We start from the raw sequence: 144179 nt of genomic DNA on the forward strand, positions 1-144179 counted from the left end.
ACTTGAATTCATTCATTATAAAACGAAAAAAAGAATCGTATCCTTCCGTATTCGAGTTTTAATTATTAGTTTGATAAATTTCATTCTTCTGTTTCAGGTTTTCAGACAAACGTATATAGTGGCATAAATAGGCTGGTTTCGATCACTGATGCCCTCATCAGCTGATCAACGTAAATAAACTAGTGGAGCGAGAAATTTGAGCGGCAACAAATCATTTGCAATAATTACTTGGTAGAGCAAGTGTGTGTGGTCACTGTCTGTTTTAAAAGAACAAGCTGCGTAACATGTGTACATATTACGGGACATATCTTGAATACCGTTCGAGATATTTACAAAATTCCTTCAACATATTAACGAGAAAAGTTTATTCTATAAAGAAAAAATAAATTGAAAAATGATATTTTTTGACAAGTAAAGGTGTACCTCGCACATTAATGTAATCACTTCAGATATTGTCACGAAAATAATACCTAGGAACTTCCCAGTAGTACTATACATGTATGCTGATGACATGGTCTTAGGATCCAGTGAAATAACTCGTGTCCTCATCCCGAGGTGGTGCAGCTCTTTTCAGGCACACCCCCATTGGAGGTGAGCTGCATGTACAATTTTAACCACTTACCATCCCATCTGCCATTCTTATATTTCTGGCAGTACCGGGAATCGAACCCGGGCCCCCGAAGACGGCAGCTAATAACACTAACGGACTTAGGATCCAGTAAAAAAGAAGAATTACAGATAGTAATAGACAACCTGGAGGAATGGCCAAAGGAAAATGACTTTACTATGACTTTACGGTACAGATGGTCTTTAGAAAGGGTGGAAGATTAGCCAAATCAGATAACATACTTCTCAGAAATCAAAAATTGTAAATTGTAAATCATTTCAAATATTTAGAAATACATCTGCAAACAACCAGAACGTCATTTAGAATACATATAAAGGAAAGAGCAATAGCAGCTATTCGTAGTACCGTATTCAAGGCATCGCCAATCCAGAGTTACTGGACATTAAAACAGCGTTATTCTCATTTCAAGCAAAGATAGCACCAATCGTAACATACGACATACATTTAATTTGTGCACACCTTACACCCAGAGACCTCGAAACATTAGATCGTATAAAAGCAAGTTTCTTGAAAAGCACACTAGCCGTTTCAAAGTTTACTCCTACAAGACTAGTTTATGAACTTACAAAGGAAACTATCTTCATCAAGGATCTTAAATTAAGATTGCATCTACCAACAACCAAAGCTTCAGAAAAACACCTAAATGATAGGAAGGAGAAAAGGGTGAATATCTGGGAGGAATTTTATTGCACCGACGCAATGATAAATAAGGAATGGACTCAAACCAACTACGCTCTTAGGCACACAGTGACTCGGTTTGCTGTGCATGGATTTCATCATCGTATATGTAAAATAAAGTCCTTTCATTCACCAGATGAACACTGCTTTTATAACAAGTAAAGATATACTCCCGATTTGTGACTGGGTAACATTAAGAGAGCCCAACCCCCCCCCCTCATCAAAAAGAAGAAGAAGAACACTTACGTTTGAAGTGGGTTGTAACTCCGCGTGGTGGTACTCACGTGGTCAGTGTTGGTGTGAGAGCCTCTTGAAAAGGGAAGTGCTGGATTGTATATTGGATAATTTAAAAGCAATTGAAGAATCTAGTTGTTTAAGATGGCTGATATAAACGGGGGCGACAAGATTGTGCTGGAAAAGAGCCCTAAAAATGAAGGTACGTAGTGTCCTTTCATGTGAATGAGCTGTTTATTCGAAACTCTAAATTATAGAGAATAGTCATGGGTATCAATTACTTTAAACTTATATAAGTGACCTTTAGAATTCCGTTAAACTTAGTGATGAATTATGAGATTGAGTTACTCTGTATGTACACTGGCCATATAAAGTATTCATACACCAACATTTTAACGAATACCTTGTATATTAAGTACCGGGAAGTAATATAAACACATCCGATAAGACATGTGTAGAAAGAAAAGACAACACCTTGCTGTACAGTTGCTATGAGATTTACCGAGCTGGATAGCTGCAGTCGCTTAAGTGCGGCCAGTATCCAGTAATCGGGAGATAGTGGGTTCGAGCCCCACTGTCGGCAGCCCTGAAGATGGTTCTCCGTGGTTTCCCATTTTCACACCAGGCAAATGGCGGGGCTGTACCTTAATTAAGGCCACGGCCGCTTCCTTCCATTTCCTAGGCCTTTCCTCTCCCATCGTCGCCATAAGACCTATCTGTGTCGGTGCGACGTAAACGACGTAAAGCAAAAAAAAAAAAAAAAAAAAGGCTATGTGATTTACAGCGCTCAGTATAATAACACAAAACAGTATTCGTACACTATTAGATAATTCAAAACTTGCCGAAGTCTTTATTCAAACACAATCTTAATATTCTTAATATTTGATACAGAATAGTTATTTTTATCATAGGCTACATGATAAAATAAAAAAAAACCAGACACGTTCTTCACCACTCACATTTTACAGCACAAACTTTGTATGCTGACTGCTTATTCAAAGTTTTCAGTGCAAACTTTGCAAACCTTGTTACTACACTGAAGGCATATTGGGTTTGAGCACTTCTTGCATACATATTGTTTTCCTGTGGAGCTGAGGTGGACATATGTAACAGTACTTCTTCTTTGAGAGCTCTAATTCTTAGTTTCCTGCATCCATCTTCACACAGAGGATTCTTCCAACATGCTGATATTCATAGATATTCTGGGATTTGCCAGTCTTCTTTCCATGTGAGGAAATGTTAGTTGCCTTGCGAGTTCTTTTATGAATGCATTGTGTTTCACCATTTTGTTTGATTTGTGTGAAATATACATAACCTATGCAATCACCGAACTTATGTCTAGAAGCCGGTAAAAGGTAGCCGTGAGCCAGTGCTGAGTTCGTCTGCTAGTTCCGTACTTAGTGCATTTTTCATCTGAACTATCAACTCCACCTTTCATAGTAGAATTGTAAAAATTAATTTCTTCCATTGCTTTTGTGTGGTGCGTTGATGATATAATCAGCAGAGCTCATAGTTTCCTTGGAACATGGGACGGAAGTGTGATGTCATTTGTGAAGCCAAATCTGCTGGAACCAACTTCCCTTGTTGTATTTGTTAGACGTTATTTAGGAATGAAAGTTTTCTTCAATGTTCCTAACAAGGTGAGTTTTCTATCTTTCAGCACTTCAACTAGTTGGAGGGATCTGCTGTGGCATTCCTGTTGCTTCCTTCTATTGTTTTGATTACTTGTACTACAGCTTGTGTTGGGATGTTCAGCTTTTTCTGTTCTGCAGAAAGACCAATTGAATTGCTGCCCTTCCCAGTGTAGACGTACAGTAACTGTTCAGTGCAAAACATGTTGATGCATCTGCAAGAATAATACATTTCAGGACAGATTTTCTGGGTTTGCTGGGCATGTACATTTTAAATCTACAGTGGTCTCTAAACCCCATTAGCATTTCATCTATTCATACATTTGTGCCAACAGAATAGTTGTTCTGTGAATTTTGGAAGAATCTGCTAAATATCTGATCAAGTGCAGCAAGCACATGGATCAGTTTTCAGACACTCTTTTCTGTCTTCTCTGTTGTCGAAGCCAAGGGCTGATAAGAGTAAAAAAAAGAGAGTTCCATTCATAACTGCTCAAAACACCTCCCTCTCAGTTCCGTCTGTCGCAAAAATATTATGTGTATCTTCCTCATTGGGTTTGTAGACTACTGTGTAGACCAGGACCTCTCAAACGCCCAAAATCTCGCAAGTGCAAATCGAGGCGGAGAGACTCTGTGCACTGTACATTGGTCCGACTCGGCTCAACTCTGCTTGACACGGATGGTGTAGTGTGCTGAGGGGGATGAAGCGTTCGGTGATAGACGGCTTGTTTATCAGTGAAATAGATAAGCGCAAGACAACAACATAATAATGGAGCAACCTGTTTCGAAGAAAGCAAAGACTTCCGAAAATCCATTTCAATCGAACTGGGAACTTTCGTATTTTTTTTGTCAGTCATGACGATGAAGCCGAATGCTTAATCTGTGGACAATAATTATGTGATAAGTTGATCAAAAAGATCTATTTTCCAATACAAAGGCTTTGCTCAAATGCTGCGAGAATTTGTCGAAGGAAGATTTTCCAAAGCTGCACCGAGAAGCACCTAAGATTATTTCTATGTTTGGTTCCACATGCATATGTGAAAGGTATTTTTTTGCTGTTTTGACTTGTACCAAAACCAGTTTGCGTGCGAGTAGGCCTATTTCTGATTGTAATTTATAGAAGGCTCTCAGAATTGCTGTCAGCTGGTCCCTTGTTCCAGACATATCTGGTATCACTGCAAAGATAAAGGAAAAGAAGAGCTAGAGAAGATAAGTTGTCTGCTCAAACCAAATTAAAGAAGCGTTTTAATACTGGTAACATTGTCCCATACAACAGTGTCACCACTCACCGCACATGAACATTTTGCAGTGAGGGGAGAATCAGCGGGGAAGGTGCAGAAGACGAAGACATGCCGAACAGGTGAGACAGGTGTAGGGGAAGTGGAGTGGGGGTTTGCACTCTAGTCAGCCTAGTGAAGTCGTGTCCTGCACCTTGCGTCGTGCAGTGCACGGGCGCATGCACCCTGAGAGGCCCTGGTGTAGACCATGAGCCTTGGGTTCCATTATGTCTATGGGTAATAATTCAGGCCTCTTACAATCTCGATAGGATGCCGATATCTAGGATTGCCAAGTTTTCAAACAAAAAATACGGTAGATTCAGGAAATGATGGCCAAAATAGTCTCATCATGGCATTATCGACATGTTTTACCTTTAGGAGGCCATTATATACAACTGTACACAAGTCTTTGTGTGATCCTCATTGTTACTTTCCCTACCAATAGTTAAATAGATGTACTAAAACTGCACACTGAACTGAGATCGAGCTGCATGTCTACATGCTACCGAAGCACAAGACGAAAGTTTTATCACGGAAGCTTCAAGCTTGCCAACATGAAAAGGAGAAAATTCAAAGATAAACTGGAAATATTGATTGCTGATTTGGGAACGATAATCTTTGAAAGATACGGAAATGTTATCATAAAAAAATAAAAGTTTATGAAACAGAGGGAAAATGTTATAAAATGCGTCAAATATGTGAGATGGGTAAATTATGGGAGACAGGAGAAAATGTGGGTAAAATACAGATCTTCGATAGCGCTAGTTTGTAATTCACGTACACTAGCAGACTGATCACATTCAGACTGGTGGTCACTAAATTTCATAATCTGCACACCATTCATCACTATCATAGTCCTCAACCCATCATCAAATATTCTCCTCAAATTCAGAATCGGCAACATTTACTGTCTCTCTTGATGGTCCAGGTTTAGAGTCCATTTCGCTTTTAATCACAAAACACAGAGCTCAGTAGCTGCAGTCGCTTAAGTGCGGCCAGTATCCAGTTTTCAAGAGATAGTGGGTTCGAACCCCACTATCGGCAGCCTTGAAATGGTTTTCCCATTTTCACACCAGGCAAATGCTGGGGCTGTACCTTATAGCCACGGCTGATTTCTTTCCACTCCTAGCCCTTTTCAGTCCCATCGTCGCCATAACACCTGTGTCAGTGTGGCGTAAAGCAAATTGTTAAAATAATATTCACAAAACACACACAAGCATTACGTGTACGCTCAGATTACTTAACTAGCAGAAAGTAATGCTGCTGCTGATGTGGAGTCTTTGAGACCAATCAAGTACTTGAGTCATTGTCATTTCAGTTACACATTATTGTTAAATAGTGAACAGCTGCATGAATGTTTGAAAGAAAATGAAAGAGGAAGGTACCAAGGAGAACAGGAATGTAAAGTGAGAAGTTTGAAACGTAGCGATTGATTCATCATAGACACTGGAGTCTCGGAGACTCCACGTCAGTAGGAGAGGGTTAAAAACAGACTAACCATCGTTGCCTTGTTCTCCCTCTACTTCTCTTACTCTCGGTGAAGTCCATTAGAATCTTAGGCAACATATCCTCTATTCACCTCACTGGTGGTGCTTTGGTACTCATCCTACATGTTTGGAATAACAGAAAAATGATTTTTGATGATACTTGAAGTAACAGAGAAGAGTTCATTCCCCAATGCTTGCCAGGGACCCACCAACCTGTCCCCCAAAGTATTTTTTCTTATATCTAGGTGAATTAAAAACGAGACAGCCTAAGACTGTGACCACTTTCTTTGTTGCTATTTGCCAGCAACTAATGTACGTATCGTCTCCAATAGTATGTGGCCACAGGGTTACCACATTCGGTGAAAATAAGAAAAGCATGGAATTAGAAACAGTCGTGGCATGTGGTGGTGCAAGCACACTGTTTGATGTGAGTGTATTGGTGAATGGAAATGCACCTACTTTCTAATCAGCCTCACTTTAATTAGAGAATTAATTTTTTGTAGTGTATATTATATTGAATAGGTGGTCAGTAAAACTTCTATTAAGAAAATAAGCTGAGGACTTCGGTTCAGAGGGTCCCACATTTGATTCCTGGTCAGATCTGAGATTAATCTAAGTTAATTCTTCTGGCTTGGGGACTTAGTGTTTGTCCCAACACTCTTCACATTCAGACAACACACCACACGGCCAACCAACTGAGAAACACGCGGTAGTGATTACATCCCTCCACATGTGGTTGGCGTCAGGAAGGCCATCCTTCCGTAAATTTGGGGCAAATCAACATATGCTACACAGTTCGCACCTGCGACGAAGATTCTTTGTAGAGCTTGTCGTCGAGATTTAAACATCTGAAGATTTTGGGAACGTGCCTATGGTTTCAGACTGTCAGCTAAGATAGGAACATGTTTGGAGGCTTGCCTTTCACCCTTCACTAGACATTGTTCTTTAATTAACATTTTGTCTGGTGGCCAGTCCAATCTCTCTCATGGTAATAGTGGCCTCTGTGAGACCCCACTCCCTTCAAAAGATTTTATATAGCTGTGGCACATACTGTACGCACTGCAAAGAAAGAGTCATTCAGTAACTCTAACCTCTAACCAGTACCTGATGTACTGATCAAGGAAATGCCTCGATAATTGTCACAATCTTTTCTGTTCCCGTGCTTATAGATGGATGAAATTTGCTTTCGACCAGTCAATAGTTCCTTACATTATATGCTAATCTATACTACTCTATGAAGCCATACTAGACATTCTGAGTCCATCCACCTATCACTCCTGTACACCAATCAGTCTGAAAACAGTTCGGTGTAAAGATTTACATTTAAAGGTGTGCATACGTACAGTACGGTATTGTTTATGTTTCAAAAACTTTTTGATGATTATGAATGGGTGATATAATGAGCAGGCACAGAGCGAGTTGGCCATGAGGTTAGGGTCGCGTAGCTGTGAGCTTGAATTTGAGAGTGGTGGGTTAGAATCCCACCGTCGGCAGCCCTGAAAATTGTTTTCCATGGTTCACAATTTTCACACCAGACAAGTGCTGGGGCTGTTCCTTAATTAAGGCCACAACTGCAGACTTCCCAATCCTAGCCCTTCTCCATCCTTGCATCACCAAAAACCTTTGTGTTCGTACAACATTTTACCTTCCTGTGGAAGATTCTTGATTACAATCCTGAAAAAGGTTTCCCTGCTGCCTGACCTGGCCATTCCATTTTGTTACCAACATCTTTCCATGATTTCTTCTTGAACTCTACAGTGGTTTTTATTTTATGTACAATTCCCTATCTACATCAGTTCTTGTTTAGAACCATGTATGATACACCGTCTTCTTACGTTCACAAGCTGCACTGACTACTTCATCCCCCAGGATGTTCACTTTTCCCCCATCCTTACACACAGTAATTCCTATGCATTCCTTGCCATTTTTACTACTGCATCCATGTATGCCACCCATTTTCTTTCTTACTGTCTGTCTATTCTTTGGAACTTTTCACTATCCATGTACTTCAAATTTCTTTGTCCTAGAGATTTTTTACTGTTATCTGTCTGGAGACAGACTGCAGTTTCTATGTTGTAGGCCTAGTGATACTTAGTTCACTGCAGATCAGACAGGGGTCTGTATCATCTTAAAATATCCCTGGAATACCCATGCATTCCTAACAGATTTCTTGATTTGAATGTAGGTTATGCTATAGTCTCTTATGGATCTGGTACCCCTACCCTGTTTAAAATATCATAAGTTTTAGAGCTTAGTAATTAACAATCATTAACAGGGGAGAAGCAGCTCTCAATTTGCAAGACTTCCAAGTCTTAAATATACCTTTGGTATAGTAAAAAGGCTTAAGCCTCCCAAAAAAAAAATATCACCCTCCTGAAGGAAATTGACTTTAACTTAGGTTTACAATGGCCACATGGGACTAGCATTCACAGCCAGGAGGGCCTATTAGCTTTTACTCACTTAGACACTCGCTGCCCTTACTTCAACAGGAAGCAAGAACAAAGATGGAGATCTGAAAGATACAGAAATACTGGAGCAGAAGCTCGTACAACATGACCGAAAAATGACAATAACAAAATGTTAAACAGGAAGGCCGAAAAAAAAAAAAATAAAAAAAAAAATGCTGTAATGCTGAACTCACTCAAGCAATCCTGTGACATGACTTGCCATAAAACCTAATGGGGCAGAAGGCCCGGTGTTGCAAAGGATAAGCCTTACTACGTTGGTGAATAAGACATAAAATTGCAGCCTGTGACTTCCAATAGCATTATTAGGAAGTGGAATTTATGCAAATCTTACTTGGAAATCCTTTACAAGAGAGATGAATTCATTGCGATGTCCTGGAACCCTCCATCCCACCCCACCCCCGGAAGTACATTTCCTTTCATAACCGAATAAAGAGCAACACTCGCCATTGTCCATTGCTAAAGTAGCTACATGGATTCCTATTAGCCAGCGTAAAGTCACATGATGCCATTCCCATCAGTCATAATAACTAAATTCTATTACCAGCCTGGGCAGAATAAAAGCACAAACAAATGGAACTGATATAGGCAGGGATGTATTGAAACTAACACATAGAATGCACTGCTGTTGTTGTAACCCTACCCGAACCAGTCCAAACAATGGTGTTTGCAAAGGGGAAACTAGAGGCCTAAGGTTGCTTTGCAGCTCTAATCTGGGGGCTTAAGCACCCAGACCCCCTCTGCTTGTCAACCCCCTGCCTGTTGTAGAATGTGACTTAAAGGGTCATGTGGCTATCGGTCCCTTCTTTACTTTTTATTTTAGGGCTAGTTGTAGACCGATTAAATATTCTTGATGTGCACGCTGCTTGGAGATGGGCTTCTTGCGTGTGCGATTACGCTCGAAAACCCGACAGTATTCCTAAAATTCACATCGGGTTGCAGAGCCGTGTACCCACGCAGTAGTATCTGCTTGACAGCACAGGTTCCCGCACAGTCCAATGCCAGAAGGACATATTGTTATTGTGTTGTATTTTTTTATCTAGGCTATATTTATTACTCTGTACACACTATGGGGTACATGCTGTTGCGGATGATTGGAGGGAGTCCTAGCGCTCATTGCCCCAGTCATTCCATATTAGGCATAGTCTAACATCGGCCCCGGGCAATACATGCTACGACCAGGTGGGTATTGCCTTGGCTGCTTGGTTCGACTATAGAGGCCCTTGATCGGAGTGGGTGGCATTCAGGGAGGATGATTTCGGGCATAGCTTTGAAACGTCTTCGGCCTGCCCAAGGTGGTCCACCACCAAAGTCTTAAACTTTTGATTCCCTGAGGGGTTCAACCTTCTGGGAACATGCGCAGCGTGATGGTATGGGATCCAGCTTCCCTCAGTTCCTGGTTGCTACCAGAACTGATAGGAATGACTTCAAGCTGGTCAAGTATATTTTATTTAATAGACCAATAGAAGGTGTCTATGGCGAATTGGAAGACCTGAAGAAAAAAAGAAAAAAAAACGGCGCAATGGTAGTTTATTACTAAGGACGCACACCGCACTGTCATGCAAGCTGATTTGTTGTTCAGGTGCAACGACTTTGGCGGTATCCCTGTCAAAGTGGAAGAGCACAAAACCTTGAATCTGTTTCATGGAATTATCTTCCACTGCAATCGCATCTTGAACACTGACGATGAGTTGATGTAAGCCATGAAGCACAATGGCGTGACACATGCCTGGTGCATTACGCACAAAGTCAACAGCGAAGATGTTGCCACAGATGTGTTCATTGTCTCCTTCAAATTGTCAGTGTTACCGGAAAACCTGTCGCTGCAATGTGAGGCCGTACATCCAGACTCCCCATGCGCTGCTATTAATGCCAGAGGTTTGGTCATATGGTATCTCACTACTTGAATCAATCTATATGTGCGACATGTTGAAGAGGAGCTGATGCCGCCGAAGAGTGCACAACTCCTTACAGGTTCACTAACTGCCCTGGTCTTCATTCTCCTCGATGTTGGAACTGTCCGTTATGTCTGAGTGAGAAGATGATCTAGGAGATAAAGACCCTGGGTGGTCTTTCTTACCAGGAAGCACACCATAAGTTCAATTCTATGAATGCACCTGCCAAGACCTTAGGCTACAGCACGATAGCTTGGAATCTGCCAGGTTCGTCATTTACATCCTCTGTACCTCTCCAGATCGCTGCGCCTAAGGCAGCTGTTGCTTCTGACAGCAATGTTGCAAAGAGTAAGAGCTCGAAAGGTGGGACCACCCAAGAAATCTGTGCCGGCTTAAGAGGAGAAGGCCGACTCTCCCTCGCTGAAGAGGTCGGCGAAAGCCGTGCCCAAGCTGGCGGGGGCAGCATCGTCAACCAGGGCTGGGAAAATATCCCCCAGTCCGTATAAACAAAAAAATAAGGCAGAGAAGAGGAACACTCTCATTAGGCGCTCCCGCACTTCTCGTATGATAGGGAAATCGTGCCTTCTGCCTGGAGGGTATGAATCAGCACCAGCATGTAAGTCTGCTTCTGAATCTGAGCGCTCCCCTCATTGAAGTAAATCTCACCCCCAAAATACGTCGAAGTTCTGGGCATCAGTCCCCTCGTCCGTTGATGACATGCTTTCATCTACGTCTACAGATGTTGATGTTAGCATTTAGTTTTTAAATCATCTTGTCGCTTATAACCTAACACTCTCTCTCTTTAGTCCACACTATGACACTGTTACAGTGCAATTGTAATGGTTATGACAGGCATCTTGTTGAGCTGCTCCAGCAAATTAGTGAGTTTCCAGCGAGGATAGTCTGAATTCAGGAAACTAATCTCAGACCAGGTCATCATACGGTCTTGAGAAATTTGAGGCTATACTCAACAGAACAATAATCGGGCGTCCTGTGGCATTGGTATTTTTGTTCATTCTGATATCTACAGTGAAGAGGTTCCTCTAAGAACCCCGCTGGAAACAGTACATATGCACGAAAACAATCATCATTTCACTAATGTTGAACTGGACATGGTTTTATTACACCCGTTACGGTACGGACACCGCTGCCTGTCATAGCAACAATGTGTAATGTTTATTTTCCACCAGGCCAGCCTCTTAATATAAAGGGTGTAACTGATCTTACAGATCAGCTTCCACCTCCATTCCTCTTATTGGGAAATTTTAATGCCCATCACCCTATATGGAGCTCTGAAATGACTTGCCATTGGGTAAGGGAATTGGAACAGTTAGTAAGAGAGCTGGATTTATGTATTTTGAACACAGGCGAACCCACGCATTTCAGCATGCATTATGGCACATACTCTCGCAGAGACCTTAGTCTGTGCAGCCAAGCGCTGGTTCCCCTGCTTTGGTGGAATGTACATGCTGATCTCTGTGACAGTGACCATTTCCCTCATTTTCTTACTTTGTTGAGACAGAAATTAACCAAGGCTCCTCCTTGATGGGTTCTTAAACTTGCTGATTGGCCGAAGTTTTCTAGCTGTCTTGAGCAACGCAACCGGCCGGAGTGTAGACGGCGATATAACTTGCATAACATAAGTTATTCTGTCTGTTGCTGAGGAGTCCATTCCATCCTTTTTTGAGGACTCCTCACCGAAAACTCTTTGTTTGGTGGAACGACGAAATTGTAGCAGCTATAAAAGAACGATGTCACTCTCATAAACACTATGCAGCTTACTGTGGCCAACTTAGTAACATTAAAAAAACTCCATGTTAAGGCGCGAGTTATTCGACAGAGTAAGAAAGCTTCGTGGGAGAGATGTATCGTCCATGACTTCACATACATCGTCATCTCAAGTGTGGACTAAACTTAGACGTATTTTGGGTATACAAGGATTATCATCAGTACTGGCAATTCCCATTGCAGGCAATATCGTCACTAAAAGAATGGCGTATGGCTTTTAGTGCTGGGAGTGTCCGAGGACAAATTCGGCTCGCCAGATGCAAGTCTTTTGATTTGACGCCCGTAGGCGATCTGTGCGTCGTGATGAGGATGAAATGATGATGAAGACGACACATACACCCAGTCCCCACGCCAGCGGAATTAACTAATTATGGTTAAAATTCCCGACCCTGCCGGGAATCGAACCTGTGGCCAAAGGCCAGCACGCTAACCATTTAGGCATGGAGCCAGACAGTATTGTCACTGATTCACCCTCTGTTGCTAATCATGTAGGCAGTCATTTCGTGGATGTGTCTGGTTCCAGAAATCATGGTTTCCTAGCTATGATGTGGGAGGCAGAATGTCATCACTTGAGTTTTTCCACTGAAGCTTCAGAGGACTATAACGTGCCATCTACGGAATGGGATCTCCGCAGTGCCTTGGCGCTTTGCAAGGACAGGCTCCCGGACCAGATAATGTCCATAACCGTATGTTGAAACCTTAGTGAGGATAGTCTATTATATCTCCTTTGTTTGTTCAACCGAATCTGGGTAGAGGGTGATTTTCCGTCACAGTGATGAGAGGTAGTAGTAATTCCGCTCCTCAAGCCTGACAAAAATCCTAAGTATGCAGGAAGTTATACTTGTTTGTCTTACTGTTTGTGTAAGCTATTTGAGAGGATGGTAAATCACCCAGTTGTGTGGTATTTGGAAAAAAGAGGACTTTTATCAGAGTACCAGAGTGGTTTTCGAGCCGCTCACTCAACCACTGATCTTTGGAAGAGAGAAAGGATTTCTTAAGTCCCAGAACAGAGTTTTGTGCTAATGGAATCAAAGTAGTAAGAGTGTGTTCTAGGAACAAGTCTAGAACTTGAGAATCAAGTATAGTGTTTTACTATTGGGCGCACAGCTTGTAGTCGTTCACTCCAACAGGTCTCAGAAAAACTTTGCAGAGATGATGGGACATGTTATTTCAACAATTCTTAGTGATCAGGGCTGCTAGAAAACAGAGAACAAACATTCAGTGTTTCCAAAAAGAAATGTCATATGATGATTCACTTTAGCAGCGTTGATCTCAATTCTGTTCAAGGAGTGTGCTCTGCATGGGAGAAATAGCATTTAAAATAAAAAATTAAAAAGTATTCTTGATTGTACTTCAGTAATGTGTGTCTGCATGTTTAAGCCCTTGGCCCTTGTCGTAACCCTGTGCATGACAGTCTGCAAGTGGCACTTGAAGAGTTTCCTGGGTGAACACTATTTCATCAGCTCTTGCCTCACATCTTTTTCTTTGTTTGGAAAAATGTAACACAATAAGAACATTGTGTTCTTGGTGGCAGACATCAGGTAACATATGTCAGTTTCCTTTCCATAGGAATGTCTAAGGCACCATATGTTGTTAATCTCTTACCAAGAAAACTGAATACACACATTCACACTGATCCAGATAATATTAATCAGAATAACATAGAACAATTTCCAAATCGTCTTTCATTCATGAGTACATAAATTTTGTTGCCGTGGCATACAGCATGACATTCAATAACAGACAAAATATTATTCTCACTTCCACTGCACATTCTGTCTCTTTTGTGCGTAGCGATCGTCACTTACCTCCCGGTCCAGCTGAGATTTATTACTACTCCTCAAGACTGTTTCGTCCCGGATCCATTCTCAACCAGTCTTCGATTACCCGTTAGTCAAGGAGTTTGCTCCTTCGTAAGGTGCTAACCGATTGAAATGCACCACCTTCGGCTTTCTTCAGGGAAGTCTTAGAGTACAGTATATGAAGTCGTTGATCCTCTTTAACACCTTGTACCGTCCATCCCATTAACGTTGGAGTTTAGGGGACAAACCTTGCCGCCTCTGTGGATTAAAGAGCCACACAAAATCCTTGGCTACAAATCCATCTTCTTCAGCCCGTGCATCGTAAGTATGTTTAATTCGGCCACTAGCAGCTTCTATATTTCTTCAAAAGAGGGCATGAATCTGATCCATTCTTTCTCTTAAACGGCTCATATAGTATTCCCCAGCCATCTGGTGCTCACCGAATCTATTGCCGAGCTTCAGATCGCAGGGAAAATGCAGCTCCCTCCCGAAAATAATACAAGCCGGAGTCTGTCCTGTTGTTTCATGGACCAAAGACCGATATGCCATTAAAAATAACTGCAAGTGTTCATCCCAATCACGTTGGTTGTCAGCTGCAACTTTAGAAATGTGTTTTTAGAGTTGTTTTCCATCCAACTGAGGATGTAATGGTGTGGTTCTGGTTTTTCATGTTCCCATGAGTTGACAAACTTGCTGAAAGACAGCGCATTCAAATTTCCTTACTTGATCGGAGTGTATTTCCAAGGGAGCACCAAACCGCGAGAACAACTCCTTCACTAGGACACTGGCAACTGTAACAGCTTCCTGGTTTAGAACCGCATAGGCTTCCACCCATTTAGAGAAATAGCCCATGGCTACCAAGATGTATTTGTTTCCGGTTTCTGATTTTGGAAGGGGTCCCAGTACATTGATCGTTATTCTGTCAAAGGGACTCCCCACATTGTACTGGCGCATGGGTGCTTTCTTGCTTCCTCTTGGTCCATTCCTGGCAACACATACCTCACACTTCCTGCACAATGTTCTGACATCTCCTTTGCAATTTACCCAGTAGAACCTCTCTCTAATCTTAGCCAGTGTTCTCCAGAGCTCTTATTATGCAGGTATTGTAAGACTTCAAGGATCTTTATTTGAGGGACAATGATCTGTATTCTTGCAGATATTACATCTGAACCCTCAATGAGGTGCTTTAACACACCATCTTGTAGCTGCAAAGAATTCCACTGAGCCCAGTAGGACTTGAGTGTTGGGCTGACTGGAGCAAATTTTTCCCAAGAGAGTCAAAGTCCTGTTTCCTTAAAGCGAATTACCTTGCCTAGGTTTGGATCTTCATATCTGTGAATTCCTATAGGTTGCCACATGTCATCCACTATCATCATCCTTCTTGTGTGACTACCTTCCATTTCCTGATTACAGTCCATTGGACATGGCCTTCTCAACAGAGTATTGGCATCCTTGTGGCTTGTTCCTGCTCGATGTTCAATCTCAAGATTGTATTCTTGCAGACATTGTATCCACCTGGCTATCTGTTCTTCTGGATTTCTAAACTGCATTAGGCACTTCAAAGCACCATGATCTGTTCGTAGCAGAAACCTTTGACCATACAAGTACTTATGGAAGTGCTCCACTGACTTCACCAGAGCTAACAATTCCCGCCTGGTCACACAGTAGTTTCTCTCAGGCTTGGACAGAGACTTGCTGAAGTATTCTGTCACCCTTTTTTGACTGTTCTGGTTCTGGGATAACACTCACCCTATTCCTATATTGCAGGCATCCGTGTCCAGTATAAACAGACCTGTAGTACATGGTTAGCTCATAACGGGGGTGGTGGTCAGCAGTGACTTACGTAGTTTGAAAGCTGGGTGACTGCAATCGTCCCAAGCGCAAACCTGCCCTTCTACAATAAGCCTTGTCGAGGGTTTAGCTATGTTGGCAAATCCGGGCACGAAACGTCGGTAGTAGGATCATAGTTCATGTACATCTTTGGGGACAGGCCATTATTTTACTGCGCGTATCTTCTCTGGGTCTACGGCTACACAGTATTTGGAAATGACATGTCCCAAATACCTGACCTTTTCCTGGAAGAGCTGGAATTTTATTGGATTCAGCTTCAGGTTGGCTCCCTGCAGTCACTTAAAGACTTCCTCCAGGTTCGATAGATGTTCATTGAAAGTCGATGTCATCCAAGTAAGTGAAGCAAGTTTCCCACGACATACCTCGCAGTATTGTTTCCATGAGTTTTTCAAGTGTAGCTGGTGCATTGCACAGTCCAAAAGGCATAACCGTGAAGTGCCAAAGTCCCATACCAATTGAGAACGCTGTCTTCTCTCTATCTGTGGCCTCCATTTCTACTTGCCAATATCCACTTTTCAAATCCAGATTGGAAAACACTTGAGATCCAGACAGTGTCTCTTAGTGTCATCTATCCTGAGTAACGGATAACTGTCTTTGTTCATCTGTCGGTAGTCCACACAGTCTGGTCGACCTGTCTTTTTTCTTCACTAAAACCACCGGTGACGTCCAGGGACTACCACTGACACCCTGCTTATACATGTTGCAAACAATTCTCTCAGCCTCCTCTCTTCTTGATAGTGGCAAGAGTCTTGGCCGCTGTCTGATCGGTTGTGTATTTCCGGTGTTTATTTTATGTTTCAAGACACTCGTCCTGCCGTGCAGACAGTTCTCGATTGCGAAGACATCTTAGTATTTGAACATTTCATCGACTTTGGCCTTTTGATCCTGTATGTTATAGCTGCAAGGTCTCCGTTAATATTAAATGTGATAGACATCCTGGGTAGCCTTCGTGGTCTCCCCACAAACAATGGATGATAGTGGATTACTGCAGGCCACCTGAGTGCCTCTCATCAATGATACTGGGAAATCATTTAGGTTTATCATTCTGATTGGAGTAGGCCCCTTAGCATTTACAACACCTCTTCCCCCCAATACTCCTGGGCAGACCCGGCCCTTCAGTTCACGTTACTTCTCTGTCTGTGTTATCCATTTGAGCCACAATCACATTATAGTTGGGTTCGAACCCTACTGTCAACAGCCCTGAAGATGGTTTTCCATAGTTTCCCATTTTCACACGAGGCAAATGCTGGGGCTGTACCTTAATTAAGGCCACGGCTGCTTCCTTTCCAATCCTAGCCCTTTCCTATCCCATAGTCGCCATAAGACCTATCTGTGTCGGTGCGACGTCAAACAAATAACAAAAAAAAATCATTACTAGAAAAATATGATACATTAGAGATGGTGTGTTGTGAAAATTAAAACTTCATTAAAATATAGCACAACGATTTTAAAAAGTCCACGTGTTGAGTCATAATGCTAAATACACACTGTGTTGTTTTATATATATATATATATATATATATATATATATAATAAAGTCTTCTTGTTCCATTCTTGTTATGTTTAAAAGGAATTATTGTTCTGTTCGTGAAGTGGACCAATATGCGAGTTTATTATGAGAACTCCTCTTGTTTCAGTTGTGGTGGACTCTTCCCTTATCTTAAAAAAAAATACAATTTGATTTATGTCACACTGACACAGATGGATCTTGTGGAGATGATAGAGGAGGAAATAGCTAGGAGTGGGAAGGAAGCGACCATGGCCTTAATTAACACATTGCTGACCGGATGCTTGAGCTTGTCACATACCCCGTGGACCGGACATTTTTCTACTAAGCATACTAGGCTGCACTTGATTATAAAAATGTAAATAAATATTAAACCAGTCAATATTTTATCTTTAAAGTTGGTATGGGTACTCTCCAATGCCCCTAGTAGTAGTGGATCTGCCTTTACAAAACCATCTTCAGCGTCAATTTCTAACACATCATTAATGTTTACATCGTTGTTGTCGTCAGAATCACTTGAATAAATAAGTACACTAGGTAAATTAAGGCCTGTAGAGGCTTGAATATCACTTGCACTATCACTCTCACATTTAGTTTCCACTAATTCATTAGACTATTTCCATTTGAACGATCATTGGCATATAATTCTTCTAAAATATCGTCGTCAGCTAACGCCTGATTCCGCGGGCGCTCCATTGTCATTGACTGAACCGGCAGAAAGAAAGTCGACGTTTCGAAACTAAATCAAAGAATAAAAGAGGCCGTGAATAAAAGAAAAGTGGCAGATATACATCTACGATTTATTCTACTCAATGTGCACGTCCGAAATAGTTCAAGATATGGTCAAGAGATGTCACTGGAAGACCGAAAACAATGTCGTGAATAAAACAGAGATTTCTCGGGGCCCGTCACCCATGTGTTAAGGTACAGGTCCAGCATTTGGATGGTGTGAAAATGGGGAAACCTCTCCCTGTGTGTGGGGGGGGGTCACAGACAAAGAATACACCCATGGTATCCCCTGCCTGTTGTAAGAGGCAACTAAAAGGGCCCCATGGGGGCTCAACTTGGGAGCATGGGTTGGCGACCATGGGGTCCTTAGCTGAGTCCTGGCATTGCTTCCACTTGTGCCAGGATGCTCACTTTCATCTACCCTGTCCAACCTCCCTGAGTGAACTTTTGTTCTTTTCCGACCCCGACTGTATTAGAGCATTCGAAGCCTAAGGAGTCTTTCATTTTCACGCACTTTGTGGCCCTTGTCTTTCTTTGTCCGGTACTTCATTTTTTGAAGTGTCAGATCATTCTTTTTCTCTCTCTCCCCTCTGTGGGTGGGGGACGCAACCGAAGACTACACCCATGGTATCCCCTGCCTGTCAAAAGGGGCGATGAAGGGATAGTGACATTAGAATCATGAGATTACTTGTGATTGGTATCACTACGTGCGGAACACCATGGGTTGATGTTACTTGCGACTAGTACACCTTGCGATGAAAACCAGGGGCTACGTTACGTAGGAACAGTACCATTATGTCTGGTCTAGGCGTTACGTTTGATAATTGCTTTCTTGTATATTTCGCCGATTGGTTCCACTGTGTTCAGGGGGTCTGCGTTACCTATGAGTAGTTCCACTTTATGAGAAATACCCTGGGTCTTTGTTGCCTGTGTGAGAAAAACCATGGGTTTGGCTGGTGCCCCTGATTAATACCACTATGTGATGAAAACGATGGGTCTGTGTTGCCTGACAGTAATACCATTATGTGAGGAACACCATGGGTTTGTGTTATCTGTGGGCATTACCATAATAGGTGATACACCATGGGTCAACATTGCAAATGATTAGTACCACTATGTGAGCAACACCGTGAGTATACGTGGCCTGTGATTAGTTCCACTAAGTGAGAAACACCACGGGAATACTGGTGCCCGTGATTAGTCCCACTCTGTGGGGAACACCATCGATCTGCGTGGCTTGTGAGTAATACCCTTATGTGTGAAATATAATAGGTTTGTGTTACCTGTGAGTGATGCCATTGTGTGTGACCATGGGTCTACATTACCTGTGCTTAGTACCACCATGAGTCTACATTACCCATGATTAGTACCACTATAGGAGGAACACCATGGTTCTGCTTTACAAGTGATTAGTACAGTTATGAGGGCTCGTGACCTGGATTTAGGACCTTTTTAGATAAGTATCATCCCAGTAATTAAGGCTTTGTGAATTGGATATACTGATAGTTTTTGTTTCGCAATCATGTTTTCGTCGTCATTTGTTTTAGATTCTAGTCATAGGATACATTTTGAAGTTTAAATTTTCATTTCGTTCACCTCGTACATTAGGGGCCAATGACCTATCTGTTAGGTCACTTTAAACAACAATCATAAGAAATGGGAAACCATGGTAAACCTTCTTCAGGGCTGCCTTCAGAGAACCCACCACCTCCCGATTGTAAACTGATAGCTACATGACCCAGACCACGTGGCCACTTGCTCACAGGAGTCATATTTAATACAGGACAGAACTTATATGGTAGATTGTCTAATACAGGGAATGAGTAAACTAAATTTAGATATTTTCTGATAGTTTACTCCCTTTTTTCCTCACTAATTTAGGAAGTTTTCTTTCTTTTTTGACTCCTACGGACAATAAAAACAAATCAATCTGAATGGGTGATTTTTTTTTTCTTTATTAGACACTCTACCTTAGCTCTGTCCTGTGTTAAATAAGAGTCCACCGGGAGAGTTGGCCGTGCAGTTAGGGGCGCACAGCTGTGAGCTTGCATCCGGGAGATAGTCGGATCAAATTCTACTGTCAGCAGTCCTGAAGATGGTTTTCCGTGGTTTCCCATTTTCACACCAAGCATATGCTGGGGCTGTACCTTAATTAAGGCCATGGCCGCTTCCTTCAAACTCCTAGGCCTTTCCTATCCCATCGTCGCCATAAGACCTATCTGTGTCGGTGCGACTTAAAGCAACTAGCAAAAAAAAAAAAAAAATGAGTCCACCACAGATGAATCAAGAGGAGTTCTCACAATTAACTCTCATATTGGTCTGTTTCACCAACAGAACTTTAACAGTTCCATTTAACATAACAAGGTGTTAACATTGATGCTTTCACTTTCCGTACTTGTAGACAGTCGAGACTTTCTTCTGAAGATGTGGAGCAAAATTCTCTGTGAAACGTAAAGAGTTTCACCTTGTTTTCTTGACACGGCATAAGCCCAAAAGCCCATATCATATCTATGTAACAAGATGACTTCATCTTCATGTATCTAACTACAGTGTATTTTTAGCATTAAACATCACAAGAAGGGGACTTTTTTAAATCGTCGTGCTATATTTTAATTAAATTTTAATTTTCACAACAAACTGTCTCTTTTATGCATCATATTTTTCTAGTAATATTTTAGAATATTTCTTGTTAATTTATTTGTTAGGCAGCTGATGTTGGTCCAGTGGGGACCAAAACATGTTCTGGTGTTACACAAAATGTATTTTCATTATTTGTTGATAGTGTAAAGTCTTTCTTAATAGTGGATTGGGAGGTGGAAAAATATAATTTTCTTTTAGGAGTCTATTTTTCATGAGTCTCTCATTGCAGACATCACAAAATACAAGCAACTTGATCGTAGGCTAATGAAATATAAAAGTTCTTCGCTCTCCTTATAATTTTTTACAAATTAAGTGAATGGCTGTCAAGTGAGTTTCCATGCTCCGAATGAGTATTGAAATTACAAGTTCGACTTTCCCTACATTGCAGTTAGCTATCTAAAAATTTCTAAATTCAAACAGCGTTGGTCCTAGAAATACACAAAGCATCATAATCACATTTGAAGTCAAAATGATGAAGTCACAGTGACTCCACAGACCATCATAGATTCAGCCTATTCACTACTGAAAATCACTGTTGTATATCTAAATCAGCAATGTCAACACTGTTAAAAATCAGAGTTCAGTGTCTACCTTATTTACGTATGTACAGATAGATTATTCACTAAGTGTTTCAATAATGTTGCGTGTGCAGCTTGTATCACTGAGTATAGTGAAATTATTTAAAAAATGCAGTGTAACCGCCGTTACAACAGTGCATGTTTCGGAGTGTTGTATTTTTAAAATTTAGATGCCGAATTGGATTGATTGATTGATTGATTGATTGATTGATTGATTGATAGATGCAGCTTATATGAAATCTATACCATTGTAAACCCTCCACTCTTTTAATTCCTTTAATTTAATTCATGAATTGAGCAATACAAGCAACATTGATTTCACAATGTCTAGGCCTACTCATCATTAATGAAAAATCATTGTTGTTACATTGTTACTGTTAGAATTGTTAATTTATTGTTGTTACTTAATATTGTTGTTTATACCTTTATCTTTTATACGTATTTAAACTTATTATTATCAGTGTAAAATGGCCCTCCATAGGCTGTATCTAATAATTAAATAAATAAATAAAAAACTTTCTGCTTTGTCATTATTTTTTTTGGAAGCGATTCTCCATATGAGTTCTTAATATTTATGCACCTAGTTTTCTTTTCTCCAAATATTATTTGCTTTTGCTGTAAGCAGCATCTACCTTTCCTACTACCTTACACTCTTCAACATCCACACTCTTTTCTTTCAGCCATTTTTCCTTAGCTGCCCTGCATTTTTTATCTACTTTATTCTTTAATTGCCTGTATTCTCTTCTGCCCTCCTCATCTTTTGTATTGTTGTACTTTTGCTGTTTGTCAATCAAGTCTGTTATCTCCTGAGTTATCTGTTGTTTCTTGCTTGATTTTACCTCTCTTCCTAACCTTGCTTAACCAGCCCTACTGATCTCATTCTTTAAGACTGTCCATTCTTCATCTATTGCAGGGTCTCTCAGGGTGTATGCACCAGTGCATTGCACGGTGCAAAAGACGACTCTGCTTGGTTGACCAGAGTGCAGACCCCCACTCTTCGATTTGGAGCAGTAGCGCTCTCTCTCTCTTTACCCGCCCCTGTCTCGCTCGCTCTGCCTGCCTCCCTCTTCCATGCTTGCTCCGTAACGCTCCAAATCCGAGATGACACGCTGGTCCGAGCCAAGTGGGGCCGTTGCACTGTGCACATGACCTCTGCGCTTCAGTTTGCACGCGTGTGATTTTGGGCATTTGAGAGGCCCTGATCTATTGTTTCCTTCAGCCTTTTCATTTAGTCCGTGTGCAACATGTTCCTTCAAACAATCCCTGCCACTCTTTTCTTTCAACGTGTCTAGATCCCAACAGCACTGTTGTCAGAAATCGCTAATCATGTGGATACATCGGCATAGAATTTCACTAATTGTCCTGATTCTGTCGAGTTTTTCCATAGATGAGTAAGATAACATATCCACAAGTCCTTCACTGGAATACATCTCAAGGCAGTGAATAAGCTTCGTCTTGTATTGTGACTTGCCTTGAAGGAGAGGTTTGCACAGCTATATACATAGTCTTACCATAAATACTGTCCCAAACGTTTAAGTAAGTTGACACAAAATGGATAGAGATATTTTGATATCCTAATAACAAGTGTTACATAGATGCATTATGAACCATAACCACAAATAATTATTCAAAGTGGCCACCATTTGCACGCACAACGGCCTTAAGTCTTTGTGGCCACTCATCAATGGCATTACGCAACACATCAACTGGAAAACTGGAAATTCTTCAACTGCCTTCCGAAGAGACTGCTTTAAGCTTTCAATATTGGAATGTCTTTTCTTGAAAGCCATCTCTTGAAGCTTGGACCACAATTTGTAGTTCAAAGGGTTTAAATCTGGACTTGCAGATGGCCAATCTGAAGTGGAAATGAAATCAGGAACATTTGCCTCCAACCACTGCTGGGTTGCCCGTGCCTTGTGCGCTGGGGCTGAATCCTGCTGGAAGCTCCAGTTCCATCCATGGAAGAGGGTGGTGTTGAGATTCTTGACCAGTCCCTCAAGCACTGTCTCCTGGTACACTTTAGCCAAAGTTTTGACTCCCTTTTCACAGAAATGGAGCTCCGTTGTGCCCTCGAAGCTCACACCCCACCACACCATAACTGATGAGGGATGATGACCCCTCTGGATCCTTGGAGCCTTTTCATCAGCTTCTCTAGAGGAATGGGCATATATCCTGTCGTTTTTGGCGTAGAAAGTCTCCTCAACACTGACAACAGGATTCGACGATGGCCATTAGCCGTGTAACGCTTAAGTAAGCGCTTTGGTTTTAGGAGCCTCTGGTGCTTCAGTTCATTTATCAGGAGATGTCCTTTGCATCGTTTGTAAGCATGGAGTCCCAGGTCAATGATTAACGTGCGAGACATAGACATTTTTGATATCTGTAACTCACGAGCCATCACTGATTGTCTCTTTATCGGATTTTGTCGCACACGAGCCACCACTGCTTTGATGAGTTCTGGCGTTCGTACTGTGCATGGTCTTCCTTGCCGTGGGCGATCTCTCACAGTTCAAATCCCAACAAATCGATTTATAGTACGGTAAACAAATTTCTTACTAATTTTCAGCTTCTGGAGGGTTTTGAAAATGTCCCCCTACATTGTGTAACGCTATCAGGCCACACGATTCTCATACTCCCCCCATTCCGTCTTGAAAACTTCAAACTGACAACTGTACATTTCTGCGGCTCAACCAACAATGACTCACACCTCACTATACCAGTTTTGTAGTCGCTCCCTCGTTCAGGCGGAAGTACAGCCACCCTCAAAAGTTGGGACAGTATTTATGGTAAGACTGGGTACCTACTTGTCATCGCATGATCAGAGCCATGTCTGCTCCTGGCAAATATAAATAAATAAAATCTATTGGTGGTAACAATTAATCTTCCAGCGGAAGCAATACAGCCATTGGGGCCCTTTTTCCCTCCTGAGCAATTTTGGGCATTTTACAAACATAATCAATTCCACCGACACCAGGCGAATTGATCAGATATAAGGCTTTTCAGGCGTTTGCTCTATTAACCAACGTTTCATCTTAGGTCTGACACTAGACTCATCAGAGTGGGATGTGTCAGACCTTACCCACTGACACTTCGGTGTATGCAGGTGAACTTAGGGAGCTCGCAGCTGTGAGCTTGCATCTCTGAGATAGTGGGTTCGAACCCTACTGTCGGCAGTCTTCAAGATGGTTTTCTGTGGTTTCCCATTTTCACACCTTAATTAAGGCCAAAGCCACTTCCCACTCTTAGCCCTTTCCCGGCCCATCGTCACCATAAGACCTATCTGTGTCGGTGCAATGTAAAGCAAGTTGCAAGAAGAAGAAATTCCACCTACAGTCTACTATTCTCCTTCCACCGGGTGGTTCACCTGCCTCTTGTGGTTTATTTTTGTGCATCCCACTGCTTTTACTAAAATTCTGAAATACATCAGTCCCTCTCCCTAAACCATGTTAATATAACTAGATGTGTGGTTATATGCTGAAAACCTGCAGGAATATTGAGCACTGCTATTAATTCATTGTGAGTACCCTGAATGAACCCGTAAAACTAGCACAGATACGAAGAATATGTACTGTACAACGGGAGGTGCACACAGAGATCAGGAACATTGTTTGTACAGGCTGGAAACTGCGCACTGCGTATCAAGCCTCGCAATTGCTCTCTTGGCAGGGGTGCTGTGGGCTTTATGAGAGTGAATGGTGGTCGAAGGTTTGAATCCCATTCAAGGTGGGTTTTTTTTCAGTTGGGATGTGGCATGGTTGCATACTTTATAGCTTCCAGAGACTGATTTGTTTATTTCTCTCTGAAAAGTGCCATTGCTATAATGGTATATGTTATGGAGCTGGGGTGGAAGAGGCTAGGAAACATGAGAGGATTTCAGTTACCTATATTTTTTAACACAATTTCTGCTCCAACTGACGACCTTTGTAGTCGATACAGAGATGCGTGTGATGCTATAAGGACCATCTGGCACATTGCAACATCTCCGGCATAACGGTTCGGCATGCCTTGGTGATGAACTGTCCAAGGTGACCAGGATTCCTTGGGTCCTGTCCATACACCAGTTGTTGTACATGGTCTCACAGAAAAAAAATATCCAGGGGTGTAAGATCGAGCGATCTGACGGGCCAGGGGACAACTCCTCTGCTTCCTATCCATTCATCAGGATACATCCATGGAGATGATTCCAGGTGACCACTGTCACGTGCAGACCTCCATGATATTCAAACCACATTCTGCAGCAGTCAAGGAGTGGTACATGTTCCCAAGAACATAGTAGTGTAAAATAGTAACAGTGCCAGGCTGAGTGGCTCAGACAGTTGATGCGCTGGTCTTCTGACCCCAACTTGAGAAACCGCAAACACCGTTCTCCCGTCAGAGGTCCCTCAAAGAAATGGGGACCAATGAGGTGATCACGCATGATGCCACACTATATGTCCATGCCCCACTGTACCTGAAAAGTTGCCTGTCATACCCAGTCAGGATTATCCACATCCCAGTAATGCATATTATGTCGATTAATGGTTCCATGGTTATGGAACCGCGCTTTGTCCGTAAATAAGATGGTCACTAAAAAGGCAGTATCAGTGTCCACATGCTGTAGGGTCCATGGACAGAATGCCAACTGTGCTTCAAAATCATGACCATGGAGCTCCTGATGTAAGTGCAGATGGTATGGACAAAACCGCTGGGTATGCAATATTTGCATAACAGATGCCCAGCTGATGTTCATCTCCTCTGCAGTGGCCATTGTGCTAGTGTGAGGATTATGACGGACGGCATCAAACGCAACTTTCATTGTGAGCAGACGTCACCGGATGATGTCAAACAGGCTGTGTCCCTTCCATCCCCTACCCCCTGCGGGTGGGGGACGCACATGTAGAATACACCTGCGGTATCCCCTGCCTGTTGTAAGAGGTGACTAAAAGGGGCGACCTAGGCGCGGACATGGATTGCGGTTTGGTACATTGTGTTGGACCCCCTGTGGATGAGAGGGGCTGAATACATTCACAGGTAATCCCTTCCTGTCATAGATGGCGACTAAAAGGGTCATGTGGCCATGGTCCCCTCTTTATTTTTTATGGTTTTTTAAGGGTTAGTTGTAGACCATTTCAAAATTTATGATGTGCGTGCTGCTTGGAGATGGACCTCTTACGTATACGGTTACGCCCAAAAGCCCGCATTTGACCACCCAGGGATCTTGCGGGTGGGAGTGTCATGTACCCTTGCAGTAGTATCTGCCTGACAACACAGGTCCCCGCACAGCCGAATGCCAGGATATATTATTATTATTTTTTTTTTTTTTTTCCTCTATATTTAGTGCACTGTAACGCTATGGGGTACATGCTATTGCGGGTGACTGGAGGAAGGGAGTCCTAGTGCTCATTGCCTCAGTCATCCCGTATTAGGCTTTGTCCAACATCGGACCCCGGGCAGTACCGGCTATGACCAGGTGGGTATTGCCTTGGCAGCTTGGCTCGGCTACAGAGACCCCTGATCGGTGTGGGTGACATTTGGGGAGGATGGTTTCGGGCATGGCTTCGAAACGGTCGCCCATCCCAAGGTGGTCCCCCACCGAAGTCTTTAACTTTTGCTTCCCTGAGAGGTTCAACTCCCTGGGAACATGCGCAGCGTGAAGGAATGCGATTCAGCTTCTGTAGGTTTGTGGTTGCTACCAGATCCGATGGGCATGATTTTAAGCTGGTAAAATAGAACCTTTTTAGTAGAAACATTGAAGGCATCTGCGGCGAACTTGAGGATCTCAAAAAAATGCACAACGGTAGCTTACTTTTGTAGACTCGCACAGCTCTGCAAGCCGATCGGTTGCTTAAATGCGACCACTTTGGCGAAATCCCCTTCAAAGTGGAGGAGCACAAATCCTTGAATCTGGTTCGTGGAGTCGTCTTTCACCGGGACCTTATTTTGAACACTGACGAAGAGTTGATGGAAGACATGAAGACCCGTGGCGTGATACTCGTCTGGCGCATTACGCGCAAGGTCAACGGTGAAGACGTTGCCACTGGTGCGTTGCCTTTGGTGCCTTCATTGTCTCTCTCAAGTTGTCAGTGTTACCAGAGAAAGTCAAGGTAACAACTTATTGTTGCGATGTGAGGCTGTACATCCCACCTGCTATGTGATGCTATCAATGTCAGAGATTCGGACATATGGTATCTTGTTCGAATCAGTCTATGTGTGGTACATGTGGACGACTAGCTCACGGCACAGAGGAGTGCACAATTCCGTACAAGAGCACTAACTGTTCTGGTCTTTATTCTCCTCGGGATCAGAACTCTCAGACATATCTGAGTGAATTGAATAGGTGGACCTTGAAAGATTTTTAATCACTGTATATCTGAGTGAGACGAAGATCCAGGAGATCAAGACCCTGGATGGTCTTTCCTACCAGGAAGCGCGCCGTAAGTTTAATTCCACTAATACACCTGCCCGTATACTCGACTACAGCATGATAGAGTCTCCCAGGTTCGTCTTACCCGTGATGATCACTGCGCCCAAGGAGACTGTTGCTCCTCAGAGCAACGTCGCAAAGAGTGAAAGCTCGAAGGGGGGGACCACCCCTCCTTCGACCAACCAGAAGTCTGTGCCGGCACAGCAAGGGGGGAGGGCTTAATCCCCCCCACTAAGAGGTCGGCGAAAGCCGCGCCCCAGCCGGCGGAGGCGGCGGCGTCGACCAGGGCAGAAGGCCAGTTTGGGTGCTCCCGCACTTCCCCTGCGAAAGGAAATCATGCCCTCCATCTGGTAATCCTGCTCCAAAACTTATCGCCGTCGAAAAGCATCGAAGTTCTGGGCGTCATCGTCCGTCAATGATGGGATGGACGTTGCGCTGTCATCAATATCTACTGGATGTTGATGTTGATAGTGTTTTGGTTCACGAGCATCTTGTCACTCATAACCTAACACTCCTTTTATAGTCCGCACTATTGTACTGTTACTGTGGAATTGTAACGGTTATGACAGGCATCTTGCTAAGCTACATCAGCTCATTAGTGAGTACGCGGCGAGTATAGTCTTTATTCAGGAGACAAACTTCAGACCAGGTCGTCATACGGTCTTGAGAAATTTCTGACTATACTCGACAGGAAGATACTATGCTCACTGGGCGTCTGGTGGCATGGGTATTTTTGTTCGTTCTGATACGTGTAGCGAAGAGGTTCCTCTAAGGACCCCACTGGAAGCAGTTGTGGTGCGGGTGCCGCTGCCTATCATAGCAACAGTGGCTAATGTTTATTTTCCACCAGGCCAGCCTCTTAATGTAAATGATGTCACTGATCTTATAGATCAGCTTCCACCTCCCTCTTGTTGGGCGATTTTAATGCCCATCACCCCATATGGGGCTCTGAGACGCCTTGCCCCTGGGGAAGAGAGCTGGAAACATTAGTAACAGAGCTGGATTTATATATTTTGAATGCAGGGTATCCAACTCACTTTAGTGTACGTTACGGCACAAATTCTCGCATGGACATAAGTCTATGCAGCCGAACGTTGGTTCCGCTGTTTTGGTGGAATACACACGATCTCTGTGACAGTAACCACTTACTTTGTTGAACAAAAATCCATTGAGGCTCCTCCTCGATGGATTCTTAAACATGCTGATTGGCTAAAGTACACATCACTAGCTGTCTTTGACGATACAAGGCGGAGCGTCGGCTAGGAAATAACTTTCATCACCCAAGTTATTCTTTCTGCTGCTGAGGGGTCCATTCCTTCCTTCTCAGGGACTCCTCACCGAAAACTCATTCCTTGGTGAAGGAAGAAATTGCAGCAGCTATCAAAGAACGCTGTTGCGCTCACAAACGTCAGCCTACTGTCGCCAGCTTGGTAACATTTAAGCAACTCCGCACTAAGGTGCAAGTTCTTATTCGCCAAAGTAAGAAAGCTTCGTGGGAGAGATATGTGTAGCCCATGGCGTCACATACTCCATCTCAAGTGTGGACCAAACTTCGGCGTATTTTGGGTATCCAAAGTTCATCTTCTGTACTGGGAATTTCCAATGCAGGCAATATCGTCACTGAACCACTCTCGATTGCTAACCATCTAGCTAGCCATTTCGCGGATGTGTTTGGCACTGGGAATTATCATCGTGATTTCCTCGCTCTGAAGCGGGAGGCAGAACTCCATCATCTCAGTTTTGCTACTCAAGCCTCAGAGGACTATAACGTGCCCTTTACGGAGTGTAAACTCCGCAGCGCCTTAGCACTTTGCAAGGACACATCTTCTGGACCAGGCAATATCCATAACCAGATGTTGAAACACCTTAGTGAGGACAGTCTACTATACCTCCTTCGTGTGTTCAACTGAATCCGGATAGAGGGCGAGTTTCCATCTCAGTGGTGAGAGGGCAGAACAATATTATGCTCACCGGGTGTCTGGTGGCGTGGGTATTCGAGCTTTCACTCTGTGCGACTGTTGCTCCTCAGAGCAACAGTCGCCTTGAGCGCAGTGATCATTACGCGTAACGATGACGTGAAAGACGAACCTGGGAGACTCTGAGCTAAGTATGCAGGAAGTTACAGAACCATTTGTCTTACAAATTGCCCGTGTAAACTATTTGAGAGGATGGTAAATTGCAGACTTGTGTGGTGTCTGGAGAAACAAGGACTCTTGTCCGAGTACCATTGTGGTTTTCGAGCCGCTCGCTCGACCACTGACCACTTGGTACTCCTGGAGACCTCTATCCAGGATGCGTTTCTCTGCAAACAGCATTTGGTAGCTGTTTTCTTTGACTTATAAAAGGGTTATGACACCACATGGCGATATGGTATCCTTTCAGTCCTGCATCAGTTGAGATTCCGAGGTCACTTGCTGGTATTTATTGCGATTTTTTTGTCCCTCTTTCTATTCCGTGTCAGAGTAGGGAGGACATATTTGCAATACCATGTTCAAGAAAATGGAGTCCCACAGGGATCGGTTCTAAGTGTCACTCTGTTTGCGATTACCATAAATGGTATTGTCGCTGCTGCTGGTTCAGCAGTAATACCGTCGCTATATGTGGACGATGTTGCTCTGCACTATTGCTCGCGTAATATGGCAGTCGCAGAGCAACAATTACAGCAGGCTATTAGGAGAGTGGAGCAGTGGACCTTATAACATGGCTTTCAGTTTTCCACCACAAGGACCTCTGTTGTCCACTTTTGTCATCAGCGTACCTTTCACCCTCATCCTGAACTTTATTTAGGAAACGTTGTTCTTCCCGTAGTTGACACCGATTTCGTGAACTCCTTTTCGATAGTAAATTATCGTTGGAGCCACACGTGCTGCAGCTAAAATTGCTATACACCAAGAGGCTTAATCTCTTGAAGTTTCTTAGCAGCACTAATTGGGGGAGCAGATCGCACATTGCTCCTGCGATCCTATTGGGCACATATTTTATCCAGGTTAGACTACGGCAGTGCAGCATATGGCTCAGCAAGACCAAGTATCCGTGCAAAACTGAACGGCATCCACCACAGCAGGGTTATGTTGGCGACGGGAGCTTTCCGAACAAACCCCATACCTAGCCTGCTCGCTGAATCTGGTGTGCCACCTTTACGCCTGAGGCGCCAGCAGATCCTTCTGGCGTATGCTGTTAATTTGAGACAGATGCCACTTCACCCAAGCTATCCTTGCGTATTCAACAATGGAAACTGTTCCGAGGGTTTCTGTGGAACAGCAGAGGTGAAAGGAGGTGCGGGCTGGAATAGGTCTCAACTACAGAATTAAAGTTAATTTAAAACTTTAACAAATGTTATATTTTCTTTTGAAAATTAACAAATAACAGATAACAACATTCAACAATTTCCACTAGGTGAAATAACAATGAAAGGCAGGTACAAAATAATTTTTCCCGTACAGGGGTTTTTTTACCAGGTTTTGGGCTTCGAGCCCCACAATCACAATCCTTGAGCGATTAGCCCAACTTTACCAAGGTACAAAAATGAACAAAGGGGCAGAAATCCCCATCATGCCAAGGAGCACTTGCTTCTAATTACAATGTTAAGGAAAAGAGCAGACCCGCTCTCAATTTTACAAACCTATCAAAGGCTACAACAAACTTCACTTCTATCTGCCCTTAAGGCACACAAGGAAACAGGGGTAATTAATACCCAACCTACGGGGCCTTCACATGAAGAAAACAAAACATCAAGTTAAGTTACTGGCCCAAAGCAAAGGGGATGGAGGCGTAAATTTGCACTCCTAACTCTACATATTAAAACCTAGGTGGCTCTAGGCCGATATACAGGGGCTAGTCCCAAGCTAAGGAGGTGACTTGTCTGAAAGATTTAAACTCTTTAAGGAAGAGTAAAAACGGTTAGAAAAGCGTAGTCACCTCAATTTCAAAATGAAGGGGAGTTCGAGAGGGTGAAGCACACTCTATCCCCGAATTACAGTTCAAGAAATAGTAGTTTTTACATAGAGAGAAAAAGGGATTTACATTTTAAGGAGATGGATTACATATTAAAGGTTTCGAACCTTCTCCAAGTGTTAAACTGCTGAGCTAGCGAGAAATAAAGATGTTAACAGGCCATTACCTTGTTGGAGAGCTGCTGCTTGACAAAAAAGGCGCTTCCCGCCCCCTGCTACATATTCACACAGAGTAAGATGTTATACTAGTGGCCTGGAGACAAGAAAATCAGCAGTTTTTATACCCTCGTGGAAAATTCGAGACCTTTCAGGAATGAGTAGACACCCCCCCTCAATTGTATTGGATAGCTAAAAGTTACACATCAACATCGAAAAAGAAAGACACTATTGGTCAGAAATTAATTTAAGAAATTAGTGATTGGTTAAATTCAAAACAGGCGGAAAGAAAGGATAACTGTTGCCAACCCACAAACCACAGAACAAAATTTAGTAAAAACAAAACTTAGGAATACAATATTTCTTCAGGAGAGTTCATTCCTTTACACCAGAGTGCATTATCATAGTTTTTGGTAGAGATATCTGTTAGAGATTGTCCACACTCCTTAATCGTTGAAAAACAAAGGCAAATCAAAAACACTCGGTGACATCTTCTGAATAACCGTGGAATTAGTTCAGTAGTTAAAAGTTCCAAGTTTCTCCAGTAGAGAAGTTTCAATTGGTGCAAGATTTGAACTTGCGTCGTGGAGGTGTACCGCCCGGTACAGAAACCATTAGTTGTACGCTGCTTGTCCCCGAGCAATGCGGCCGGTTGGAATACGCTTGAATAGCAGTCACAGATTGTTTCATGTACCTTAGGTTCCTTGCCTTGCCTTGTCAACCAAGTGGGGTACCTCCGTGGGTAGTATGACGACCTGAAATAATCCTGGATGTGCACACTAGCTCGAAGGAAAACACGGACCCTTCGATTTATCGGAGGCTCTTCTTAACCATTGTTGGCCGGTATCCAGGTTCAGTCATCATTTACACGGCTGGTTAAAGGACAGAAACGAAGGTGAGCTGTGCGTTCGTTGTTGACAATGATAGGTTTCTTTTTGCTCTCCCAGAAACCTGTAGTGTGTACACAGCAGAGCTCTACGCTGTCTGTGAAGCTCTGCGGTACGCACTGTTCGATGAGCGCCGACACTTTCTTCTGTGCACTGACTCCTTGAGTTCGCTACAGTCTATTGATACCTGATTCCCTTGGCATCCTCTGGTGCAGGGGGTCCAGGACCTGCTGGCCGGGTGTTCGGATGCCGGCACCAGAATCGCGTTTATGTGGATTCCAAGCCACATGGGTGTAGAGGGAAATTAATTTGCAGATAAGGCTGCCAAGGAGGCAGTTACATTACCCCCGTTGCCTTACAAGGTTGCAACAAGTGATATTTTCATTCAGCTGAGACATCTGGTTATGTCCCATTGGGAGATGGAGTGGCAGGCCATTCCACTTCCAAATAAGCTGAGAGTGATAAAAGTAACAATGGAGGTATGGAGGACTTCCCTTCGGGCTTCTCGGAGTGAAGCAGTGGTATTATGTCGTCTTCGGATCGGCCACGGTATCCTGACGCACTCCCATCTATTGAAAGGAGAACCCCTCCGGTGTGTACGTGCGGCGATCATCTTACCGCGGTACACATCTTTACGGAGTGTGTGGACCTGGTCGATCTGCGCCATAGGCTTAACCTACGACATAGGTGATCATAAGCACCTTTGGATAAACACATTTTTACAAACTATCAACCTAATGATTTGTCCAACAGTTGGTGAAGTTCCAATTTGTTCTTTGGACAATTTTTTGTCAATGTATTATAGTTTTAATTGCTTCCTTGTCAAAAATTCTGGGTTTTAATTAATGAACACATTTTAAACCTATGTAAATATCATCTAAAGCACAACTTTTTGTATAAATTGTTTAAGTACAAGACCATTGTGTTTAGTTTTTAAGTTCAAATGTTTAAGTTGATTAAGAACTTGACCTTAAGATTATCATTATGCTGATGATGCCCAAAACTAGGGCGAAACATGTACCTAATTAGTATATGTAATTCATGTAGGATATAATCACTACAGAATATAATTGTATTGAATAGGTGGACACAGTTATTCTTGAAAGAAATTTACTCATAGACTTAACCTCCCGAGTACTATCTCCCTCATCCTGCGAGATGACGAGCAGTCAGCAGACCTCTTCATCCGTTTTATGAGGGATAGTGGTCTTTTTTATCATGTGTAATGATTTCCTTTGTCCTAGTGTATTTGTGTTAACTGCGCTTTTATCCCATCGACTTTATTTTAATTTGTGTTGCATATTTTAATGTGTTATTTTAACGTCTAACGTGAATTATATATATATATATATATATCACTGTACTTCCAGGCAATAACTTATTCCTTTGTTACCTGTATTTTTTATTACTTATTAGAAAATAAAGGCATTGCGAATTAGATCCACTGATTGTTTTAATCTCATAATTTTTCTTCATCGCCAATTTTTTAAAACTCTAGTCAGTGGATATATTTTAAAATTTTAATACTCATATATCATGTCATCCATCTCGTTCCATTAGGGGCCAATGACCTATGATGTTAGGCCCCTTTAAACAACAATCATCATCATCGTGTCCTTCTCAGAGACGCAGTAACACACAGATGTCTTTTCACACTAAGAAAGTCTTGCCTGTCGTTTTTATATCCGGATAGCATTCTCGATACGGGCATTGTGCTGTACAGATAGTTCGCTGCAGGAATAAACCAGATACACTCACGTTTCATGTCTCCTTGTAAAAGCTTTCTTGTGTGGATACATCGTCATAGAATTTCACAAATTTTCCTGATTCTGTCTAGTTTTTCCATAGATGAGTAAGATAACGTGCTCTTCACTGGAATACATCGCAAGACAGTGAATAAGCTTTGTGTTGTTTTGTAACTTACCTTGAAGGAGAGGAGTTTGCACAGCTACATACCTACTTGTCATCGCATGTAGTTATCATTCCAATGAGGCACACTTTGTCCTGCCTGTGGTCTTTTGAAGCTTGGGAAACGTTCGACGTAGCTTATTTGTTGGCTGTGTCCTAGCCGCAGACCACCACCTCCTCGTCCTCTTCAAACCCGGCTCAGCACCCTATGCCACTATACATATGGCCCATTACAGGGCTAAATAAACAAATGAGTCTGTGGAAGCTATCAAGTATGCAACCTTACCGCATCCCAGGCACTTGGCGGCAAAATGATTTAAAAAAAAAATACTTGTGTGGGATTTGAACCTTCAGACACCATCACAACTCCCAACGGGTCACTGCCAAGTGAGCTTTTGCGAGGCTTGACATGCAGCGCGCAGTTTCTAGCCTTTCCTTGGTCTGCGCGTGTGCACCTCCTGTTGTATGATATGTGCTCTTCATATCTTAGATCGTTTTACAGCATCATTCGAGGAAGCAATAATTGTGGCACTCAACATTCTTGCTGTCTTCTAGCCAGTAAACAGACATCTTGTTATATTATCCCGGTTTAAGGAGAGGGAACGATGTATTTTAGAATTGCAGTAAAAGTGGTGGAATGCAGAAAACTAAATCACAAGGGGATGGTGAACCACCCAATGTACATAATATTTATGACAGAGTTTCAAATTGTGTACCGGTTTAGAGTATTTATAGTATATTCTCTGCTTTAAATGAGTAGTTTCATTCAACGCTAGGTGTACATTTGCAGAGAAGAATGTATGATTTCACTTTCATTGACATTTACATGGAGCTGGGTCTTGCTTGTTCGAACGCTGTGTGTGAATGCAATAAACAGTAACACTCAGCGACGTGAAACCTCTTGGTGGATAGACCCTATGCGATGAACTCGAAGATTGGAGTGACTCGAGCAGGAAGGCATGTCTGCTGAGCCCACTCCTTCCTTTCCCAGTACGTCTAACTCGGCGAGATGATGCAAAAGTTATTCAGGAGATAGTTGATGGGAAATGAATTTTACTATGGCCTTGGTTCCAACATTTTGGGTGAGAATAATATTAATGCAGATCATTTATATACTACACATCATTCCATGCAAAACCTAGGCCACTTTTCTTCACTTAGCTTATCATAGATGCCCTGCTGTCATCTTCAGTCGGTTCTAATATCCCATGTTCAAATCCCAGTGACTTTGAGTGAGATTTTCATGAGTACCAGAGTGTGATGGCAGGAAGTGCATCTGGTTTTAAACCCTAGCCATGTCCTAAATTGAGCCTATGTGCTCTGCTGACTACTTGTGAACACGGGAAGATGGCAGTGAAAAAATCTTGTGGACTAATATATATTATGTACCATTTGGTGTCTGAAGCTTAGAGTAATGAGGTGTAATGTTTACTACCTGTGGCCCCTGAAGAGGAAAAAAAAAAAAAAAAAACTTGTGAGGTCAAGTCGTAAATTTTATCTTTCAAATTCCTGTTCATGATATCCATGTTGTTAGGATATGATTTGCTCCTCATCTCTTTATATTCTTCTGACTTAAGACTGTTGGTAATCTTATACTTGATTGCTTGTAGTTGTATTGCCTGTTTTTGCTTTACTGTTCTCTATTCTTGGTTTACTTATTTTTGTAGGGCGTGATCCTATGCGGTCTGATGCCTTTGACAAATTTACCGAGAAGATGATGGTAAGTTTTTACTGGATTAGTTCTATGTTATTACAAGAGATGAAATTCATCTTGTTGGTCCATGTTAACTGTAGTGTCATATTCAGTACTTTATAATTCAATCTGTAAGATTGATACAACTTACATTAACATTATAGACATGTTTCAACCCTTTTGTTCCATCATCAGTACATATATTAAGACATTAAAATAATTAACAACTTGATTAAGCTAAAAATCTCCTTTGGAGAATTAACGATGTTGGTGTTCGGTGTCTATATTTTGATATTAATGCATTGAATGATTAGCTACAGGATAAATTAATAACAATCTACTTTTTAAAAAAAAATTCAGTGTTGATATTAAAATTACACGTTAGTTAAAATAGAATCTTTTCTAGTGGTTTGAAAGCTGATATTTATGAGTTCATTATGTTGATTCTAGAAACTGCGGACCGACGCATTTTTTGCAATGGAAGAAAAAATGGACGAGATGATGCAGGAAGTAGGGAACCTGTTGGGGAAAACTAGTGTTCCACATTTTGAAAAGGATGAACTTCTCTACGACAAAATCAAGTATCAAAACAGAACGTATGTACAATGCTGAACATCATTCGTTATTTTATCATCATATAGAGGAATTTTCTCAGAATTTCTCTCTTTTTTAATCTTAAAAGTTGTGTTATTTGTGATAGATCTTCAAGAATGAGTCAGAATGGTTTCTCAGAAAATTACTCTGAATCTCTGAATAATTCCAATCATATAGTTTAATGTGACTGTTGATGTTGTGATCATAAGCCTAGGACCTCCTGTTTTACGTACAATCCAAACCACATAATTTCTTGTTTGAAAAATGAATTAACTGAAATTATAACCTTGGTCACTTGGGTGAGAAGGTAGTAAATAACGAGCAATAATATACTAAACATGCTAATCGACAGTTTTGTCAGTATTGATGTTCATTTACAGATGAAGTCAATCCTTAAGTTGGCTGTAAACTTAGCCACATCAGTATGTCAAACGCAAATGGTAGACAGCACTTGCAAGGACGATGATGTTGACGTTTGATAGTGTCCTCTTAATCACTTTTCCAAGGAAGAACATCAGCAAGGAAAGTTGCTGTTCATGTGTGAATGAATCAGAGTTATATGATGTAGACAAAAAATGGATTCGAAATAACAGGTAGTGAAGTATAACTAGGCAGCCATCCTATCTTAACACTATTTAATCAGGGGGAAAAAGAGGAATGAAGGCGTCGGCAAAAGAGGGGGAAGGGCTATCTAGGCCTCGCAGACCCAGTACCGCCACGTAAGCTGCCCATGTCCTACAGCGGCATGATGACTTCAGAACCGTATACAGCAAAACCTCAATAAATCGAAAACCTCTGTAATTTTCAGTTTAGTATGTTCCCTTTTGCTCCAGAACTAGAAATAAAAGATACATACATACATCTTCATTATAGACTGTTATCCCTTTCAGCACTTAATCTGAAAGCCTATGTGAACTAACCTAAACATCTCTGCGATCCTCTGTAACTAGCCCTGAGGCCTAATTGTAGATCCACTCCGCTTAACTTTAAATTCTTAAAAACTAAGTCTAGCCGTCATTGCCTTAGTCTTCCTCATTGACAGAGTCCATTATGCTCCTAGGCAACATATCCTCCTCCATTCTTCTTGCATGATCCCACGACGCCAGTTTATCCATCAAGCTCATTCCTAACTTTACATTTATCTCCTTGTTCCAAGTACCATCCTGCCATTGTTTCCACCTGTTTGTACCTGCAATGATTCTTGCTACTTTCATGTTTGTTATTTCTTAATAACCCCCTGTAGGTGGGATACACAGACGAAGAATTCACACATGGTATCCCCTGCCTGTCATAAGAGGTGACTAAAAGGGACGACCAAGGGATGATCAAATTACAACCATGAAACTACTTGTGATTTGTACTACCACGCGGGGAACACCATGGGTCGCTTTTACTTGCGCATAGTACCACTATGTTGCGTACGAAATAGGTTTGTGATTAGTAACAGCCGAGAGCACAACGGCTTTTACAGTACCTGTGATTCGTAGCACTATATGAGCGACGCCATGGGATGAGGGAACCTATGGTTCTGGCTTGCCTATGATTAGTACCCACTATATGAGGAACACCACAGGAGAGTAAGAGTCCCTGTGCTTAGTACCCTTATATGATGAACACCATAGGTTTGCGTTGCTTGTAAATGGTGCTGCAGTGTGCGAACCAACATAGGTCTGTAATACATGTGCAAATTTCATTACCTGTGAGTAGTACCATAATGTGTGGAATACTGCGAGTCTACGCTATACTTGATTAGTACCGCAGCAGGACACATACCACGGTTCTACTTTCCTAGCGATAAGTACCATTGTGAGGGGCCGCTGACTTGGATTTTGGACCCCTTTCAACAACAAGAATCATCGATGCAGTATTTTGCTCTTAGAAGTAGTGCCTTGGTCAGTAATACTATTGTTCTACGCCAGCTTCTGTGCATGTAAGGCACTGTGGGTCGGTTCCACTGATCGTTTTTGAATTCATATCCATCCGTTCATTCTTCATCCGCATGTTTTGGAGTGTGGGCAGTGGATGTTTTTGGGCTTTTAATTTGTCATTTCATTTCGTCTCATTTCGTACCATTAGGGGCCGATGACCTAGATTGTAAGGCCTCTTAAAACAACAAGCATCATCATCATCATCAGAAATATTTCTAAATCATCAATAAGATATCCCAAATTCACACAGCTTTCACTCCCGTACAGCAGAGTTGGTCCGAAAACAACCTGGTGTACAGATAGCTTCTTCCAGGAACTGACTTCTTTGTTACAGAATACCGTTCATCGTAACTGCAGGCTCACTCCATCCAATCTCACTTTCTGTACTACATTCCTGGGTGAACACACATCCTAAATACTACTAATGATGTACATGTTCAGTTTCACATTCCCTACCTGACATTCAATCCTCTTAGGTTTCTTCCCTAATGACATCACCTTAATGCTACATACATATATATATTGGTATTTAGTGCTTGTTGGTAGAAATTAAGAGTAGCAACATTTATTTAAATTTTATATCAAGTAGTTCAGTTGGTGTTCGGTAGATCACGTGTTCTAAGTAAAGTATGTTAGGTGTACTTTGTTTCGAATTTAATTTGGGGAAAAGTAGGAAATATATACATAGATTATCATTAAAGACTGTTACGCCTTTCAGTGTTCAGTCTGCAAGCCTCTGTGAATTTACTAAACGTCCCACAATCATCTTTTTGCAACTAGTTCTATACCTCTTATTTTTAAATCATTTGAAACTGAGTGTGACCATTGTCTTGGTCTCCCTCTTCTTCTCTTACCCTCCATATCGTAGTCCATTATTCTCCTAGGTAACCTATCCTCCTCCATTCATCTCACATGACCCCAACACCGAAGCCGGTTTATGCGTACAGCTTCTTCCATCGAGTTCATTCCTAAATTAGCCTTTATCTCTTCATTCTGAGTACCCTTCTGCCATTGTCCCCACCTGTTTGTACCAGCAATCATTCTCGCTACTTTCATATCTGTTACTTCTAACTTATGAATGAGATATGAGTCCACCCAGCTTTCGCTCCCGTAAAGCAAAGTTGGTCTGAAAACAGACCGATGTAAAGATAGTTTCGTCTGGAAGCTGACTTCCTTCTTACAGAATACTTTTGATCGCAACTGTGAGCTCACTGCATTAGGTTTACTACACCTTGATTCGATCTCAACCGAGCTCGATAGCTGCAGTCGCTTAAGTGCAGCCAGTATCCAGTATTCGGGAGATAGTGGGTTCGAACCCCACTGTCGGCAGCACTGAAGGTGGTTTTCCATGTTTTCCCATTTTCACACCAGACAAATGCTGGGGCTGTACCTTAATTAATGCCATGGTCGCTTCCTTCCTATTCCTAGGCCTTTCCTATCCCATCGTCACCATAAGACCTATCTGTGTTAGTGAGACGTAAAACAAATAGCAAAAAAAAAAAAGATTCAATCTCACTATATTACCATTGTGGGAGAAAACACAACCTAAATACTTGAAATTATCGACCTGTTCTAGCTTTGTATCACCAGTCTGACATGTTGAATTTCTTACCTACTGACATCAATCTAGTCTTTGAAAGGCTAATTTTCATACCATACTCATTGCTCCTATTTTCAAGTTCCAAGATATTAGACCGCAGGCTATCGGCACAATCTGCCATTAAGACTGAGTCGTCGGCATAGGCCAGACTACTTACTACATTTCCAGGTAACTGAATCCCTCCCTGCCATTTCATACCGTTCAGCAGATGATCCATGTAAACTACGAACAGCAAAGGTGAAAGATTACAGCCTTGTCTAATCCCTGTAAGTACCCTGAACCAAGAACTCATTCTACCATCAATTCTCACAGAAGCCCAATTGTCAACATAAATGCCTTTGATTGATTTCAATAATCTACCTTTAATTCCATAGTCCCCCAGTATGGCAAACATCTTTTCCCTCAATACCATGTCATATGCTTTCTGTAGATCTACGAAACATAAACACAACTGCCTATTCCTCTTGTAGTATTTTTCAGTTACCTGGCTCATACTGAAAATCTGATCCTGACAGCCCCTCTGTGGTCTGAAACCACACTGGTTTCATCCAACTTCCTCTCAACTACTGATTGCACCCTCCCTTCCAAGATGCCAGTGAATACATTGCCTAGTATACTAATCAATGAGCTACCTCGATAGTTGTTGCAATCCTTCCTGTTCCCTTGCTTGTAGATACGTGCAATTACTGCTTTTGTCCAATCTGAAAGTACCTTACCAACCCTCCATGCTAATCTTACTACTCTAAGAAGCCATTTCATCCCTGCCTTCCCACTACACTTTGCCATTTCAGATATAATTTCATCTATTCCTGCTGCTTTATGACAATGAAGTTTATTTACCATCCTTTCCACTTCCTCAAGCGTATTTTCACCAACATCATTTTCCTTCTCCCCATGAGCTTGGCTGTTCGCAACACCACCAGGAAAATTTCCTTTTACGTCGAGAATATGTTCGAAATATTCCCTCCACCTCTCCAGTGATTCCCTGGGATCTATTATGAGTTCACCTGAATTACTCAAAACACTGTTCATTTCATTTTTCCCTCCCTTCCTAAGATTCTTTATTACTGTCGAGAAAGGTTTCCCTGCTGCTTGACCTATCCTTTCCAAGTTATTACCAAAATCTTCCCACAACTTCTTTTTGGATTCAACAACTATTTGTTTCGCTCTGTTTCTTTCATCTACGTACAAATCCCTGTCTGCCTCGGCCCTTGTTTGGATCCTATTCTGATAAGCCTTCTTTTTACGTTTACAGGCTGCTCTCACTTCATCATTCCACCAAGATGTTCTCCTTTTCCCATCTTTACACACAGTTGTTCCTAAGCATTCCCTTGCTGTTTCTACTTCAGAATCTCTGTATGCCACCCATTCTCTTTCTATATCCTGAACCTGCTTACAGTCTACTGTTCGAAACTTCTCACTAATTATATCCATGTTCTTCTAATTTCTTCGTTCTGGAGATTTTCTACCCTTATTCGTTTGCAGACAGATTTCGCTTTCTCTACCCTAGTCCTAGAGATACTTAGTTCACTACAGATCAGATAGTTGTCTGTATCATCGAAAAATCCCCGGAAAACTCGTACATTCATAACAGATTTCCTGAATTTGAAGTCTGTTAAGATACAGTCTGTTATGGATATGGTACCCCTAGCCTCGCATGTGTAGCGGTGAATAGCCTTATGCTTGAAGAATGTATTCGTAACAGCTAAACCCATACTAGCACAGAAGTCCAGCAAACGCTTCCCATTCCCATTAGCTTCCATATCTTCCCCACATTTACCAATCACACTTTCGTATCCTTCAGTTCTATTTCCAACTCTCGCATTGAAATCGCCCATTAGCACTATTCTATCCTAGCTGTTGACCCTTACCATGATGTCACTCAGTGCTTCATAAAACTTGTCAACTTCATCCTCATCTGCACCCTCACATTGTGATTACACTGAGACAATTCTCATCCTAATTCCTCCAAGTGCCAAATCTACCCACATCATTCGCTCATTCACGTGCCTAACAGAAACTATGATGCGTGCAATGGAATTCCTGATAAACAGCCCTACCCCACACTCTGCCTTTCCCTTTCTAACACCCATCAAGTACACTTTATAATCTCCTATCTCTTCCTCGTTATCTCCCCTTACCCGAATATCACTTACTTCTTGCACATCCGGATGCATCCTCTTTGCTGACTCAGCCAGTTCTACTTTCTTTCTTCCATAAGCCCCATTAATATTGATAGCTCCCCATCGAATTCCATTTGTTTCCAAGGAGTCCCTCGCCTTCAAATGGGAGTGGAAGTCCGTTACTCCCATAGGTCCGAGGCTTGCTTAAAATGTTCTGAGCTCGGTAAATTCATGAAGCAGTATGCTACCCTACTTACGCATAATCCACGTGAGGATGTCTCCTCTAACGGGTTATGGACCACCAGTGGATTGTATAGTCCTAGCCCCCTGAGCACAAGGAGGGCCATGACTCAGAATGTCAGAGATGCCCACTCCCATTCCATAGCAACTGGTATCCCGACTCTCAGGATCACTTACTAGGCCACTCAGCCATTGCCCATGGTTCACGAACTAGGACATGACTACAATAACCCATGCCATGAATGGTGGTTTTTTTATTTTTTTTTTATTGAGGGTATTAAACTGAATTTCTTTTTCCTGTCCTTTTTCCCAATTATTTGAGATCAGCACTACATTTGGATTTGGCTGAGTTTTATAGCTGGATGCTCTTCCTGATGCAACTTTATGTGGAGGGACATATTAACTATTGCAGATTTATGTGGTAGCTGTTGGTGTGGTATGTTGTGTATGTAAACAAAGAATTGAAGGCTACATGGGAAAAAGGGGGGAATGTCATATTTTCTACAAACTGAGATGATTCAATTTGAAAGTTTCAACCTTACTGTCTACAATAATACATGTACATAAAGTACTATATTATGTAAGGTTAGCCTAATGTATTGGTATTGTACATAGGTAATAATGAAAATGTAGAGTTTACTTTTATAATTAAAAAAAAATGGAAAGTGAAGTAAATACACATTTGTCACGAAAATAAAGGGTAATGTCTGTCTCTTATGAACACATTATCATGGAAATAAGACCTAAAAAGAAAAAAAAGAAGAAAACCTAACAAATAATAATATTACCCTGTCAGTTAATAGTGAGGAAGTGTATGAAAGAAGGATCTTCCTTCTGGTCCACAAAATGATCTAAGGACATGCAGATCAGAGAATTTTGCTGCAGATATGGGATGTAAACCTGAAATAGAAATAAATTACAAATTTAAAATCTCAATATTCCCAGCATGTTTGCAAATGTAGAGAAACTTCATGTACACTAACTCTTGTACTTACATTCATAAGATGACTCTGGAAGAACGATCTCACTAACTGGTGTTTTTGGAAAGTGTGGAGTTGATCTTGGAGCATTTACAACAGGTCTTTCCAAATGGCCAGTGTAACTGTCTCTCTATTCCATGAATCATGGTTCTCAATGGAGATGACAAGTTCCCTTATAGGTCTAGTTTTAAAAGGGCAAACTTTTCTGTACAAAGGAGTCAAAAAAGTGGTCCATTGACGAATCATTGTTCAACATTGATTACATGGAAAGGAAAGGGCTTATTTATGGCACTCCTAAAATGATCCACCCAGTCTTCTGGCGTTTCAGCTGCAAATTAATGTTTATATTGCACTCAAAGTACATGTGCCCACGAATTGGAAATACTATTTTCACAGAATCGATGCGTTTGGCATGATGTACTACAAAGTGGAGAAATCTGAAAACAGTCGAGTTCTTGTTCTGTCCATATGCAGAATCACAGAAGATTGTGAAGTGGTTTATCTTGTCACCAAGTTCACAAAATATAAAATGGTGTAACATAGAACACACTTCATCTGATGCTTTATGTGCAACTGTCTCTGGGTATGTATAGAATACAGTGTGTTCACTAGACAAAACATGTATATTGAAGGAGAACAGTGAGAGCTGTCTACGGTAATACGCGTCGTTAGTGGATAAATTAGGTATGCATAAATTCTTTTGGAAATCTATTGCTACTGCTTTCCTATCACAATATTTCTTGAAAGTGAGCCTCGCAAGTCGTTTACGTGTATAAAACTGTTCAGCTTTTTTAAGATACAACTTGTTTTGAATGCCTAAGTGATATAATTGAGCTTCAATTTCCTTATGCTCTGCACAATCTTTGTTAAGTGATTCTATTTTTGACATTCTAATTTTAACCTCAGCTGCTCATAAGTCACATGTACTGCACGTATTCGTGTGAGGATATCCAAAACTTATGTTAAATTTGTTACAGAATATTTTCCGGTAGGTTTCATATGACACAGGACTATTGGGATTCTTCTCCATAATTCAACTTGGCGTCGTGTAAAACAGTGCTGCCACATACCAAGCTGACGTTCCTCTTTTGTTTCTTGTTCTGTGGTGACATTCCCCTTTCATCAATTGTACATGTATTCTGAAACTTGTTATATTTCTGTGACTGTTCCCTTTACTTGGTTGGAAATTGTCTTAAACTATTCTCCTGACCATAAAGTATATATGGGTAGTGTTAATTAATTTTTTTGTTTTACATTGACATTCCCCTTTTTTATCGTGTACCCTTCAATTGTTTATTAAGACACATTAAGATGTGCAATTCCTGAGAAGGAGAAATTAAGGTGACACGACCAAAATCCTTCACCTAGTTCAGAATCAAACCCAGGACCCTCAGAACTCAAGGTTGCTAAGAACCTGATATTGCCTAATATTACCATTACCTGAGACCAGTAATGTGATATTGTCCAGAAATTACAAAGCAGGAATTAGTTCTAATATATTATGCTTAAAATATATTATGCAACAAATAACGTCAGCCTTTGTGGGTGAGGTTAACTTCCAGTAAGTAACATGGGGAATCTGACCCCTACAGAGCGCGTCCCCAGGTGGCGGATAGGGGGTCCCTACAGTACGTAGGGCTGGTTGAAATACCCAATACAACCCGCGGACAAACAGGTAGCCCAATTCCTGGGGGCTTTAAAATACTGGGACACCCTCTCTCCAGGGGTCATAAATATGGAGGGCCCTTTTCGTGGGTTATGGGTGAAGACCTCAACGGCATCTACGGCAGAGAAGATGGACTTTGGTACGGTGGAGATGGCTGAAGGGGCAAACCCATAGCGTCTGTACTCCAGGGACCGAGCTCGATAGCTGCAGTCGCTTAAGTGCGGCCAGTATCCAGTATTCGGGAGATAGTAGGTTCGAACCCTACTGTCGGCAGCCCTGAAAATGGTTTTCCGTGGTTTCCCATTTTCACACCAGGCAAATGCTGGGGCTGTACCTTAATTAAGGCCACGGCCGCTTCCTTCCCACTCCTAGCCCTTTCCTGTCCCGTCGTCGCCGTAAGACCTATCTGTGTCGGTGCGACGTAAAACAACTAGCAAAAAAAAATGTACTCCAGGGGAGTGGCTACAAAAGGCGTCTGACTCCATGTTAGGGGCAGCCTGATTTGAACCTGTCAGAAGGTAATAAAATGCCTTTGGAAGTGGCAAACCCATCATACAAACAGCCTAGAAAATGAGTGCGAGTCAATCGAGGTCTCGTAAAATGCTAGGGCGTCACCTTGAAGTGACGCGTAGTTCCCAGTGCTCTGGGGGAACTGTGAGAAGTGGGCTGCCAGACATCACACTCGGTATCATCATTGTCATGACTTTGAATGGCAAGGTAGAAGAGCTGATAGAGTATGTGGAGAAGAAAGACATAGCAATGATGGGGAATAAGTGAGACAAAATGGAAGGAGAAAGGTCAAAAAGATTTGAAGAAAGGGTATTGATTATATTTTAGTGGAGGAAAGATGGCAACAAATGGTGTTGGTGTTATGTTGAGAGAAGACCTAGTGCAATATGTGGACAAAATTGACCAGATCAGTGACTGGACTTGAGAGTGGAATCGAGGATTTTATACAGGTTTATGCACCCTATTCGGGGAATGCAGATGAATGTCTAGAAGAACTGGAAAATTGTATTGAAGACAGAGGTTGTAATAATGGGAGACATGAATGCACATGTTGGGACAGACAGGGAAAAGAAGAGATAATTGGCCCTTATAGTTACAGAAACCAGGATGAAGATGATGATTTGGTAATCGATTTTTGTAGAAGGAATAGATTAATTGTTGGCAAAACTTGGTTTAAAGAACTCTCAAAAAATAACTAGATATGGTTGGGGAGATAGAAAGAAAGAAAGAAAGACAGAGACAATGATTGATCTTATTCTGGTAGAGGAGAAACGTAGACAACTGGAAGATGTGACAGCAATGCCAAGCGCATGTTTCGAAGGAGACCATGAAGTGGTGGTAGCCAAATTAAAACTTGGTAAAATAACGAAGTTAAAGGGAAAGAAAAATCAAGGGATGGAAGTTAAAAGAGAAAGAAATAAGGGAAAAGTTTCAAGAGGTTCTGAAGAAAGACATTCCCAAAGATGACGTGAACAGGGTGGAAGAGGAATGGACATGTTTCAGAAATGGATTTGTAAAGTGTGCAGTAAACACCTGTTGAAGACTACCAGGGAGGAAAAAGGGAAAGGAGACTCCTTGGTGGAACAGCAAGGTAAAGGAAGCAGTTAAATAGAAACAAATGGCTTGGAGGAAGTGGATTGGCAGCAATAGTACAGAGAATTGGCAGAAAAATAAAGAAGCCAAAAAGGTATGTAAGGAAATAGTACAAGAAGAGAAATGGAAAAGCTGGGAAAAGTTTCATAGAAACTTTACAGGAGGATATAAAGGGAAGTAAAAAGGTTTTGTATGGTTTGGTGAAGAATAGTTTACGAAATAGGGAAGATACAAAATTTGTAAAAACTGAAACGGCAGATGTTGATGCAAAGAGATGACATACTAAAAAGATGGGAAGAATACTTCTCAGAATTGCTAAATATTAAATACAGTGAACTGGTCGATGAGAAGGAGCAAAAAGAAACAATGGGGAAAGAAGAAGAACAAGAAAAGGAGATATTAATGTTTGAAAGAGAGGAAGCCAGAAGCCATACAAAAGATGAAGAGCGGTAAAGCAGCAGGAGTGGATGAGGTAACTACAGAAATTATAAAAGCAGCAAGACCAATAGGGCTACAGTGGCTGTATAGATTATTTAGAATAATCTGGAGGAAGAGAGAGATCCCAGAAGAGTGGGGAAAAGGTTTAATTATCGTGATATTTTAAAAAGGTGATAAAAAGGAATGTAATAACTAAAGAGGGATCACCCTTATTGCCCATGTAGTTAAGATATTTGAGAGAGTATTGAAAGGAAGACTGAGGAAGCTATGAGAAATGTAAGAAGAACAGTATGGTTTTAGGAAAGACAGATCAACGTTTGACCTGATTTTTACATTAAGACATATGATGGAGAAAAGATGGGAGTTTGGAAAAGACATAGTGATTACATTTATTAATATTGAGAAAGCTTATGACAGTGTGCCCAGAGAGTTGGTATGGGACACATTAAGGGGGAAAAGGTTAACAGACTGGAAGTTCTATGTAGAATTATTGTGTTAGTAGTGTGAAGATTAGTATAGGAAAAACAAAATGGTTTTAAGTTGAAACTGGTCTCCAACTGGGAAGTGTACTATCCCCCATATTATTCATCATAGTCATGAATGAAATTCATAAGAACATTCAGCAAAGATCGGGAAGATAGGCAACAAAAGCCATGTTGTTTGTATATGATATAGTGATATGGGGTGAGGATGTAACGGAAGTGAAAAAACAAGTAGATGTATGGAATCAAGAGATAGAAAAATTTGGGATGAAAGTAAGCACAACCGGGCCGAGTTGGCCGTGCGCGTAGAGGCGCGTGGCTGTGAGCTTGCATCCGGGAGATAGTAGGTTCGAATCCCACTATCGGCAGCCCTGAATATGGTTTTCCGTGGTTTCCCATTTTCACACCAGGCAAATGCTGGAGCTGTACCTTAATTAAGGCCACGGCCGCTTCCTTCCAACTCCTAGGCCTTTCCTATCCCATCGTCGCCATAAGACCTATCTGTGTCGGTGCGACGTAAAGCCCCTAGAAAAAAAAAAAGTAAGCACAGAGAAAAGTAAAACAATAGTGGTGACAAGGGGAAGGAAGAAGAAAGATAAAACTGAATGGTAAAATTCTGGAAGTGGTTAAAAGTTTCAAGTACTTGGGAAGTGTCATCACAGAAGATGGAAAGATAACCGAGGAAATTGGGAAAAGAATACAACAAGCAAACTGCTTCTACCAGAGTGTAAGGGGTATTTTGTGGAACCAAGATGTCCTAAAGAAATGTAAGAAAGTATTGTATTGTATTCAACCTATTATGAACACATACTAACGTACGTAGCTGGATTGTGGACTACAACAAAACGAGAGGGGAGTAGAATACAGGCAGCGGAGATGAAATTCCTAAGAGGTATCGAGGGCAAGACCAGAAAGGATAGAATTAGAAAAGAAGAGATAAGGAAAAGGACAGGACTCTTGAAACTTCAAGACAGGATAGAAACCAGTGTGCAAAATCGCATGTGGGGGGTGGGTCCCTCACTGATGATTTTATTTCAAAGGTTCCCCCCACCCCACTAAAATTGCTTAGGGGTGATTCTTTCATTACAAAATGAGGAAAATGAAACATATATTACTGAGTCAATGCTTTTACTGTGCATATTTTCATTAAAACCATCAATAATACACATAAGATATAAATAATAGGATGTCTGTTGGACCTTGAGCAATTAAACAACGCAGCGGTGGTAACTCCGCACATGCAGCCTATTTTTCATGTTTCACTCTGGCAAGTCCATCTGAAACCCGGTAATAACTTTCCATTGAACATCATTCTTGTTATAACAACAGAATTCAAACAAAAACAGTTTAAATTTACATTTTTCAGCAGGTGGGGTACTTAACTTACAAGGGAATTATATACCCCCTCCCTGGCTGGGTACTCCTTGAAATAAACATTAGTAGTTAAGCCCTATGATCCTTCTCTCCCCCCACCATTTTTTTTTCTTCAGATTTTGCACCCTGATAGAAACAACAAAGCTAAAGTCATATGGGCACATGATGAGAATGGGAGAAGAGAGTGTGAAAAAAATGCTTTTTCAGATAAGTTAACAGGAAAGAGACCACGAGGAAGACTCCGAAAGAGGTGGACAGATTCAGTGTGGGAGTGCATAGAGAAGAGGGGAGGAAAACCATAAGATGTACTTAAAAAAGGAGAAGAGTGGTGGAGACACAGGCAGCGATGGAGATCCTTGATTCACAACCCAACCCTAGAAGCTGGAAACAGGAAATTAAGATATTATGCTTAAAATTTTCATGAAATCTGCATTTCATTTTTGATGAGCATCTGAATCCATTCATTCAAGTAGTCTATAGATTACCTCCTTTTTAGCAGCCGACGATGGCTAGCATTGTGGACTGTCTGAGAACATCCTTAACATATGAACTCTTAGGTACAGATCAACAAGTTTTCCACAGGAATTAAAACCCTTCTTAAACCCAATTCCAACCAGTTCCCCATGTCAGTTCTACTGAAACCATCAATAGATGTGTGTAATCAGTCATCATGCTAGGAAATTACATGGTTTGTGTTATATAACATTGAGGTATGTACCAAATATCTGAAGAGTTGTTTTATCACCGAGCGAGTTGGCCGTGCAGTTAGGGGAGCTCAGCTGTGTGCTTGCATTCGGGAGATAGTGGGTTTGAATCCTACTGTCGGCAGCCGTGAAGATGGTTTACCATTGTTTCCAATTTTCACACCAGGCAAAGGCTGGGGCTGTATCGTAATAAAGGCCATGGCCACTTCCTTCCCACTCCTAGCCCTTTCTTATACCATCGTCATAAGACCTATCTGTGTTGGTGCGATGTAAAGCAATTTGTAAAACTCTGTTTTACACACAGGACTCAAATACTGGTTGTAAACCAGTGAAGTCCATAGCGGACATTGATCAGTTGTTCAGCATTTGTTGGGTACACTACAGTGCCGGTATTCACACCTCTGTGCAACTAAAGTCACCTGAACTCCACAACTGACTTCATGGTTCCCGTCTCTAGTCTTGGGCCAATAATCCTCTTTGTAGTAATGGTGTAGTAGCAGGCAGCGGCAATCACCCTTAGGTGGTGCTCACATTCATCAAAAAAAGATACGTTGTCAATCCATTAAACTGTCTCTCGGACAGTGAAAGCCAATTATAAATTTGCGCCCAGTCTACTGGATCTTGAAGTTCCAGTGCATGAAATTAAGTTCATTTCTAATGGTTTTGGGTGCAAAAGATTTTAGCGTGATATGCAGACCTAGGGAGACATTCAGAGTAATCTCATCCCTCTTCTTTTGTGTTAGTGCTATATAGCTTTTTATATTTTATCAACCATCACATCTTGGGTTCAAATTTCCTTGCAATTTTCTTGATTGCTTATATTAGAAGAAACTTAACTTTGGAAAATATTTTGTAAATTCTGAGATAGGTGAGCAGAATCATGTTTTTTTTTGACAGAAAAGAGTGCTGATCCAGTGTTAATTATAAAACTCTTTGAAGACAGATTGCAAACTGTGATAAAGATTGCACATAGTGTCATGGCGGCACGTTTGACATGGTTGTCCTGCTCATATCCAAAGTTAAGTGTGCATTTATACATTGAAATGAATTGCCGTGTTCTGATGGAAGTAACTTGGAAAATATTCCAAGCTCACATGGTCTTGGCTACAGGCACTGGGGAGTGAGTGATATTCGGACATTCAAACCGTGGTCAACAAAGAATTCTTGGAGCTTAAGGGAGAGTTGAAGGATCTTGAAGAATGGCCTAAGAAACAAGGTAACATACAGTGTTCCTGAAGAACCATCCTAAGACATGTAAGATAAACTACTAGTGACAATTGAAAAACACATTTTCAATTGAATTCTTGGTTCTGCTGCAGAAAATTACAAAATTATCTTAAACAGAATATATATTTTTTCCCCTCACCTATTCAATACTGTATATATTTCACTTTTAAAAGCTTTACAAGTTCATTTATCATTATTAAGAGTCAACTAAAAAACAGTACAAGTTTTAGCTCATTGAGTCATCTTCAGCTGCAAAAGAATTAAATAAGACATACATTCATAATTCATTGAAACAGTCTTGTTAAAACTTCTTGAAATCATTTGAAGCTGAATAAAATGTTCTGGATGTTAAAAACTCATGGTTACAAATTTGAATTTACAATGAAGAAAAAGAATGCTGATAACTTGACAAGAATATGTTCTTGATGTGAACATGTAGAAAAAAGATTGCTCATTTGGCAATAAAATGTTAGAAATGATTATATAAAAGTACAGCTATGTTATGCTGACGTCCTGCACTTGGGGATGCTCTTCACTCTGGAGATATAGGAAGTGCCTAATAGAATAACGGACTGGACGAGGAAGCTCAGACTGAAACAGAAACCCAAGGTAACACAGAAATAAATCACAGAAAACAACACATGGACAAAAGCTTCATACAGGAAGCATAACACAGTGACCTACGTTGGGAAAGCATTTCAGCACCAACCAGCCCCAGTGAAAGCTATGCAGAAAAAACCTACACCACCCAACAAGATTAAGAGGCTGGGAAAATAATAAAATTGACATACCTTCTTCCTAGAATGAATAAATGAAAAACAGGATAAGAGATAATAATTTAAGAAATTAAACTAATGGAAATGTCAACTGAACAAAGAGGAGGTCCTTGGAAAATTTTAAATGTGATTAATTCGATTGCGTAGCATAATTCCTCCAAGGTAATAAATAGTTAAATGATCCCTTTAATGGCTGAATTCCAATTTAGAATTTATCAAGGTTAATTAAATGGATAATGTAGTTGCATAGTATATCCTAGTGAAGCACTAATAAGTGTACAAGTTAACTACCCCCCGCCCCCCAAATTACTTAACACCATATGACGAAAATCACCAGCAAAATGAAAACTGTTTTCAAAGGTATTACAGTAGTCTCACAAATTCGAGTCTGGGAAATCCAATGCTCCGTTATATTAGTGTTATTTGAATTTTCATTTTTGCAAATTTAAAACAGTGTTTCTTGATTTTTTCATTCCCTGCTTACTCCCGCATGTCATCGTACCGTCACTCCCCTCTATTGAAATTGCAGGTATGTTTGTTGTGTCTGAAACGAAAATGTTTTTCAGAAAGAAGGGTCTGCCTATTAAAGCAGCTTTATTGCTGAACAATGCAGGGTCACATCCAGATGAACAGTATGTGATGGAATTCATGCTTTATTTTGCCAGGAAATGAAACAAGTTTGATACAAGCCAGGAATGTCTTTAAAACAAAGAGTACTGGCACCGCCCACTATGTTCATTCCTGGAAGCAACAGACCGTCAGGAAAACATCACAAACTTCCTCAGAGAGATAACCATAAGGAATGTAGTGTATTGGTTAGCAGAATCATGGTACGAAGTGAAGCCAGACACACAAGATAATGAAGGAAGATTTTAGGAAGTGCTGTGTCTGCTGACAGTTACTCTGATGACAGCAATGATATACCAGACTTGTCAGGTCTAATCTCACAGATACCTGGATGTAAAGATGCTAGTGAAATCAAAGTTATGGAATGGATGAAGAGTGATGAACTATATGAACTTTGACACATCAATCATTGTAATGTTGAATAAACCAACAGAAGATAACGAGGAAGAGGTTTTAGTAGAGACAGCTCCAAATATGTCTCATAGTGAGGGTCTCACTGCGTTGGCGTCACTACGCTATATAGGACAACGACCCAAGGCAACTCGCAGAAACATCCTCTTTAAGTGATCGTGTGACATTGTTGCACATAAATGATGCAAAAATTCAGAAACATAAGTCAGTTAAGGACTTTTTCAAAAAATAACCTTAATCCATAACTCTATAAGAAATGACAATGCAGGACTTGAGCTTAAATGTTTGCCGGATTTTTTCCTATTTCACAATTTTCCGTGTTGCTCCATATAATCAGAGTTATTCCAAATATGAGATACCTTCCCCCCCCCCAATTACCTTAGATTATCGTGTACAAATGAATCAGGAACAATACCATGACATAACCCACAAATAAGCTATAAATTAAGAACACCACCAAACATCAGTTGATATTCCACACAAATACAAAACTGAATCAATATTAACAAACCAATTCCGCCCCCCCCCCCCCAAAAAAAAGTTCCACCCATATAACGTTTAAAGAAAAGCCTACAAGAAAAATGGGAGGAGGTTAACTTAATGAACACAGACCCCAAAACCGAAGTTAAATGAAACGTGGCCAAGAAGAGTAAGGCATAAAACGCAAGAAAATAACATTTAAAGGAGCACTTGTTTGCTTTCATATGGACTTATGATGCCTGAAATGAATTGGTGTATGGCTATTAGTGCTGGGAGGTGTCCGAGGTCTTCGACTCGCCAGGTGCTGGTCTTTTGATTTGACGCCCGTAGGTGATCTGCGCGTCGTGATGAGGGTGACATTATGATTAAGACGACACACCCAGTCCCCGTGCCAGGGAAATTAACCAATTATGGTTAAAATTCCCAACCCTGCCAGGAATCGAACCCGAGGCCCCTGTGACCAAAGGCTAGCACGCTAACCATTTAGCCATGGAGCCAGACAAAAACTCGTGTCGTCATCCCGAGGTGGTGCAGCTCCTTTCAGGCACACCCCCAAAGGAGGTGAGCTGCATGTACCATTCCAACCACATATACCAGCCCTCCTGCCATTCTTAAATTTCCGGTAATACCAGGAATCTAAATCCCCCCCCCGATGAGGGCAGCTAATAACAATAACTGTTACACTATGGAGGCGGACATGCCTGAAATAGTAAAGCTATATTGATTTTTAGGTCATCAATATAAAGCTTAGACATGAATTGGGAAACACAGAATGACCAATGCTCAAAATTAAATACTTGATGTAAAAATAATACAGTAATGATAGTAATAATGGAAATCGAAGCATGCAATTATTACAGGCTATAAATTTCACACAGCTTGGAAATAAATAAAATGAGAAAAGAAAAACAAAATCTGCAGTCTGATCTGTAAGAGAATTATAACAAACTTAAAATAGAATAACAATTTAAAGTAAGAATAAGAGGAGATAAAATTTGAACCAAAAACACTATTTAAAATTAATGCATACCAATAATAACAACGTTACACATGCAGCATTAGGTAAAATAATTAAAATTTCAAATACCGGTAGAGGAACATTAGTTCTCTCAATAACGACCAATGCATGGCTGAAGCAAAAGATTGAAACGTCATTGAGACACGCGCCATATTGCCAATGTACATAATTTCGTCTGTTTTAAATAAAACAGTAGCAATTTTCATTGGGAAGGTTTCACTGATTTCACTTTTTTTGCACAAGATTCAGCTGTAGAAGTCATTCATATTAGTGTACTCGCATGAATTTCTTGCAAAATAGGTTGGCATACCTTACCACGTGCTTTTACCTCGTGTCTTGTAGGTATTCCATAAAATAAAATTAATCTTCTGGATGGCCAAAAATAAGAGTAGAGAAGGCTTTAACCTCATTAGCTCTGCCAGGTTCAGTTTTATTCGCCCACCACAAGGCGAACATGAAGATATTCCTGACCGTTGCACGGACCTTGTGAAGCGACATGCTCACGGCTCAATTTCACAGGAGCCACTGACAACGATACAAGGAGAAAGTTCCGCACGCAGTGGGAGAAAACAACTGCCTATTGCCAGCCGCATCAGTTTCTTTGAAGCGCTACTAGATGTCGCTACCATACACACTTCTACGTAATGCCTAACAGTTGGCAGAACATGTCAGAGATCAAATTCGCACTCGTAAGTGAACCGCGAAACTTAAAAAAAATTAAAATTCTCGTGCACCGTCTATAGACGGGCGTAGCACTGGTGGATCGGCTGCGTCAGCCCGTCTATAGGCGGGTGTAGCACTCGTCGGGTTAAATACCTCTCCCCTTCTGATAGAGCTCCCTCCAGGTCATCCACACATTCCCTCTTGTCCATTCCCATTCAGCACAGTAGCTCGTACGATGACTCATTCACACCTGCTACCGTACATTCCTGGAACTCAATCCCAGCTGAAATTAGAGGGATAGGCAATCCGAGGCTATTTAAAAGGAAATGTTTAGTGTGTTACTCAAATCGGTTAAAAGGTAGATCTCACTAGTGTAAAAAAGTAATATTTTGTTCTTAATTATCAATAAGGATACAAAATTATAGAGGTTAAGTAAATTAATTTTTGTGATTTTTAGAAATATGTGTAAAAAATGATTTTATGTACATTATTCTATAAATTGTATAAAGGTGTTGTATAATATGGTCTGGCATAATAGCAATCTTCATAGCCTGAGCCCTGCTATATAAGAAAGGCAATAAACTAAACTAAACTGTCAAAGTCAAATGACTGCTGAAAGGTGTTATGATGCTTTAAGGAGAATTCCAATCTTTACAAATTCAGTTTATTCCTTTCAGAACATTAAATCATGGTACATTTCATCCTCATTTGAAGACATCTTAAGCCATCAAAGTTCAAAAAAACAAAAAGAGAACAAGGATATATATTTAAACTTTTAATGACACTGGATAATTCGTGGTATCTGATCGTGTATATGTACTCAGAACAAACTTTGTAACTATTAAAATATCACATCGCGCACACATCTTGAATTAAAACATTCCTTTTTAGTTCTAATTTCCTATTTTGATATTCATGTTCTAGCTTTTTTAATTCCCCATCTTTCAATTGACTGCTGTCACTACTTCTGGCTCATTCAACATTGTTCACTTTATTGGCCTTATTTCATTTTTCTATTGCCTCGTTCACTCTGTCATTCCACCAGAACGTTATTTTATTCATTACTTTCCTGCTTATTCTTCCATACACATCTTCTGCACTACTGATGAAACTAGTTTTAAAATTACTCCATTCTGCATTATTACAGCTGGACTCTGATATTGGTAACTTGATTTTGATCATTTCTTGGAACTTCTGTTTACAGTCCTCTTCCTTTAGCTTCCAGTCTTTAATCCTTGGTATTCTCTTCTTTGTCTTTGTCTTCAGCGCTTTGATTCTGTCAGGTCAGCCACTATCGAGACATTCCGTAGGAATGCTTTCACATCTCGCACTCGTTCTCCACACCTAAGGTCAGCTATTATGTAATCTATTACAGACTTATAGCCACCATCCCAACTGTACCATATTTTATAACTTTCTTTCTTCTGTAAGCATGTGTTCTTTATCAGTCAGTTATTCCTCAAGCAGTGATCTAGTAGAAGTTTTCCTTCCATGTTCCTTGTACCATATCTGAAAGGCCTCATCATCCCTTCATATCAAGTTTGCTTTACTCCTATCTGGGCATTAGTACAGTCGCCTACTTGTAATACATTCTCCTCATTTATACTGTCCTCTAGTTGTTGGAGGAAGTTCAGCTTTTCTTCGTCACTACAACCCTGCTGAGGGTTAGATATTCTCCTTTCAAAAACACCTTCACTTTAATAATCCTCTCATTAATGAAAGTAACATCAGAAATGCAGTCAGTGTCTTTGACAAAAACAATGCCAACTCCATACCTTGCTTCTGTCTTGTTTCTGCACCAGTACAGTTTATATCCATCAGTCAGTAGTTTTGTGTTGCATCCCTTCCATTTAACTTACTTATACCCAAGATGTTAATGTGTCTGTGCTTCATATCTGTTATTTCATTACATTTTCCAGTCATTGTTAATATCTTCAAGGTACCAACTCAGGCTCGTTTTTCTCTTATTTCATCTACATTTGGTCTGATCTCTTATATATTTGGAGTCATAATTATTTCCAAAAGTACTTGAAGTTTCGTCTTTAGTTATTTTTCATTCTCAGGCTTGTTTTTTGGTTGAAAGCAATTTGCTCAGTACTCTCGTCTTGCTAGGCCTATCGCTGAAGAGGATTTTTCTTTCTGAATTTTTCTCCCTTAGCCTTAAGCAGTCCCCTGCCACATTTGCAAGGCAGTGGTTTGTTACAGATTTGTTAGTTCCTACACAAAGGCTTCATCAAACCACCTAAGGGGAACTCTTTTGCCCATAGCCATTGGTTCACCCTTTCAGGTTTGGTACTGGCTGCCCAACCCTCGGCCGGACAGTCGCAGGTCGTACTGTCTGTCATATACTGTAGCAGGAATTTTTCTGGCATAACAATAACCAGTATTGCTGTAAAATAAACAAAGGTAGCTAGTAGACCTACTTGAAGTGCATTGGCAGCTTGTAGTGAATGGAAGGGAAGGGGGAGGTGGTTGTGACAGACTTGCTTACAGGCAAGAAGTGTACTTTTTACTGACAGGGACATCCGGTAGGTAGGTAAATATCACACCAGCGTGTAGAGATAAGGAAATGACCAGATGTTCATCTCTTGTTACCTCACAATCTCAAAGATGAATTTGTTCTCTGGACTTTAATAACATGTGCACTGTTTGTGAAACACAGCACAAACTACAGCTGATTAAATAGTGGGATGCCCGACGTTTGGTTATCCTGGACACAGTACTGTTAAAAGAGAACCTATTCTCATGATGTATAGCAAATACAGTAGAGACAATACACGACACTTACTGATTTAGCCTTGTTAAAATGGGAGAGAATTCGACGGTGGCGCTCCTAGTGACTTGACCTGAAAAGTCGCGCTAAATTCAAATATTAATGGAAATGCATATATGAAAATGGATAAATAAATTACGTCTAGAAAGAAAGTGTTATTGAGATAATAACTTAGAAGTTGCTAGAGCAATTCTGGATAAATGAATGAAGAATTATTTAAAAGGTTATTATTTAAAGACTGAAATTAGACATACAAACAAGATGTGAAATTGACTGCTGTGAAATGGCTTGATCTTTCATTTATGTATTACTTTTTTTTTTTTTTTTTTTTTTTTTTGCTTTAGCATTCCTGCCTGAACTTTTATGGTTAGATTTGTCTTTTTTCTCATTTAAAAACATTTTATCATCACATTAAGACACTTGTCAATAAAAATATCGGCACATTCCTTACACACATGATGCAATGAATTAACATTTAAAAGCTGGCAAATTTTCCTCTTAACACGAAGCCTACTAACAGAAAGAAAATCTATAAAATTAGCCTATAAAACATACAATACTTCCCTATAAGCAGTACTTGCTATTACATTAGGGTAAAGTAAATTTGGATCATCATACTGCTTCAACAAAATGTGTACATTTCTTAAGTCACCTATATTTTGTTCAGTGCTTGACAACACATTACGATATTCCAAATGGGGTAACTTGGAACACAAGCCACACACATACGAATATGCATTTTCTTGTACACCTTATCCAAATCACTTCTGTGACATTTCAAAACCCACAGATCACTCCTACAACAGCACATCGGTATTGAAGGTTAACTGCTGCACTATACAATAAAATATGCATATTATATTTTAAGCCAGTTAAAATATGGTTCGAGCAGGTCAGAAGATTATCAAGTACTATAAAAATCTCTTGTCACTGGAAGAATATATATGCAAACACAAAATTACTTACATTTTCTTGTCACAAGGGAAGCGAAAGAAAGACCGCGCATTCTTCTCTACTTCATAGTTACTGCAGCCAAACACAGCACATACCTTTCCCCTCATGTTGAGAGGAGATATCAAGGAATGACACACGCTTCTATTTAATTATGTCACCTCACTGAAAACGCATAAATAACACCAAAAACTTCACACACAAATAAACGTGCTCTTATGACAGAATCAGTAGTTCTCAGGTCTACCCGCTAGAGAGAGCTCTAATAGCTGTCCCTCGCTATCTCGCTGAGTGTCATGTATTGTCTCTACTGTATTTGTGTATAGTTCATAGGAACATAAGTGTATTTTGAAGCAGAATATCTTCTATTCTGTTTGAAAAGTTCTGAACTAGCTGCAGTTCATAAATTCAATTTTCTAGTACATTTCTCATTTGAAGGTTTTCAGTAGAAATTGGGGGTGATGGGAAATGGAGAGACCTTCAAGCGTGGAAATCTGCTAAGCCTGGTAATTCTGTATTTAACCATTTTAAATACAGGGCAGTATTGTGTTTGGTTATATACAAGAACAGGTAACAGTGGATTGTGGTATGATTAGTCACTATAGGCTACATTGATACCGTCCACTTAGCAGGCACACTTAAATTCAGAGTGTGATGAGACTAGTTCTTCTGCTCATTCTGATAGACCAAGGTGGGATAGTGGCATGGAGACATTCTTGCAATACATAACGGAAGAGGCCTACAGAATTTCCAACTTCTCACAGAGGTGGCTTTCATTAAATTCTTTCTTAACTATGATCATAGTGTCAACAGTCATGTAGTATTAATTTTTTTTTGAAAACTTAAATCAATATGTGTATGCCTATTCGTTGAAATGGGAACATGATAGTAATATACACTGCACAAGATATTTTACATTAATTGAAACCTGTCAGTTTTGTTTCAGAGACTAAAGGAAGTTTAATACTGGTATTAGTTCTCATTTTTCTTTATTTTTACTTTTTTCAGGAAACCATCTGAAGATGGAAATCTCCCCGACAAGCAATTCTTACCTAGGGAGTCGGTCTTAACTTACCTGTTCGAAATTCGCCATTTCAGAACAATATATAACATCTTTATTGTAATTTTGATGATACTGTTCTTACACACGGCGATTTATGATGTGTTTGTCACTGGAGAGTTAGTATGAATTATTATTATTATTATTATTATTATTATTATTATTATTATTATTATTATTATTATTATTATTATTATTAAGAAGTTTAAATATGTGTTTAAATACAATTATAAAATATATTTACTGAAGATTTTAAATTTAGGATGTACATTACTTGGAATTATTTTCAATTATGTTCTGTAGATTTGTTTTTTTTTTTTTTTTTTTGTTTTTTTTAGGTTGAATTTGGGGTTGTCCCTTATTCAGTGGAATTTTGGAGGACTCAGTCATGTGGCAATGATATGGCTGGGAATGATGATTACGACATTAACTGTATACCCATGCTTCAGCTATTGGTGCTATCAGAGAATTAGTCTTACTCCAAAGTGTAAGTTCCTGCAGAAAACATCAGAGCTAAATGTCAAAAGATTTTTTTCAGCTTCTAAATTACTTTCAGGACTTGAAAAAAAAAATTTTAATAATGCAGCCACAGATTATTGTTGTTGTTGTTGTTGAAAATAGCACAGAGTAATTCTGTAATTATAGCTTACACTGTCAGCAATGGAAAACATCCAGAAGGAATGATGTGTTGTTGCTTGAGTCATCATTCCATAGGCTGGTTTGATGCTGCTCTCCATGCCACTCCATCCTGTGCTAACCTTTTCATTTAACTACATCCTACATCTGCTCTAATCTGCTTGTCATGTTCATACCTTGATCTACCCTTACTGTTCTTACTGTCTACACAGCCCTCAAAACCAACTGAACAAGTCCTTTTTATCTTAAGATGTGTCTTATTATTCTATTTCTTCTTCTGAACAAATTTAGCCAAATCAATCTCCTCTCACCAATTTTGATTCAGTATCTCTTCCTTCGTGATTCGATCTACCCATCTCTCCTTCAGCATTCTTCTGTAACACCACATTTCATAAGCTTCTATTCTCTTTCTTTCTGAGCTAGTTATAGTCTGTCACACTTCTATAAAATGCCAGATTTCCGTCACAATATGGCATGATTTGACTCCCCCCCAAGCTCACAAATACGCGACCTACAATAACCTGCTGAATCGTGCCTTCATTGTACCAATGTCTAAGTGCAACTTGGACAAAGAACTGAACATCATCCAGTCAATGGCCAAGGCTAACAGTTTTAAAGGGGACTTTATAGAACGTATAATTAGTAAATTTAAACATCGCCCTCACACCACTTTGATTTACGTTTAATAAAGAAGTTTATAAGATCACAAATATTTTTAAGAAACTGAATGTCAGGATCTCTTTCAAAACAGATAACAGAAGTGCAGAAGTTTTACATAGTACATCAGCAATTAATAGATTTAATCCATACTCTAAGTCTGGGGTGTATAGGTTCAAATGTAAAGACGGGGGCAGTGGATATTTAGGGCAAACTGGACGTAGTTTCAGTGTTAGGTATAATGAACACCTTAATGCTGTGAAATATAATAGATTCTCAGCTGTAGGCCAGCATGTCCACGATCGTAAGCACAAGTTCACGGACATAGAGCAAGACCTTGAGATTATGGAGACGCTAAGTAATGGGCCTATGCTCGACATTACAGAGGCGTGTTTCATACATTTAGACCAGTATTACAATGCTAATCTTAATTTAAATGAAATTTCAGAAACGCTAAGTCTTATTTGATTTCTTGATCACACTGCTTACCAAGTTAAGATTTCTAGGAAATTCTACCGTTTTTCGAGCTCCACGCAATAGTTTTTCGTATTATTATTTTTGTCCATAATGTCTGCCGGACCCCTGCTCCGCTATCACTCCATAAGCGTTTCCCCCGGCCACCCCTACTTCCCCTCCTTAACGTCTCTCCGCACAACACACATGACACGAACAGGCCACACTCCTTGTGCTGCAGGCGCTGCACTAAGTCTATGGCTGTTAAGGTGAGTTTACTAAAAACAAGTTTAATATGACAAGTTTTGCAACCAGTCTCCCTTCGTTAATATTGGGCTTTCGTCATTGCAGGGATCCTGTATTGAACTGAGAAGCTTAGTCTATTTAACATCTTCAGGGCATATATTGTCACAGTTCTACCTAATCTGAAAACAACACAAGTTTTACATTTTGCTACAACCACCAAGTTTCAGAAGACGGCGTATTTTACTATTTATAACATAACACGACTTTTATACGCATAAGATTTTTAAAGTATTATAACTGTGAATGAACATTTTAATACCATGAATTTGAATTTAGATCTGTACTGTTTAACTCTAATATTGTGTTTGACCTTGGAGTTCAATGCCAATGAACTGATGTACAGAGCGTAAAAAGTATTAAGTATTACTAAATAATGGAATCCAACTCATTATCTTGAGATGAGATTTTTCACTTATGTTTTTAATGTTTTGACCCCAAGTTGTTAACTTGTAGTAACCTGGGGTAATTTTTAACTTAACACAATTTAACACAAGAAATTAAGGAGTTACTTGTATGAATACCGTATGTTGTATATTTTATGTGTATTGCCAAGTTTCTTTTTACTGTCACGCAGCTGATGATGGCGCTGTAATTAGCGCCAAAACTAGTACTGCAATTAATGATATGTTGTAAAACACCTGACAACATTGTTTTCTTATTGAAAAAGGTGGAACCTGTAAGATTTTATAAGTATTTGTAAAAGTGAACATAGACGTATGGGCCTGTTTTGCGCAGAATGCAGAAGTTTGTCCGCCATTTTCTCTAGTTAATAAAGCAAATAACGTTATTATTGTTGTTGTTGTTAGGCTGGGATATGTTTTTATCTTCATTCTTTCTGGACAAGCCAGTATGCAGAAATATCCCATTCACAATAATGCAGTATGTGATCATAAACATAATGGGAGGTGGTCCTGTTTTGTGTTCTCACACCTTCACTGCAAATTTCAGCCTTACACCATTGAAAATACCATTCCCCTGGACTTCATCCAATAGAAAGTGAAGGACATAAGAATCCTGTACAAATTTTTGTTTGAAGACAGTGTTGCGTTTATTGAGGGGGATGATAAACCAAGACTGAACAGTAAATGAAGTAGGGCCTTGTGGTATTTTTCTCTGGCAGTGTTAACCCGTTCGGTGTGCGATGCGGCGAGGTCCGTGGCTACACGCCGCTTGCTCGGTGGGGAATGTGGCTATATCCGCCGATTCAAATTATATTTTTTTCTCAGTTGCCTGCCTGCTGAAGTTTATTTCTTTTTCAGCAGCATATTCTGGACGAGTCTGCCTGTGATGTTAATTTTTTCATGTGAGACTTGTTCTAATTGGCAAGAAGACTATTGTTTGTGTCTGGTGGGACCAGAGCGATATTGGTTTTATGAACTCTTGAAGCCCGGCGAAACCATTAATTCACAACGCTGTCGTCAACAAATGATTAATTTAAATCACGCATTGATCGAAAGACGGAATGGGCCAGAAGACAAATCAAAGTGATTTTGTTACATGGTAATGCGGCATCTCAAACGGCAAAACCAGTGAAAACCACCTTGAAATCGCCCGGTTGGGACATTTTTCCGCACTTGCGGTACCACCCTGACCTGGCGCCATCTATTACCTCTTCGCATGAATGGGGCATTACTTCACCAATTTCAAGAAAGTTGGAAAATGGCTCCACGAATGGTTTGCTGCAAAAGACGAGCAGTTTTTTGACACGGTATTCATAACTTACCTGAAAGATGGGCGAACTGTGTAGAAGCCAATGACCAGTGTTTTGAATAAACAAAAAATGAATTTCCCTTGACAATTGTTTTTTTTTTTTTTTTTTTTTTTCCACAAAAACTGGCAAAAAGTTATGCATACACCTGGTATGTAATACTTGCTGATGCAAAAAAAATTTGATTAAAAATAACACACTTTTTAAAGGAAATATTTGATGAATAGTAAAAAAAAGGAAAATAAATAAAAAAATCTACAGGTTTTCTTCAACATAGTAACAAGGTTGCGATATTTCTTCCGTCTGAAGAGGTGAAAGTCAAATGGTGCAAGATATGGTAGATGATAGGAGTTCCTCACAGCCAGGCATCATGATTTTTGCACGAATGGAAGCCGCAGTGTGGGGGCGAGCATTGTCACCTCTTCAGACCTCTCAATAAATTTCTATGAGGTCAGTGCTTCAGTTTAGATGAAATGGAATCAGTTGTGCCGTACTTCCCGGGAACAGAGTTCTGTGGAGGAGGCACATTGAATTTGGTGGCATAATGGGAGAAATGTCTGGAGAGATTATGTTGAAAGATTGGTAATACTAGTAAATTTTTGCTTTTCCTGCTCATTACTTCAGTGAGATCTATGTTTTGGGACGTGGGCTTTTATCCCAGCCTCATTCCTCTAATGGCATGTCAGCACTAGCACTTGCTATTTTCTTGGTGTCTTAGGTTCTCTTTTAATATTAATCTTTCCTTCTTGTGGTTGTGGTTATATTATGCTGTTGCATGTTTTCTGTTTCTTTGCAGCCATTTTATTAAGAGCTTGGGACTGGGGTTGGCTGTGTGCCTTGATGGCTTGTCAAGCCTTGCTTGGCATTGTGCCAGTAGTTTTACTCCTCAGTTACAAATTTCCTCCGGCCTCATCATTCATGCTGCTTATGGAACAGGTATTTACAGTGTAATACAAAATTTAAAATGTTGCTGTTATGACCTTTGAGTTAGTGTGCAGTTTCTTTCTGTGATACAAATAATTAACAAGCACCACAATTTATTTACTTATCATATATGGTAATATTTTAGGACCTTATCTCAGGAGAATAGCCTATAACACAGTATTGACGTATTGGGCTTACACCCTTCTCTGTCCTAATCTTTTACCATTTTGATTTTTGTCTTTTCCATTTCCCTGTCGTTATCCAGCTTTCTTTCTATCTTAACACTTCCCACATCAGGGCTGAAAATCAGTCGAGTTGGTCCCTCAGTAAATGTAGAAGTTCACTCTCCTGATGTAGCTGAGAAGCAGAAACAAGCGGAGAAGAAGAACTGGGATTGGTAAGAAGAGAGCCCTTCTATGCAAAGCAGTATTTTCCTTTTTCTCTTGTGTTTGTACGTTTGTCCTTGTCTCCTCTTTCCACACTGTGTTATCGTGTTAATCCTAATATCTTTCTATACATGATGTGATGGTATGAACAGAGGGTGGCCTAGTTATTAGACTCAAGGTGAAAAAAGTGAATAAGTACAGTTCCTCAATAAAATACTCTTCATTAAACATACTTAATGCTAATATTATTCACTTAACAATATCTTGGGTATTGGTTTGTTGTGGTAGCACTGCAGTCAGCTGGTGCTTCATTTGTGGATTACGAAAATCAGCCTCTTAAGCGTGAAGTATTTTATCGTAAATATTAAATGAATTAGTGTGTTTTTGGAAGTTAAATGCTTCTATTAATTTAGAGAATTATTATCTTGTGTGTTTTATATACAGGATACACTAAACAGATACTGTATTTTCAAATTTTAGTGTGAAGTTGTGTCACAAATCAAAAGTGAGGTTATGGGTAAGGCAGCGATCTATGTCCTCGGAAAATAGCAGTTACACGTGTTCTTTTACAATAAAAGACTTACTTGCAGGGGGCCATAGCACAAAAACTGAATATATCCCAAAAATCTGTTGGGAGAATCAAAAACAGTGCGGTAAAGGGCTAGAATTCCAACGGAATCATAGTGGGAAATGTGGACGTAAACAGAGGCATGAGAAAACTTTAAAATCTTCTCCTACAAAACAGGAAATCAACTAATAAGGAACTCTCACTCAAGATGCATGAGTATGGAGTGGATGTGTCGCCAAGGACAGTGCAAAGAACACTCGGTAGGGAAGGATTTCAAACTCGTCGGCGTAGATAAAGAGCCAAGATCACTCCTTCAATGGCTGTGAAGGGCCTTCAGTTGGCTAGAGGCCTCAAACACTGGACCCAATTAGATTGGCAAAAGGTAAATCATTTTATTTACTTATTTCTACAATAGACATCAAAATTTTATTTAGAAGGATTAATTACTTGAGGAGGCCTGCTAGAGTAAAATGTCACATATTGAGAATTTTTGGAAGTTCATTTTAATGTTAACCAGGCAAGTTGGCCGTGCGCGTAGAGGCGCGCGGCTGTGAGCTTGCATCCGGGAGATAGTAGGATTGAATCCCACTATCGGCAGCCCTGAAAATGGTTTTCCGTGGTTTCCCATTTTCACACCAGGCAAATGCTGGGGCTGTACCTTAATTAAGGCCACGGCCGCTTCCTTCCAACTCCTAGGCTTTCCTATCCCATTGTCGCCATAAGACCTATCTGTGTCGCTGCTACATAAAGCCCCTAGCAAAAAAAAAAAATGTTAATGTTATGTATGGAACTGTTTCCCCCTCTCCTTGAATGTCAGTCATAAGCTGAATGGTACAAAGGGGTCTGTTTTCCTTCCAGGTGTCTTTACAAATATATCCATTTTCTCTGTTTGCGATGAATCCTCCCAATACATCAGGAGGAGATTGAACAAGGAATCCAACATTGTTTGTTTTCAACAAAGTGTTAAACACCCAACCAGTATGATGGTTTGGGGAATGATGTCAGTGTGGAGCCCTGGAGATATTTATATTGTAGAGGGAACTATGAATCAGTATCAGTACCTTAGGATACTGACAGAAGTACTTCTGCCAAAAGCAAATGGCTTGTTTCCAAATGGGGAATTTGTCATGATGCAGGATGGAGCTCCCTGTCACACGGAAAAGTCATTGTTGAATTATTTGGCTGAGGAGGAGGTCAGTGTTCTCCCCTGGCTAGGGAACTCACCAGATCTTAACCCTATTGAAAATCTCTGGGCTATTATTAACACATTGGAGACGCCGCTCGTAGAAACTACGGGCGCGCTAATTCATTGCTGCTGACGGAGCTCAGAGAATCTAGGGGCACGATTGCACTGTAGATAAAAAATTGTAGCTGCCGTTTCAGCGAGCTGTGACTTCACTAGGATACTGTTGAATGCTTCTATAGGCATAAAATATACTAGTTATAGGCATAAGTTGAGAGCTCTTCCTTCAAGGCATTGATAGCACAGCCACGTTCCTACATAACCTAAGGCTGCGTCATCGTTGACTCTCAGCTGTAAAATGGGCGGGAAAGTACGTACGGTACATGTGGACAGGAAGAGTGTGTGTTCGAGAGGCAGGCTTGTTTGTGTAATTCTTGTGAATATATAGCATGTCTAATTCAAGTGTACGAAATTTCGACAACGAATCCTTAATGGATGTTCTTATGGAAGACAACTTCTGAAAATGAGGATGAGCACAACAATTACACACTAGGTAAACATGATGATTCTGGCGCTTCAGGCTAGTAAATGTAGAAAATGAGCTAATTTCAAATTGATGTGAAGTGTAACGTAGTTTTATATCGCTTCCTTGAAGTGGGTTATGTAATACTGTTTTACACCGCTTACTAAAAATGTGAGTGTTTCCCGTGTACCTGCAGCAACTCGATGCAACCCCGTCGTCAAACAAAGAACAGTGGGAATGTAAATTCCTGTTTGTAAAGAAGGATACCGGTACCAATTTACCAATTAGGTTAGAATCTGTATTAGTGTGTTTTAGTAGATGTGCCCACAAAGTCAAATTTCAAAATATTAACCTAACTGGCATCCATAGCTGCGTCAGATTTTTTTTTTTTGTTTGTAGAACTTATTATATTCATAAATTTGTCCGACTCGTTGGCTGAATGGTCAGCGTACTGACCTTCGGTTCAGAGGGTCCCGGGTTCGATTCCCGGCCGGGTCAGGGATTTTAATCGCTTCTGATTAATTCTTCTGGCTCGGGGACTGGGTGTATGTGTCCGTCCCAACACTCCCCTCTTCATATTCACACAACACACTACACTTCCAACCACCACAGAAACACGCAATAGTGATTACATCCCTCCATATAGGGTTGGCGTCAGGAAGGGCATCCGGCCGTAAAACAGGGCCAAATCCACATGTGCGACACAGATCGCACCCGCGACCCCACAGGTGTGGGAAAAGCGGCAGGAAAAGAAGAATTATATTCATAAATTTATATTTAAAAATTGCTGCACTTTTATAATAATTAAAACTCATTTTTCTGTACAAGAAAGTGTGATCTTTCTATACATTCTAAAAGTAGTTATAGTTGTGGATTACCCTAGCACTGAAAAATTTTCAAAAACCATTAAAAATCCTGCAATTTCTGGAGGGTAGCACATTCAAATATGGCTGTCTCCAATGTGTTAAACACACAGGAATGCATACCAAGTACTGATCATTGTGTAGGATTCATTAATTAATTAATTATGTAATTTTATGTAAATAAGGACTGGTGAGTTCCAAAATTGACCTTGAGTCTAATAATTTGGCCACCCTCTGTATGTGTACCGTAGATTTCGGTAAGAAAAGGAAATTTTTGTAATGTGAAGATTTCTTGCTCAATCTGAGAAATGTTAGTTTGTTTTGGCTGCTGTTCAATCATGGCATGCTTTTCCATTTAGATCTTTACTTGTTCAAATGATCTTGTCGTAGGAACATTTTCTTTGACATGTTGAGAAATGGTCCAGGTATGATTAATTCAAAATGGAAGTTATTTGACCCTCGTATTGTTATACTTGATTGAGCAGGCAACTTCATGTTGAAATTACGAGCATCACAGCTGTAGCTATCTCTTCATTGCTCACTTGACTCTCTTCCTCCTTAGCAGAAGATTCATGCAATATGCAAGTTTTAGAAATTGCCTTGTGGTAGCATGTGTGCACTTCTTAACTCATTCCAGTCTAACTGCGAGCATAGCTTAATTGGTCAGATGAATAACTTTGTCTTCCTGTTAATGACTCATGTGTCAAGAAAGGCAGACTTAAATTCATCCTGGACTGCAAAATGGGGTGTCATACTCAATTATCTGTGCTGTCTATTCAACATCCAGCAGTCGGAAGGGCGACAATCTTGGCTTTTACCAAATCGCTAGCTGCTTGTGCCTTGATATCATGAATATCTGAAACAGTATTCTTGAACATATTCATCACTTGCAGACTTGTACATCCCTCCCAACAGATTGCAGCTACGTGGAAGTTTGTGTCGCGGATTTTATTAATATATGAACTTTTTAAAATCTTTCTTATCTACAACAGGTGAGGGTTGAATGCTGGTCGTCACGAACTTGCCCACTTGAGACCCCTTCATATATACCATATTTCTCTGAATGCAAGATGACCCCCACTTTTTCGTCAAGAAAAATAAATCAGGCTTAAAAAGTGCATTGTGAAATCATATGAATTCCTTTCTTGTACAGTATGCATTTTAGACTATCTTTGTCTTCATGTCAGTGCCGAACCTTGGCTTTATTTATGCCGTATTTTCTTGCAGCTGGATAATTATTCATTATTTCTGTGAGTTTAATAACCATGATATTAAAATTAGCATCATAATATTTGCTGGCAATACCTGTTCCCAGTCTCCACAATACGACGATGCATCAGTAAAATATTCCTCCTGTCTACAAAACTGTTACTTTTAGTAAGCATCAGGTGCAACCGGCTGCCGCTAGACACACGTCTTGCTTCCCGGCTTCGGTCGACTTCAGCAGCTAGCAATGTATAATGAAGACGCAGACGTTGAAGGTTAAAGAGTTTGTTGCGCCGTGATATGGCCATTCTGCCCTTAAGTTTTTCACACACTTGCCTCACAATTTCTGACTTCCTTAAAGCGTTCTTGTTGTGGGCCACTGAATGCCGTTTTTTATACATTATGCATTTTTAAGCTGTCTTTGCCTTCACGCTAACTTGGAATATTGGCTTTAGTTATACCATATTTTTTTGTGGCTACACAATTATTCTTCATTTCTGCATGTTTAATTAACCATTGATTTAATTTGGCATCATAATATCAGTGAGAACCCGTTGAAAATTTGTCGGCAATTCCTGTTCCATGTATCTTTACAATACGACGATGCATCTCAAAAACATTCCTGCTGTCTGTAAAACTGTTAATTTTACTAAGTGTCAGGTACAACTCTGCCACTGAGTAACCATGGCCTTTCTAAGAATTTGAAAGCTTGCAGATTTTGATGCCATTCTGCAGATTTGAGAGTCTTTTGTAGAGGCTAATACAGAGATATTTTTAAAAATATATTTAGGGGATTGCCATTTGCCTGGTCATGCGTGCTGCAAGTCTGTCTCCTGCCAAGTAGAATGTCATTCATTATCTCTTCACTATTTCCCAAGAACTAGACACATTACACAGAGGCACTGTACAACCAGTTGCCACAGCTAGTGATGTAGCCTCTAGGCCTAATAAAGATGCGGATATTGAAGGTAGAGTTTTATGCACGTGCGGGGGGTGAAGGGAAGCAGTGTGGTTACCGTAGTAGCTGCCAGTGGTGTTTTTACTGTTAGTCATGAATGCAAGACGGCCCTTGATTTTTCCCACAAGATTCTGAGAAACAACGTTGTCTCGGATTGGAATAAATATGTTGTTACCCCTATGCACACATTTTATCTCCTGTAGCATAAATGCGTAAATCTTACTACTGAGTTTGCACTTTGTTGATTTCTGTTTTTCTGAGCACTGCTGTGAAGTGTTGGGCATCTAATGGTTTTCCTAGCATTGCATTAAAATTTATTATTAATTACGTATAAATACTGTAAAATCGATTAGGTACTGTAAATATGAACCAAATCAAATTACATTTTATCATTTCGTTAAATTATCCCTCCTGAAAGCCCATCAAACAAATAAGCATGTAGAATAATTGTTGCAATTTGATTTTATTCAGTAATGTCTAACTTCAAACCTACCTGGCTTTTCTGTACACAAGTCGGTTGTAGCTCATACACTGCTTCATCGAGGAATGACTAATAAACCAAGGCATGCTACCCTTGTGCAACTTTCAAATGAAATCACAAAATTTAAACTCCTTAAAGGGCAAGAAAAGCTTGTAGTGATAGCATTTTCTCTTGTGTTACAGGTGTGAACTTTTCTTGACTAGTGTCAGGTTGCTTTTGTATTGTCTGTTAGGAAATTTCCCATAAATATATGATTATGTTGCATTTTACAGGTCCGCCTTATGATGAAGATCCATGCATTTGTACGAAGTAACATTCCTCGTGCATTACAATACAAACCTCATACTGATGTTGATTCAGCACCCTGTCCAGAATTTGAAAAATTTTTGTATTTCCTCTTTGCACCTACCCTTGTCTACCAGGATTCTTATCCAAGGTTTGTTTACATAAAATTAGAACATTATCTTGAGATTCTTGGAAAAATGATGACAATTTGAATGAAATATTTAAAAAATATATGTGGTATCTTCAAAAATTGTTTGAATGTAGTTGTGTAAGATAAACCCCAGAATTGTAGAAGAAATTTAGTAAAAAAATAAACCTTTACCTGTATACACATATCAACATCATGCAAGTGTAATACATTTGTACCAATTCCTGCTAAAGGGAACAAAAAGCAAATTGTTTCTGTACAAGATCATGTGATTGGTTTTTCAGTTCAAGCTTTTCATATTGGTCTTAACATTGTTAGTGTTCTTGTTTGGATATGTGGATAGTTAAATGTTGAAATGGCAAACATCTCAAAAGTGTGCTCAGGGGCTATTCAACTTGCTGTGAAAGCCTTCATCAGTATATTCTGATATCTATCGCGTTAACTTCAATTTATCCGGCCTTCCATTCACCCTGTCGCGATTGCGGATTTGATGTGTTAACATATGAGGACTTGGTCCATTTTTATGTCCGGATGCCCCGTGGTGGTTGACAGTGAAGCGTGAAGTGTATAAATGAACAACTGTTTATTGAAACAAACACAGGCATCCGGTCTCCAAGCCAGAGGACTGAACTCTGGCCCTCTGAACTGATGGCTGCTACGCTTACCATTTACCCAAGAAGCCGGAATGATATCTACACAATCCTATCCTATTTCATTCTGGTTTCTTAAATGCAAAGAATGTTGTTTCTTGAGTACAAAAAGTCTGCTTTGTCCCTCATTTAGATTATATAAAGGCAAGACATTTTTGTGTATGGCATAACATATTTATCTGGTATTAGATGAAACCCTTAAGAATTTCAACGATTTGACGGACGTCCTCCACATGGATATTTCTAGAAAGAATATACAGCTAGTCAGAATTAGAGATAATACTTGTACAAGAACCTGGGTATATTTGATGGCTAATAGAAGTGTAATTGGAGTGATTTTTTTTAGAAATTTCCCGCAAGTGACCTTTCTCCTTTTAAGAAAGTGATGTACATTATCTGAGATATACTTGATCAGTTATCTTGTACCCAGTAAACTGAAATGAAGAACAAAGATTTCACACCAGGCAAATGCTGGGGTTCTACCTTAAGGCCTTGGTTTCCTTCCTATCCTATCCCATCATTGCCATAAGACCTTTCTGTGTCGGTGCATTGTAAAGCAAATTGTAAAGAAAGAACCACAAAGATAATACGAGTGAATTGGCCTTGACTTTGTGTCGTACTGTTGCTTGAAGTCTGATCCCCTGTATGTGGTGTCGTTTTGGAGACGGATCCTTTTGTCAGTTCTGCGGCTGGAATATCACTTGTTTAGCTGCATGGTAATAGTATTCCAGTAGTAGAATGACTTGGGAGATATCCTGCCAGATTTGTTTCCAATTTTAGAATGGGCTCTAATGGTATGTGGCAGTATTTACACGTAGCACCTAGCAAGGGCTATTTGAAACTGCCATCGCCATTCTTGGTCACACCTAAATACTCCCTTGTGAGAATGGATTGAAAAGTGCTTCAGGAGAATGCATGTGCATTGAATCTGGAGCATTGCTGTTGATTAAACTCCACCGCAGTACCATTCTTAATACATTCTTCGTCCAGATTATCCCATTCGTCCTCACTGACCTTGATGTTTGGACTCATAAATTATTGTCAGTCATGATGTACATAAATGGCTTGTTTCAGTTTATCACAGAGATGTTGAATGGAGTTCATATTGTGCCAGATACACCAAGGGAGGTGTTATCGCCCATTAAATTTTAGCCCTGTATCCTTCCTTCAGTGTCCGAGGCAGAAGTTGTAGAACAGGACAGCCTATGTCGGCTGAGTCATCAGCCTTAGTTGTGTGTCCATACCACACCACTTCAATTGTGTAGTAACTTCCCTGGATTATTTATTTCTTTTTAGTGCCAGGAGTGTCCGAGAATGTTCAGCTCGCATTGTGCAGATCTTTCTATTTGACGCCCGTGGGTGACCCCACACATCGGGATGTGTGATGATAATTTGTTAAGAAGGAAGCCATATTTTTTTCAGTGTTGACTCTGTTAATACAACTTTAAAGCTTTTTATTTTGTCGAAACATTAATGATATCACTATAACATACCTGTCAAAAAACCACACTAATGCATAAAGAATAACATGTTTTGTTCTACAAGAACATTCTCAGATTCTTTTACTAGTGTGTCTTTTTTTTTTTTTAACTGCCGGGCTGGGTGGCTCAGACGGTTGAGGCGCTGGCTTTCTGATCCTAACTTGGCAGGTTCGATCCTAGCTCAGTCTGGTGGTATTTGAAGGTGCTCAGATACGTCAGCCTCGTGTCGGTAGATTTACTGGCACGTAAAAGAACTCCTGCGGGACTCAATTCCGACACCTCCGCGTCTCCGAAAACGTTAAAAGTAGTTAGTGGGACGTAAAGCAAATAACATTATTATTATTATTATTATTATTATTATTATTTTAACTGTTCTATTAGTTTTGTGTATGTTACAATTTGTTTTGACAGACTGATGGCCAGTTTTTGGAATGACGGTTATCTGTAGAAGCATAGTTATCAGTGACTTAAAATGGTGACATTTTAAAAATAAGTTTCCTAAACAACAGTTATTAACTTCTTTACAGTTATATGTGCAAGGACTGGTAACTGAAGCCAGTGCTGTAGTTATCTCCATGTTAGAACCGATTCCAAGAAATACCGACATGCAGTGCCAGTTCATAACTGTTTCGTAAAAGTCTTTATATTAGTTTCATAAACATTGGTAAGTGATTATTGCAAACTTATCCATGATTAGTAGAGAGAAGGAAGTGTGCGGGGTGAATGGCTGGACAAAGCATGAATCAAATATAATAGGTAAATAGACAATACGGAAAGGGAGCAGGAAGCTCGGACAATAAGTTGAGCATTAAGTTGCAGATATTTTATATTGGCACAAGGAGAGCTCGTCAGCTCTAAATCGGTTTGTACCAAAGGAGCTCAAAAGCTAAAGATTATTTACAACAAAGGGCTCAGAAGTTCAGGATAATTAACAATTGATGAGCACAGAAACTTGGACACCTTAAAATTTATAATCAGCCTTTTATAACTCTTATAGTCTGGCTCCATGGCTAAATGGTTAGCTTGCTGGGCTTTGGTCACAGGGGTCCCAGGTTCGATTCCCGGCAAGGTCGGAAATTTTAACCTTAATTGGTTAATTTCGCTGGCACGGGAGCTGGGTGTATGCGTCTTCTTCATCATCATTTCATCCTCATCATGACGTGCAGGTCGCTTACGGGAGTCAAATCAAAAGACCTGCATCTGGGGAGCTGAACTTGTCCTCAGACACTCCCGGCACTAAAAGCCATGCGCGATTTCATTTTTTCCAGCTCTTATGAAATCAGGCTACCCTGTACATAAAAGAAGTTTGGCTTCTAATACAATTTACAAATCGGGTCTCAGACCCCAGAGTTCAATTTACAAAAGTAACAACGGTCTCCGAACTCGGGAATACAATTCCATTAATTTACAAGATGTACTCAAATGGGCCAGTAGATTACATTAACATGTGAAAAAGCAATAATATGTTGCTTGAAAAGCAGTTCGTACACTCATTATTTACACGGTAGAGGTGTACGCAAGGTAAAAAGGGATCTGCAGGTCCATCGTAAACAGGGACAGAAGACCCAGGCTGCATGGCTCCAAAAGTGAAGAAAGAACAACATTATTAGATTTACAAAGGCTGACAATCAAAATGGAGGCAAAACCCAGGCAGTCCAGAAAGAAATTTACATGACCTAGTTGGGCATATGGCCCGGTGAAGCAGGGGCCAATCCATACTACTCGGTGACTGAGTTAAGAAAGAAGAAAGAATTAAAGGCTGAAGGAATGAGATTAAATTTAACTGTTAGAAAAACTTAGTCACCAAATTTAAATATGAGAGGAAGATTAACAAGGATACATCACATGTGCTTTGTTATATTTTACAAAATCCGATTAGGGCAAAATTACAAGTCTTAAGATGGAAAATGTAGGTCTACTTTGAATTTAAGTTTGCAAGGAAAAAAACTCTTACATTTAAAAATTTAGAGAGACCTGAAACCGAAAATTACATTTGTAAAGGGGTCATAGAAATCCTCCGTAAGTAGACACATAGATGGTTCACATAATTGGTATTCTGCCTACCTCATAACTGCTTTCTTACTCCAGCCACTCTCCTACCTCCAGCATTTTCTGCCTTCAGATGAATTCTCCTTCCAGTAACACTATTAAGAAGCCACTGCTGCAATACAAGACCTTGGTTTCAGAAAAAAACACCCTTTAAATAGCAACATGGAAGAGTTTTCCAGAAGGAATAAGAAAGAGAAGACTTAACTGCAGGATATTAATTAGGAGAGAAGCAATGTGATTGGAGGATAACTTTAATAACGGGGATTGCAACAGACAAACAAACGAAGACAGTTTCATGATCAAACTTTAAAACAAGAAGTTTCTCACCGAGCTCGATAGCTGCAGTCGCTTAAGTGCGGCCAGTATCCAGTATTCGGGAGATAGTAGGTTCGAATCCCACTGTCGGCAGCCCTGAAAATGGTTTTCCGTGGTTTCCCATTTTCACACCAGGCAAATGCTGGGGCTGTACCTTAAGGCCACGGCCGCTTCCTTCCCACTCCTCCTGTCCCATCATCGCCATAAATCCTATCTGTGTCGGTGCGACGTAAAGCAACTAGCAAAAAAAAAAGGAAGTTTCTCGATATTAGTTAAAGTCCTTAAAGACTAGGCTTCGCTCGTAAATTGCCAATAGAGACGTCTGTTCCTTAGAGTTTAAACTATTTCAATCAGATAGTTTATTAGTTATGATGCAGATTACTTCACCATAGGTCTGACACAGTATTTGAATAGCCAGAGAGGCCTAACTCATGGTTCAGTGATAATGAAATAATTATAATGTATTTACAGTAATTCATTGTAGTTTTAATGGGCTTTATTTCAGTTTTTATGTTACAGTAAATATCCTGCGTTTATAGTACTGAAGGTGGTATTACGGTACTAGTTTATATTAGCAATAAGGAAATATCTTCATGTTCCTCATCATCTTCAAATTCTGTATCGTTTTGGGTGCTCTTCCAATGCCACGAGTGTCCAGGGCTCCGAAAAATCCATTTGATCACTTTAATGAAACCGAATTTCAGATTAGGTACAGGTTAAGAAAACCGTCAGTGATGAGGTTAGAACATCAAATTGGTCAAAATATTAAGACTTTAAACTCACCGAAACCAATGTGTAAGTTTATTAAGTCCTGATTACCCTAAGTTTTATGGCAACAGGAGCTTTCCAAATTTTACTAGGTGATGACATTGACCTACATAAATTGACATGTCACATGTTGGAGAAGGTACTCCCTCAAATTGCTGCTGTATGCGACAATTTTTTTTTTTTTTTTTTTTACATGACAAGGAACCCAATATAAATTACAGAAACGAAACTAACCTTCCGTGCCGTTTCTGAGTTAGGCGCCTTTAAACAACGAACATCATTTCTGTGTTTCCTTCTGTAATAGGATGCACTGATGGGACACACATGAAGATTCAGTCTCCAGGTGTTGATAATGCAGAACAGTACAGAAATAGAATATCCTACTTTTCCTGTAATGTTCAAATAGTCTGTGATAAAAATTTGCGCATCATGGATATTGTTGTGCGCTGGCCAGGTTCAACCCATGACAGCACAATCTTCAGTGCATGTGCACTGAATCTCAGATTTTCTAGAGGAAAATTTCCAGATTGTTCTTTGCTTGCTGACAGTGCATACCAGCAGAAGAAATTCATCCCTACTGTGATCCTAAACTTCAGAATAATGTGCAAGAATGATACAATTGAACATATATAGTCTTCTTTTCATTTTCCCATTTATGTGGGGTCTGCCTTCTTGCAATGTTTCCTCCACTTCAACCGATTCATAGCGTCCCGAGGGCTGAGTTTGGTGAGCCGCATGTCATCTCTCACCCTATCCAGCCAGCGTGTTTGAGGCGACCTTCCACATTCAGTTGAAGGGCGATGTAGCCACAGTAATAGACTAGACTGTGCAGCCAGCGTCTCTACACCGCGTGTTGGGCGGCGGGAAATAACCTAGCACCCTAAAAAAGCCAACGGCTTTGAGCAGAGGAGCTCCTTTGGGAGGGTGGTGGTTCCTCAGTTTGAGGAAATGCCAATGGAAACCACCGTGCAGCTTCTGTACTCCATGTTAGGAGCGGCTGCAAAAGGAGTCTGTTCCCCATGTTAGGAGCGACCTCAGGAAACCCTGGCAGTAGGTATAAAATGCCCTTGATGACAGGCGGAGTGACACGTCAGTTGAGGTATTTTTTGTCATATCAACATGCAGTTGAAAATTCAGCACATACACGAACAAGAAATTGCATTGAACGGTGCTTTGGTGTTTTTAACCCCTTCACGCTGACCTCCATACATTGTATAGACCCCCTGGATCTTCTCACGCTGCTGACCTCCATACGTGGTATAGACCTCTGTAGTCCTACATTCATTTCATTGTAGCACGTACAATTTTAACGGTGTCATGGTGAAAATTACGTATCTTTAAAGATGAAGAACTCTTCCTTCTCTCTATGTATGGGCCCAAATCAGTGTTATTTCTTTTTATAGTGTTTGAAATTGTCTTATCTTTCCACTTCAACGTGTACAGTCATAAATTTTGTCTGCATTCTAGCGGCTGTGTGTGGCTTCCTGCATGACATTTCATTACATAGACTGATGGTACAAATCATCACCTTTTAATTGATATGCATGTTGACCTGATCCGGTGAGTATTTGGTTTGTTTTTTATTAAAGTTCACAAAGTGTCTATCGCCACTGCAGCACGCAATGCTTTAGCTTTCTGATGTGTTCTGCTGGAGCTGTGAATAACTGAATTTTCAAATTTTCATAGATAATCGATACATACAGGGTGACCCAAAAGTTAACATTTGACGAGGCAATACTTCATGAAATATTGCAGGTAGAGATGTAATAATTGACACACTTGACTGGCATGACATGGGGTTTTATTGACACCAACATAAAGTACACAACATGACCAACAGATGGCACTGGACATCAATACGTCGGGTATAAATGGCCACACGTGCTTGACATGACATAGGATTTTATTGACAACTAGTGCACAAACAGTCCAACAGATGGCGCTGGACAGCAACACGTCACTGATGCTGCGTGTGACTTCTGCATGTATAAAAGGAGCTGCTGTGAGGGGACGTCAGATGCGCCTACAATGGCAGCATGTTGACGTTACCAGAAAAGGCACTTAGTGAAGCTTTACTGTATTTGATTTTGGTGTCAAAACCCCATGTGTGCGAGCCTCCGTGGCTCAGGTGGCAACGCACCAGCCTCTCACCTCTGGATACTGTGGTTCAAATCCCGGTCACTCCATGTGATATTTGTGCTGGACAAAGCGGAGCCGCGACAGGTTTTTACTCCGGGTACTCCAGCTTTCCCTGTCATCATTCATTCAAACAACACTCTCCATTAACATTTCATTTCATCTGTCAGCCATTTATCATTGCCCCAGAGGAGTGCGACAGGCTTCGGCAGCCGGCACATTTCCTATCCTCCTGCTAGGTGGGGACTTAATTCATTCCATTCTTGACCCGGTCGAATGACTGGAAACAGGCTGTGGATTTTCAAAACCCCATGTCATGCCAATCGTGTGTGTCAATTATTACCTCTCTACCTCCAATATTCCATGAAGTATTACCTCGTCAAATGTTAACGGACTTCTGGGTCACCCTGTACATCAACTTTATTCTGGGAATTCCCTATATATTTTCAACGCCTTTAATACTCTTACAAATCTTCAGTGCTTACTACTCGGCTCGCTCTCAGTTTGAGATGTGATATTGTGTGGCGTGGAAGTATGGCAGGTCACAGTTTGAATGAAGGTGAAGTACTTGAGGTTTTGAACTTATCAGACAGTATTTGGAGTGATATTGTCGGTAGTTTTAGTTCTAGTAGCAGCGAAAATGAAAATGCTGATCTGGCAATAGTAGATGCTATTATAAACAATGATAGTGGGGATGAAGAACTCATTCAACAGGAGTTTGAATGGAAGCCTATTGAAAATTCTGTAGGGCAGCAGGAAATATTTATTAGTAAGTTTGGACTCGGGAACAGTTCTGAAAATGTTGTTGGCATTCTTGAAAGTTTCGAGTTATTCTTTGTTAGAGAATTAGTTGAACTGATTAATGTACACCGAGCAGTACAAAAACTCTCATGGCAGTCTGTTTACATTCCTATCCCCAGTCAGGAGCTGGACACAGTTCACAGTAGATGAAATATACATCGTATTAGGGATATTTTTGCTGATGGATATTGTTCAGAAACCCTCAATAAGTTACTATTTTTCAAGAAGAGAATAATTTGGACACCAGGCTTTTCAGATGTAATATCAAGAGATCAGTTTGGGTTGATGTGTGAATTTCTACACTTTGTCAGTCATGGAAATGGATGCAGATTACATTGAATCAGTACCCAAGAAAACCTACTTGATAATGAGGGTAATGCTGTTCATTCTGCAATTGTGGGGAGCATCTTCAGATAATGGACAATTTGCTACATCCTCGCTTAGAAATAACTGATGCCAGAAAAGTGAGATAAGTACTGAGAGAAAGGGCATTCAGTGAATGGTGTAACTTGCAGCAGAAAGGAAGAGGTGTATGTTTATACAATGAATATACTCCTGCCAACTCCTGTATCAAGACCATCAAGGCTTATCATGTAGCGAATTAAGATGACAGCAAACATTTCAGCAGTCAGATTGGTACCAGGAAGATCTCAGAACGATTCCCTTTGTAAGCGCTGCCTCAAGTTCTTGGATCTTGTCCTCATGGTGAACTTTTAAGGAATACGCGTTGCCATAACATCCGCTCGTTAATTGCGACAACGCTGAAAGACCATGGTTTTCAGGTATTTGAAGAGGTTCATGGCTTAGTGGACAATGGAAGCCACAGAAGGATAGACATCATTGCCTTCAAAAATAAGAAGAGAGGTTAGATCATCAACCCCACTGTTCGCTTTGAAAGCCATAAGTCACAGCCCTCAGATATCAACCTCGAGAAGATAGATATTTACCTACCAACAATTCCTTACTAGAGGGAGAAATTACCAGCTAGAGGAAATCGACGTAGTGGGTCTGTTGTTTGGGCGAGGGGGACAATTCCCGTTTTTGCTGCCAAGTTTTGGAAGCAGATATCTCTGCCAATTACAATGTTAGTGGAGACTGCCATTATAGCCTTAAGGGGTTCATTGATAATTCTAAGAAACCATTGTTACAATTAGGTTACCATCAAAATTTCTCAAGAATATTTATCTTCTAAAAATGAATACCTATAGAAGTATAGTTTGTCGTAAGGCAGCCTCTGCATGAGAGGAGGTATTTCATAAAATAAAATAAATCCATTTTCCACATAGGCTAATTTTCAGATTAACGTGACATGCAGAAAAGGGAATAGTGATTTTTATTTTTTCATTTCAGATGGTTTTAATTTTATTTTTCAATAAAGTTCCTTAATTTTAAATTCATATTCTTGTTTTTCCAGCTCCTTACGTGCAATATTCTTTTGAATGTCTAATACTTCACATTTTTTATTACACATTACAGTAAAACCTCATTAATTCAAAGTCGCTGGGACGCAAAAATCGGACTTCTAATTACGTTATTTCAAATTAACCGCCAACGCGTATTTCAGAAATGCCAACCCTTGCGGCGTCACAATATATTCTAAGACCCGTTACTGTGTGCAATTAACCTTGATTCACAGTTTAAAGCTCTCAAATGCCATGGGTAAAAACTATTTCCAAAATGTATCCAACAAGGTGCATTTACAGTATTCAAATAATGCACTTGGATAACTTACTGGCAAACATAACCTCACGCAATGAAGTCAAAAGAAAGAAAACATGATTCAAAGACGAGGAGAAATCTGTACTGCCTTTCCTGTGCAAGTGCTTTATTCATTGGATTACTGTACTGTATGCTTTTTAGATGCCTTGTGCTTGCACGGAAAGTACCCAATGCCCTTAAAACATCGCGGCTTATCGAACTTTCCTATGACGAGGTGAAAAAGTCTCTCGCTTCTGTCCACATTGCAACCTATACTTGTGCTCCCCCATGGCACTTCTGAGACCCATTAATGAATGCAATCACCTTGATTCTCAATTTAAACTTATCAAATTACATGGAAAACACTATTTCAGAAATTTATCCAACAAGGTGCATTTACATTATTCATATAATGCACTTGGATAAAACCGCTGCTTACGCTATAATACAAGGCCTTGAAATGCACTAATGAATCCAAGTTCACCATTCATCCGCTAGGACGCGTTCTTGCCCCCTTGTGTTCACATGGCTGTATATGTCAATAAGTAAATACTATATCCTAAATAAAAAGTGCTGAATGTTTTTGTGAGTATTTACAGCACCTTATTTATAGAGCAGTGCTTGATTGGCTTGATGGTCCAGTAAAGTTTTAAAACTTTCCTATTGAGGGGCTTATTATAAAGTTTCAATGCTTTCTCTCTTCTACTTGATTGCTTCGAAGCAATGCTGTCTAATAGATGTCTCAGAATTTTTTGGAGTAGAAAAAGAGGTAGTTTGTAGTCTTTACACTTTCTATACTTAAGTTCACTGATGAACCTGTCTTTCAGAAAAAAAGTACAGCATTTTAGTGGCTGTCTTCAGGGTAAGTACTGTACAGCAGTGGTAACAAATTCCATCATTCACTGCACAAGTACCATAAACCATGATTTCGGGTATCTGAGGGTCCCTCCATCTTGAACACAATTAAAATAAAATGTTGGACTTTCACTAGCTAGAGAAGTGATATGTTCTAAACAGCTTTCACAGTCTGTCTGGGTTTTTTTTGCCACACACACTAAGTATCCTGCTACCATACCTCCAAAAATAGCAGGCATTGTACTTTACCACAAAATACCGGTATTGTTCAAACAGATCTGATGTAATTTACCTTGGTTTTGTAATGATAGACATTATGTGCTCAGGAAGCTGAGGAATTTGCACATCCTCGTGACTTTCCTACATTTTGAAATGGCTTGTTTGTGTTTGAGAAAATTTGAGAAGAAGTGTCTTTGACTTATACTAAAGTCTTCTTCTTTGAAGTGTTTACATCATACCGTAGATTTTTCACTGCTACATGATCTCTTTTCAGGACTAAAAAGATTCACTGGAAATTCGTGGCATGGCATTTCCTGGAGGTGGTGGGCGTCATCTTCTACTCTAGTTATCTTTTCGAAAGATTCTTGATTCCAATGTTCCGTGACTATGGTGTTAAGCATTTTTCTCTCGAGAAATTGGTAATATCAATTTTTGGAAGCATGATGCCTGCAACATTAGCTTTTCTCTGCACTTTCTATGGACTACTTCACTCGTGGATGAATGCCTTTGCAGAGCTGATGAGATTTGCAGATCGGATGTTTTACAAGGTATTATTAATTATATTAATTGTTATACAGTAGTAGAGTGAGACTTTCATTGAATCATAGACCCTCTTGTTGCTTTCCATGAGATGTAATTCTGATTGCAGGCCTAGCTTACATAATTATTTCTCTTATTGCAATTGTCCGAGCCAAAAGAGAATGTGATAGACAGGAAGTCTAATTTTATTTAAAAACTGACCGTGTTTGTCTCATTTAAAAAGAAACTGAATTCAGAATAGTTGATATTGCTGGCAGTAAATTGCCTGGATATTTACTTTGACTCTTTCTCATATATGTATCATAGAGGAATAGAAATTTTATTTAATTAAATAGTTTGGATGAGAAAGAAGACCTGTTGCATCTTTGAAAGAATACAAAATGCAATAAGTAAGCAACAGCAATGCTTTCTTTTCTGCTGGAATTGTTAGGGGTTTAATAAGTCAGTCAACCTTAATAATAGCCAAATGTCTGGAGATTGGTAATCTAGTTGCTACCCCCAGTTACATCAGAGGCCAGTTAGTTTCTGCTCAATCTGTAGCCATCCATGTGGAGACCATGCACAATATCAACATGACCACGTCAGCTTTATTGGTGCATACTGCTACTGGATTTTATGTTGCAATCATAATTTTATTTTGGAACTGTGATGAAGAAATCTCTTAATTAGAATTTTACCCTACATGCTGGACTGACACTAGAGTGCTGTTGGCGTGTTCAATCGTGACTTGGTCTGGTGGTATTTGAATGTGCTCAGATACTCCAACTTTGTGTCTGTAGGTGTACTGAAACATTAGAAAACTTTTGGGCAGTAAAATTCTGGCTCCTCAACATCTCAGAAAATGTTAAAAGTACTTACTGGGGCATAAAACTAACAATTATCACTCATTACTCATACCTGGCCAGACCTACTATATTGTTTACAGTTTTTCCTTTCCTTCTTGTGGCTCATTAAAGAACAACTAAGAACACTAGAGCAGGTTCAATGAACTGAAAAAATCTGCTTGTTCATTTTACAAAATGTGGTATAAACCAAATTTTCGAAAATATGTACTTAAATAATTTTGGTATTTACACCACGGATGCTTTTTACTTTATTTGTAGGATTTTAGTCTCTTATGGTAACCTAAATATCCATTGCGTAACAGTCATCCACAAGGAAGAGAGCATGAAAAGACCCATTGCATGGAATTTAATGTTCCTTTTCATATTAATGCTCTTGAATTTGCATTAGAAATTTAATATAAATACATTCTTGAGTGTTGTTGATATCCTATATTACTAGCGGCCTGTCAGAGCAAAATAATGATTGCAAAAGAGATAAGCAAATACCTGTTTTGTCGAAACTCTGCTGTCCTCATCATCATCATAATCATCATTTTCCAGCTCCATTTTCCTGGGTATGGTGTACAAGTGTTCACCACTTCTTCCTGTCAAAGTATAGGTTCTGTTCCTTTATGTCCTATCACTTGATATTCCTCTTGCTCACCTCCAATTTCACTGTGTCTGTCCATCGATTCCTTGGCCTCCCTACTGGCTTCTCCCTTTTCACTTCTCTATCAAAGTAATTCCTTTCTGTTCTTGTTCTTTCCATCATAAAATGTCCCAACCACTGTAGCCCGCATCTTCCTAAAAGCTCAGTAACAGGTATTTTAATGTCAGCCTCCTTCCTGTTGGCCTTATTTCTAATCTTGTCTTTCCTGGTGCATTGTTCTGATTCATTTCATTTCTGTTGACTGGATTTTACTGTTAATTTTGTTATGTAAGGTACATGTTCGGAGTCCATATGTGAAAATTGGAATGAGTTGGGTATGAAGCATGGTCAGTTTGCTTCCTGGGTTATTTTATCCTCCCAGAGTAGATTTCTCAATTGAAAATAACATTGAGAAGCTGTCTGAGTACTGTTTCTTGGTTCATTGTGTTATCTTTTGAAATGATACTGCCAAGGTATTTGATGTTAGAAACAGATTGTAACAAAGTTCCCTCCAGGAGAATGTGTGAATCTGTGCCTTTCCTGTTGATAGTCATTTCAACAGTTTTTGTTTTACTGATGTTTAGTCCATATTCTTTAAACTTGCCATTCCAAAGATTTAGTTTCTCCTGTACTTCTGCTTCATGTTCTCCCTAGATTAGAACATCATCTGCAAATATTAGTCTCTTTGCAATGTCCTTTAATGGATTTTATGATTCGATCCCTGACAATGATGAACAGGAATGGTGACAAGGCACTTCACTGCTGGACTCCTCTTTTGGCTTCAAACCAATTTGATCTTCCATCCCTTACTTAGACACAGATGAAGGATTTTTGATAGAGCATCTTTACTTCATCAATCAGGAAGATTGGTACACCTAAACCTTCTAGGCATTCCCTGATTATTTCCCTGGGCACACTGTCAGAAACCTTTTCAGATTCCATATAAACCATCACTAAGCTCTTACCATATTCCCAGTACTTCTCTTTTAGAATTCTGATAGTAGATATCAGGTATGTACTGCTTCAGCTCATTCTGAACCCGGCTCCTCAATAACTGGTTTACATCGGGAGTGCATGTCTTGAGAATGGAAGAACTTCTCAATGCTTTTCTCACAAAAGCATGCTCGTAAGTGTCTTGGGAACATAAGCACACGTTTTACGTCACAGTTGCACAGCACACTCACAACAACAGGCTTTGACATTTTGCCAAATGGGAAAACAGGCTAAGCCATGAACAGAAATTTGGCCTTCTATTCCCTGTGAATAATACATAAACAGCTAGAAGGTCTGCAACATCACACTCAACCCTCAAGGGAAAATCTGTCATTTTATTTAAGCTTAATCTTTTGACTGGTGTGAATGCAGTACAGTAAGTTTTTGCATATTGATGGCTACCAAGAGAAAGTTATGGGCCTATGAATATTTCATGGATGCCCTTGAAAATAAATTTCGTGTTTGTTACCAGTGTATTAGCTTAAAACTCTGAATTACAATGGGCATGATTCGCCGTCTGAAGAGCTATGAGATATTTAAATGTTGTCAGGCATTGGTTAGTGGCTGTTCTACGTTGTACCAGCAGGCTGCTAGTGCAGGTATGACTACTTACAACAATAGGATACACTATCTGGGAGTGAAAGATCTTTAAAAAAAAAAGTCAAGCATTGAGAAGTTTTCGCGATTCTTGAGACATGCGCTCACATTTTTCATCCCTACTGAGATTAGTATTGTGTTAATGCCCAGTGTCAGTCATGCTAGTTTATGTTTTGTGTGTAAATCAAGCAATTTCTTTCATATTTTCAAGACAGTGTTTAAAAATTGTAAATTTATGATACTTTCATTACATCCTGTATTTAACAATCTAACAAGATTTTGGAAGACAACGACTGACTCTCGTATTCACTTACATAATGCCTCAGAATTCAGTGACAGCAAGATCACATGGCCTCATTCTTCAAGCTAACATAATTGTATAATTCGATGTTAATTTTACCCATACCAGGTGAGATGGCCGTGTGGTTAGGGGCGCGCAGCTATGAGCTTGTATCCCGGAGATAGTCGGTTTGAACCCCGCTGTCAGAAGCCCTGAAGATGGTTTTCCATGGTTTCACATTTTCACACCAGACAAATTTTGGGGCTATACCTTAATTAAGGCCACGGCCACTTCCTTCCCACTCCTAGGCCTTTCCTATCCTATCGTCCCCCAAGTCCTATCTGTACCCCCTGTGGGTGGGGGACGCAGATGAAGAATACACCCACAGTATCCCCTGCCTGTCGTAAGAGGCGACTAAAAGGGATGATCAAATTAGAACCATGAGACTACTTGTAATTAGTATCATCATGCAGGGAACACCATGGGTCGATTTTACTTGCGCGTAGTACCACTATGTTAGGTACAAAATAGGTTTGTGATTATTAGCGACAGTGTGTGGCTCAGGATGCATTTTACAGTACCTGTGATTCGTACCCCTATATGAGCGACACCATGGTTCTGCCTTGCTTATGCTTAGTACCCACTATGTGAGGAACACCACGGGATAGTGTGAGTCCCTGTGGTTAGTCCACTTATGTGAGGAACGCTATAGGTTCGCATTGCCTGTAAATAGTGCCGCAAATTGCGAAACACCATAGATCTGTGTTACATGTGCGCATTACATTACCTGTGAATAGTACCATAATGTGTGGAATACAGCGAGTCTATGCTACTTTTGATTGGTACTGCAACATGACGAATATCATGGTTCTACTTTCCTAGAGATAAGTACCATTATGAGGGGCCAATGACCTGGATTTTGGACCCGTTTCGACTACAAGCATCATTGATTCCTTATTGTGCTTTAGAAGCAGTCCCGTGGTCAGTAATACTATTGTTTAACACTAGTTTCTGGGAATGCGGGGCATTGCGGGTCAGATCCACTGGTTGTTTTAACTTCATATTCATCCATTCATTCTTCATCCTCACGTTTTTGAATTCTGGTCAGTGGAGGATTATGGATTTTTAAATTGTCATAACATTTCGTCTCATTTCGTACCATTAGGGGCCGATGACCTAGAGGTTAGGCCCCTTTAAACAACAAGCATCATAATCATCATCATCAGACCTATCTGTGTTGGTGTGACGTAAAACAAATTCTAAAAATAAAAAATCTTACCCATTGGATAGATAATTATGTGTACAAATCTGTAAAACTTATTATTTTCATTAAACAGGTGATTTCAGTTCGTACCTCAAAAATCGTGTCAGTGTGTCAAAGTAAATAATAGCAGATCTGAGTGGCTTAACAAACCCCTCGGTGTTCCCCAAGGGTTTGTACTTGGACCATTGCTGTTTGCAATTTACTTACATGATGTTGCCAAATCGATTACACATTGCAAGTATCATCTTTATGCTGATGATCTGCAGATTTACTACCACTCAAGAACTGATAAAATTCAGAGTGCTGTAGAAAAAGTTAATGCTGATTTAAGTCTCATAAGTAATTTTGCTTTGAATAACAATCTCAAAATTAATCCTCTTAAAACGCAAGCAATAATCATTGGTACTTCGAAAAACTTACACGTCTTAAAACAATACGAAATTCCTCCTGTAGCACTAAACAATACCATTATTCCATTTTGTGAAACAGTTATGAATCTTGGTGTGGCTATAAGCGAAACATTGAACTGGTCGCAACATGTGACGAAAGTGTGCCAAAAGGTATATCAAAGCCTGCATCCTCTGAAGCGGTTTAAAAATATATTTCCTTGGTCCTTGAAAATAAAGCTCATTCAATCACTCTTGTTTCCAATTCTCGAATACTGTGATACAGTTTTTATTGATATCAATAACGAGCAAAGCATGAGACTGCAACGTGCCCAAAATGCATGCATCAGGTATGCATTCGACATACAACCATACGCCCATGTATCCCCATTCTATACACAATTATCTTGGTTACGACTGAATGGCAGACGTAGACTCCATGCAACTACTTTGGTGTATCAAGTGCTTTCTGAAAACACTCCTCCTTACCTATCCACCAGATTTCGCTACCTTAGTTCCCTACACCTGTTCAATACCCGGTCAGGCTGTACGCTAGAAATTTCTGTGTATCGAACCGCAACCTACAACAGATCGTTCACGATCACCGCCACGAGCTGGTGGAATGAACTCCCCAATGACATCAGAGAAGCTAAATCTAAGACAAAATTTAAAATCCTTTGCCACCGTCATCTTTTAAGCACTTCCAGTCTTTCTTGAGTGTGAATGGGATGCATGAATGAGAGTGAATATGGTTGTTTATTGCTATGTGTTCCTGTATATAATTTAGTTATACTTTACTCACTTTAGTTTAGTTAGTGATACTTTAGTTGCTTTAGTTATACTTTAGGTTGTAAAAATTTCATATGTTTAAATTTTATGTAAAAATTACATTGTATATACATGAAGTGGTTAAGTGTAAGAAAGGGCCGGGAGCCCTAACTTCACCACAATAAAGACGCTTTAATAATAATAATAATAATAATTATGAGAGTATTCGGGGAAGTGCAGAGCGATATTTGATTCGATGACTTCTGCACCAGAAATTAGCCCCATTCACAATGCAGACGTAATGTAACGTAACGTAAACTTAAAAGCTACCGTTAACTTGGAAGTTTGCGGCCATGTTATCTGATGTAACTATTAAAAATGCGCCGATGTAAACTTAACTGCGAGTCCGTAAAATTAAGGGATTGCAAACTCTAAACTCTTCCGGATAATTTTACATTAAGTTTAAGATTATGAACATTAAAATAAGAATAATAATTTACACCACCTTTCCAATACTTGTATTTCCTTATATTTATGATATAAACATTACAACTGGTGGTGTAATTTGGGACATGTTTCGCTTAACTGTCGTAAGCATCATCAGTCGAAATAAATCTTAGCCTAAAGTTAGGTCAGGGCCCCGAACCTAGTGTCCTTAAAATATATGGCACCCTCAGATTAGACATTTACATTATAAAAAATTAAATATCCCCAAAACTAGTGTGAAAACATATAACAATGTTCGTCGTGGCTAGGAGAAGAAAAAAAAAAGCACAATCGTGTTGACAGAGGTTATAAACCTAGAGTATAACATAGAGCTGGTAGTGAAGTAATTACAATCATATAGGATATCATTGCTATTAGTCAGTCAATAAGAATGTTCATACTTAAAAATGATTTTTATATTCATTGGAATGAAGAAGGTAATTAGAATGGTTAGCTAATTAAATCTCATTCTTGCATAGACCCATGAGTCTGATACGAGAAATCACATATTGTAGTTGACTTCGAGTAGTAACACTTCAAACAGGATTGATCACGCCTGAAGCTGCTTATAGGTAGAGGCCAATATCCAGTTCCTTTAAAATAATAGTTAAAGCCGAAAACAGGTGTCCTTATTTTTACTGGTAGTTCAAGATCATAGATGGAGAAAATAAGATGCAATGAGCGTGAATTGAAGTCTCTTTTGTTGGAAGGGTGTTGACTGGTCAACAGTAGCCGCTGGAGGGGGTCTGGTAAGCGCAGTTAACCATTCTAATTACCTTCTTCATTCCAATGAATATTATAATAATTTTTATGTATGAACATTCTTATTGACTGACTAATAGCAATGATATCCTACATGATTTTAATTACTTCACTACCAGCTATATGTTGTACTCTATGTTTATAACCTCTGTCAACACGATTGTGTGTTTTTTCTTTCATTTCTCTTAGCCATGACTAACATTGTTATGTTTTCACACTATTACCCTGCAACTAACAAAAGAACCTGCGCAAAGCTCACTTCCCCGCGCATTCTCTCCGAGTGGATGTCTGACATCATAGGGAGTAGTGGAGGGGGTCACATTCTGTCTGGCCACCGTACTGTGCACACTGTGAAGCGCGGTTACACAAGAGTTTCGCTGTCACTTCTGTATCCGTTTTAGCGCTCTTGTTGTTTTGTCAGTTTTATTCACATTTCTTTCTTTTGTTGTAGTAATTGTAGTCCTATAATTCCTTTGCGTATAGCGTGTACTGTATTGGTAAATGTTTTTTTGTATATAGTGTTGAACAGTGTTACCTAGCGACCTTTAAGGGTCATTACTCATTACGGAGCACATTAACCAGGTGAATGAACTAAATTCTTGACTGTGTAAAAAACAGAATTAGTAGAAGTATCGGCAGTTGTGTAACTGGTATGCCAACACACACACACATCTAAAGCCGCTCAGCAGCGAAATAATTGACGGCAGCCCAGTCTTTCAGCTATATAGTGGTTGTGTAGCATGTTAATCTAGTGAGAGTGTCATTTGAATGTACAGTACTTATGGCTGCTACTTCGAAGTTTGGTAGCAAATCTGGACGGCCTGTAAGGGGATAAGCCAGAGAAATAGTATATAACGTAGCTGCTCACGTACGAGAAGAGAAAACAGTTCATAAACTGAATTATAACGTAGTGGCTTCAACAAGTGAAGCAACAGGGGTTTCAAAGTCACTGGTGAAACATATTTTAGTGGAAGGGAAGACGTCTATGGCTAAGGGTCGTTTGCATTTTTCTATACCTGATGGCAAGAAAACAGTCCACAAGAAAAGGATCGAAACAGACAACTTCACAAAAGATGTGATACGTCGGAAAATACGCGAATTTTACGTAATGAAAAAACTGTACCTACGCTGGACAAATTGAAGCGTATGTTAAAATCTGAAAAGATACTTGACTGTAGCAGAGAGTGTCTTCGACGGTTATTTTGTGTTGTTCATATAATGTCCTCTCTGTGTACGCTTATTGGAACAGTATATTTTTATTTTTATATTTTAAAAAATATGGTGTACAGCTTGGGTATTGTAAGTAGTTCCATTTAACTCAATGCTTAATACTTTGGCCACTTTACATTTACTTTCGTTGTTTTAATTGCATTGCGTTCCCGGCTTTAATGAAAGAATAACCTCAATCGAAGTGCCTGACTGCCGCTACTTGCAGTATGTGTTAACGGCAGCTGACAGCCGGCATGTCTGTCAGCCAGCTGCTCATGTGCTTGTCCTTGATTCGTCGGGTAACATCGGAATGAACTGAAACAAGCTGCGCAAACCGAAGTAGCTGAGGGTTCTTTTGTTTGTTGTCGGTTAATAGTTGTAAGCCTATTTGATTTTTTGTAATGTAAATGTTGAATCTTAGGGTGCCATATATTTTAAGGATACTAGGTTCGGGGCCCTGACCTAACTTCAGGCTGTTATTTCGGCTGATGATGCTTACGACAGTTAAGCGAAACATGTCCCAACTTACAACACCAGTTGTAATGTTTATGTCCTAAATATAAGAAAAGATAAGTATTGGAAAGGTGGTGTAAATTATTATTCATGTTTTAATGTTCATAATCTGATGCCCAATACGGTCTACAATGAGATTTATTACTTGTAAGTTTAAGAACCAGCCAATCACAGCAGACGTAAACATTGTATTTTATGCGCGATGTCATGACTTCTTTCGACGAAACACTTGTAATTCTCTTTCAAAATAATCTGTGTGTGTATGTATGATAAAGCAAAAAAAAAAAAAAAAAAAAAAAAAAAGAATTAGAAAGATTCTGCACTGAAAGAGAATACATGGAAATAAATCTGCTGTAGCAATGATATCTGACTGCAAATGGCGGGAGACAAGCTCGCAGCACTGGCAACCGGGCAAGTGACAGTCCCTGTCATAGATAAAACAGTGTCCCTATATATTTCTTAACATTATGACAGACTACTAGTTTATGAAAACTATATCATCCAAACATCTCATTGGAGTGTGATAGCTAGGCACATAGATGTCTGTAAAGGAGACTTTATACTTCTTTTTATTAGAAAAAGGGATCAAATCTTAAGTTAGTGTCAAATAGTTCAGGTTTCATCTGCATGAACAAAACTAACTGATGAGGTTAATTTCTTACAGTAGATTACCGAAATTGTCCTGAGATAACCTTCTTTGATTCAAGGTATGAACCCATTTTCTGCACAGTTGTTTAGTTTGCCTTTTCAGGTACACAGCTCCCATGAGCAAAGCAAGAGATGTTTGAAGTAATATGAATTCCGCTACCACGTTGTTTGATTCTGTCGAGGTATTAAAATATAAATGTGCGAGATAGCCTAAGACCCGACTTCCATGTTAAATAAAATGGCAGTTTTTTGATTGGCTGCTGTGTACTCCCTACATTCATGGTACGTTCCTCCATTGTGAATACCACAAATTTTACATTAATTTTACAGTTACCTTACGTAGTTAAGTTTACGGTTACATTTGGATTGTGAATGGGGCCATACATATTACGCAATTCTCATATATGTGCTAGACATACTTCATAATAAATATTACATCCTTTAAATTAATGTTACACTATTCCATGGCCGAAGAACTAGTTTGTTCAGCTGATGGCCTGCCTAATTCTCTGCGGGGTATAGGAATGAAATACCTGATTTGATTTTTATTGTGTTTTTTAAGATCATCTAAACTGTAAATAAGCAGTTGTGTTCGAATGAACTTAAATATAAGGTCAAAGCAAAATTCCGCGTGTTCCGTTTTAGATCATCCAAAAATGCGGCCGTTTAAAGTAACTTGAATTCTGTGCTTCGAGCAAGAAGTTCTAATACTAACATTTTGTTGTCGTCATTGGCTTTAACGCATATCTGAGTATAATTTTCTTCCGTATCACTTCACTCGGAACTCAAGGCTGTCTGTATATTGGTATTGTGGATGTGTTTACAGTGACTAAACAGTCCAGTCTTAGCACGGAACAAATGACGACACAGATTACACAGAATTATTGGAGGAGGGCGTGGGTGAGCTGCCCTGATTTTTTGTGTAACTGCGCCGTTTCCCTTCAAATGCCGTGACAGTGCCCGGGATGATCTGTCGCCAGGTTGAACGATCTTCAGCAGGTGATTCAGACCTGTCAGCATAGTATGCTTAAACTGGTCCTTATAGTGCCTCTTAGGATCTCTATGAGGTCTGGTGCCAGAAGAGTGTTCACCAAACACAATCTGATGTGGAAGGCTCGTATAATCCATCTGGCGAACATGTCCCATCCACTTAAGGTGATGACCAGTAATGGATGACACTATTCTATTAGCATTCGCTTTCTCAAGAACAGCTAGGTTGGTGATGTGGTCTTCACACTTGATTCTAAGGATGGATCAAAGCTTTTGTTGGATCAAGGTCACATCGGTATAGGGTCCAAGTTTCACAGCCATACAGTAATGTTGAGATGACAACAGCCTGGTACACCATAAGCTTCGTGTTCACGGTCAGATCTTTGTTCATGAAGACCCGATGTGATAGTCGCCCAAATGCTGCATGCGCAGCACCAATTATCTTCTCCACAGCCTCTTCACAGTTACAGCGCTCAGATAGGGTACTGCCTAGGTATGAGAAGTGGTCTACCTGCTCCAATGATGCATCTGAGATGAAGATGTTAAATTGTGGAAGGGTTGTGCCTGGTGAAGGTTGTGCTAGAACCTCAATTTTTCGAACGTTGAAAATAGATCACATGCACTCTTGTAGCAGTTAACCGATTGTTGTAACTCTTGTGGTGTGAGTGGAGGTGACACATCATCTGCATACAGCATTTTGGTAATCTTTGTAACCTGAGTTAGGCTCTGGGAGCGAAGTCTATCTATGTTGAAAAGACCTCCATCAAAACGGTATCTGATCTCTATGCCTGGATTGTTTGTAGGTAATTCATAGAGCATTGCAGCCACATACAGTACAAATAGCATTGGAGCAAGTACACAACCCTGTTTTAGTCCGTGATTGAAAATCCATCAGAGATCTTTTCCTGATAGCAAGCCTGACTGGTCTTGGAACCGAGTCAAATGCCTTATCCAGGTCATAAAAGACTAAGAAGAGTGGATTTTGTTGCCTTCTACGGTTTTCCTGGAGTTGTCTTACACAGAAAATCAAATCAAGTAGTGCTTCTGGAGGATCGAAATCCACACTGAGACTCTGGGAGGATCTTCTCAGAAATAGCTTGGAGGCGGTTAAGTAAAATTCTTGCAAGAATTTTGCCCACAATAGACTGAAGTGATATACCATGGTAGTTGCCACAAACACTGCGATCTCCTTTCTTGAAGATTGTGATGATAGTGGCATTCTTTAAGTCACTAGACACTTCTCTTGTTTCCCAAATTCCCAAATTTTGAGGATAAGAGTGAAAATTTACGTTTTGAGGGATTGACTTCCAGCTTGAATTAATTCCAGTGGGATGTTATCTGGGTCAGGTGCCTTTCTGGGTTTCAGTTGATTGAGAGCTATACTTGATTCTTGAAAAGTGGGTGGTACTGCCATCCGTGGTTGTTCAGGTTGTTGAGGCACACCCTGAAGGAGGTTTTCAGTGGTAGTGGAAGGGCGATTTAGAAGAATGGAGAAGTGCTCCTTCCAGCGCTCCAAGATTTCATTACTGTCAGTGAGAGAGGTGGAGTTGTCAGCACTTTTCAGTGTACCTGATGAAGACCGAAATGGACCACACAGCTTGTTGATTCCTGCATAAAATTTCCTCAGGTCCCGAGCATCAGTCTCTAAAGTTCGTGAGCCTTCTGTTGCCACCAAGTATTCTTGATCTCGCTTATCTGTGTCTGACATGTACTCTTTTAGTTCTAAATAATGAGCTTTCTTTGTGTTGGAGGACGGGTCTTGAAGATGTCATTGATAAGACACAAAATATCTTCATTGTTGTCGTCAAACCAGTTTTCTCGCTTCTCGTTTACAAAACCAATGATTTTCTCAGCTGACTTAGTGATTATCTTAAGCAGTGTGGCCTATTCTTGCTAAACATCGTTTGAGCTAACTGGATTTTCAGACAGTTGGACACTGATCACATTTTCAAAGTTCGAAAGAAATGGCTTCATCTTGAAGTTTGAATGTGTTAAACCTTCTTCTGGACAACTCTTAGTAAAGCCTAGGTGGTTTAGGTCTGATCGAGATTCTGAGTTTACAAAAGAGAAGTTTGTGATATGTCCAACAATTATAAATATTCCTTGTTGTTCTGGTAATAAGTATGTCCTTATCACATTGCTGGGTAATGATGTAATCAAGGATGTGCCAGTGCTTAGAACGAGGATGCATCCATGTGGTCTTGAAACAGTTAGGCACTCGGAACTGAGTATTGGTAATGAAGGGTTCACGTTCTGCACAAAGACCGAGAAGCACGAGTCCATTGCAATTACAGTTTCCAAGACCTTGCTTACCCATCACGTCCTTCCATAGCCGATTATCTTTTCTAACTCTGGCATTGAAATCGCCAAGGAGTAGAGTTTATCTGCAGAAGATACCTTATTGATGGTTGTGCTAAGCTGATTATAGAACTGACTCGTTACTTCATCATCGGCATCTAAGGTTGGAGAATAGGCGGAGGTGAGTCATAAATTTACTTCCTGACTGAGTCCCCTGAAGACGGCCATCACACACCTGCTGCCAACGTGCAGGTCCGAACTAGGGGCTTCCCGTTTCACCCGTAACCTGCCCTCACCATCCATGTACCATAGCCGTTGGACTTTGGAAAGTAAGTGACATGTGGAAGAAGTGCCACTGGTGTGAATTTGTTTTGGGTGGATCTCTGCTTGCCAAGAAGTGACCCACGTACTATGATCTCGGAGTCTTGTCCTGCGGCACATAAAGAATGTGACGTGCAGGACCGAACACGGAGACTGCAACAAACTGCCACAGACTCAAAAATAAACTGAGGTGCGCCTTCACAGTCAGTTCGCCCAAAATATGTTGCCTCTTCCTCAAGCTCCGCGCGCTGAATTACATCTTCTCCGCCTACACTGCAAGGCAACAGATTGTACTTGTATTAATCCCCAAGTACTGGGCTGCCTCTTCCGTTATCTCCACTGTTCCGAAGTCAAACATCATCTCCACTGCAGATATCATTGAAGTCTTCGCACGTAACCCTGTGCATGGTGCCTATATTACACCCCATAGGACTGGGTATTCACCAGAACTTAGCCGTTACTATAATTCCATGGTATGATAAGGTACTCTTACCCACCCCTTCAACTTGGATGCGCCTGGCTAGAATTATCCATGTAGCCTAATGTTATTGGCTCATGGACCACGTTAAGGAGCTGTCTGAGTCCAGTCTCCAAGGCACAAGTCACGTGCTCAAAACAGTGCAGCACTACCTACTTTCTTATGAGATTTTTACTGTTTGTCTCGAGACTCTCGAGCTTACGCTCGTATTTACTGGGAGAATCTCGAGCGAGAGCATTACGATGGTAGTTTGTCCCCATCAGCAGTGATGCACAACATAACAGTGCAACAGTGTTTTTTTTCCCATGCAGTTCGAACTTTAACAATTTTTGTTGACTGTAGTTTCCCCAGGCATTTAAAAAAAATACAAGTTTTTTTCAGCTCTTGCTCCTGTTCCCATGCTGTAATCATGCATCTCCTTAAATTCAAGACATGTCGCTGAAATGCGAGCAATTTCTCCTGGTACGTTTCTGGTTGCCGCTGAGCCATTGACATTCTTCTGCGAATCACCAACTCCTGCTGTGCCATAAAACGCCTTGTCCAACCATAACTTGCATTATATGGACTTTCAGGAATTTCCATTCTTTCAGCAATTTTTTTTCGTCCTTCAAACTGTAGCATTTCAACTGAAATAGAAAATCCGTCTGCTCCTGTTTTACTTATGTACTCGGTAATATTGTTTTCCAATTCTGGATATTGCACTTTTTTCCTGCAAAATGTGTGCCGATTCTGTGCCTTTTTTTTTAAAGTGCACCTTTAATTAAAATCCTACACCACAATTTTTTTTTTTTTGTGAATATCAGACTTCCTACCTCTCTATTACAATTTTTTTCAGCGTAATACACCACTTGTCATTTAAATTTTGAAGTGTAACGTGCTGTGACATGACCCATGTTCCTCAGTTTACAGCAGTCAACTGCCATGCAAATTATGAATGCTACCGTACTTTCACCACCCTCAGATATCGCTGTACCTGATGCTGTTAGGCGAGCCTTGAACTCTAAGGAATGTACAGCATTGCCACATTTTGCAGAATGAAGCTATGCACTCTTAATCTACAATGGAATTCAAAAGAAAAAAGTTCCCACAAATGTTGTCTCAAAATTCAGGTGCGACTTATTCACGCGAGTGGCCTGTATGTAGATAAATACAGTATTATAAATATTTTAATATATAGATATAAAAGAAGAAAATTAAACATGGGATTATTTACATTAAATTGTGGGAATGAAATTGTGAAATATATTCTACTTATTTTTCCTTTCCTGTTATTTTCACAGGATTGGTGGAATGCAAACTCTTATGCTTCTTACTACCGCATGTGGAATGTGGTTATACATGATTGGCTGTATACATACATTTACAAAGATTGTTTCCTCTTGTTCGGAGGACGCATGCTATCAACAATAGTGGTCTTTCTTGTATCTGCCCTGGTGCACGAATACATTCTGATGTTCGCATTCAAATTTTGTTATCCTGTGCTCTTCTTTGCATTTGGTGTATTCTCAGGTATGTATGTTTTCTTCCTAGGCTTACAGAACAAAACCTTCAGAAATTTAATACTTGAGAAGTCAAAGATTTTGCAGGATCGCAAAAGAAGCAACATGCATTTTTTCTCCCTATTAAAAGTGGAACAAATTAACCTATAATAATCATATAGACTAGTAGAACATTTCAATTTATATTGAATATTTGATTGAGTGTTAGTGCAAGGTAAATTTTTATTATAAACTTGAAAGCTGGTATTTTCTGCAGAATTGGGAACACTGAGTTGTGCTGTGTGTTTTGGGGATCTTCATTTGATTTCCTACGATACTGTGCTCTCTCAGGAGTGTAATCTGGTATTCAGGAAATCCTAATGATGTCTAATGAAGGGTATATGCACTAACCCAGTGGTATTCAAAGTGTTGTACCTCCCATGGACTAGGTTTGTGAAAATGCTTGCTTATGCTGCATTGCTCATTTTAAATTTTTTGTTTCGAAATCCACTCATTCACTTCAAATTTTTTTTCAGTACCAGTATATATACAGTGGTACAATTGTAATTGTTGCATTAATAATACTCGTAAATACACTGACTGACAGAGCAAATGCAGCACCAAGAAGGAGTGGTCAGAACTTTATGCCAATTGTAGGGTAGACTGACGTCACTGAGGTATGCTCATGATGTGAAATGTGCCGCTGTGCTGCGCACGTAGCGAACGATAAATGGGACACGGCGTTGGCGAATGGCCCACTTCGTACCGTGATTTCTCAGCCGACAGTCATTGTAGAACGTGTTGTCGTGTGCCACAGGACACGTGTATAGCTAAGAATGCCAGTCAACGGAGGCATTTCCAGCAGACAGACGACTTTACGAGGGGTATGGTGATCGGGCTGAGAAGGGCAGGTTGGTCGCTTCGTCAAATCGCAGCCGATACCCATAGGGATGTGTCCACGGTGCAGCGCCTGTGGCGAAGATGGTTGGCGCAGGGACATGTGGCACGTGCGAGTGGTCCAGGTGCAGCCCGAGTGACGTCAGCACGCGAGGATCGGCGCATCCGCCTCCGCCGCCAAGCGGTGGCAGCCCCGCACGCCACGTCAACCGCCATTCTTCAGCATGTGCAAGACACCCTGGCTGTTCCAATATCGACCAGAACAATTTCCCGTCGATTGGTTGAAGGAGGCCTGCACTCCCGGCGTCCGCTCAGAAGACTACCATTGACTCCACAGCATAGACGTGCACGCCTGGCATGGTGCCGGGCTAGAGCGACTTGGATGAGGGAATGGCGGAACGTCGTGTTCTCCGATGAGTCACGCTTCTGTTCTGTCAGTGATAGTCACCACAGACGAGTGTGGCGTCGGCGTGGAGAAAGGTCAAATCCGGCAGTAACTGTGGAGCGCCCTACCGCTAGACAACGCGGCATCATGGTTTGGGGTGCTATTGCGTATGATTCCACGTCACCTCTAGTGCGTATTCAAGGCACGTTAAATGCCCACCGCTACGTGCAGCATGTGCTGCGGCCGGTGGCACTCCCGTACCTTCAGGAGCTGCCCAATGCTCTGTTTCAGCAGGATAATGCCCGCCCACACACTGCTCGCATCTCCCAACAGGCTCTACGAGGTGTACAGATGCTTCCGTGGCCAGCGTACTCTCCGGATCTCTCACCAATCGAGCACGTGTGGGATCTCATAGGACGCCGTTTGCAAACTCTGCCCCAGCCTCGTACGGACGACCAACTGTGGCAAATGGTTGACAGAGAATGGAGAACCATCCCTCAGGACACCATCCGCACTCTTATTGACTCTGTACCTTGACGTGTTTCTGCGTGCATCGCCGCTCGCGGTGGTCCTACATCCTACTGAGTCGATGCCGTGCGCATTGTGTAACCTGCATATCGGTTTGAAATAAACATCAATTATTCATCCGTGCCATCTCTGTTTTTTCCCCAACTTTCATCCCTTTCGAACCACTCCTCCTTGGTGTTGCATTGTCACTGTCAGTCAGTGTATATTGTTGCTCATCTGAGTGCCCTGTGTTCGCCAACCCACACTCCTAAGTTGAGAGTCCTGGGACCCCTTTTAGTCACCTCTTATGACAGGAAGAGGATACCACGGTTATTCTACCGCCCCCACCAACAGGGGGTTATAAACAAAGATTTTGCTACTCCGTCTCAACAGAGATTTTTAAGAGCACATGAAATAAAAAAGTAAAAGGAACAATGTGGGTTTATTGTGCAGAAGGCTGCGAATAGTTGACACTTTTACTCACTCAATCACTTTCCGCAAAGAAATTTTCTTCTCTCGCATTATTTTCACTTCTTTTATCCATTTTCCTATGTATCAAAGTCACAACAACGAAAATATCAAGTGAGCCTTTTGAACATGTGGATTACTAGTCAGTTGTAGTCGAGCATTAGCCTACTGCTAGGAACAAACCCAAACCAAGAACATATGCAACAGACCGATTCTAACCTCCATTTGTATCAGCTGACTAATGAACTAATATTATTAGTGAAGATATTTTATTAGTCATGTGTAAATCTTTATGAAACAGAATTTGGTTAACGAATAATTATTTTTATGAGTTCTAATATTATTAGGTAATATGATTAGTTTTATGAAACAGGGCCCTGATGCTGAATAATTCCAGTAGCCATAAACTGCATTTTTGTTTTAGTTCAGGTCTTAAAAAGGGAACATTTGTATTTCAGCGAGCTTGGTGTTTCTGACAAAGGACTCGTCCAAGGGAGGCAACTTGTTCATGTGGCTCACACTGTGCACGGGTACTGGACTTCTTACCAGCCTCTATAGCATGGAGTGGTATGCTCGAATCAACTGTCCACGCACAATTGTAAGTTTCAGTTATTGAATGAGTATTGATGTTTTTAAACATGCTCAAACAACAATTGAGGACCTGAATGCAATAATAGCTTAGTAGATTTGTTTTGAGAAACAGACAGTTAGTTTTCAATTTGAATAAATATAAATACAAATTTAATGTAATACGATAAATAAACATTAATATTTAACAATTAGATAAGACATTCTAAAGTTTGTACTCGATTATCTCTAATGGATACAAGGATAAAATGTGTTAAATTTTCTTAGTATATGCTGTTATTGCATGGAACTCTGAAATACCATATAAATGCAGGTTCTGAGTAATTACGTCAGCTGAATATGGATCAAATATGATTGGAAAATAGGTTTGGATGATACATTGAATTAACATGATTTTCATTCAGTTTAATTACAGTATTCATTTCACTCGTGCATTGCTACAATCAGATTCACTTTCTGAACTTTGTTTCACTCAGCATTGTTACAATCAGAATAATTTTCTGAACTTTCTGATTCACGGCTTACATGCAACACCTTTTCATACCACTCTATATTTTCAGGTTTTAAGTACTTAGCTAAGGATAGTATATCACCCTTCTTTTGTGCTTTCACACCTGTCTTATGTACATTACTTAATTGTAAATCATTGTAAGACAGAACGTTAACCTTCTTATTAATGAACACAAATGGTTGAAAGTTGGGAAGTTATGTAATCTCACGTATTTCTGGATTGAAAATGTATACCCTTTTGCAGTAGGTACTCTTAGAAACACATTTTACAATATTTCTCTTCCATTTACCAGTGCTTTCTCTTCCTTTTCTTCCTCTGCACCTAGGTGTAAAACTTTCATCCACCTGCTTTTCATCAATAGACACATCTGATTCATTACAATGTGAGAAAGTAGACTGAATATGTCCCATGCATAATCTCACTAGCACGCGCCGTTTTCTCTTACGCTGTTGATGCAGGATCGCTCTCGTTCCTTGCAACAACAGCGTAGCACATGCCATTCATTTCTGTCATCCCCTTCCCTCTAGAAGCTGCTTACAGAAATAAGACATAGCTTGTTGGACAACGGAGGGTTCAAGGATTTTTAATATAATGTTTATGCAATAAGAGCATAAGTAGATAACACTGTTATTGTATCCAGGTCCACAATTTGAGAAGGAGAATTGCATGCTCAATATTCTGGGGTCAGGAACTCAAGAGTGAGTTCAAGCTGTTAGTTTCTTATGTCTTATGTCTCAGGATGAACAGCACCATTTCTCTTTAAATTCAAATGTCTTGTTTTTAGAATGTTTTTATAATTTCCTGGTTACATGTGATTTTTATGATGGCTATGATATGTACTGTCCGCACACTTTATCTTGATGCATTTGTGTACGGGGTGAGGAGTAAGGAGGGAGCTGTCCCGGTATCGATAGTGCTGCCTGGTGCTGCCAACTGAATGAAAATGAAATCTGAATTGAATCTAGAATATGATCGATCGATATGAAATTTCTAAACCGTTATCATCTTAAGCCAACAACTATGTCACATACACATTATATAACATTATAAAACATATCTCTCGATGCGAATCTTGTTCCTAGCATGAATTCTATACTTTGGCTTTGATGTGTAAACAACAACAGTACCAGTACGTAAAGTTTACGCCAGATGTCGCACAACGATGCTTAAGCGATTCATAGTTTGTGTTTCAAAGGTTGCCAGTATGAATCTCGAAGATCGCCGAGGTCGACCGATTCAGCATTAGGATGTAAATGCACCAAGATAAAGTGTGCGGATAATATATTAGTTTTATGCATATCTGCCCAGTAGTTCTCCCACTAGATGTCGGAAATTATCATGCTAGGTGCTATTGAGTGCAAAATGGATTTTTATTCCAGTTTATAAAAAAAATGGATGGAAAATGATGTGGTTATTTGAATATTGCTTGCAAAGTGTAAGAATACTGAGTCACAAACATTCCTGATACTGTGTTGAACATCACTGCAACTGAGTCTAACATAACATGTATGATTTGAATACCTGTGTGAAAAGAGGCGCATAGCACTTGTTCAGATTTCTACTGTGGCTTACTCTGAATAAGCTAGTGAAAAGTGATCCACATTTGGGGCTTTTGCACTGGTGGCAAATTCCCCATCAGTTGTTTAGCCAGTCTTTTGGTCAAGGATTTCAAAAGCCTGCCTGGTGGCCATGATCCTCTAGTGTCAAGTTTCTATGGTCGGACATGGGGGTAGCCGGTTCGAATCCTGTTGATGGAAAAAAATGTCACCACCAGAATGTTGACCAGCAGGTTGGGAGAGGTCGTGGTATACAATTTCTAATCACTATATTACATACCAAAATCCTGGATTCAGTACTAAATCTCTCAGCAGTGTGCATGTGGAGCGAGGGCATCTGCTGCTGTTGATGGTGGTTCATATGTCGAATTGAGATGTTAAGCATTGGGCGGACCCCTTGGTGTTGTTATTCAACAAGAGTTGTCTATGTGCTGACAATAGGTTTCACTTTCTCCCTATCTCATTATCACCACCAAATGTGCAGGTCGTCTGTGGGCGTCGAATAGAAAGTCGCACCAGGCGAGCTGAACATCTCATCGAACATGACTAATTAAATAAAAAAAATTAAAGTTATTTCAAAGAAGGAAATTTATTGTAGATTTCCATTGGTAATTAATTTGGATGGAAAATGGTGCCAATCCCTAATTCCTCTTCCTATAAACAAATGTTTGCACCAATTTGTCCTGGAATTCCAACTTTATAAGAATGTTTCGTACGTTTAAAAACTCGCAATTTGTCTACTAATGTCGTTCCATGTCATCTCTCCACTGACAGTTCAGAACATTACAAGTCATTACTTTCATTTTTGATCCGTATTGAAAATAGCGTTCTCACTTAATTTACAAAAGGTATACATTTATTATTCAACCTATTCAATACATACAGTACCACGTTATGTGGTTAATTAGACATAAAAGATGTGAATATTATGGACATGTTTCGCCCTTCTTATTGGGCATCATCAGCATATTAACTTATCTTAAAACAAACATTTTTAAAAAGATAACATTTATGGTTTATAAGAATTGGGCTAAGATTTGTTATGATATTAAAATTTATGGAACAGTGGTTAAAAAATGTGATTGGGAAGTACAAGCACATTTTAAAATTATTGTAGACTAATTTAAAATCTTGTGTAAAAATGTATTTGTATCGATATAAAGTTCTAAAAACGGCGTGTGTCTGGAACTGAAATGGATCCTCTTCGTTGTGAAAGTCAGCATATATTTGCTGCGGTAGCTGCTAACGTAGGTCAGAGGGTGAATTTTGTTTATATTATACGTTCCAACATTAAAAGATAGGTTAAGGAAAGGCGAATGTTATGATGTATCTTCAGTAAGTTGATTGGTTTAAGATTAGTTAATATGATGATGATGCCCAATAAGAAGGGCAAAACATGTCCATAATATTCACATCTTTTATGTCTAATTAACCACATAACGTGGTACTGTATGTATTGAATAGGTTGAATAAAAAATGTATACCTTTTGTAAATTGAGTTCAGAACATACTGCTTAGTCAAACTGTTTGTCTCCTTACTCCCAAGTCTTTCGAGCCCAAAGTTAGGTATGTTTTTGTAACATTACTGTTTTGTCGGAAATCGCCCAGAACAAATCGTCATGCTTTCCCGTGGATCTTTTCCAGTTATCGAATAAAGTAATCTTGGCCATGGTTCCATACGCGGGAACCATACTCATAAGGCCAATATTACCATATTACATTTCTGTGTAACAGAATATGGTAAAATCTTTGATCAATTGTATGTAATCAAATCTATTATTTTGGATACATTGCAGTTATACACTGTATCATGTCACAGTTCTAAAAATGGTGCACTCACAATAGTTCCATGCGAATGCTGCAACTGTAAGTACAGTAATGTTATTGCATTAATACTAAAAAGGAAATCAAAGAAAAAAATTTTTGGGCTAGAGATTGGGTAAGAAGAGGTACAAAGGGAATCCATTAGACTATTGGGTGAACTTCACCTTTCCACTCCAGTGGACTGCTGCAGCAGTCGTTTGTAGTTCAGCTTTCCTGTGCTCTGCTACAGTAGACTGCTAGAGAAGTTCAACCTCCATGATATCTAGTAGTTTTCATGCGAGTCTGTAGTTACTGATTGATTCACCAGTTGGGGGAGGGCAATCAGTTCGAAGGTAAAGGTTCAGTTGACGTATGCACTCGTCATTCCCAGCGTAGTTGCTGTTCACTGCTAACAATTTAGTCTTCTATATGAAGCTTCAATGCATTGTGGTACCGAATTTAGAAGCTGGTACCCTAATATTGGGCAGTGACTTTGAAAAAATGAAGACTTGAAAGATTTAACTCTGGCAATGCTCTGTCCAAAGTCACGGATCTAAGAGAAGGATGGAAACCTTTGGGATAATAAAAGTGAATAATACATGCGCAAATATTTATATTTGACAGAAATTAGTCAACCTATTGTGTGTGTCTTGACAACGTGAACAAATGCGAGCGAAATAGTGGAGAGTTGAAAGTATCTGGTACCACAGGCACGGCCAGCCACCTGCAGCGAGATTCATAGTGTACTGCCCACCCAGCTCCCCTTTGGTTACTAATTTTGCCACAGTGAATAGTGATGATAGAACAGAAATAGAATTAGGCACATAAACTAAATACAAACATTAAAGGAATGCAAAATTCAGAGGGAAAGCCAAGGGAGATTGAACTAACTTCACAAAGATATAAACAAAACTCCAAAATACAAATTTCAAATTCTCAAAATTACAGAACATCCACCCGCATATCACGGGAAGAATCAGGTACAGTATGCAAGAATATATGCGGAGCGAAGTTCTCTGCAAAACTTGGAGTTTCACCTTGTTTTCTTAACACGGCAAAAGCCCGAAAGCCCATATCATGTCTACAAGTATGAGCCATGAAAGCATCAATGTTAACATTAGAAACCTCTATGGAGAGGATATTTTTAGGAGAGTTTCTAAACTCGGCAAATTAAGGAGAAAGAAATACATTCTTCTTCCTTCTTTACGCTTTCTTCTGACATGCCGGGACCATAACATCATTCCCAACCGTGTGAAGCTGAAGCACACGTTAAATATCCCTAAGGCCGGGAGAAGATATCAACGCGCTAGCAAGGCTCTTGTTATTGAGAGATTGCATCACACTCATAAGGAACTGGACTCAGTCTCCTGAGAGTTGTTTCATTTACACCTGCTTTTAAGCAACAGACTCTCGCAGGAATTGTGGTTGTCTTTTGATCACATTACTCCTATACAAGCTGAATGAAAATTCAACTAGGTGTCATTCAGACAGAAATCTAAGCTCTTCGGATTGGCTCAAAACAAGAAGTCCCTCGCACAAACCCGGATGCTAGTAAAATTGTCGTCAATCTTTCCAAGATATCCTTGGGTGAGAACCAAACGGCAGTTCACTCTAAGGGATTTCATTTCGCTCTCGCTCCCTCTAAAATTTCCTCTGAGGAGATAATTACTTCCATTGAGGCAGCCATCCACAAACTACCTGCGGATGAGGCTAAGGAAGTATGACAGATGTGCTGCTGTACCTGTGCCTAATTTAACTAGAGGTGAGAGGAGAGCTCTGAAGAAAATGATGGCCCTGAACTGAACGTTCTCTCACCTAATAAGTGTAATGCAATGGTGGTTATGAACAGTGACGAGTGTAAGAACAAGACCTCGGTTATATTGTCAGAGCCTGTTTTCAGACTGAGCTTGCGTGACCCTACCACTCGTGTGTCCAACACCACTGTGAAGCTCTTAAGGCAATCCTGAGTTTCGCAAGAGAAGGCTAACTACAGGGTGGCGCACGATAAGTCACCTGATTTTTTTCATGAATAACACATTTGTTGTTGACTAGATTTGTAATTTATTGATGTAGAAGTAAAGAATACAGCTTGGAAATACAACCTAATGAATCAAATGTTCAATATGAATGCCGTTTTGTTTTACAATTTCTTCAAGTCGCACACGTGCATTTGTGACGACTCTCCGACACAAATCTTCTGGAATGGCGGGCATAACTCCACAATGATGGCCCTAAGTTGGACTGGATTTTTGGATTTTCTGTGGTATATCTCTTCTTTAAGGAACCCCCAAAGGAAGAAGTCACATGAGTTGATGTCCGGGCTGTGAGGCAGCCACATTCCCCCTCCTTCATAACGTTCTGGAAATCTGTTTGACAATGCCCTAAGGCCAAGTCTCTCGTGTAGGAAATCAAGCACAACGTTGGCAGTATGGGGGGCGTGCTCCATCCTGCATTAACCATTGTGCCTGCAATGGAAGACCTGTGGCCATGAGTTGAGGAAAGAACTGGTTTCGCAGCATGTCTAAATAGCGTTCATCGGTTACTGTAGGATCGAAGAAAAACGGACCGATGATTCCATGGCTTGATATCGCGACACACACGCACACTTTCTCCCTGTAGGTGTCTTTCATGTGGATAATCGCGGAGGTTCACGTGTCCAAAATCGAACATTCTGTTTGTTCACAACACCGTTCACGTAAAAATAAGCTTTATCCGAAAACCATGTGTTGTGTAGCACTGCCTCTTGGTCTTGCTCGATTGCCCACCTTGCAAACTGTAGTCTCCGTTCCTTATCTCTCACAGTAAGCTAATGCGCCACAGCCATCTTGTATGGATACAAGCGAAGCACAGATTAAATAATTCTTTGCACCGATAGGTGTGAAATTCCTAACTCGGCACTGGCTCTTCTTGTTGATTTACTCGGACTATGAGTCAAAGCCACTCGAACTGCTTCAATGTTTTGCGGCGAACGTACGGTACATGCATGTGGCCACTTACACTCTAAAACAGATCCAGTACCTGCAAATTTGTGATGTAATCTGCGTATTGTCTGTGGGCTGGGAGCCCACCATGTGCCGAAATGAGCACGAAACCTTCTCTATGTCAATGTAACACTGTTCGTCGCTGCAAACAGTGACACAATCTTCGTCCTTTGTGCGACGGCCAACCGTCCTTTGTCTGCCATCGCGGCAAACTGAAATGGCAGGCTCAAAACGGAAGCGATGAACTCGTAACGACATCTGGGGTAATTTTCATGAACTGCACGAAGTTAAGTGCACAGTTTGAAAGCTATTGCCCCAATAGTATACTTGTGGGATCAAAATTCAGTCGGGTGACTTATCGTGCGCCACCCTGTATCTGACTCCGAGGGATGCAGTGCAATCTAGATTATGTGGATTTCCTAAAACCCATGAAGAGACTTCCTCTCAGACCATTTATTAGTGCGATAGGTTCTCCTATGTATGCTTTGGCTAAATAACTAAGCAAGTTGCTTCGGCCACATATAGGACGTGCTGAATCGGACGTTAGGCACTCTCTGTATTTCGTTAATAGGTTGTCAACCATAACCCTTCAACCCAATGCACTTCTGATGAGTGTCGTTGTAGAGTCCTTGTTCATTAAAGTGCCGATTTACTCGGTCATGTCTCTCTTTGGGCATCTGTTCCCTGAGGACATTACCAAGCTATTTCACCGCTGCATGACTTCGAGATATTTCTTGTGAGGTGGACAATTTTACGAATATACGGATGGAATAATGGCTATGGGAAGTCCACTCTCACCGATAGTGGCTAATTTCCTTATGGAGCATTTTGAGGAGGAGGCTATTGCTTCGGTGCCCATCAAACCTATGATTTGATGGAGGTATGTTGATGACACATTTGTGGTATGGACAGAAGGTCCTGAGAAACTTAATGTATTTTTGAACCACTTAAATCAGCAACATCCTTCAATTAAATTCACTATGGAGATGGATGCCTTCCTTTCTTGGATGTTCTAGTAAGAAAGAAACCGGACGGCTCCTTAGGACATAATGTCTGTCACAAACCTACTCACACAAATCACTACCTCCATGCAGATTCTCACCACCATCCAGCACAAAAACAGGGCATTGTCATGACACTCACCATGAGAGCAACACAAATTTGTGAGCCATCAAATATCCAGGAGGAGATGGACACACTCAATCACGTTCAAAGGTAATGCTCATAACGATGTACAGATTCATAGAGCCCTGCATCCCAGAGGGACAACTAAGCAAAGCTCACAGAAAGAAGTGAGGGAACTGCCTACCTGCCTCACATTCATAATATCACAGACTGAATTGCCAAGGTCCTCCCCCAAGCACAATATAAAAACAGCGTTTGGCACAGTCACCAAAATTGCTCACAGTTCAGGTAAAAGCCAGGACAAATTGTCTCCACTATTATACCCTGGGATGTACAAAATTCCCTGAACTTGCAGCAAGGTATACATTGGCCAAACATGCTGGTCCATTGGGATTTGCGTCAAGGAACACCAAATAAATTTACGTCTCAACCAACCAGACAAGTCAGCAATAGCTGAGCACGCCCTGTCATCAGGTCAAGATGTCATGTTCCAAGATGTTCGAGCTCTTACCCACACTAAACACTACAGGGAAGCTGTGGAAATATCAAAAAATCCTAACAATTTCAACAGGGACACTGGCTATCAATTAATACGTGGTTGCCAGCCATTAAGGATTTACGTAGGAATTTCTCTTCCTTGTCATTTCTATATTATTTTGTTTTGATGTTTTCCAAATTTGTACATTCATCATCACCGGTTGGTTCATTCCAAGCTATGGGTTATGTGTTAATATCATACTTTCATAACGTGTGCACCGGTTATGCCTCCGACCCTCTCACACTGTCTCACATCATTATCATCCTCTGGTTTTCTCCACATACTTTCTTTCCATTCTTCAGCTCTGTTCTATTCTATCCTGGTCTCCTTCATTGCATTTTATTTGATTAGTTTCTATTAATTTCTTCTACCACATTTGTCCCTGATTTGTCTGATGTCTTCTCTGATACTTCACACACACACACACACACACACACACACGCACGTTGTGATAAAACATCTTAATTGGAGCTTAATGTTGTCTTCAGATCCCACTTGGAGCATTGTGCCAGCATACAGTGAACCACCTGGTGACGAACGAGTGTACCACTACAGCTCCAGCAGTAAAGCATTCTTAAATTGAAACCCTCCTTATTGTAGAAGACTTCCTCGTGAACAGTCGAGATTTTCTTCTGAAGATGCAGAGCAAAGTTCTCTACAAAATGTTTCACCTTGTTTCTTGACACGGCATAAGCCAAAAAGCCCGCAAGTCTGCAAGTTACAGGCCGTGAAAGCATCAATGTTAACGTATTTGCAGTGTATGTTTCAAAGAATAGTCAAATATTTGACTAAAGAAAAATACTGTGGGGGCAAGCTTCGACCCATCAATCACTAGCTTATGACCTGGACGTTACTGCCACGGCTTGTACATATATTTAAAATGGATCAAATCGGTGGGGATACGTTGGCAACTTCTCCTTGTAAGTTGTAGTTACTGATTGTCGGTCTCTCGCCATTCCTGTTGGTCCTCTTGTGGGCTGCGTATTCTCTGACTGTGTTCTTGAATTTTCACTCTTCCGTAGTCTCAGCATTATCGAGCTCGATAGCTGCAGTCGCTTAAGTGCGGCCAGTATCCGGTAATTGGGAGATAGTGGGTTCGAACCCCACTGTCGGCAGCCCTGAAGATGGTTTTCCGTGGTTTCCCATTTTCAGACCAGGCAGATGCTGGGGCTGTACCTTAATCAAGGGCACAGCCACTTCCTTCCCATTCCTAGGACTTTCCTATCCCATCGTCACCATAAGACGTTTCTGTGTTGGTGCGACGTAAAGCAAATGGCAAGAAGTCTTGGGCATTGAAATTCCCCATTGGGGTAGTCTTTTAGTGTTTCAGGATTCTGTCCACTGTCTTTTCCAGTTCTGCGTAGATGTCATGCCTATTGGAAGGTGCATGGAAGTTAACAACTGTGTACTCCGTATGTTCTCCCATTTGGGGATGAGGAAGACTTTATGTATTTGGTTATTCTGCTGTTGACAAAGCCTGTGCGCAGATGAGGCACTGTCCTGGCTGTCCCTTGTAGATCCTGTAGCCCTGTGATTCCATGCTTCTTTGTCTACAAATCTAGTCTCTTGCTGTGCTGTTATTTCAATCATTATTGACTAGGGCCCGGTTTCTTCAACGAATGTTAAGTGTTAACTCTGCTGTTAAGGAGATTTAACACATAATTTAACAAAATGGTCGTCTCATCAAGAATTAACTCTAACGAATTGGTAATACTTGTGTTAAATTAACCTGGCAGTACCCCTGTGTTAAACCTCATAACAGCTGCTAAAATTTCAAAGTGGAGGCATGGTAAGTTTGAAGCTTTACTGTTGTATGAAGACTTTTTATAAACTGAAGAAGCCAAAGGACTACCCATACTAAGAAATAACGACTTTTTAGAGTTTGTCAGAAGAAAGATTTCTAATTACCAAAGCCATAATGAACAAAGTACTAGACGATATTAAAAAGAGGTTAGAGTTTCCAACAGATTGAAACTAATCAGCAGTTGCTTATAGATTTTACAAGGAGGGGTCAGACCCTGCGTCCAATCGATTTCAACGGCCTTAATGTAACTGTTGGGGGACACTCAGCTCGTGTATAAGGGTTTAGGTCAATACGCTTTTGTTTTCGAAAAAAAATGAGGACAAATGTCATAAAGCAGGCTCGGCTTCGGACCACGTAGAGGTGATAGAACACTAAAAAATGCGAACAAATTTAACTTAAACTTGTCAGGTCCGCAACCTAATAATTTCCGAAAAAAAATTATGAATCCTCCGATTCTAATGCAACGCTTATATACTTGAAAAGTTGCAGCCCAGACGAGTGGAGCAGTGGCTGAGTGGTCATCGTACTTGTCTACGAACCGCGATGACGAGAGTTTACGTCCTGCTGTAGCCACATTTTTTCTTATACAAATTAAATTGTTATTTCAGGAAATGTGAAGGTAAAAATGTGAATAAAAATAGTAATCAAATTGCAGTGGAACTTTATTTTCTACAGTACCTCAAATTAATATATACATACAGAGAGAGATCCAGCAGTAACTGTGAGAACGTTTAGGCCTATATTAATTTCAGGTAGAAAATAAAGTGGTCCACCTCTGTGGTGTAGTGGTTAGTATAATTAGCTGCCACCCCCTGGAGGTCCGGGTTCAATTCCTGGCTCTGCCACAAAATTTGAAAAGTTGTACGAGGGCTGGAACGGGGTCCGCTCAGCCTTCGGAGGTCAGCTGAGTGGAGGGGGGTTCGATTCCCTCCTCACCCATCCTGGAAGTGGCTTTCCGTGGTTTCCCACTTCTCCTCCAGGCAAATGCCGGGATGGTACCTAACTTAAGGCCACGGCTGCTTCCTTCCCTCTTTCTTGTCAATCCCTTCCCATCGTCCCATCCCCCGACAAGGCCCCTGTTCAGCATAGCAGGTGAGGCCGCCTGGGTGAGGTACTGGTCATTCTCCCCAGTTGTATCCCCTGACCCAAAATCTTGCTCTCCAGGACACTGCCCTTCAGGCGGTAGAAGTGGGATCTCTCGCTGAGTCCAAGGGGAAAACCCAGCCCTGGAGGAGATTAATAAGAAGAAGAAAATAAAGTGTACTGCAATTTCCATAATATTTTTGTTCCAATTTTTAAATAACGTTCCCTCAAGTATTAATTTATTTTGCGACGAGACTCGAACTCACGTCTACGAGGTTTGCATACAAGTACGATGACCACTATGCCACCACTCCGTTTGACTGTGATGTAACTCCCAAGTATATATGCTTTGCATTGGAATCGGGGATTTGTCAATTTTTCAGAAGTTGTTAGGTTGCGGACCTGACATGTTTAAGTAAAATTTGTTCACCTTTCAGTGCTCTATCACCTCTACTTTGTCCAAAGCGGATTCTGTGTAATGACATCTGACCTCATTTTTTTCGAAAACGAAAGCGTATTGACAATCACAAAGAATGGGTACCATCCACCTAATCAATACTTTATTATATCTTGTTACTAAGCAGTACCGGTTTCGACCTTCACAGAGGTCATCCTCAGCTGGTCATAAAATCTGAAGTTAACTTAACATATAATTTTAAAACATTACTAAATCTAATGAAGAATGTCACATGATGTGAGTGATAATATTAAAATATACAATATATAAAATATACAATGATATGATGTCTCTTCTGGTTTAAAAACAAGCGTCAATGTTCTATGACATGTATATGTTACATAAAATTCTAGTGTACTGTTCGTGAGTAGTAGATAATATGATGGAATGTAATTTCAACCCGTAAAATGTTATGGCATTCTTGAGGTACTCTTTGAAGTTCAGTTCATATTGGTGAATCGTTGTATACATTCATTGGTATGTTTATACTAAACATTCTGGAACATTCTATGATATGGATGTAATAAAATTTATCAAATAATACAGTAAAATACGATAAAATGTTCACAGTATTCTTGCGGTACGCTTTGGAATTATATTAATTTTGTACGTTCACAGGCATGTTTGTACCAAGAATTCTAGGATATTCAAGTATGTATATTGTTTTTCTTTTAAGTTCATATGATTAAGAATGTTGGATGATGGATATCAGAATATTATGATGTGTCATTAGTTTTGTTGGTACTAATCTCGTTAAAAAAATATTGAGTAGGTGCAGATGCTCCCTCTTTGTAGTTTTGTTGTTGGACATTCAGTAATCTGCGAGAACAGAGAAGAATGAAGTATAAGAATTTTGTCAGTGGAATGTCTAATGAACGTGTGGAATAAGTCTTTACTTACATAATCCTGTTGACTGGTCGAACGTGTACAGTTAGGGAGCACGTCGTGTACTGCTCCGTGTACGTCTAGGGCTAGTACTTGCGGTAAGGGCGAGGGGAAGTGGAGGGGCATGAGGGGTATTGATTGGGGAAGGTGAGGTAGAGGTGGTAGAGAGGGGAAGTGGAGGTTCAATCGGGGTAGTGATTGGGGGAGGTGGAGTATGGCTGGGCGTGTCTTCGGGAGGTTCCTTGATATATATTGGATTCTGTTTTTTAACTATTTTTATGTAGGTGTTTTTTTTTAAACGAGATGACTGTATTAAAGAGGGTATTAACTTTATCTGTAATTTCATTCAAGTTATAATTTGGGTTTGCGTATTGATCTATAGTAATGTAAAATTCTTCCGTTATATTGAGCAGAGGGCCCTTGGGGATCATACTTAAAATCTGCATGTCGTTTTCAATATTTGTAAAATTATGCTTATAATCCTTGTTGTGTTGAGCTATAGACGAAAAGTGATTATGCTTTAAGGTGTTAATGTGTTCTTTGTAACGAATAAAGAAGTTTCTGCCAGTACGTCCGACATAGCTAGCCTCACAATTGTCGCATTTCATTCGATGCACTCCTGAACAACTGTACCTATTGTTATCATTAACAGATTTGGCGTTATGTAAGATTTTGGCACTTTTGTGTGTGGTTTTGTATGCTATTTTTAGATTGCGTTTTTTGAAAATATTGGTTATGGAATGAACATGGGTATTATTAAATGTGAAAAGTACGTAATCCTTCTTGGAGTCGTTAGCTCTGGTTAGTCTTGATTTGGGTTGATATTTTATCTTTTGAATGATTCTATTGACCATTTCTCTATTAAATCCGTTTTGATGGGCTATATCGTGAATCGTGTTTAATCCTTTTTTCAGCTCTTCCTGGGATAGAGGTATATTGAATGCTCTGTGTATCATACTATGATAAGCTGTTTTTTTGTGAGCGTTAGGGTGGATAGAATCTTTCCTTATCGTATTGGAGGTTTGAGTAGGTTTTCTGTATACTTGGTACATCAGGCGATCGTGGTGTCTAGTGACAGATATATCTAAATAATTCAAGGTGCAATCATTTTCTTTTTCTATTGTGAATTTTATATGTGGGTCTATTTTATTTAGCTGTTCTAAAATATTTGTCTCATTGGTGAATCTATTGCCTATAATAACAAAAACGTCATCTACAAATCTGCACCAGAAAAAGATGTTCTCAATTTTGCTTATTTCTTGGTGCTCTAAATGATCAATGTAGATTTCTGCCAGTATACCTGAAGCAGGAGATCCCATAGGAAGACCTTGTTGTTGGTAAATGGTGTTATGGAATTTGAAATAATTATTGTTAATGGCGAATTCGAGTAAAATCATGAACTCTTCTATTTCTAGGATGCTTAAGTTACTGTGGTTTTTTAGATTATTTTCAATTAATTTTATTGTTTTATGTGTAGGTATGTTAGGGTACATGTTCATTATATCGTATGATGCTAGACTATGGTACTGCTTGATTTCTAGTTTTTTGGTAATGTTGCAAATTATTATTTGATAAATTTTATTACATCCATATCATAGAATGTTCCAGAATGTTTAGTTTAACATACCAATGAATGTATACAATGATTCACCAATATGAACTGAACTTCAAAGTGTACCTCAAGAATGCCATAACATTTTACGTGTTGAAATTGCATTCCACCATATTATCTACTACTCACGAACAGTACACTAGAATTTTATGTAATATATACATGTCATAAAACACTGACGCTTGTTTTTAAACCAGAAGAGACATCATATCATTGTATATTTTATATATTGTATATTTTAATATTATCACTCACATCATGTGACATTCTTCATTAGATTTAGTAATGTTTTAAAATTATATGTTAAGTTAACTTCAGATTTTGTGACCAGCTAAGGATGACCTCTGTGAAGGTCGAAACCGGTACTGCTTAGTAACAAGATATTATAAAGTATTGATTAGGTGGCCTGTACCCATTCTTTGTGATTGTAAATACCAAGTATCAATACGGACATGAAACTGATAGATTACAAGAAAGCGTATTGACTTAAACCCTTATACACGAGTTACTATTGAGTGTCTCCCCATAGGTACATTGAAGCTCGGTGAAATTGGTTGACCACAGGGTCTGGCCTCTACTTGTTAGATATTATGCATGAGACACTTTTCATGTAATTGTAGGTGACTATGTTCACGAATGCAAGAAAAGAGTGTGTAGAATCCTGCAAAGAATTCTTGCTGCCATTGCAGCGTTAATATTTTCCCCACAATAAAAAAAAAAATGCCCGAAAATCATTCAAAATATATCAATTATCACATTTTCCCGGTGATGTAGGAGCCTTAGATTGCACTCCTACAAGATTAGGCTACCGGTATATCGAATGTTGTGATATAATTGTCCGTTATTTCATTTTTTAAGCAAACTCTCATAATTTTAAATTAAAACTATAATAAAATTTGTCTCGCATTCATCATCATAACGCTTTTGTTGCCTCTTGACATGTTTACGTCTTAGCGGTCTCCGCTAACCATAATCTATAATAATGTCAACCATGTGTCTGTGTGACAAAATACTATGTCAACACACCACTAGGAGCGCTATATGTAAAGAGACAAAAGACGCTCACTGCCAAACGCATTCAGAAATCTTACGGAAATGTGTTATCTTTAACAATTGTTTCATAACAAATGTTGGAAATGTTTTCGTGAAACAGGGTACTTTAAAAAAAAAGTGTTAAATTAATAACAATTGTTAGTTAAGATTTGTTAAGTAAAACTTAACACAGATTTAAAGAAACAGGACCTAGGTGTACAGATTTTTTTAAATGTGATTGTGAATGTGCTGTAGAGAAGGCAAGCTCTGCCATGTCAGTGGAGTCCATCAACTAAGTTATGTATGTTGCTGAACCTTTTGTAATGATTACTGATGATTACTTTTTCTTATTTCAGGAGTCATCGTGGGATTTCTTTATTCCGCAATCATGGTTTTGCAATGCAAGCAACTAATTGAGACTTGCAATCACAAACTGACATTCGTTTTGGAGTTCTGGTCGAACAAACTGCAGGAAGTTATATGTATCCATTTTAATTTCCAATTTCCTGATGCATTTTATTAATATTAATGTTTATACATGTATGTATCCATGTCAAGCCAGGCTGAGTAGTTTAGGTGGTAAGCACTGGCCTGAGCTCAAGTTAGCGGGTTCGATCCCGACTCAGTCTGGTGAAATTTAAAGGTCATTTTCAGTTCTCTTCCTCAAGTTTACAATTCCTACCTTAAATTGTACGGTTATAACAGAGGACTTCCAGATATTGGACATTTTTGGTAGAATGGTTGTGAATACACTCTTAGATTAGTTATCCTATATTAGTCAAGGTATGATTTCCTATATAATGTGGCTTTTGAGAAGTTCCACCTTGTTTAAGTCAAGACTGATTTTTCTGGACTTTAGTAAAGACCATTCTTTTCCATTTGTCAAATATCTCCTCCCGACTTAGTACATAATGTATGGTTGTTCTTCATGAAAATTGTTTTTCTTAAACATGTAGTAAGTTTGTGTATGATAGAACAGGGTAAAGTTTCCTTTTTTTTAACCAAAGATTTATATTGTTCCTTTTTCTTCATTCCAGACCTCAAAGAGTTGTGTGCTGTATGTATAATATTTAAGAAGTTGAAACATCAGCTCCTCCAATATTTCTACCTACTTAATTCTTGCTGAATGTATATAAAATGACATATTATATAATGTTATGTAACAAAAGAGTACTGTAGTTAAATTCACATGGAGATTCTGTATTACAAAACTGGTACATTATAGTATCTGTTGTTACAGATATTATTTTAGTATATTGTAACTTAAACCATATTATCTTTATAATGGCCGAGTTAGGAATGAACATACACCTTTAACCCATTGAGCCCTGCGTATTTTTTGGATTGAAACTGCATTGGGACTGGGATTATTTTGGTGGAAATATAGTGTCTCTTCGTATCATGAGAAATTTCTTACTTACAAAACCATTAAAGATTTAAATGAGGCGTATAGTTTCAAACATGGCCAAGTCAGTTGAGCTGTTTTTTTTTTTTTTTTTTTTTTTTTTTTTTTTTTTCAGGAGAAGCAAAAAACTCGTTTAGGATATTAATTCATATATATTCAGACACCTTATTCTTTATGTTGCTTAACAGAGGCTCCTAATTCATTACCATACAATTTTTACAGTCTAAATATATTACATGAATTGAAAAGTGTATTTAAAATTTGGACTTGACCATGTTTGAAACTAACTATGGGACTTGGCCAATTTTGAAACTTACCTAAGAGGACTTGGCCATCTTTGAAACTTAGATTAGAAAATTTGGCCCAATATACATTATTTCTGCTTCACCGTCTTTTGGGTATGCTTATGCAACAGTACCTTAGAATAAAAACACCTTGTTTAACTTTAACGGGGTGTGCATGGTATGCAGTATAAAAGTCTTCTATATCTTTCATTTTCAGTAGCCTATGCTATTCTGTTCCTCTGTGATTACAGGTATGATACTGTGGTAAAAAGGTCACGGAATATGCAAGGAAAAAAGAAATCTAGATTAGGCCTATTTTCCAACTGTGTTCATCTTTACTTTATTTGGAGCAAATATGATTAAAAATTATATAAGATTTAGCGAAAAATCTTTAAATATTATTATTTTAAACATTATGTTTGTGTAAAATTACCCAACATTGTGACCAATGTAGAGGCTAATTAACATTTAAACAGTGTATATTTTGCAAATATGTGGATTCATATAGTTACTTCAATGTATATTTTTCATATTATACCTATTCAATACCATCATGCCTTCGAAACACATCACCGAGCCTTGATTGAATCACCACTAACAACACGTTGATTGTATTATACTCATCTCAGCTGTTTTTCCCTCGTGCGCTTCCAGGTCGAAGGATCACGTTGCCGCTTTCTGGAATGGCGTTTATTTATTTCCTCTGTTTTATTACACAGCAAATATGAATACTATTAAAAACAACCAATTAATTATATATATTTATTATTTATAAAATGTTTATAAAAATATACACAAACAAAACCACCACATGTGACTCGAACAAACTTCAGTGAACTACGTGACTGGATAGCGCAGGGTTATTGGCTCGTGCGGGTTAACAGGGACTTGAAACGTCATTCTTTGCTGTAATTTTAAATGTGATCTGGCCGGATTTGAAACCCACTTTCGTTCTCGTCGTATTCATCTTGTAAAGAGGAATCCATGGAAGTCAGAACATCAGAACGTGCAAAAGATGGGCTTGGTTGTGTTTGAAACTATACGCCTCAAATATACATGAAAATAAATGGCTTTCATCCCACAAACTGCGGAATAAGGAATACATTAAAAGCATTTTATTTTATTAGTCTCATGAGTCTGTACTCAGTCTACCTGCTGAGCTGTAACACATTCTTCTCCTTGCACTTCCTCTTTGATTTCCACATCTATTTGTTCTTCAGGAGCATTTCTCACACTATTATTGACATTACTACTAATTTCATTGAAAAATAACATTCCTAATCATCATTACATTCTAAAAGGGGTTATATATCAGAAAATTTCAGTTCTTTACTGGCAGCCATCTTGTTTACAAGCGAATCTCGAAGTCTAGAGATAGCCCACTTCAAACTAATATTACCAAGCACACTATTGATATATATTAGCAAAGAGCATATAATATTGCAAAGGAGGAGTCCCTACACAAATCACAAATGCAACTCTTTGCCATCTGTTGAGGAAAAGCTGAATTATGTAGTAAAATGAGACAACGGAACAGTTCCGTAGTCCGGCATTTTATCCACAAAGATGAAGCACGGAACGGTTCCGTGGCTTGGGCCCAATGAGTTAAGGCTCCTAGACTCGGCCAGAGAGGGTCAAAATGCAGAGAAATGGTTGATAATAGGTTCATTAATTAATCCACTCTCTGCTGGTTGCCCACTTCTCACAGTTCCCCCAGCATAAGAACTGCACGTTGCTTGGAGAATACCCTAACCTTTTCTGGGTCTGATTTGAAAGTGCCATCTTCATTTTAGGCTGTTAGTATGATATGATCTCCACTCCCAAAGGCATTTTAGAGCTACGGCCAGTAGGAGATTAGACTGCTGCTAACACAGAGTACAGACACCTTTTGCACCTGCGCCCAACCTGGGGTCAGACACTACACGATTGGTTCCAGTGTCATTTCCTACATTGAGAGGACCGTCACCCCACCTGAAGAAACTCATCTGCCGAAGCCACTTGTCACTTTAGGGGATCGGTTATTTACCGCTCCCTGACACTCGGCGTTGAGACACTTCTGTACGGTTTACTCATTACTGTAGCAGGGTAACTAGGTAGACACTAAAATTAAATGCACTGTATTATGTTAAATCATAAGGCTTTATTATTTTAAGAAGTACTGATATTCTAATCAAGTTTGCTTTGCTAACTTCCAGCATCTATCTTGCACCCTTATTTTAAGCTTGAATATGCAGAAAAATTTGTGATATATATGCGAGTAAATACAGTAAATTGGTTTGTTTGGATCACTCCTAAAATTATTCCATGGATTTGAGACATCTGAACATTGTAAGTTGGACAGTAAAATATTCTGAATAGTTTCTTTAATTGTGTCCTTTCACATCAATTAGAAGTGTGCAGTTAATTTCAAAGAAATTTGAACTGTTAAAGAACCAGAGAATGTTGCAAATTTTAAAATTGAAATACATAAGACTCCTAGAACCACTGGGAAGTAATGAAATACTAGCTTCTGGTTCACAAAAGTTGTTTCTATTTTCATCTTGGAGAAGCCGGAAGGTGTTTAGTAGCATACAGAATGTTATAAAATGTTTACTACAGAAAAGTAGTTACATCTAATTATTCCGTGAGACTCTGCATTCAAGTTCATACATGACTGAAAACTTGGAATTGGTTTTCCAAATATAAAAACTGTTATGAAGTGCAGAATTTGATTTTGAAACATTGAATTTTGTGCATAATAGTTGTCTATAGTTGTGAATTTCTTACGGTACTAACAAATGTTTAGTAAAATAAATACTTTTATGTGCATATATTTTATGTGGTGAAATTCTCGTGCAAGGACTCATTTGCTCTTATGGTGTCCTTTGTGTCTGCATGCAATAAAGTTTAAAGTATTAAAACACATGTTCCTTTCTAGAATTAATTTTTTTGCCCTGATTTGGGTTGCATGTGTTGAGTAGAATAATATGCAGCATTGTGTCAGGTTTCAAAATATTAAGGTAGTTCTGTTTTGGAACTTGTATTCTCTGATTGTGAGCAGTGTAGCCCTGAACATCACCCAAGTATAAATTTAACAATGCATTCTTTTTGGAGAAATATCCTGCAAGAAGTTTCTTGCTACAATTTCATTTGCTTAAAAATATAATTTCTAATGAATATTCTTCATATTCATAGAGTTAAATGATTATAAATCAAATGTTTGATACGTAGCGATGATATAATACATTTTAACCAAGATCCTTACAGTTTTGATTTCAAATTGTACATGCTACTACACCAATGTATTATTACAATTTAGTTTGTATAGGGCAGTTGAGATAAGCTGTCAGAACTTAAGCTCTTACTATGCAGATATGTCTTGGAATAAACATTGTTACTTTTTGTATAACTCTAGTGTTAGTTAGATTACTTCAAAATATGCAAAATTTGATTGCTTAGTCATGAACTGCATGAAGAGGGTGTACTCTACTTTATAATTTAAAATTAATGAAATGGGGAGCTTGGGAAGCATAACATTAAATCACATGTTTGTCAAAATTGGGTGAATCCACTGAAAAAATACTGTAGAAAGGCTCATGTGGTAATGTTTCGGTTTATGGATTCTCTGATTGTGAGCAGTGTAGCCCTGAATATCACTCAAGCATAAATTTAACAATGCATTCTTTTTGGAGGAATATACTGCAAGAAGTTTTCTGCTACAGTTTCATTTGCTTGAAAATATAATTTCTAATGAATATTCTTTTATTAACTTTTGCGCAGCACAATATAGATTTCTACTTACCTCTGTAGAAAGTGTTGTGTGTCACAACATGGTATGCCTTTGTACAAATAGTGTCTATGAATGGGATTACAGTGAATGTGTTACAGGAAAATCGTGATTATATTACCTAGGTATATGTGGATGTTTATCTAGTCGTAAAAGTGAATCTGCTGTTGATGATAGTGACATGGATAAAGATTATCAACCAGATGAGACTAGCGTGTCTGATTCCTCTGTGCTTGTTTAACTCAACAGATTGTGCCTCAGCATAGACGTCTATTTTGGTATTAGATAATAGACATATAGGAAGCACAGAATAATAAATCAGTGTATTTTGGTATGAAAGAATATAAAATCTTAACATCACAACCCCTCTGCATGGTAAACCATACACGGGATGCAAGCATTTCGCTTTCCTTATGGCGTCAGACCGTACATGGGGTACACAAGGCACGATGCTGTGCAAAACTCCTCATATGCGCCATCTATTCAGATATAATGTAAGCTTCTTACATCAGTGTGTTCTGTGAGCTATGATTTTGCAAACGATGTTGATTACTGACAAATGAACATCGGTATATCGATGGTTATACTTTGCCGAAGTAGTTGTGAACTTATGGTTTTAGCCGTAGTGTTGAGGATAATTTGTATTCTATGGATTCTGAATTCAGTGTTCTTTTCTGCCATCTGAAGGAAGAAATTTATACCGGTACTTTATGTAAGCGATATCGCAGCTCGAGTTGAATATTACGTTTGTTAGAGGAAGTATTGTGAGCTCTGGCTGGGCTGTAGTGTTCACTGTCGGGTAGTAAAATTGAAAGTGCAACCTGTGGCCATCAAGTCTCTTTGGGGAGACAAAACACACTTGTGGTAAGTCACCCTGTGAGTTGTATAGAGCGTGCCATCTGGTATTAACTGTATAGAGACTTGTGCGAAATACCCGGAGATTAAAACAGGATGAATTTCAATTTCATTTTTAAGAAAAAGATGTTAAATACAGTAGAAGTCCGTTATAGCGAGAATTCATAACAGCAAAAAATTTACTCGCTATAGCAGATTGTCGTTATATCTGATTTTTGTATAAAAGTCGAAAAAACCCATACACATTAAAATTCGGTATGAAACGGCAATCAGTTTGTTCAAAACTTGCGTTTCTGCAGATGATATCCACACTACGGCTTACTTGTTATTTTTCGAAATCCGATACTATGTGAAAGTGTATGTTTAATTCTGAAAAAATATAGTACCGTATTTCTCGGAATCCAAGACGAACCCCAAATTTTCCTTCAAAAAATTTTAATCAGGCTCAAAGTATTTTGTAAAATCATATGAATGCCTTTGTTGTACAGTAGGCCTACGCATTTCAGACTATTTTTAGACGCCGAACATTGGTGAAGAGAACCCGTTGAAAATTTGCCGGCAATACCTATTCCATGCGGCTCTACAATACGATGATCCATCAGGAAATTATTCTTGCTGTCTATAAAACCGTTACTTTTACTCAGCGTCATATATAACCGGCTACCGCTACACGCACGTCTCGCTTGCCGCCTAGTGTTGTATAGGCCTAATCGCGGACGTTGAAAGTCAACGAACGAGTTTATTGCGCCACAGTATGGCCATTCCGCCCTTGCGATTTTCGTGCACATACCTCACAATTTCATCTTCGATTTCTTTAAAGCATCCTTGTTGCGGACCACTGAATGCATTTTTTGTACAGTACGCATTTTTTAGCTCTTTGTCTTCACACTAATGCCAAATATTGGCTTTAGTTAGGCCTATGCCGTATTTTCTTGCACAATTACTTTACATTTCCGAGTGTTTAATGACCATTAACTTAAAATTGGCATCATAATATCAACGAGAACCCGTTGAAAATTTGCCGGCAATACCTTTTCCACGTATCTTTACAATACGACTATCCATCACAAAAATATTCCTGCTGTCTATAAAACTTAATTTTACTAAGCGTCAAGAACAATAGAAAATCAGATAGAAAATTAGATGTATGGCTTTTCAGGCGTTTGCTCTATTAACCAGCATTTCGTCTTAGGTCTGACACTAGACTCGTCAGAGTGGGACGTGTCAGACCCTACCCACTGATGCTGGGGTGTATGCAGATGAAATTTATCAAAGCCTATTATGAGGCACAGTCTGGTAACTGCATACGGGAGATAAAACTCCACAATGGAATTAATGCCCGCCTAGCAATTCCAAATGGAAATACTAAATTCCCATGGAGGGAATTAGATATTTTTCCACCAATAGAGCATATCAAAAATCAGATAGAAAATTAGATGTATGGTTTTTCAGGCGTTTGCTCTATTAACCAGCATTTCGTCTTAGGTCTGACACTAGACTCGTCAGAGTGGGACGTGTCAGACCCTACCCACTGGAGTTTTATCTCCCGTATGCAGTTACCAGACTGTGCCTCATAATAGGCTTCTGATAAATTTCATCTGCATACACCCCAGCATCAGTGGGTAGGGTCTGACACGTCCCACTCTGACGAGTCTAGTGTCAGACCTAAGACGAAATGCTGGTTAATAGAGCAAACGCCTGAAAAGCCATACATCTAATTTTCTATCTGATTTTTGATATGCTCTATTGGAGGAAAAATATCTAATTCCCTCCATGGGAATTTAGTATTTCCATTAAGAACAATAGACGCGTTATAACTCTGCCACTGAGCAGCCGGCCTGTCTAAGAATTCGAAGGTTCACATGTTTTGATGCCATTCTGCAGATTTGAGAAACGTTTTTGTAGAGGCTAATAGAACGTCATTCTCTCTTCATTATTTCCTGAGATCCAGTGACGTTACACACAGGCACTGTACAACCGGTTGTCGCAGCTAGCGATGTAGGCTATAGTAAAGAGGCGGTCGTTTACTGTCAACAAGTTTTGTGCACCGCGGTAGTTGCCAGTGGTATCCATTAACTTACTGTTAGGCCGCGAATGCAAGACAACCCATGAGTTTTCGCACGAGATTCTGAGAGAAAGAAACGTCGTCTTGGATTCGGAGAAATACGGTATCACTCCAGAGGTTTCTGTGGCAAACACTTCAGTTTTCTTTTTCAAACGGCGTCACCTATCCTAACCATATATGTATCATGAAAACATATTTGAAACACATGTAGAGAAATGATAACCTCCTCGCTAAAAATTTGCATGTAAATTGCCTTTCCGAAATTTAACTTACCGGGCGAGTTGGCCGTGCGCGTAGAGGCGTGTGGCTGTGAGCTTGCATCCGGGAGATAGTAGGTTCGAATCCCACTATCGGCAGCCCTGAAGATGGTTTTCCGTGGTTTCCCATTTTCACACCAGGCAAATGCTGGGGCTGTACCTTAATTAAGGCCAAGGCCGCTTCCTTCCAACTCCTAGGCCTTTCCTATCCCATCGTCGCCATAAGACCTATCTGTGTCGGTGCGACGTAAAGCCCCTAGCAAAAAAAAATTTTAACTAGACGTGAGAAGATATGAACTGTCCTCTGAAATCAGTGATGTACTCTGCCATATCTTGAGGTGTATCACATTCTTACTAAATTTCCGTATGTGACATAAAAATTAAGAGATCGTTTATCTCAGTCTTTATTTTTAACGAGTTAACAACTGCTTTCGGCCACGTTATTTACGCATTTATTACAAAATTTTCCTCTTTCATTTCAAATTTACTTCTCGAACAGCAGTCGACGGGTATTACTAATCAACTCCGACATCGCCTTCGAATGTCGACGAGAAAACTCGCTAGTAGACATAGGGAGGAAACGGTACCAAAGGTAATCGATCGCGTGCAATATAATCGCTGGGGAGCGCAAATATCAGGAACGGAAAAAATCGCGCGCGCTTAATCGCTCGTAATAACGGATGCGTCAGTGATAGGTCTCTTGCTGTAACCAAAGGACGACACACAGTTTAATATAGGAATTTTTAAGGGATAGAAGGATGGTATCGCTATAACGGAGTTCTCGTTATATGCCATACTCGCTATTGCGGACTTCTACTGTATAAGCAAAAAGGCTACATTTTAATTTGTTATATTGAAAATTTGAAATTAATTACAATGAAATATTTTAACACATATTAAATAGGGAAAAGAGAAGGAGCTAAAAGTAATTTTGCTATTCTGAACATTTCGTTAAACTGGCGTTAGTTACAATGACATTTTACTGTAGTGGCTTAACATTCTGTTGACTTCATAATATTTGCTTGTATTCTTTTCATATCTTACGTATATTCCACATATTTACCATGAATACTGCAGTTCACTGATTGCTGAAGATGGAAGTGAAAGATAATATGGACTTCTACAGTAGTTCTTTTGTGACAGTACATTCCTTTGTTATCTAAAAGAACAAAAACGTTTCCACTAAATAACTATTATAATGTAAGTCATTACTACAAAGATAACAAAATGTGGCAGGTGTGATCATTTGTGAATGTTGTTTATATGATTTATGGAAATTTTTGTGCATTAGAATTGCTTTTCTGTAAAAAGTGGTCATTGTAGCATAATGTTATGCTCCCCTGAGCCCTTCCTTTAATTGTTGTAGTAAGCAGTAAATCAGAAAGCATTAATTTTATGACATACTTCATAACGAAATAATTATTAACTGACATTAGATGATGTCAGGTGTGTTAACCCTTGAACAGTAGCGTTTCACTGAGGCGATGCCTCACTCGTGCAACTGTCGTTGTTGTCCATTGCTGATTTGAGAGGAGATTAGTAATTACAAAATGCAATGCTTTATATAGAGATTAGCAAAAGGGAAATGCATTTTACCAGAGTGTACGGAATCTAGTTTGGAAGATGGAGGTACCAATGAAGTGTAAGGTAGTGATTAACACGTGCAGCGGAGACAGAGCAAAATTCAAGCTGGTGAAATGAGATTCCTAAAAAATATGGCAGCAAAGACAGAGTGCATGTAATAAATTTCATCGTGGTTCCATATTGACAATTTACAATATAATAAAATAGAAGGTTAGTTTTCTGCCTAGTCAATACAGTTATATTTTATTTCCAACTTAAAATTGCAAAAAACATTACAGAATTAGTGATCAGGACATATTTTGGCCATTTTCAGACGCATTAGGTTATGCAGTAGGAAGTCCTGTAAAATATCTGAATATTACATAGTGAATCTTACATTCTTATATAATAAAAGGAATTTATGTTAAAATATTGCATTTTAAATATCAAGGGGGAGAACGAGCCACAAATGTTATAGAATGAAAATCCACAGCCTGTTTCCAGTTATTCGACCGGGTCAGGAATGGAATGAATGAATGAATGAATGAAGCCCCCCATCTAGCGGCGAGGATAGGAAATGTGCCGGCTGTCAAAGCCTGTCACACTCCTCCGGGGCAATGATAAATGACTGACAGATGAGATGAAATGTTAATGGCGAGTGTTGCTGGAATTAAAGATGACAGGGAAAAACGGAGTACCTAGAGAAAAACCTGTCCCTCCTCCGCTTTGTCCAACACAAATCTCACATGGAGTGACTGGGATTTGAACCACGGCATCCAGTGGTGAGAGGCCGGCACACTGCCGCGTGAGCCACGGAGGCTGTATGGAATGATAAAATTGAAAATGTAGCCTTTATAATCCATCAAATATTGTGGGAGATTTAGTAAAAAGTTCTCCTAAGTTGATGTACTTCATTTAAAATAATATCCAAATCTCATCCTAAAATCCAAATTTGTGAATTGCCAAAAATGAGTGGACAGCACATCATTATATTGCCAACCAACAGAAAACGTTGAAATGTCCTCAGGGAACAGATGATTAGTGAGAGACATGGTAGAGTCAGTCGACACTTAAATGAACAAGGACTCCGCATGAAAACGCACGGAAGTGCGTTAGGTTGAAGGGTTATGGTTGACAACTTAACGAAATGTATTGTGTCCATAACGTGTGATACAATAAGTCCTATATATGGCTGAAGCTATTTGCTTAGATCAGGGCCTCTCAAAATCCCAAAATCTCACGCGTGCAAACCGAGGCGCAAGGGCTCCGTGCACTGAGCATCGGTCCGACTCTGCTCAACTCTGCTTGACGTGGATGGTGTAGTGTACTGAGTGCGACGAAGCGTTCGCTGGTAAACGGCTTGTTTATCAGTGAAATAGATAAGCGCAAAGCAACAACCTAATGCAACCTGTTTCGAAGGAAGCAAAAGCTTCCGAAAGTCTATTTCAACCGAACTGGGAACTTTCGTATTTTTTTCTCAGTCGTGACGATAAAACTAAATGCTTAATCAGTGGGACAATATGTACATGATCATCAAAAAGATCTATTTTTCAATACAAAGGCTTTGCTCGAATTCTTGTCGAAATTTTGTCGAAGGAAGATTTTCCTAAGCTGCATCGAGAATCCGCTAAGATTATTTCTACATTTGGTTCCACAGCATATGACAAAGTTTTCCTTTTTTTTCTGCTTTCACATGTACGAGAACTAGATTGCGTGTGAGTATTTCTGATCGTAAGTTAAAAAACGCTCTGAGAATTGCTGTCAGCCGATCCCTTGTTCCAGACATTACTGGTATAATTGGAAAGAAAAAGGAAAAGAGCTAGAGAAATAAATTGTCTGCTCAAACCATATTGAAAGATGAGTTTTTAACACCGGTAACATTGTCCCATACAACTGAGTGTCTCTGCTCACTGTACAAAAACATTTCCCAGTGAGGGGGAAATCAGTGGGGAAGGTGAAGAAGGCGGAGACAGGCCGAACGGGTGAGACAGATGTAGGGAAGAGGAGTGGGGGTTTCGCACTCTGGTCAGCCTAGTGAAGTCGTCTCCTGCACCTTGCGCCGTGCAGTGCGTGGGCGCATGCACCCTGAGAGGCCCTGGCTAAGATATTTGGCCAGAGCATATGTAGGAGAACTTATCACACTAACTATTGGTCTGTGGGGAACATCTTTGTGGATTTTAGGTAATCCATATAATCTTGGTGACAGTGTATTCCCTGGAGTCAGATGTTTGGCTGCCTCCTTTGAAGAGCTTCATAGTAGCGTTATGCAATGTTATTCACTAGCTCTGGAGGCAATGAAGTAGAAGAAAGACCAACTCTGGGATTGGTGCCAAACACGGGCTTGTGAGTTGGTTGTTTAATGTCTGAGTGGAACGCTCTGTTTTTGATAAACCAGTTAGTTGTTTTCTGCTCATTCATCCAGGCAGCGAGCATGTTTTCAATATCTTGATTTGCTTGTTCTGCAGACTCCAGGCTCTTGAGTGTGCTGACTGTACTGACATTTTTGAGTTCAGGCCACATGTGTGTTATTTTTACCATCAAGTGGTTCACATATTCTTGGCCATTGTCTGACTGTAGTATGCACGAAGGCCCAAAAGTTTAAAAATGTGTCATTCATCTGGTAGGCGCCTCATCAGATCTCTTCGTTTGCTAGGGACGGAGCAAAACAAATTTATTTAGGTGAACCTGATACACCATTATTAATTTAAAATTTCTGTCTGTTTGTGTCTAAAAGTTGACAAGACCGACTTGGCATATATATATATATACACACAGTTGAACCTGACTTATACGTATATCAAAGGGAAGAGAAACATCTACTTGTAACTGAGAATTACTTAGAAATCAGACTTACACAATACATCACATATTTACTGAAAAACCAATGGAATGGACCTGCATGTGTAAATCCTTGCAAATAATAAATACATTAAGACAGAAAATATTTTGAACTTGGTCCAGCCTTAAAGAAATCAGATAGTTTGGCTTGTTTCACTTTTCTTGCATTAAGAGTATAAACCTCCTTTTGCAAACTTAGTAATGAGTTCAAAGCATTTTCACTACAACTTTTTGCACTGATGTAATGCCTACACACATCGATTGCATTTAACACTTCACTCAGTTGAGGTGTTTCAAGATTCAAGTCGTTATCTCCATCACTGTCACTATCGCTTGTAGCGGGTCGATCACTACCGCGTTGTTGACACATCAGCAATAATGTCTTCATCCGGTAATTCTCCACATACAGCCAGATTATCATCTAGCTGCACAAAAGTATCGAATTCTACACCCTCCGGTGGCGTTAGCTCATTGCCAGACAAAACTACGTCCCTATAATCATCATTGGAGGCAGCCTCTTCTAGTAAGACACCAGCTTTGCAAAAACAGTTGCCAATTGTGAAGGATGACACCTGCTTCCAGGCAGTCGAAATAAAGTCCATAGCTTGTAGCAAATTAATGAAGAGAGGCTCATTTCCTGCATCACTCAGTGTTATCAAATGTTGAACCAGCATTTTTCTATAATGCACTTTGAAATTTGCAATGATGCCCAAATCAAGTGGTTGTAGAACACTGGTACAGTTAGGAGGGAAAAATTCCACTCGGGCATTCTCCAGAATGATTTGAGGTGAATGTGCTGCACATCGATCCATGAGAAGAAGGATCTTCTGTTTCTTTTTTTCATTTTAATGTCCAGTTTTTGAACCACTGTTCCATTAGAAGCATAGTCATCCAAGAATTTCTGTTGGATTCATATTCCGTAGGTTTTGTTTTCGCACCCTTAAAACACCTCGGATTCTTCGATTTTCGTATCACTTTCTTCCTTCCATGGCATGAGTCACCTTTTTCAGCTAATGTTTTACTGGGAAGGAGATTGTAGAATAGGCCGGTCTCATCACAATTGTATATGTTTGGAGGCTGATAATCGCTTACTATACCCGGCAGAATCTCTTCTTTCCAGTGTTGCACCACGATGTCAACAGCTTTTGAGTCACTGAAATTGTTCTCCCTGTGATTCCATGACAGTCTTTAAATCCTTGCAACCATCCTGATGAAGCCTTGAAATCAGCAGTGATACTCATCTTTTTAGCTAAATCTATCGCCTTTGCCTTCAACATGTCACCACTAATTGGTAGACCTGCAGCCCGCTTTTGCTGGAACCATGTGAAAAGTGCTTTCTCCAAATCTACGTACCTTCCTTCTTGCTGACGGCTGCGCTTTGCTGATTTTGAACCCAGTTTTAAGAAGTCATCCAAAATAGAGTTTCTTTTACTGATGACTGCACATAGCGTTGAATAAGCAATCCCTAAGTCTGAAGCAATTTCACTTTTTGTTTTGTGTGGATTAGCGTCCACTTCTCGTATAAATTTTACTTTTTCAACTTTTCCTTTTTCTGTTCTCCATGGCTAATCAAAAGCAACTGAATGACAAAACTACTGTTCAACAGTAAACACCACATACCGGCACCGTGGACATTTTACTTCTCTGTTGTTCCCACGAAAGAAATTCTCATATTCAAACAAATTTGCTGTATTTTCTTTTGTTTCTGTACCGAAACCGCCCACTTTGCTTGTAATGTAACTTAATCTTTGGCGGCATTGTGAATGTCAAAAACGACGAAGGTAGAGGAGGAGCGAGATAGAGAGCGAAGGGGACTCGATCGGTTGGCCTTTGTTAAGCCGCCACTGAGCTCGATAGCTGCAGTCGCTTAAGTGCGGCCAGTATTCGGGAGATAGTAGGTTCGAACCCCACTGTCGGCAGCCCTGAAAATGGTTTTCCGTGGTTTCCCATTTTCACACCAGGCAAATGCTGGGGTTGTGCCTTAAGGCCACGGCCGCTTCCTTCCCACTCCTAGCCCTTTCCTGTCCCATCGTCCCTATCTGTGTCGGTGCGACGTAAAACAACTAGCAAAAAAAAATAATGTTAAGCCGCCAATAAGTAAGTGTCAATCATGTCACTCAGCGAAACTCTTTGTGTTCTGTTTCAGCACCGAAACCAGACCACTCTACTTCCGCCTACACCGACAAAGTGGCAACTTCGTAAATACAGTAGTTTCTTTTAAAAAAGCACGTGCTCATTACAATTATGCAAAACTCGGTTATATTTCACTGACACTTAATACGTATACGTATAACGTATAAACGGATTACGTATAAATAAGGTTTAATTAACACGCCTATATATTACATTTTGCCGGGACCTAAAGGAAATTACGTACAAGTACGAATTACGCAGAATAGAGTCGCGTATAAAGCAGGTTCGACTGTATATGATATTGTTCTTTTCAGAGTGAAAAATAGGCTTGGAAACCAACCCCCCTTTTCTTTTCATCTTTTCCTTTCAAACTGTACTCGTGGACAAGTAAAGACACATCATCTCCTTAAGTTTGCAAATTAAGATGTTTCACTAACGTTGTATCATAACGAACATACTCTACTGCCACATAAGCAGGATCAATAATATTGTATATTTCATCAGCTGAAAGGTAATATTTTATATTCGTGTTACCTTCATTTCTTGCTACAAGTTTCCTTATTTCCTCTACTTCAAATTGTTTTAGGCTTCTTTGTTGCATAGGTGTTCCCCTTTTGTGCATTTTTAGCGTCATCCACTTCTCGCATATGTTCTAAGTATTTGTCCTGTGTTGTTATAACATTAAGGGTGGCGTGCACCAATAAAGAGTAAGTTCTACTTCCGTAGTGAAGTACTCTTGAAGTCAGCATTCAGCGATTTCCATATGAGAGTAAATTACTTCCGAAGTATTTCAGTCCTTTCAGATACTCCTGGACTAAATTACTACAAGAGTAAAATGCTGAAGAGCACTATCTTGTAGTATATTACTAAAGAAGTAATTAACGCACGAATATAGGTAAGAATTTACTCTCACGTCGTGCATGGAGTAAGCTAATTTTAGACTTGTTGACTAATGATAATATCATGCCGTATATGAGAGGAAAGAAGTTTCAAACGTGTTTGTGGATTACTTAGATTATATTGATGATCTCGACGCAGAAAACGATGGGAAATGTAATAGTGCGTAGACCTACAGTGTGTGAAAGGCGAAAGCCGTATGTGCACACGGAGAGTTTCAGGAAAGTTTTTGGTCTTAGGAAGGAATCCTTTACTTTCCTTTCCTTCTAAATCTACTTGGAGATCACTTACAGCTGAATTCTTGTCTTAATTTTGTTGTATCTCTCAAATTACAGTTGTGTGCCCTACGAGTGTTTCGTATCAGAACATTTCAGTACAGTTGCCGGTGATCTAATTAACGTTTACCGCACAACTGCTGGCCGTATCTTTCATCGCGTGGTTAAAGCACTAGTTGAGGCTAAGAGGGAGGTACGCCTGCAAATGATGATGATTGTTCGGAAAATAAAACGGATATTCTTCACGTTGGCAGGTTTCCACACATTCATGGGTGCAATTGACTGTGACCGCGCGGATATTCCCATTTTTTGCCGTCTCGGTGACGACGGTGAACTTTTCAGAAATCGGAAGAGGTTTGTTTTTTTTTTTTTAATTTTCTGTTCATTTTCTTTTTTTCTTAACGTTGCACCGGCAGATAGGTCTTATGGCAACGATAGGCCAGGAAAGGCCTAGGGATTGGGAAGTGGCTGTGGCCTTAAAGTACAGACCCAGGATTTGCCTGGTGTGAAAATGGGAAAATTTCGCTGTGGATGTAGGCGATCTGTATGAAGAAACCACCATCAGTTTTCATTTTTCCCGCGTGTCCATGACTTTCTGCTTTGCTTCCACCTTCGTTTTTAAGTCCTTCCACAGAATCTTGACTTGCTCTTCACTGCGTTTTCCGTAACTCGAAGCATTGAATTCTTCTTTCACGACTTTCCATGAATTTCTTTTCTTATGCAGCACCTTTATGTTGTGTTTCTTACACCCTGTATCCTTTGCATAGATCGTCATTATCTGCATTAATAAGCAATTATCTTTTTCACTTACGTTTTTCCCCCGTTCCCTATCACACATAACCTTATCCATTTAGATTTCTTTAAAGAAGATACACAAACACAACACTACACCGCGAGTAACGAAGGCTACTTCTATAGTAGTAACTAAAAGAGTAAATTGTACTTCAACTCTCCGACGTTACTTCCGGAGTAAGTAACTCCCATAGTAATTTACTTCTGTAGTATGGACTTCTTTAGTAAACGCTACTTCTGTAGTAATTTTCTCCAAGATGGTGCACGCCACCCTGAAAGTAGTAGTGAATTTTTCACTCTCTGCCAAGAAGCTCTCTCTCTCCATTATTTTTGTGTTACCACTTGATGAACATGATGACAAGAAACACAGAAACAAACAAAAAACTGTACAGCTGAATAATACAAAAGTTTTAAAACGGTTTTGCATAGGTGAAAGCAGTCTTGTATACTAGAAATGATTCACATTCAGACAACAATGTCGCCTAATGTCAGCGTAACTAATAAACACCCCACTGCAGACATGCTGCCTGCCTACATTTAACAAGTTGAAATATGTTCCTTGTCAGATATAACCATTTGGCATAGCGAGAACTACCGGAAGTTTATTCTAAAATCAGTCAGCATAAACAATTTGGCCTTGGAAGAACTAGTTTATTCAAAGGTTATCAGGACAATCTTGTTTGGAATAGGCCAAACTCTCCTCCTAAAATAGGGTTTGACCTGTAACGTATGTATTTAAGCCACCAGAATCACTTTGAAGCAACGTTCCTACATTTTGTTAATTCATCCATTCCTTATGTTTGTAAATTGTTACGCAGATATTAAGAGAATCTTCTCCATTTCTATGTTCATTTCTTGTTTAGTAAAATTTTATTATGGCATGATGGAGGTCTGCTTTTTAAGGATGAATGAAGGAAATATTACACATTAAGATGCAAGATTGTAAGAGAATTTACATTTATGTAAAGTCTATTAAATAATAGACTGTACCAAACATTCCCAGATATGCATTTTATTATATGAAAATATTTTTAAAAAAGTTTTTTTATGGAGGACAGCAAATAATTGGAGGCATGACGAAATTGGAGATTAGAAGCAGAGAAGGGAGTATCTGAGGTATTCTGTCACCCCAGAAATACTGTACTCTTTCTTCCCTCTCTCACTCATCTCACATAAAATAATAATTGTGCCAAAAGGTTACTGTTTCTCTATAGATTAAGGTAAATATGTGCCATTAATGATATTTCTAAGGTTTTAAATTTTCCTAGAACTGTGTGATATTCAGAATGTTATTTTAAATGTTTCTCAAGTCTTAGGCTGGTCATTGTGGTGTTGAGTACAGAAAATTCTTTACTGTGTAATATACCATAATTGTAATGTAAGAAGACTGTTATATTTTTATACATTTTGGGATTGTGTATTGTGTATAAATATTATAGGGTTCAAATATGACAGAAATATAGGCATTTATTAAGTGTTATGTTTTCCTGTAATTGTGAAAGTTTATTAAATCCATTGTTTCTAATAAATTTACTTATTTTTTGTTAGACCCATTTTCAGTTATATGGTAATCGGGAATATGCATATCAATACAGTAGTGAAGGAATTCCTGCCACTGGATACAACACAGTAGTCTCCATTATATGCAAAATGACAACAATATGAAATAAAACTAGGTAGTACAATTAAAACAAGAATGAAATGTTTTATTTAATGAATTCACAAGTACAACACTGTTAAAAGGTGTACATATTAGATCTAATAGACGTAATATTTTCTTTAGGGAAAAGAAAGCATGTCAATAGTAGTACAAGTTCACCTGATGATAAACATTTGCTCGTTACGCCAAAACATCGGTAGGTCTGTAGCCTTCTTCTGTTGCTCCATGTAAGTTTGCACCATCTCCTGTGCATTGAATCCTTCACTGCGAGTAAAGTTTGCTGTACACTATTTTTTTTTTTTTTTTTTTTTTCCCTTCATTCTCATTCAGAAAGTTAACAATATCAGTGTCATCCAATTGAAACTGCTAATCTTGTTTATACCAGTAAGACGCCTTGGATTGTAGGGCCTTCACAACCAGGAATGCAGCCATGCTTCTTTTCTAGCCTCAATGTAGCCCCTGTGGGTGGGGGGATGCAGACGAAGAATACACCCATGGTATCCCCTGCCTTTTGTAAGGGGTGACCAAGGAAAGATATTAGAACCAAGAGACTACTTATGATTAGTACAATTACGTATGGAACACCATGGGTCAACGTTACTTGCGACTAATACCACCTTGTGAGGAAAACCATCGGTCTACGGGAGCAGTACCATTATCAAAAAAAAAAAGAAAAAAAACCACTACGGGTCTGAGCGTTTTCTGTGATAAGTGTCATCGTGTACATTCCATCAGTTGGCTCCACTGTGTTCAGAATGGTTTCTGTGTTACCTATGAGTAGTACCACTTACTGAGAAACACCATGGGTCTAAGCTACCTGTGATTAGTACCAGTATGTGAGAAACACCACGAGTATGGCTGGCACCCGTGATTAATACCACTATATGAGGAAAACCATGGGTCTGCATTGCCTGAGAGTAGTACCCTTATGTGTGTAACACTGTGGGTTTGTGTTGCCTGTGGGCGTTACCATAATGTGTGATTCACTGTGGGTCTGCATTGCCTATGATTGATACCACTATGTTAGCAACACCATGAATATATATGGCCTGTGATTAGTTCCACTATGCGAGGAACACCACGGGAATATCGGCGCCCATGAGTAGTCTCTCTATGTGAGGAACACCCTAGGTCTGCGTTGCTTAGTAATACCCTTATGGGCAAAACACATGAGTGGTGCCATTGTGTGTGACATACCATGGTTCTACATTACCTGTGATTAGTACCACTATAGGAGGAACCAGTGATTAGTAGCATTATGAGGGGCTGATGACCTGGATTTTGGACCCCTTTAGATCAGCATCATCCCAGTAATTAAGGCACTGAGAATTGGATCCACTGATTTTTTTGTGTCTCACTATAATTTTTTCGTCATCATTCGTTTTAGATTCTAGCCGGTGGATACATTTTGAAGTTTTAATTTTCCTTTTGTTGTAATTCATATCATTAGGGGCCGATGACCTATCTAGCTGTTGGACACCTTTATACAACAATCGTCGTCGTCGTTACATGGGCTTGCAGTTCATTAACCCCTTCTCGCCCGCATTTTCAATCAGTTTATCCACAGGTTTCAACCTATTATTTAGGAACAATTGAAGCACAGCACATTGTTTCAGAAAAGGTTAAATATAATAAAAACTACTGACCACAATGTGTTCAAATTGTAATTAATATTAGAAAACATATCGCATCCATATCTCTTCCTGGAGTCATGAGGTTGTTAGTTCAAACCTCCACCCCCCCCTGTGTTAATGATACTGGAGGAAGCATCCTACTCGACACAGAGATGGGCTGCATTTGTCACATACCCATGTTGTCTGAATCCCTCCTCCTAATGCTACTTTCCTTCCAATGGATGCACAATATGCACATACCGTCTTCCTTCCTGATATCTAGGTGATTTTGTAGAGATTTCTGGGAGAAAAGATTAACAATGGTAACAATCGTTTGCGACGAAGGCGCGTCCTTGATGGTTCTAAAGTTTGAGTGTGACCCTGTCTGGAAGGTGCTGGTTGATTAGTGTCATTGTATGATATGAAACTATTTGCTATTGCCGTGTTTAGTGTAAATCCAAAAATACAGTATACCTCCACCATTCCTTTCCAAATTATAGTTAGATCTGTTTTGATCTGATCTATCTACACCTCTGTGTATTTTCTGTACCTGTCAATTGTTAAAGGGCGTGGAACAGTAATTTGGTCTTTTCCCTTTCCAGTTTCACTTTTTTTACTTCAGCTGTGACATTTGGATCACAGGTTGAGGAAACAGCACAGATGTCCCTGTTATGCGAAACCAAGGCTGAACCATTTTACTTCCTTCCCTTTTCAGTTTCAGAGATTTAGGATTCTTTAGTTCAGCTGGCCAGTCTTTATGATTGGGTCTTGTAGTTGCACAAGCATATACTCCATTGTCATGTAAGTGTTGTAGTAACCCCACGGAGAAGAACAAATTGTCAAAATATACATGATGGTATGACCCTAATAAATTCATGACAACCTGGTTTCCCAACAGTATGTCCTTGTTCCTGGGTTCCTTCATACCACAATAGATATTGCTTTTGAGAACATATCCTTTCAAAGTGGCAAGAATCAATGCTTTGATACCCCACTTTACCAGTTTCTCTTTTATACACTGTTTCATAACATTGAAGCCCTTCAGTGGCTAATTCTCTGCCTGGATTGTATTTGTATTGGAAGGTGTCCATTATTTACAAGAGTGGGAGAACTCTTTGAAGCATGCCGTAAGAGGGATCATCTCTGGCTTTTAGCTGTCTTAACATCCACAACATGAAAATATTTTGTGAGGGTCTTGTATCTCCTAAAAGTCATTCAGGTTGTTGGTTTTTTGTACAGGATATCCAATGTCTGGACTAAATCAGTAATCATGTGATTCTGGAAGTGGAAAGATGTCAATGTATGTAAGCTTTTATTTCCTCTGAGCAAGTGTCTTCCCATTCTGTATCTTTTTTACCAGACTGTGCCTCTTTGAATCCTGCGTTGATATTTATGCAATTGGCTATGTCATTGATTAGTTTCTTTCCTCCTAATATATGTAAAATATAATATATTTCTCATGATCCACTTTCCAAATTATGGGCACGTCCAATATTACCTGTATAATAATTCGGAGTAATGAAATATGTTTGTGTTACCTGAATTGCCGGCGCATTGCCATGAGGTCCAATTTCTGGATTGTTTTTTCACTTATAACACTGTTATCACTAAAATTACCTTCATTGATATGTTCCTCACTCATTAAAAATTCACTTCCACCACTACTCAATGATTATGTATCACTTTCTTTGCCTATATTCAGCTCAGGTTCAATATCCGCAGTACTCAATTCCGCCATATTTACGAACAAAACAGCTGACCCACGTGCACTGAAGTTTAAGACAGGTTATCGCTCTTCCCTTATTTCCTAGGCCTTGTAGATTATACTGCATGTTCATAAACGCCTTATAAACATTTCACTATAATACCAATATAAATGGTCCGTTATTGGACATTATAAATTTTCCTGCTAACTCATTCTTGGTTGCCAGCGTTTCGCCCTCGTGTGCTAGGGTGGGCTCATCAGTTGGTACCTAGCACACCTACCAATACGCTGGCTAGTGCATACCGTGGAGGCCACTGCGTAGGCTAACTGGAGCCACCGGCAGTGCCAATGCACTAAGAGACTTTGTCTCATCAGCTGATGAGACAAGATGAGACAAAGTCTCTTAGTGCATTGGCACTGCCGGTGGCTCCAGTTAGCCTACGCAGTGGCCTCCACGGTATGCACTAGCCAGCGTATTGGTAGGTGTGCTAGGTACCAACTGATGAGCCCACCCTAGCACACGAGGGCGAAACGCTGGCAACCAAGAATGAGTTAGCAGGAAAATTTATAATGTCCAATAACGGACCATTTATATTGGTATTATAAATTTACTCATTCAGGACAAATATTTCAGATTCCCTATGAGAATCAACATCTATATCAAACATTTCACTGCCGAAAAAAAAATACAAAACTATTGCACCGATTGCAGACATTAGTAGATAAATCGTCCGGGCGCTAAGGGTGGGAAAGAGTTAAGAAGGAAGCCATACTTTGCTCAGTTAAATGTAACTTCAGGATAAATATTACACTATAACATACTTGTAATAAAACAATATTAAACAAGGAATAAAATACATACTACTAAACAAAGAATGACATGTTTCGTTCTTAAAAGAACATCAGATTCTATCAAGTCGCACTCAGTATTTGGAAATATTTATGTTTATCTCTGTCTAAACACCTAGGAATTTGAAATTTGGATCTTATCTTAATGAAGTCCTGCCTTGTCTCCACTCCAGCACACAGTGCAGTTTTTTTTTTTTAATGTCTCGTAAATATTTCCAAATATTGAGTGTGCCTTGATAAAATCTGATGATGATCTGTTAAGAAAGAAGAGTATTCCTGATGAACAGCCCTACCCCACACTCTGCCCTTCCCTTTTTAACACCTGACAAGTACACTTTATAATCTATCTCTTCCTTGTTATCTCCCCTTACCCAAATATAATTTACTCCTAGCACATCCAGATGCATCCTCTTTGCTGACTCAGCCAGTTTTACTTTCTTTCTTTCATAAGCCCCATTAATATTGATAGCTCCCCCATCGAATTCCATTTCGTTCGCTAAGTTGTTTCCAAGGAGTCCCTCGCCTGTCAAATGGTAGTGGGACTCTGTTACTCTCATTGTTCTGAGCTGGGTAAGTTCATGAAGCAGGATGCTACCCTACTTACATAGTCCAAGTGAGGATCTATCCCCAAACAGGTTAGGGACCACGGTGGATTGTCTAGTCCTAGCTGCCTGAGCACAAGGAGGGCCATGACTCAGAATATGTCACAGATGTCCACTGCCATTCCGTAGCAACTGGTACCCCGACTCTCAGGATCACTTACTGGGTCACTCAGCCATTGCCCATGGTTCACAAACTAGGACGTGACTACAGTAACCCACACTATAAACCTGAAATTGCTTTTAAAAATTTCAAATCCCTTTATTGTTTTCTCGAAGGTTTTTTTGCATACAGTTTTTTTTTCAACAATCAAATCTTCTAACACTGGCTGTAAAACCAGAGCCCCCGTCATAGAGTTTCTGGAATACTCATGAGTATTAGTTGAATGGGACCAGACAGTGGTACCAGTATGCTTTTGTCCTGATTTCGAGTGAATCAAAGGCCTTGTTTGTTACTGTGGCAGAGCACAACATTTCTTCCTGTTTTATTTTCTTCCTTCTAGTCTGTCATATTCCCAGCACCAGTTTTTGTCCAGTTTCTTTAATGCATTTACAGTAATATGTCTGATGGAAAGACCACTACCTTTCTTCTTGCTATACAAGGGTTAGTTGTGAACCAGATGGGAATTGTACATACATAGTGAAACCATAAAAAGCAAAGAAGTGACCATGTTAAAATTATTGCTTTGTTGTTGAAAGCAAGAAGTGTCTTGAGTGTCTGAGGACCAGTACACTGAGGGTAAAAAATAGCACTTTAGTATGTTGAATAATGAAGACTTTTGTATATACTATTGTAACATTGTCATTGTTCCTGCAAAATATTTCAGCTTTCAACTTTGGCCGGAAATGTCCTATCATCTAAAGTTCAGTATTGTGGGTGTTCTTGTTCGTAATTATGTTTGTGTTGCAGTCAGTATTTTTCTGACATTGTCACATAGTGGTTTTTCACAGGTGCAATAATGAAATGTTTTAAGGGAGAAGTGAATGCATTTAAGTAATAGTACACAAATAAGTCATTCAGGACCTAGTTTTAAAAAGTAATGGAAATTACAGTAATGATTTCCAACCAAACCCGAGCGAGTTGGCCATGTTGTTGTGGTCGTGTAGCTGTGAACTTGCATTCGGGAAATAGAGGATTCGAATCCCACCATCGGCACCCTTAAAGATTTTTTTCCGAGGTTTCGCATTTTCACAGCAGGCAAATGCTTGGACTAACTTAAGTACCGAGCGAGTAGTTATGCAGTTTGGGTCACGTAGCTGTCAGCTTGCATTCAGAAGACAATGGGCTCGAACCCCGGTGTCTGCAGCCCTGAAGATGTTTTTCTGTGGTTTCCCATTTTCACACAAAGCAAATGCTGGGGCTGTACCTTAATTAAGGCCAGGTCACTTCCTTCCTATTCCTAACCCTGTCATATCCCATTGTTGCCATAAGACCTATCTGTGTCTGCGACATAAAGAAAATTGTAAAAAAAAAAAAAAAAAAAAAAAAAAAGAGTACCGCAATTAAGGCCACGGCCACTACCTCCCCAATCATAGCCCTCTTTCATCCTTTCATCGCCGAAAACCTTCAAGGTATTAATGCAACGTTTAACTACTAGCAAAACAAATTCCCAACCAAATGTGCATCACTCTATTAAAATTATATCCAATGGTGACTGATAAAACTTTACTGTAAATTTTAAAATTTTACTTGCTTGACATCAAAAATGTGAGCTGGAATGATATCAGTTGACAGCATTAAGGTGATGTTATCTGTTTTAGAGGGTTCTGCACTTTTGTTATTCTAGAAAATATATCTAACTGGGTTTCTTGCTCATGAAGAACACATTCCAATTATATTCTTTTCTGAAGGGGGTATAATTTTTTACAGCAGGTTTGAGTTCCCTGTATTAAACAGTAACATGTGACTGATGGTAAGTTTATCCAAGTACAGTAGAGACAATACGCGACACTCAGCGAGATATCGAGGGACAGCTATTAGAGCTCTCTCTAGCAGATTGACCTCAGAACTCGTGATTCTGTCATAAGAGCACTTGCATTTGTGTGTGAAGTTTTTGGTGTTATTTATGCGTTTTCAGTGAGTTGACATAATTAAATAGTAGCGTATGTCATTCCTTGATATCTCCTCTCAACATGAGGGGAAATATATGTGCTGTGTTTGGCTGCAGTAACTATGAAGTAGAGAAGAATGCGCGGTCTTTCTTCCGTTTCCCTTGTGACAAGAAAATGTAAGTAATATTGTGTTTGCATATATATTCTTCCAGTGACAGAGATTGTTATAGTACTTAATAATTTTCTGACCTGCTTGGCCCATATTTTAACTGGCTTAAAATATAATACGCATATTTTATTGTATAATGCAGCAGTTAACCTTCAATACTGATGTGTTGTTGTAGGTGTGATCTGTGGGTTTGATTTAATTCAGGAAAAATATATGCATATGAGTGTGGCTGGTAGTGTTCCAAGTTACCCCATTTGGAATGCCATAATGCGTTGTCAAGCACAAGAAAATATGGGTGATTTAAGAAATGTACATATTTTGTTGAAACAATATGATGATGCAAATTTGCTTTACTCTAATGTAATGGCATTATGGCACGTATTCCTTATAGGGAATGTTTTTGAGGCTAAATTTATAGATTTTCTTAATGTTAGTAGGCTTCAAGTTAAAAGGAAAATTGTCCAGCTCTTAAATGTAAATTCATTGAATCGTGTGTAAGGAATGTGCCGATATTTTTGTGGACAAGTGTTTTAATATGATGATACAATGCTTTAAAATGAGAAAAAAAAATCTAGCCGTGAACGTTCAAGCAGGAATTCTAAAGCTAAAAAAGTAATGCATAAATGAAAGATCAAGCCCTTTCACAGAAGTCCATTTCACATCTTGATTATGTGTCTAATTTCAGACTTTTAAATAATTCTTCATTCATTTATCCAGAATTGCTTTAGCAACTTTGAAGTTAATATCTTAGTAACACTTTCTTTCTAGATGTAATTTAATTATCCATTTCCGTATATACATTTGCACTGATATTTGAATTTAGCACGAATTTTCAGGTCAAGCCACTAGGAGCGCCACTTGCAACTTGTCTTCCATTTTAACAAGGCTAAATCCGGAAGTGTCGCATGTTGTCTCTACTGTATTTGGTTTATCACATCAAGATGGTTCAGTGACTGGAGGCAGTAGCAAGCCTCGTGGAAAAAATTTAGTGTGCCAACATAAAAATATCTGTGATAGCTTCATATTCTTGTCCTCCAGTTCTTGTAACTTCTAAGTGCCCAACATAAAAATATTGCAAGTTAGATGATTTTATAGATATACTAGCAAGATACCCGTGCTTCGCTACGGTATTATACTGAAATTTATAATTGAATGGATATCGATTTATATATAATCCGTCAAAATTCGAGATCTGACTCGTTTTCTGAGAGATTACGGCAAGTTCCCTCCCATTTTTCAATCTTCCTTTCCAGCAATCGATTTCGTACTTCCCGGGCTAGGACCATGTATTCCAACCGGTCAGTTCGGTCCCTAAAAGTTTGCCATCTTTTCCTATAAGCATTTTTAATATGGATCAAATTCTTGAGGAGATTCGGCGTGGTGTCTTCTTGGGTGCCTTGGCAGTACTGAACCCGCGGCCGGACTGCATTTGTAGTCATTACCCGTCCAGAACCGTTTCCAGCGCGGTCCGCACATTTGACGACGGTCCAGAATATTATTATTATTATTATTATTATTATTATTATAGATGTTCTGGACCCCACAGCAAGATGCTAGACCGCTAATTGGCGGTAAATTCCATCTGCTGCCATTGTCATTTTTGACATTGTGACCAGCACCTATGTAGCGCGTAGGCAAGTACGCGGAAATTCTGGCGATACGAATGACATACTTCCGTGCATTATTGACCTTATTATAGAGGTGAACAATTGGACAGTCAATCTCATTCCTATCGTTTATTTCAAATGTTTTTAATTTTTATTTATATGCCAGGAGAATCTACTGTAATCAAAGAACGTTCTCCGAAGGAAAAGATGGCTCTTGAAAACGAACCCAGGAAAGATTAAAAATGATCGGTTTATGCTCAGAATAAGTACACCGAAAATCCACAGCCTGTTTCCAGTCATTCGACAGGGTCAGGAATGGAATGAATATACAGTAAAATCAATTGGTCTAACCTCCTTTTACACCCCACCGTCGTTAGTTTCATCCCCCCCCCACGCAAAAAAGAAAAGAAGGCGTGTTTCTTTATGTTTAAAAGAGATTCCAAACTCCATTGTTCACGTCTATAACCTTCAGTTTTGAGATATAAGTATCCCCATAAAAATAATTCAATATTTTCACATCTTTCACACTCCACCCCCCCCCCCCCCCTAAGTGAATTTTCCTGCAACAAACTCGTTTCTTTAATTGTAAAGTATCTTCTAAATACCAATTATCACGACTCTAACTTCTTCAGTTTTTGATTTATGTGTCCTCATGAAAGGAACTCAACTCCTTTTCACTCCCGCCCCCTCCAAGATTAGTCCCCTCCAAAACGCGTTTTTCTTTGATTTTAAAGGAGATCCAAATACAAATGTTCACGCCTGTAACAAATATAGTTTTTTTTAGATGTAAGTATTCTCATACAATTAAGTCTATTAATTTTTCAATAATTTCACCCCACCCCCTCATTGGATTTTCAGAAATTACGTGTTTCTTTACTTTTTAAAGCAGATTCAAAACATCAAATTTCACGTCTGTAACAT

The 144179-nt window shown here is 39.7% G+C and overlaps 1 protein-coding gene across 1 annotated transcript; it reads left to right on the forward strand.

The window, feature by feature from the left end:
* The first annotated feature begins 1603 nt into the window (after positions 1 to 1603).
* LOC136863323 (sterol O-acyltransferase 1) lies at positions 1604 to 117372 on the forward strand. Its single transcript, XM_067139710.2, has 11 exons — positions 1604 to 1742; positions 36159 to 36211; positions 36635 to 36780; positions 59850 to 60020; positions 60240 to 60388; positions 64458 to 64597; positions 71026 to 71189; positions 82433 to 82706; positions 97445 to 97673; positions 100358 to 100497; positions 116231 to 117372. The coding sequence occupies exons 1-11, from the start codon at positions 1685 to 1687 to the stop codon at positions 116285 to 116287; spliced, it is 1581 nt and encodes a 526-aa protein (XP_066995811.2). The 5' UTR covers positions 1604 to 1684; the 3' UTR covers positions 116288 to 117372.
* Positions 117373 to 144179: the final 26807 nt, after the last annotated feature.

The sequence above is a fragment of the Anabrus simplex genome, chromosome 2, assembly GCF_040414725.1.
Source record: "Anabrus simplex isolate iqAnaSimp1 chromosome 2, ASM4041472v1, whole genome shotgun sequence".
Lineage (NCBI taxonomy): Eukaryota > Metazoa > Arthropoda > Insecta > Orthoptera > Tettigoniidae > Anabrus > Anabrus simplex.

What these genes read in the sequence shown, in the direction of transcription:
- LOC136863323 (XM_067139710.2), top strand. Translation starts at nt 1,685, where the DNA reads ATGGCTGATATAAACGGGGGCGACAAGATTGTGCTGGAAAAGAGCCCT. An exon ending in GATGTGTTTGTCACTGGAGA is followed by an intron (nt 60,021 to 60,239) that starts GTTAGTATGAAT and finishes TGTTTTTTTTAG; the next exon opens with GTTGAATTTGGGGTTGTCCC. An exon ending in TACCAGGATTCTTATCCAAG is followed by an intron (nt 71,190 to 82,432) that starts GTTTGTTTACAT and finishes ATCTCTTTTCAG; the next exon opens with GACTAAAAAGATTCACTGGA.